The 117,771-nt window shown below is 49.0% G+C and overlaps 2 protein-coding genes across 4 annotated transcripts; both read left to right on the forward strand.

The window, feature by feature from the left end:
- The first annotated feature begins 22,544 nt into the window (after positions 1-22,544).
- Positions 22,545-36,297, forward strand: Prom2 (prominin 2). The gene is made up of 24 exons (XM_090336102.1): positions 22,545-22,901; positions 23,457-23,506; positions 23,896-24,098; positions 24,193-24,313; positions 24,546-24,609; positions 24,820-24,909; positions 25,183-25,391; positions 25,634-25,708; positions 26,542-26,605; positions 26,831-26,990; positions 27,205-27,357; positions 27,791-27,914; positions 28,817-28,908; positions 29,046-29,130; positions 31,484-31,630; positions 32,031-32,102; positions 32,828-32,920; positions 33,048-33,101; positions 33,327-33,407; positions 33,544-33,612; positions 34,370-34,459; positions 34,676-34,782; positions 35,075-35,147; positions 36,123-36,297. Exons 1-23 carry the CDS (start codon positions 22,661-22,663, stop codon positions 35,136-35,138), a joined length of 2,508 nt encoding a protein of 835 aa, XP_090192228.1. The 5' UTR covers positions 22,545-22,660; the 3' UTR covers positions 35,139-35,147; positions 36,123-36,297.
- A 5,689-nt stretch (positions 36,298-41,986) lies between these two features.
- On the forward strand, positions 41,987-113,417 carry Kcnip3 (potassium voltage-gated channel interacting protein 3). 3 transcript variants are annotated; one of them, XM_090336399.1, is made up of 9 exons: positions 41,987-42,107; positions 55,883-56,048; positions 106,107-106,227; positions 106,578-106,647; positions 106,872-106,942; positions 110,071-110,178; positions 110,733-110,837; positions 111,476-111,538; positions 112,048-113,417. In XM_090336399.1, the coding sequence occupies exons 1-9, from the start codon at positions 42,005-42,007 to the stop codon at positions 112,093-112,095; spliced, it is 855 nt and encodes a 284-aa protein (XP_090192525.1). In that variant the 5' UTR covers positions 41,987-42,004; the 3' UTR covers positions 112,096-113,417. The 3 variants fall into 3 exon arrangements, with proteins under 3 accessions (XP_090192525.1, XP_090192526.1, XP_090192527.1); XM_090336400.1 differs by having other exon boundaries at positions 42,003-42,107; positions 106,103-106,227; XM_090336401.1 differs by lacking the exons at positions 41,987-42,107; positions 55,883-56,048 and adding an exon at positions 87,227-87,344 and having other exon boundaries at positions 106,103-106,227.
- The last annotated feature ends 4,354 nt before the right edge of the window (positions 113,418-117,771 follow it).

The raw sequence follows: 117,771 nt of genomic DNA on the forward strand, positions 1-117,771 counted from the left end.
CCCCTGTACCATCCAAGAAATATGGAACATATAAAATCCTAGGCTTCTCTTCCTGACTGTCAGACACATGCCTTGGTGTGTCTTCTCATGGTCTTTCCATAGTGCATATGAAAGAAGAAAGAGATCTTATGAGGCCACGTGTTCTCTTGGGTTGGACCCTATACTTCTCAGTTGCCTCCTAAAAGCCCCATTTCCAAGTAAAGTCACATAGAGGGGTATGCCTTCTGCATACAAATTTTAGAGAGACAACTTGGTCCATATCGTATTCTGTACCTTTCCACCATAGTGATGTCCATTCGTGAAAAGAACACGTTCCATTCCAACTAAATCCAGCAAACTCAACTTTCAAGCTCAGAATTTTGCCTAAATATCACTCAAACCAGATATAGTGAGACATAAGGCACAACCCAGGAAACTAAACCAGCAGGCACCTCAGAACTCTGCCTTCTAACCATTACCCAATTCCAAGCTGCTTGTATATTTTTAATAAGTATTACACAGCATCTCACTTTTTGCTACTCACACTGCTATAACAAAATGCCATAGACTAGATGACTCCAAAAGTGATTTCTCATAATTTTGGAAGCTGGAAGTCCAACATTATGGCCCAGTAGAGTTTGGTTCCTGGTGAAGGCTGGCTTCTTTCTTTCTGTGTCTTCATGTGGCCTTATCTATATGTGGAGTGCCCCCTCTTATGAGGCAATCGGTCTTACTGAATTAGGACCTCACATTTATGAGCTCTTTTGACATAATTACCTCCCCAAAAGCATATCTTCAAATACAGTCACATTAGAGGTGAGGAGCCAAGAAAATGAAATTAGGGGAGCTGAGGGTCGCAATGCAGTCCATTGTAGTTTTATCTGTCATTCTCTTGGAAGTTTTCTGTTTTTCTAGCCTCAGGTTCACAAAGGGCTGTCTTCTTAGTCCCTGCCATTGACCCTTTTGCTAGAAAGAGTATCACTTTCTTGAGTCTTAAAAAGACTAAAATCTGGCAGAGTTACCAGATTCTCCAGATTACAAACTGGAATACAAAAGGCAAAAAGAAGCACTAAGAAAAACTGCTGTGCTGTCTCTCAGGATGCTAGGCTAGGGCCAATCTATTCTCTGCCTTAGAACCTTCTTAGGTTTTGTTTTGGAGTATACAATATCCAGGACTTTTAGTTGTGCTCAGAGGATTACTGAAAGTGCTGCTCTGTCTTTCCTGACATCCTTGTATTTGACACAGATATGGCACATTGGGTTGTGTGTCACATATGAGTCAAAAGCGTGTCACACAGCTCATTTGTAACCAGTTATAAATTGCTACCAGGAGGAATGCTCACTGAATAGATAGACACTACAGGCTGCTTCATCCAGCATGCAGTGAGCTACACTTCTTGAGTTAGGGAGGAAAACAAGTGAAGAAATAGTATTGAAAATACTATATATATTGAAATACTATATCTGTTCTAAGAGCATGTGAAAAATCACATGCTAAATATTTAATTTTGTAGTCTGAATTTCTTCAATTTTATATTATCTGTAATTATCTGTTTATTTTAATTTCATATGCAGCATATATTGTAGATAGCCAGCAAAAATGCAAATATTGAGATTTGGAGAAATTCCCTTATCCTTTCAAATCTATTTTCTCATATATATATATATCATATATATAATTATTTTCTTTCAAATTGCAATACTTACTTGAGAGGGGTTAGAATTCGATAGAAAATAGATATGAAAGTGGTTTACAAGCTACCAAGTTCTGTGTAACTACTAGGTATCATTGACAGAGGCATTTATGTAGCCATCATGTATGCTTTATGATACCATAGCTACATAAAAAATACTGAATGTGAGTATGTCTTTATCTTTTAAATACATTTTCTTGAATTGTAGAAAAACGTGCATCTTTTGTAACACTTCCTTGGTTTCCTTTCCTCCTTCCTCCCTCCTTCTCTCTCTGTCCCTCCATCTTTCCTTCCCTCCTCTCTCCTTTCTTCCTTCCTTCCTGTTTTTTTCCTTCCTTCCTTTTGTTCCTTCTGCCAGTACAGGGGCTTGAACTCAGGAGCTTATGCTCTTGCCTAGCTTTTTCCTTCAAGGCTGATGCTCTAACATTGGAAGTAGATGCTTCTACTTCTACTTCCAGTCATCTGCTGGTTAACTGTATGTAAGAGTTTCTGGATTTGTCTCCCTGGCTTTGAACTGTGATCCTCAGATCTCAGCCTCCTGCATAGCAAAGGTTATATGTGTAAGCTACCAGTGTCCCATTTGCTTTGATCTATTAAGTTGGCAAATTATGTGTGTGTGTGTGTGTGTGTGTGTGTGTGAGTGTGTGTGTGTGTGTGTGTGTGTGTGTGTGTGTGTGTGTGTGTGTGGTTTATGAGACAGGCTCTTGCTGTATACCCAGGCTGGCTTCTAACTTGACATTTTCCTGCTTCTCTTTCCTGACTGCTGGGATTAGACATGGACCACCATGTCTGTCGCTACATTGATGGATTCTGTAATATTAATGAAAGACACCTATTCATAGGTTTACCAAATGTACTGATTTTCCCCATCTCTGAAGGAGTTTGTATTCTGTGTTTTATTGCCTTTACTTGTTAAACTGGGATTACATTTATGGAGTGTGTTGGATTGTTTTGTTTTGCTTTTTGCCAGTCTTGGGGTTTGAATTCAGGGCCTGAGCACTGTCCTTGGGCTTTCTCAAGGCTAGAGCTCTACCACTTGAGCCACGGCACCATTTCCGGCTTTTTCTATGTATGTGATACTGAGGAATCAAACCCAGGTCTTCGTGCATGATAGGCACGCACTCTACCACTAGGCCAAACTCCCAGCCACTTGGTTGGTTTTAAGTAGTAGTCGGAGTAATTTGTTTGTTTGTTTTCTAGCTGGTACTGGAGCCTCACTTGCCTAGCCTGCTTGCTTGTCTGGCACTCTGAGCCACTCCTCAAGGTTTTGCTGGATATTTTGTAGAGGGGAGTCTTCAGCTTTTCTACCTAGACTGACTTCAATCTTCAGTTCTCTGATCTCAGCCTCCTGAGTAGCTAGAATTACAGACGTGAGCCTCTGGTGCCCAACTGAATCTTCATTTGTTTTTTAAACTTTCATTAGGTTTTTAAAAAATAACCTTTTTGTTATCAAGTTGTGCAGTATACTTTGTTAGCCCTTGCTTTTTTTGTACTTGTGTCCCTTTCTTCTTTCCTATCATTGCTTCTTTGCATCCTATTTTCCTCTTGACTGATTCCAGAGGTTTCTCGATATTAGTAGTGTTTTAAAATAACTTTTTTGGTCAGTCCTGGGGACTGAACTCAAGGCCTGGGCCCTGTCCTTCGGCTTTCTCATTTGAGCCACAGCACCACTTCTGGCTTTTTCTATGTATGTGGTAACAAAGAATGAAACCTAGTGTTTCAGGAATGCTAGGCAAGCACTCTTAAGGGCCACACTGCTGCCTCCCCCATTTTTTAACATTATAAAACCAATTTTATCAATAAAATTAGCACATACATACAATAAAACTACCCACTGAATGTTCAGTGAGCTTGACAAAGTTAACATCTGCATAGCCACCACTATAATTGTATGTGCTGCCACCCACCTCCTATTTTTCTCCTCTCCTTCTCTCCTCCCTTCCCCTCTCCATCTCTTTCTTCTTTCCACAGATCTATGAGTTGTAAGACCCGTGTATACTGTGTGCCCATCATGACACTAAAGATAAAGAACTATTCCATCACATCAAAAAATTCCTTTAGAATGCTGTTCCTTTTTACACTGGTTTCCCTCCCCCACCCTTATTTTACATTATTTATCCTTTTATATCATTGCATAGTTTTCCATTTTACGCAACATAATATACCTATCCATTTATATATTAAAGGAAATTTAGAATGTTTCTAAGTTTTGGTGATTATGAATAAAATTACTATAAACATTTGAATATAGGGTTTTTTTTAATGTGAACACATCTTTTCCTTTCTTTGGGGTCATATGCCAAGTGGGTGTTTGTAAGGCAAGGCCAAACAGTTTTTCCAGAATGTCTGTATAGTTTTGTGTTCCCACCAGCAAGGAGCAAGAGATATATTTATTCCACACATTGATATAATTATTGATGTAATTATGTATTATAATAAATGCATACTGGCATCTCATTTCAGTTTTGATTTGTATTTTCTTTTCAACACCTATGGTGGGCACCTTTGCATGTGCTGTCTATTTGCATTTCTTCTTTGGAGAAGTGTCTAATGAAGTCTTTTGCCATTTTTGAGAAATGCTAGTTTTCCTAGTTTGTGTTTTATTCTTTTATTCCTGTGCCTTTCATAGACTGAGCAAATTTAAGTTAAGTCTAGTCTATAAATTTCTTCCTTTTATGGGCCATACTTTTGGTGTTACATGCTAAGAATCTGCCCCTAAAGCTGAGGATGTTGTTACTCTAGTAGCTTAATAACAGTATTATTTCATATTTATTTATATATACGCCCTATTTTAGTTAATTGTTGTAAAAGCTGTAAAATAAAGATCCAAGTTCATTTTCTTACTGTGCTTATCTCATTGTTCCAGCATTTTTTTGTCCAAACACATATTCTCTCTCCATTGAATTATCATTTCACCTTTGTCAGCAATCAACCTGTTAGGTTTGTGTGGGTCTATTTCTGAACACTCTGTTTCATTCCATTGACCTATGGGTCCGTATTGTTGCCAAAACTATATATCATCCTTAGCTTTACAGTAAGACCAACAATCAGATAATAGAACTCTTTCAAAGTGATTTCTATTCTAATTTGTTTGTTTCTACCATCACTATGTTTGTCTATATATCATGTCAAACATAGTTTGTATGTTTATATGTAATGGCATGTTGTATATTCTTACAAGATTAACTCCACAACTCAATAGTCACACATTTTAAAACATACAGTTCAGTGAGTTTAGCATATCCTTCCATATTTGGTAGCTGGTATTATTGTGTAAAGAAGAGTTCACCATCCTCACCATTGTTTTAAGCATCACTGTGAGTTCATGGAACCTTTAAAAAAAAAAACACACATAAAATCTGGGGCCAGGAGTGTTGCCTAGTGGTAGGGGTGCTTGCCTAGCAAGCACAAAGCCCTGGGTTCAATTCCTTGGTACCATATACACAGAAAAAGCTGGAAGTGGTGCTGTGGCTCAAGTGGTATAAGTCTAGCCTTGAGCAAAAGTGCTCAAGGACAGTGCCCAGACCCTGAATTCAAGCCCCAGGACTGGCTAAAAAACAAAACCTCCCGTGTGATTGTTGTTTTTAATGTACTATGTTATTTCTCTCTTTTTTTGCCCTTTGGTTAATCTCATGTTGTTACTGTATTTGACTTTGTTACCTAGTATATTGTATATATGTTTATTTGAAATAGGAAAGGGAAGGGGGGAAATACAATTATTGGGAAGGGTGGGGGAAGGAAATGGGGACAAAAACATGAGAAGGGGTATCAATGTGCGAGAAGCAATGCACCTACTACCCGGTGAATGTAACTGTAACCCCTCTATACATAACCCTGACAAAAAAAAGCCATAAAAAAACCAAATCTTCCATTGAGGCTGATTGGTCCTAAGATGACTAGATTTTTGGTACACAACTTGGCCCATTTTTCCAGATGTAGAGCCCAATTAGGCTACCAATCAGATTTAAGTCAAGATACAATTTTCATTATTCTGGAAGGTTCTCCATACCCCTTCCCAGTCAATCCACACCACTCCACCTCATTCTCTTCTCCTCATCCTTTCAATTTCTCACTCTCTGCTCCCTAGTTTGCTTTGCTGTTACAGCATTTAAATAAAGTTATACATTATATACTTTTTGGGGGTCAGTCCTGGGTCTTGAACTCAAGGTTTGGGCACTGTCCCTGAGCTTCTTTTGCTCAAGGCTGGCACTCTGTCATCTGAGCCACAGTGCCATTTCTGGCTTTTTCTGTGTATGTGGTACTGAGGAATCAAACCCATGGCTTCATGCAGGCTAGACAAGCACTCTATCATTAAGCCACATTCCTGGGCCCTAACATATACCATTTGACAACTAGTTTCTTTATTCCACTATTTGTGTGCTTCACCATTTTGCATGTATATGTTATCTATAGGTTATTCTTTTTGCACCGATGGTATACTTTCCCATTGCATAAACATGCGGTAGGTTGTTTGTGCATTCTGCTGTTGATGGACAATTGAGTTTCCAGTGTTTTGGCTATTTATGTAATTGCTCTAGTCATTTTTTGTAGGCCTATGCACCTCTCTTGATCTGTAGATGCCTAAAAGGAGACTTCTTGAGGTAAAAAGAATTCATACGTTTAGCTTCAAAGATAATATCCAGCCAGGCACTGGCTGGATGCCTATAATCGTAAGTACTCAGATGAGATCTGAGGATCATGGTTTGAAGCCATACTGGGCAGGCAAGTCTGTGAGATTATCTCCAATTAACTTTGAGCAAAAATAGAGCTCAGGGACAGTATCCACGCCCTGACTTCAAACCCAGGACTAGCACACACACACACACACACACACACACACACACACACACACACACACACACACACACGCGCGCGCGCGCGCGTGCTGATGTCAAGTGGTTTTTCCAATGATGAGACCAATTTACAACACAGTAATTACAACAAGCACAAGAGTTCTAATTTCTCAACACTGTAATTTCCATCTTTAAAATCTTTAATCATATGGTTCATGTGCAATAATATCTCATTGTGACTACAATTTTCTTTTTTTTTTTTTGCCAGTCCTGGGCTTGAGCTCAGGGCTTGAGCACTGTCCTTGGACTTTCTCAAGGCTAGAGCTCTACCATTTGAGCCACAGCACCACTTCCGGCTTTTTTCTATGTATGTGGTACCAAGGAATCGAACCCGGGTCTTCGTGCATGCTAGGCAAGCACTTTAACCACTAGGCCAAACTCCTGGCCCCGTGACTACAATTTTCTTTTCTGGTATTATTGAACCCACGACCTATCCCAAACTACTTCATCTATGTACCCAGCCCTCCTTCATCTGCAACTAATTCTATTGCTCACTTTGTTTCCCTGCAGTGCTCCACATCAGCTTCATATCAGATTTTGGTGGTTAATTGGAGATAAGAGTTTCACAGACTTTCCTGCCAGGATTGAATCATGATCCTTAAATCTCAGTTTCCTGGATAGTTAAGAGTACAGGCATGAGCCACTGATACCCAATTTCTCCTTGTTTTCTGTGAAACAATAGAGATGCATAGACCCATCTCTCTCTCTCTCTCTCTCTCTCTCTCTCTCTCTCTCTCTCTCTCTCTCTCTCTCTCTCTCTCTCTCTCTCTCTCTCTCTCTCTCTCCTCTCTCTCTCTCTCTCTCTCTCTCTCTCTCTCTCTCTCTCTCTCTCTCTCTCTCTCTCTCTCTCTCTCTCTCTCCCTTCCTTTCTTTCTTCTTGTATGTGTGTCAGTCTCAGGGCTCAAGGACCTGGGCACTGTCACTGAGCTCTTTTACTCAAGGCTAGTACTCTACCACTTTGAGCCACAGCTCCACTTTCAGTTTTCTAGTGATTAATTGGAGATAAGAGTCTCCTTTCTGCCTGGGCTAGCTTGGTAAGTAGCTAGGATTACTGGCATGAACCACCAGAACCCAACTCACTTTCTTCTTTCATTGTACCAAATCTGAAATCAGGCATCCTATTTGTGAATCTGTTTATTATGTTTTCCTCCAGAATTCCTATTTTTAGTGTGGTGAGTTTTAGAGAATATCTCTACCTAACACTGGCACAATCCTCTGTGTTACAACCTATTATCCTTCCTTTGTGGCTCGTGTAAAATTGGATGCTTCCCAACTTTCAAAATGAAAGGAAGCTTTCAAACACTACTGGTGGAAAGGTAAAACTGTTACACATACTTTGGAAAGTGGTTTGGCAATCTCTTACAAAGGTAACCATTGACCCAGCAATCTGACTTCTGGATGTTTGTCCAAGAGAAATGAAAACATACATTTTCAAACATGATCTTAGTTGAGCTATTTATAGTAGCTCAAACTGGAAACGGCCCAACTGTCCATCAACAGTATAATAGGAAAATAAATTCTAGTATGTTCACAATGGAAACTACTTGACAATAACATGAATAAAATATGAATACACAGGTAAATTGCAAAAACATCAGTAGAGTGAAAGAAGTCAGAACACTACAGTCCCCTGTTGACTCCTTTCATATTATGCTCTAGACAAGGCTTGGAAATAGTGACAGAAAGTAATTATATCTTAGGAAAGACAGCTTAGGAGGGGCACAAGGATTTTCTAAGGTGATAAGAATATTATTCATCTTGCTTGGGATGTAGATTGCATAAGCATGTGTCTGTAAAACATATACAGTTCTAGCCAGGTGCTAGTGGCTCACGCCTGTAATACTAGCTACTCAGGAGGTTCTGATTTGAGGATGGCAGTTCAAAGCCAACCCAGGCATGAAAGTTCATGAGACTCTTGTCTCCAATTAACCACCAGAAAACCAGAAGTGGAGCTGTGGTTCAATGTGGTAGACGCTGAGATCTGAGGATCAATCTTCAAAGCTAGCCTGGGAAAGAAAGCCCTTTGAGACTCTTATGACCCATAAACAACCAATAAAACACCCCCCAAACAAACAAACAAAACCCTACCAGAAGTGGAGCTGTGGTTCAAGTGGTAGAATGCTAGCCTTGTGTAAAAAGGCCAGGGACAGAGGACAGGAGTTTGGCCCAGTGGTAGAGTGCTTGCCTAGCATGCACGAAGCCCTGGGTTTGATTCCTATACCACATACATAGAAAAGGCCAGAAGTGGTGCTGTGGTTTAAGCGGCAGAACAAACTAAAGTCCAAGGACAATTCCCAGACCATGAGTTCAAACCCCAGGACTGGCAAAAAAAAGTTCAGGGAAAGCACTCAGACCTTGAGATCAAGTCCCAGCACACAAACACACACACATACACACACAACACACACACAATACACATACACACACACACACACACACACACACACACACACACACACACACACACCACCTGTAATATTGGGAAGCATAAATAGGAGGATTACTGTTCAGGTTTACCAGGCATAAAATGAGACCTTATCTCAAAATAACATGTAAGGTCTGAGGGCATAGCTTAAGTGGTAGAGTGCCTACCAAACAAGCAGAAGGCCCTGAATTGAAACTTCAGTACTATACAATAATAATAAATAAGGAAATATTAACAACCTAGCAAGAGCTTAGATGACTACATAAAATTTGCTTAACTTCAAGGGATTTTTTTTTTTTTTGGTCAAATTATGAGCCTCAGGCTCAGCCTTCATTTTGGTATTATTTAATTCATTTGCCTATTATAAACTTCTCTACAGTTCTATTATTGTCACTAGGTGGCAGTGTTGATCAGCCAATCAGGCCCCAGTCTGCTCAAGTTGAACAGACCTGTAAGCAATTTGAGCAGCTGGGGAGGACTGACTTTATTCATTAACCTTTCAGCAGACCTATTTAAGTCACATGATTCATCAGAAACAACTTTGTGTGTGTGTGTGTGTGTGTGTGTGTGTGTGTGTGTGTGTGTGTGTGTGTGTGTGTGTTAGCCTATCCTGAAGCTTGAACTCAGGACACAGGCACTGTCCCTTGAGCCTTTAGTGCTCTACCATTGGAGCCATGGCTCTACTTCCAGACTTTTGGTTAGTTAATTGGAGATGAGCATCTCCAGTCAGTCCTGACTGGACTGGCTTCAAACCTCAATCCTCAAATCTCAGCTTCCTTAGCAGCAAGGATTACAGACATTAGCCATTGTTGCCCAGCTTGAAAACAGCTTTAATGTGTTTCCAAAAACCATATGTGGGATGCATCTATGGCACATTGTTGGTATCCAAAAGAACTTGCTATAGGCTGCTAGAAGACTTCTCAGATGCTTCTAAAATCTAGCCTTCTAAAATGAATGGTGTGCCACAGCATGGAATCCTGGGGAGAGGTTTGGAAAAATGGAAAAGATTTCCTCTTAGTGGTTCCTCTAGCAGGGCGCTTCCGTGGCTTTCCCATTTCCACTGTTTTGGAGAACACTGAGCTTCCCTTAACATTACCGGCACCTACGGAGTGTGCCATGTGCTAGGCTCAATTTTGTCTACACTGGGGCTTGAACTCAGGGACTGGGTACTGTCTCTTGGCTTTTTCACTCATCATGGGTGCTCTACTGCTGGAGTTGTAGCTCCACTTGCTGGTTAATTGGAAATGAGTTCATGGACTTCTCTTTCCAAACTGACTCCATATCTTCATCCTCAGATCTCATCACACACACACACACACACACACACACACACACACACACACACTATTCTTTTCCCTTTTCAATAATTTTTTCAGAAGTAGACTAACACTTACTTGCCCTGCATCCCTTAGTCTGAGACAGTACCAGTGACTGGTGAACATCCCATCTTATCCCAGGTTCAGAATGGCGGGGGGGGGGGGGGAATCAAAGCCTAAGGTGGAGAGGCACCGCTGACTCTTCCCTGCTTGTCAGGGGGAAAGGGGAACTGCTCACTGGGAAAGGGGCTGAGGATATTTCTTGGGATCCTGAAATGAGAGGCTTTGCACTGAAGCTTTCTGGCTTTGCTGGAGATAAGACTGGACACCACATGTTGAAGGCTTGCTCTTCAGTTCATGGTGCCATTGTGAAGCGGTAGGACCTGTAAGAGGTAGGACTCAGGGAAGGGAAGTTAGAACCCCTCCTCTTTCTCTGTGCTTGCTTGCTGGCCACCATGAAGTGAGCAGCGTTTTTCATCTCACACTAGTACCTGGATGTGCCACCGTGCAACCCAAATCCCTGAGACCAGATGATAGTGGACTGAAGCCTCCAAAACTGTGAGCCAGGACAAACCTTTCCTCTTTGTAAGTTGATTAATCTCAAGAATTACATACATACATATACCCTCCAGATGATCCAGTCCCAAACATAGCTTTCAGATCCGGTCCATTCTGCTCTTGTTGCTCAGAAACACATGGTCAACTAGAACAATGAACAGAAACATAATTATACTAGCCAAGGAGACATGTGGCCAAGCAGATAGGTAGTCAGGTGCCCTGGGGGCCCAAGGTTTGATTGAGTAGCTGGAGGCTTAGCTGGTGGAAAACTATGGGAGGACACTTAGGTCAGATGAGAAGAGCATGTCATCTGTGGAGGACTGTGGTACACTGGGGACAGAGATGTCCTCTATGTGCCTGTGTTGAGGTTGAGGAGGTATGAAAGGGTTCGGTGGTCACAGCTGATGCCAGAGTCTGACTAGCCTGTAAAGAAACCTCGAGTGCCTCCAACAGTGGTTGTAGTTAGTCCGGTGTGGGTAGTGCTTCAATAACAAGTTAACTCTAGACTTCAGTGCCTTACTCCCATGAAGATTCATTTTTCACTCTGGTCAATTTTTGATGCAGGTGTAGAAGAGGCAAATCTTTCTCCCCACATAGGGTCTTGAGTTATAATCCTTCCATTGGCGTAAGCATTAGTTTGATCGAGTCTAGACCAGTAGGAGTACAGCATGAGAACTGAATTTGTTTTACATGCCATGAGAGCCTTTGAAAGGAAACAAAGAACCATCCAAACATCCATGTTTTGTGTTACCTTGGACAAAAAGGGCAATCGTAGAAACCAGACTGTTATGTAGAGAGGCAAAGGAAGAGAAGAAGCATTTTTAACAAGGTCTGTTTATGCAGCATTCTCTTGGCTCTAATACCTCCTTGAAGAATGTTTCTTTTCTCTGGTATGGAGAGGACATCTTTCACTGGCAAGTTTTATCTGCTGCTCAGGAGTGAAGGGGGAGATTAGAATTCCCTTCTGGTACCTGTTATTCTTCAAGTTGCCTATAAGCTTAGATGATCTTTATATCAGAGTGGTAAATTTGTGAGTGGTGTATTCTGCTACTCTTCACTAGAATTGAGGTGTATATGTTTGATGCTCAAAGCCTTGGGTTAGATTCCTCAGCACTACATACACAGAAAAAGTCGTGGTGCTGTGGCTCAAGTGGTAGAGCACTAGCCTTCAGTCTAACACTCTCAGCCTTTCGTGACCCTTACCTAGCTATAATGGAGGTTGTGATGTTCAGTCTTCCCCAGCATCTGGGAAGGGAAGATAAATGGGCTTGGTGAGCAGGGACCATTGAGAAGAACTTTGTCTCTCTCTGGTTATCCCTGTCTCTGTCTCTCTGTAAATATATTCTATCTATCTATCTATCTATCTATCTATCTATCGTGTGTGTGTGTGTGTGTGTGTGTGTGTGTGTGTGTGTGTGTGTGTCCTGAGGTTTGAAGTCAGGGCTTGAAAACTGCCTTTGAATTTTTTTGCTCAAGATTAGTAGCACTCTGTCATTTGAAGGACAGCTTCACTTCTGGCTTTTAGCTGGCTACTTGGAGATGAGAGTCTCAAAGACTTTTCTGCCTAAGCTGGCTTGGGTCCACGATCCTCAGATCTCAGCCTCTTCAGTAGCTAGGATTACAGGCGTGAGCCTGGCCTTCAATATTTACTTTTGTTTCTTTGTTTTGTTTGCCAGTTGTGGGGCGTGAATTCAGGGCCTGGGCTCTCGCCCTGAGCCTCTCTGGGATGAAAGCTAGCACTCTACCACTTGAGCCATAGCACCATTTCTGGATTTTTCTGTTTTATGTAGTACTGAGGAATCGAACTCAGGGCTTCATGGATGCTAGGCAAGCACTCTACCACTAAGCCACATTCCCAGCCCCCTATATTTACTTTTAACTTACTTATTTTTGCAGTGCTGAAAATCAAGCCCAGAGTCTTGTACATGCAAGGCAAGCATTCTATCATTAAGATATATCCCCAGCGCTTGACATTTCCAGATAAAGTCTCAAAGTATTGCCCAGATTATCCTGGAACTCATGATCCTTCCAATTGGTGGAGTATAGGCATACATGACCATAAACAGCCAAGACAAAACTTCATTGTGAAGGCATTGAGTAACTGTACAGTATTTTAAGTAGAGGAGTTATTATGATCAAAGAGCTTCACCTATGGGCTATTGTCCATGATGGTACAGGTAAAATATGAGTCTTTGGGCTCTGGGGCAATCATGACACCGCCTTGGACTCTTTAGAAAGTACAGAAATCCAAGAGTGGTCCCCAGTGTGTCAGGCGCTGTGGAGTCTTGAGAATTTGCTGCCACAGAGTTGCTCCCAGTCGTACCATGCCCCAGCGGGAAGCCCAGGTCACTCTGAAAGGGAGAGCCCTGGGGGAGCCTGACATCTTCCCATCAGGAAGAGCCCTGGTGTGAGGGAATGAGTCTGAAGGAACCTGGCTCACTGAATTAATGCTGGAAGCCTCTGCCTCCATGGTTGATGCCAAGATCCTACTGCTCTGAGCTCCCAACATGAGCCAGAGCCCAGGCCTTCTTCCAGCTCTGATTCTACTTTACTGTTCCTGCTGCCTGCTGAGACTTGCATTCACATGGCGCGTTGGTATCTGCACTCACCTGCTTATCTAGTTCCTGTTGTGTTCACATTGCTGTCACCCCTTTTCACTGAATTCCAAACCATTGCTTCACATTGGCCAACATAGTCCCAGCCCCCTCCCAGACCCAGCCTAGACCCTTAATTCTAGCATATTCCATATCTCTTCCTCTCCAGGCTCTGCTTTGCATTTGAGGCAATTGAAAGCCTTGAGGTTAACAAGGCCTCGTTCACGAGGCCAACCTGGATCCAAGCTGATTCTTTCTGTGCCCTATATCCTTGGATACAGGACAGAGCCGGCACGCAAAGGGCTGGGCATATGGAGGCTCTTGAATTCTTGCCCTAAATAGAACCCTTATAGCATGTTATCAACAGGTTGCAAGGCTGAGCTCTAAGACAGAAGGAAGACTCAACAATTGCTATAATTTGGGTATAATCCCTAATAGCCAATGAGAGAGTGAGGGAGGTGGGGCCTTTTAAATGGTGATTAGGGTCCAGCACTGATGGTTTATACTTAGGATTCAAGCTACTCAAGAGGTTAAAATTAGAAGATCCATATTTAGATCCAGCTTGAGCAGACAAATCTGAAGGACTTATTTCTGATTACGTTGCAAAAAGTTGTAACTGAAGGAAGGCATGGCTTAAGTGGTAGAGCGCTAGCCATAAGTGAAGAGTGAGACCTCAAGATCCTAGGTTCAAGCCCAAGTATGGCACAAAACCAAAAGAAAACAAAAGAATGGGGCTGGGAATGTGGTTTACTGGTAGCATATTTGCCTAGCATGCACCAAGCCCTGGGTTTATTCCTCAGTAAAAGCCAGAAGTGGTGCTGGGACATAAGTAGTAGAGTGCTAGCCTTGAGCAAAAGAAGCTCAGGGACAGTGTCCAGGTCCTGAGTTCAAGCCTCAGGACCAGGGAAGGAAAGAAATGGGTGGGGAGGAGGGCGGAGGAGCAAGGAAAGAAGGAAGGGGAAGAAAAGAAAAGAAGTTATTAGGCCAGAAGGATTCTCTTGCTTGTGGATGGAGGTTCTTATCAAAAGAGAGTCCAAATTTCAATCAGCAAAATACTAGGACATACAATAAGAATAAATAAAGGTTTTTGATAAAGATTTTCTGTCCTCCACTTTATGGTGTAAGATCCACCTGGCCCTTGAAATCCCTGCTTCCAGAACTGGGCGAAATACATTCCTGTGTTTACAAAGATCCTACTCTCAGATGTTTTGTTATGACTGATGGACAGAGCCAGGAGAAAGCCTCCTCCACAGAAGATTGGGGTAGTTTGAGAACTGTGATGACTGATAGTTATCATGGAGTTCAATTACCTCCTCTTACCCTCAAACCACTAGTCAAAGACCCTCACACAGGGCTGGGATGCAGCTCAATTGTTAGACCACTTGCATGAGAGCCATGTTCAATCCTCAATTTTGAGAGAGAGAGAGAGAGGAAGGAATTCTCACTGCTTTGAGTGGAAGTTCATACAGGAAGCAAAAAGATCTGCTCCTATATTTCAGATTGGGACCAGAAGCCAAGTGTGGGAACAGGGGACATTGGGGAAGGGAAGCCTGCTGACTCCAGGTTGTGAGGAGGAAGTGGCCTTGCAAGGATGCACATGCAGAGGTGTGGCTGGTAGCAGCAGGCCCCAGGGCAGGAACTCAGGGCTCCTGCTTCTCCAGAGTCACGCTGAGCTCATCTACCTGAGCAGGACATGTTGTACTGCCCATGAGCAATGAAGAAGAAAGAATGAGAGGGAAAGAGAAGACATGAAAGGTGTGGGTCCCTTCCCGCTGAGACGCTCTATCTCCGACCACCTAGAACTACGTGTGGCCTTATGATCAAGTTCTGGTCAAGGTCATAAAAGGTTCAGGGTCTGGGAACATCTTCAAAGACTGTTTAAAGAAAATTACCTGAGTCACTAAAGCACATTAACCCCTTCTAACCATTCCATAGCCTGGTATAAAGATATGACAGCTGGATTTCCAAGAGCCATTTTCCCCCGTGACATAATCACAGGTACTTGGAAACTTCTCTTGTGAGCAAGAACTGCCTCCTTTACTTGGGCCCATGAATGAACCAGAAACGGCTTCCATTTTACATTTGTCCCCTTTATTCTGAGTCTTTCCCTCCTGTATCTTGGTTTACCGAAAGGAGAGCGCTAACTGATGAGAGCTTTAAGACAGGAACATAAGTACTTGTGAGGAAGTGACCAGTAAGTAGATCCTCACGGGATAGACCACACCCACAGTGCGGACAGGTGTCCATGATAAGGAGGAGCAATCATCCCCCCTCCAGTGATGATGGTGATAATTTATCTGGAACCCCTCGAAGAACCAGAACTGAGAGAATCAGCAACTGGGCCAAACCTTGCTTGAGACTATTGGATTATACATATCTCTTTCCCCTGCTCCAATTCTTCCTTTATTCAACCCTTAAGCGGATGAGCCTAGCATGGCAGCGAAGGCTGGCATTCCAGCATTTGGGAGGTGGAGGCAGGCGGGAGGATGGCGAATCGGAGGCCAGTCTAGACCACATGGTTTCTAGGACAACTTGAGCTACATAGTAAGCACAAGGCTTTGAATTCTAACCTCAGTACCACAAAGAGAGAGACAGAGAGTCAAAAAGAAAGGAAAGAAGAAAGCTCAAGGTCATGTCTAAACAGGGGCTATAGTCTGGAATGCTTGTTTTGTCTCTTCTTGTTGTGTGCCCACATCACATACATGCCATGTCTCTTTTCTCTGACCTTTACTGCTACTTGTCTTTTTAAGTATTGAGGCACATACCCAGACCCCAGGTAGAATCCCTGGAGTTGGGCTTCTGGCTGAACTCCTGCTACAAAACTACAAACGTAATAGCCAGATTCAAGCAAGGGAAGGTGTGTGCTGGTGGCCCACACCTGTAATCCTGGTTTCATAGGTTCGAAGTCATCCAGGAAAAGAAAATCCGTGAGGTTCTTATCTCTAACCACCAACAAGCTGGAAGTGGGTGTGGCTCAAACGGTAGAGAACCAGCCTTGAGTGAAAAGCCAAGCAAGAATATAAGGCCCTAATTTTTTTTTTTGACCAGTTGTGGGGCTTGAACTCAGGGCCCTGAGCACTGTCTTTGGGCTTTCCTCAAGGCTAGTGCTCTACCACTTGAACCACAGCACCACTTCAGATTTTTTCTATGTATATGGTACCAAGAAATCGAACCCAGGGCTTCGTGCATGGTAGGCAAGCACTCTACCACTAGGCCAAACTCCTGCCCAAGGCCCTGATTTTTAAGCCCTAGTACCAACATAAATAAACAAATAAATACAAAGCAGGGAGTTTGGGGTACCTATAGTCTGGCTCCCTTTGCCACCTAACTGCTTAATGCCCCACACTCTCTCTGAGAGGGCACTCCTCTTAGGATACACCCTTCTCTTGTGTGGTCCCTACACTGTGTGCTGGGAACCTACAGTCCAAGCCTGAAGCCAGCTAGGGCTAGTTAATCTTGAGGTCAAAGCTGCCTGTGTGTTGGAGGTTGGAGAAGGCAGTGGTACAGATGGCAGCTGGCAGTAATGAAGTCTGGACAGCCCCGCCTCACCCTGCACAGAAACTTGGGGCCTGTGGAAAGTGGAGATAGCTTTTCCTATGGCATAGACCCCAGTGTTCTTGGGCTGTCAGTCAGAGCTCACAACCATTCGAACCCCATTGAGGGAGGTTCTCAGTTGAGGTGTTCAGAGGACAGCACAGCATATGGGAGTCCCATGAGTAGCCAGGTCTTTCCCTCGGCTTTATGCAAGATCTTCTCTGCTCTCACCTCCTGTCTTGCTGTCTGGACAACAAGGTCTTGCGCCTGAGACATCTCCCTTCCAGCTCCCTAAAAATAGTCCTCTAAATTGAGGGTTTGGGGGGACTTGGATATTATCAAGAAGAAAAGCTAATGGGACAGGAGAGGGGTTTGCATAGTTAAGCTGCTGTCCCTGATTCTCAACAGCTAGCATTTCTTTAGGTAAGAGGATATGTCACTCGCTTGTGTTTGGGGGGGGACACAGAAGATCACATGATCCACTCATCAGCTTCCACCATGAAATGGAAGAAAGGCCTTCTCTTAAAGAGGCTCAGGAAAGCAAGTGTCTGCTTCCTTCCAGCAAAAGGCATCCTGCTTCCTGGGCCATGCCTCTGAAGTGCCCTCCTGCAGGGGGAGCAGCAATATCAGGGAGCTCTTGGGTGCCAGGCTCCCGAGGTCCTCCCCTTTGGGAGGACACATTGAACCCCCTTCTCAGCCTGAATAGGTCACTAGGTGCTTGGAAGGGGAAATGCTGGTGGGGAGGGGGTCTTCAGGGGTCCCCAAATGAGACGGCTGGGTCTGAAAGGGAGAGAATATGGGTGCAGAAGCAAGTGGAAGAACATAGGGTGGGGTCAGACTTCTTGGTCTATCTCTTTAGGGATCCCAAGTTGCAGGGTAGGGCTGAGAGGCACAGAACAATGGCTCTCCAGCCACTGCCAGATCTTTGACCTCTTGGCCATCTAATATTACAAAGGCATCTTAGGTGTCTCGCCACATTATTGATTTGTGGCCAGCTAACCAATGATGGTCTCTTTGTCTCCACACACAGAAATCTAGGAACCGTTGGATGAGCCATTACAATTCGCAGCCTCCGTGGTGGGCTGTGGGTTTTAGGTCACCATTGCAGTCGGCTGGGATTCTTTGCAGCCTTCTTGATCATCAGGAAAGGCTGTGCACCGTTCCCCCTGGTTAGATTCAGTCAGCCATTTTGAGGAGATAGTTTCTAGGTACTGAACAGAGACAGGCTCTGATAAGGAGCTGACAATGGGCAGATCAGAATCTTCCCAGCAGATTCTGGAGTGTCATTTGTCAATCTCACTGGTGGCATATAGCTCAATCTCAACATTATGCCTGGGTGAGCGCCTCTACAGGCTTGACCTTCCCCTGTCTTCTAGCCAACACAGCATCTGTGTCTCTAGGACTGTGCAGGACCCAGATCTGTTTCTCTAAGTGTGTGCAGGACACACACCAGGAGAAATTTGGGCTGAGGATGGGGTGTCAGATGGCACACCCAAATTTCTGGAAGATGCTATTGTCATGACACCCCTGTTTTTGTTTTTGTTTTTGTTTTTCAGGACAAAACAGATGAATGATGTCTCTGGAGATGCCATCAGATAACCTTGCCTTGCACTTTTTTGTTAGGGGGGAGGGGGGAAAGGTCAGTCTTGGGGCTTGAACTCAGGGCTCTGGTGCACCCCCTGAGCTTTTGTGCTCAAGGCTAGTGCTTTACCACTTTGAGCGACAGCTCCATGTCTAGTTTGGGAGTAGTTAGAGATGCAAGTCTCTCAGACTTTCCTGTGTGGGCTGGCTTTGAACCTTGCTCTTCAGATCTCAGCCTCCCAAGGAGCTAGGATTATAGGCATGAGCCACCAGTGCCCGGCTCCTTGAACTTGTGTTGATGGGAAGAGACCAGATTAAAGATATTGCTATGGTTTGGATAGGTTTGAGTGCCTTTCCCTAGCCTTCATATGCTAGAAGTTTCTACTACCACATTCGGATGGTGGAATTATTCAAAGTGAGGCCTCTGAAGGGATTCATGCTGGCTTCATGAAGTGAGTTAGTTCTTTTGAGAAAGAGAACTGTTATAGAGGGAAAAGACTGCTTGCTCACCATTTTCTGGCTTCCCATCTGTCCATATGATCTCTTATGTAGATGTTTTCAACATTGTGAGGCCATCTGCTTTGATACCCTGATTAGAGCTAAGCAGAAGTTCAAACCATGCTTTAGGACTTCCAGTGTATAAGCTAAGTATATCTTTTCTTTGCAAATTACCCAGACTCTGGTAATTTGTTATGGCAACAGAAAATAAAGTCTAGTAGTATAAGAATAGAACCCATGGCTTATCACCAAGAGCTGCCCTTTATCTTTCAAATCAGACTCTCAGGGGGGCTCCTGTGATGCTACTGGAGAGCTGTAGGCCCCTCAGCCATGTCAACTAGACTAATCTCCTTTTCTAAAAGGGGCCATGGGTGGCCGGGTGGGGAGCTGATGTAAGGGTCAAATGTAACCCAGACTCCGATCTTAAGTTAAGCCCTCACCTGACTGTGGAGAGAGAGCAGAGAGGAGGCTGCAGGTGGTGAGGTATAGTTCTTGCAGTCAATAGGCCTGAGGTCTGGCTCAGGCAGGAAGGCACTATCTTCTCCTGGGGCACAGAGAACAGCAAGTCCTAAGGAACTGATGATCCTGTGGTCCTGAGGGAACACACCTGGCCATGCAGGAGGTGGAGAGCCTGAGGCTTTAGCTGCCTCGAAGCCTTCCTACAGCAGGCTTTCTGGAGGATTCCGTTTAGTACGAAGACTGCTGCTTCTAGAAGCTCACCTACCACAGGGGATCTGTGTAGAGCCATCTGCATCTACCTGCAGCCCACCCACTCCACTCTGCCCACTTCTGACAAAACAGCTATGGTCCCCGCACAGCTGTTGCTTTCAGACCCAAGCTCAGTAGTCATACTGAAGCCATACCTGATCTGCAGTCACCATCATGAAGTATCTTGCTAAAACCCTCACGTTCTTCTGTAGCCTCTCTTTGGGCCTTACCCTAACTTCGTTACTTTGTGAGACTCATGAAATGCTCTGAGCACAGGCTGTTCAGCAAGAGAGCCTCCCTATCCCTCCTACCCCAGGACAACACCCCTTCCTCTCAGGCTGTCTCTCAGCATGCACATGTTTGTATGTTATCTCTAATTCCTGGGCTCCAAATACCATTCTGCATCCACATTCCAAGTAGCTGGGACTCTAGGGTTGTGCAATGGCACCCAACTTATCTCATCTCCTCTTGATTCCGATTCACTTTCAGGCATTCCAGCTAAATAAAGAAGATCCTAGATTGAAGACTTACCATTTTTCAGTTTTTACAGTGTTGTAATGGTGACTACAAACGATTGTTTGTCACTTTCCATCCAGTATTCAGCAAATTACTTGTGACATCTCTTTATCATAAAACAGGCTTTGTGGTAGATGCTCTTGCCCAACTGTTGCTAAGGTAAGCACTTGGTTATATAGCAATAGCTCCATTCCTTTCTCTGCCCTGGGCCGGGCCTACCCTGCTCCCCTAGGTAGGTTGGGGGTGGAAGTGGCAGAGCTGACCAGTGTGATGATAGATTGTCTCATCAGACTTCTGCTTGGGTGTTGGCTCCTGGCCTGGACACTGACTCAGAAAAAGTCTCATCTTCCATGCTTCCATCTGTCAAAAGGGGAAGGACTCCATATCTTTATCAGCCTTCTTGTGCCTCCAGGCTGAGGAAGAGGCTTGGCATAGTTTTGGTTTTTTTCTTGGAGAAATCTTCACTTCAAAGCCCAATGTTTTTATTAGACATCTATGAAAACAATAGCGGCTAGTCGATGATTGGCTTAATTATGATAATTGAGGAAAGTGAGTGGGAGGATGAAGGATCTTATTTCCAAGTCCTTAAGGATTTGACACCCTCCCCCTGGCTCTGGGGTCTAATTCCCAAACTACTACGGCATCCAAGTCAGGAAAAACAAACAAACAAAAAAAACCATTCTCAATGTCAGGTGGTTTACACTGGGCTGGGCAAGGGCTATTCCCAAGGCAGTAGTGATGAAAGTTAAAAAGTAATCACTAATGGTGTAATTGTTTCTAGCAGCTGTAACTAGAAGAGAGGAGACAGGATCAGAGCCCTTGGAAATATCAGCCTTTTATTTTTTCCTTTTTCTTTTTTTCGGGGGGAAGCTGGTACTGGGGCTTGAACTCAGGATCTGGGCACTGTCTGGTTAGAAGGCTGTAGAGCAGGGGTGAGGTGGGCACAGCCTACAGTTCACTTACAAGAGTCAGGAGCACAGTCAACAGGGGCATCCCTCCACAGGCTAGGGTTGGGCCTCCAGGGGAGGTCTAAGCCCTCCCTGGTCAACAGTCTGCTTCCACTGGAAGTTAGGGTTCCCCCAGCCCATTTCTCACTGCAGTCCTGATCCCCATCTCTGAATCATCCTTTGATGATGTCGTTTCTTCTGTGCACCTCATTATTAAGACTATGTCTTCCATGACTGTGCCATCTCTTTCCCCAGCCCTGAGAAAATTGTGGAGGCGATTTGGGAAGAGTAAAAAGTCTTCAGCTGGCCTAGCCCTGACTCAAACTTCAGTAACCTCTCTACTTATAATTCTACCAAGAGTTCTTGGGCCTGTCACTTATCCCACAAACCAGAACTGAACTGTTGGTCCTGGGCTGAGCTTCAGTGTCCCAGGATCCAGAAAATCAGCCTCTCTCAATAGGGCTTTCAGTAAGTGGAGTTGTCATGGAAACTCACAAACTTCTTTAAAAGCAAGTAAATTGTGTTCGGTGCATGGAGATGAGGATGCGCAGGTGAACAAGAAAAGTACCTATGATTCCTACCGGGACAATCACTGTTGATATCCTCAGCCCTCGCATTGTTCTGTTGTCAATTACTTGACCCTATTAACGCATCATGAGGATCTTTCAGGTCAAAAGAGACATTTTTGCCCTGTTTTGTCTGATGGCCCAGCTTGTCACAGATGTTTATTAGTGATGAGCTTCCAGGCTATTTCTGATACCTTGGATAATGCTGTAGGAATAACCTCGCTCCATCTATCCAGCTGTATTTCCTCCCCATCTGCTTAGCTAGAGGTGAGGCTCTGTGTACTGGACAGATGAGCATTTACAAATCAGAGATCTGTGGAGACACATCTCTGGGCATATCTTTGATTAGTTCATTTCACTGGTGACTGGATTGGGTACACCTCAGCTCTCCCCAAGGCCTGCACCTGTCAGAGTGAATGCTTGCTCCAGATTGGCCTGGCGGGGGCCCTGGGGACAGAACAGGCCCCAAAGGCATCAGGGAGCCCAGGCCTGAGGATCTGACGAAGGAGCTGATTAAGTAGGTGCCTGGGCTACTGGGCCTGGACGTGGAATAGAATATTTGCAATTGGGCCACATTAGCTAATTCAGCGGTCCCAAGGTGTCTCCCTTATGCGTTAGGGGAGGGGAAAGCGCGCCTGGTTTTCCTCGCACAGTCAAGGGCATTTGGGCAGGCCCTGCCCCCTACCCCGGGCCTCCGCCCCTGCCCTTCCTACGCTCCCGGCGGATGCCCAGGTAGCTCCGGAGCCCAAACCTGTCTGGCCGGTTTGGAGAGCCCCGGGAACAGAGGGAGGAAGGCTGCCGAAGGATGCACGGCCTGCCTCGCGCTCTCCCGCACCCTCCGCAGCTTGAGCCAGACTTGCCTGCCCCGCGGCCCACCCACCCGACCCCACGATGCGCGCGCCAGGCCTCGTGGCGTCTCTGCTGAGCCTGGGCCTGGGGCTGGCTCTGGGCCCACCCCAGGAGGCAGCCTTCAGCTGCGAGTATCTCGGCCCCGCCGAGCGTCTGACGTTCACTCCCGCCGCCCGAAGCCGGTGGCTGGCCCCTATGGTCCGCGCGCGCGGGCCGCTGGACCCTCTCTATGGCACCGTGCGCCGCTTTCTCTCCGTGGTGCAGCTCAACCCCTTCCCTACAGGTGAGTGGCTTCCTCCCAGCCGTTCTCCCTCCGCAGCCCGGGTCCCCAACCAGCCCTTCTCCTGTGCTCACCCAGGCACTTGGAAGGCAGCATCTCCCCCCCCCAATACCCTTCACATTCTTTTATCTCAGTAGTTCTGGTCTCCAGAGGCAGGTCCTGGAGAAGGGCTCCAGAGCCTTCTCCCGTCACTTTGAGCAAGCCTCTTTTCCCCTCGGAGCGTGAACTTCCTCTCTGACTCAGAAGATCATGCATGAGATGGTTAGACCTGTTCATTGTCCAAGCCCAGTGACACTAGGGGTCCAGAGGCCCTGGACAAGGGGATAGGTTTCCAGGACAGGCCAGGTCCTGGCCTTTGCTGGGTGGAAGAGCCTAGCTTAAGGCCCAGCTGTCCTCTTCTGTGGTAGCACTGAGGCCCTAATAACATGGCACAGGACCCCAGGACACCGCTTTCTCCAAAACCCACCCTGGCCTGGAAGTAGAGAAAGAGCAAGGCAGAGATTGTCCCCAAGTCTTTAGCCTGGCTTTTTTAAAATTTTTTTTTTTTTTTTCTGGTAGAGTTGATCAAGGCCCTGCTAAACAAGCCATCTTCAGTGAAGGTGGATGAGGTGAGAATCCAGGGGCAGGTGCTAGGGGAGGAAGTTCTGGATGAGCAAGGGGGCCCTTCCTGTCCAGTCCAGCCCACATTTTTCAGGTGTTTGTCCTGTGTGGGGTGGGGGATGGGGGTGGGGGTGAGGAAATCCCTTCCCTTCAGCAATGGGTGCTGTGGGGACAGAGTTAGGTTCAATTAGCAATGAGGTTCAATGTGAGCCCAAGCCACCCTGGACTTGGGTTTTCTTGCCTGTAAAATAGCTATTGTATAGCTCTTTCCTGGGTTCACCAGGATAAGGGATATGTACTTCCTTTGCTTCAAGCTTCCCTCTGGAGTCAGTGGGGAGCTGGGACTGGCTAGAAGTGGGGAACAGGACTACCCCTCATGCCCTACTGTCCTGCCCAGGTGGTGCGGTATGAGGCGGGCTACGTAGTGTGTGCTGTGATCGCAGGCCTCTTCTTCCTGGCAGTGCCCATCGCTGGGCTCTGCTTCTGCTGTTGTCGCTTCCACCGGCGTTGTGGGGGTCGAGTAAAGACGGAACACAAAGCCATGGCCTACGAGCGTGCCACCCTCATGGGTTTCTTGCTGCTGACCACCTTCGTGCTGCTGTGAGAGGCTGCCCAGGTCAGGAGGGAGGCTGAGCCGTAGCTAAGACCCGGGGGCATCCTGCAAGCTGCTTCCTTCTCTCATCCACTCTCACAGGGTTGGCATGGTCTGTGCTTTTGTTACCAACCAGCACACACATCAACATACAGGTACCAGTGTTCACGCTGTGTCTAAGACCCTGCTCGGCCTTCAGAGAATGATGTCTGATATCCCTGAGGTGAGCACTAAGTAACCCCTTCATCTGCATGGAAGCACAGGTCCAGGCCAGACAGAGTAGAGTGGGTCATCTTTGATTCTCTGCAAAGCAGAGTCACTTTCTCTGCATGCCTGGCTGCTGTCTCCTGCTGCAGAGTCTCTGAAATGCATAGAGCTGAGCCCATGGGGCCCTCAAGAAGAAAGGGGCTGCTAAGGGACTGGGAAAGGTGGCTCACCACTCTGTGTTTGCCTAGGAGCTGCAGACCATGGCAGATCAGTTTTCCTTGCCCCAGAATCGAGTCTTGGAAGACCTGGATGGTAATGGTTACAGTTGGCTAATCCCAGAGTTCCCTGCGCAGAAGACTCCAGCTTCATAGCTGGAGTAAAGCCCACTGGGGAGTCTGTGTGGCAGTCACTCTGTGACAGGATGAACAAGCCAGCATCACCCTGCAGAGCCCGGGACTGGTGGGGGGAGGGGGTCCTGAGCCCCAGGGGTACCCTCCGCACAGAATGCCCTGTGATCTCCAGGTGTTGGGGAGCGTCTTGGGAATTTAATTCATAACCAGCTCAAAGGCAAGGTGTACCTGATGCTGGCCTCCATACACAGTCTGGGCCAAGGTGAGCTGGATCCCTTCCCTGCACACAGGTGGGCCTGGCAGGTGTGTCTTCTAAGGCACACATGCCTTCCCCCCGCCCCAGCCCTCGGTTTTCCGCCCCACCCATGTCTTTTCTATCCCATTATCCAGGATTCTGTCTGCAGCTTCCCTGCCCTAAGCAGTTTCCACTGAGACTCTAGAGGTTGGGGGAGAGAATGAATGTTTTCCTTCCTCCAAGGCTGCTAAGGATGCTAGGAAAGGTGGAGGCTCCTCAGGCCAGGTGTGGGTCTCTTAGCCCTGCAGGCCTCCATGGACCACCTTCAAACCCTGAATGCCACCATCAAAGAGCTTCAAGATGGACAACAGCATCTGGAATCAGCTGTGCGAGACCACCAGCAACAGCTGCTTACCTTGCTCCAGGATCCCCAGTGTCAGGGGAACTGCAATGAGATCCTGAGCCAAGTTTATACTCTGGCGCTGGGCGCTAACTTCAGCCAGGTGCAGGTAAAGGACACAGGCCTCTCAGGGGCTTAGGTAAGCTGGGGTGTCTGCTGCCCCCAGAGTATTTGGAGAACCCAATGGTTTGGGGGTTTCCTGAGACTCTCCTAATTTCCTTTTTTCAAGATGTCTTTCCCTTTCCCCAGGATTAGTGACCATCATCCTGGGCCTAGAGGGGGCATCTGCTCCTCTCCTCCTGTAAGATCTTTCACAAGCCTCTCCGTAGAGCTCGCCATCTCTTATTTCAGGTGACTGAATTGGACGATGCCCTGATTGTGCTGAAGGGTGTTCCAGAGGCCAACTTCTCTAGCATGGTCCAGGAGGTGAGTGCTCGTCTGGACTCTCTGAATGCACTTGTTTGGGGGCTCACAAATGAAGGGCCCCAGTTTCCTTCCCCCATTTTGAAACAGGAATTCAGCTGAACTGAAGGCTTGAGGGCACCACTGTCACATGGTGCCTTAGAGGCCCATTATGCCAATGTGCACACAAGTCAGGTGTAGGGTGGCAGGCAGAAGGGGCGGTGCTTTGTGAGTCAGCCCCTGTGACCCAGGGCCTGCTTTGGGGAATCAATGAGTCAGCTTTGCTGGATAGCTGGAGCAGGAGATTCTGGGAATAAGGAAGTGGAAGCAGAGGTGGAATGACCGCTGCTGGTGTAGGAGGGGTGGGAGAGGTAAGAAGATGGCAGAGTAAGCCGCTGAGCTCTAGGAAAGGGTTGGGATAGAAAGAAGGGGCTGCAAGCCAGTTGCTGGTGGCTCAGGCCTATAATCCTTGAGAGCTACTTGAGAGGCTGACAACTGAAGATTGTGGTTCAAAGCCAGGAAAGTCCATGAGACTCTTCTCTCTAATTAATCAGCAAAAAGCCAAAAGTAGAACTGTGGTAGAATACCAGCCTTGAGTGAAAAAGCTAAAGGACAATGCCCAGGTCCTGAGTTCAGGCCCCAGAAATGGCATTTCCTCCTTAAAAAAAAAATTGTCTGCACGGATCAGTGTTTGGGAAGTTGAGTCAACCTGGGCCAATTGAAATCTCAAACCAAGAGATTCCCTGCAGTGGGAGCATCGAGTGCCCAAGCCCTCCTTCTGGGCCTGGTGGTTCCAGGGTCTTAGGGTGAGACACCAGGAGGAGGCCTGGAGGCTCAGCACGACTTTGCTTCCACAGGAGAACAACACCTTCAATAGCCTCCCCCTTCTGATTGGCCTACAGACGGCCAATATGGTCAAAGGTAAGTCCCTGTCCAGGGCCAGGCAGGCTGCCCCACCTGCCATTACCCTTTCCTCCTCCCTGTACCCCACACGCTTTCCTAGATGCTTGCTAAGAGGAGCAGGCAGTGGAGAGGGGGGGAGGGGGACTTACCTTCCTTAGCTGCCCTTCCTCGATGAGTCCTGGAGGTTCACCCCTGGTTCTGGGTGTCCCCACACATACCCTAAGCTTCTGTGGCTTGGGGCAGATCTGAAGAGAGCAGTGTCTGGGCAACCTGAAGGTGTGAGGATGTTAGCCACAGGATTCCCAGACCTGCAGGCAACTTCCCGCTGGAGCCAGACACTAGGGGAGCTGGAACAGTGCAGTCGCCCCTTCCTGAAGAATATGCGGAGATATGAAACATACAGGTGCGAAGAACCCAGCCGCTCGGTTACCTTAAGCCTTTTAAACCAAGACCCACTTGGCTGTGTGTCCCCGAACCCACGGGGACAGTGAAGTGCTGTACTTCTCAAAACCCCAGCACCAGGTTTAGAGGCCTACCTAGCTACCAAGTCCCATGCTGACCCCTTCGGAGCCCACCTGCCCCCCTTCTCAGTGAACCCCATATCTTCTCTGTGGCAGGTGGATCGTGGGCTGCGTGCTGTGTTCCACAGTCCTGCTTGTGGTGGTCTGTAACCTGCTAGGCCTCAGCCTAGGCACGTGGGGACTGACAGCCAGAGAAGACCCCAGCCACTCAGAAGCCAAGGGCGAGGCAGGAGCCCGCTGCCTCCTGTTGTAAGGAGGGGCTGGGAGAGGAGAGTGGGACCCCAGGCCAGCCAGATTCGTCATGCTTTCTCCGCAGCTCCTGGTGCCAGGCAATTGAACTGGCACCCTACACAGCGGTGGTGCCTGGCCCAAGAGTTTCTTACTTCTCACATATATTAGGGTTCCCTCTGCCATGGGTCTTGCCTGGCCATGCTATGCCAGAGATCTTTGGAATAGGTTACTTCCATGGGTTTTGAGTACAGGAGGGAATTGTCCTGGTTCCTTGGGTGAAACAGCGTGCCATCCATTGAGATTCCAGATCTAGCAAGGGCTAACACTAGCATAGTGGTGTGGGTAGGACAGAAGTCTGGCCCAGGGAAGCCAGGCTCTATTCTCTCTCTCTCTCTCTCCCTCCCTCCCTCCCCTGCACTCTTTCTCTCTCCCCTCTCTTGACCTCCCCCAGAGGTGTGGGCTTCAGCTTCCTCTTCTCTGCCCCACTCATCCTCCTGGTTTTTGCCGCCTTCCTGGTGGGCGGCAATGTGCAGACGCTGGTGTGCAAGAGCTGGGAGCGAGGAGAGATCTTGGAGGTGCGTAACTGTCTCCACTCTGGGCCCATAGGGAGGTAGAGGGAGAGGGGAACAAAGCAAGGAGGCTAGGAGAAAGTGGGGGACCGAGGGATGTCAAAAGGAGAGCAGGCCAAGCACCAGTAGCTCATGCCTATAATCTTAGCCTCTTGGAAGGGCAAAAAATAATGAGGATAAGTGGTTCAAGGCCAGCTTGGGCAAAAAAAATTAGGAGACTTTTTCTCCTATTTCTAGCTAGTTTCCAATAGTGATGGCATGTGTTTGTCATCCCAGCTTCATGAGAAGTGTAAATAAACAGATTGTTCTTGGGCAGGAGGCAAGACACGATTACAAAAATAAATAGATAGATAAATAAATAACAAGCACAATAGAGGGCTGAAGGAATGGCTGAATAGTAGAGTACCTGCCTAGCAAGCCCAAGACTCAGATTTCAAGTCCCAACATCACCTAAACAGAAAGAAGAGAGGGGATGAGTGGGAAGGAGAGGAACCAGAGAAATGAAGACAGGAATGATGAGGAAAGAGACAGAAAGCCATGAGTAGACTGAAAGAGAGAGAACTTATGAGCCTCTGGGGTACTGGCCAGACTTCAGGCAAGGACCCAAGTGGTTACAGCCACTCTGGCCCCGTTTCCTCTCCCAGCCCCGAGCCTGAGAATTCTGGGACTCAGTGGGAGCTGAAATGCTGGATAGTTGGATAAACAGGCCATTCTCTTAGAGACTCGAGAAGTGTCTTATAAGGAATCAGGGCCTAAGGTCATTTGAGTTAGCCATCAGGTTTGGGCAGGAGTCACGGGGGGCTTTCCCACCCTAATGTCTCCCACACTGGGTAGCACCAGGCCTTGGGGAGTCAAGGTAGCCTTGTCTCCTTCCTGCTTCATGCCCCATTTGTCCTTGTCACCCGAAGTTTATAGATACCCCAGGTAATTTGCCCCCATCCATGAACCTGTCCCACCTTCTGGGCTTCAAGAAGAACATCAGTATCCTCATGGCCTATCAGTGAGTGCACAGCCTGGGCTGGGGGCTAGGGTGCAGGGAGGGGCCTAACAGAGGGACAGAGGTGGGTGCCCAGTGTGGGTGACATCACCCCCCATCTCCCACTCCTTGTCTTCTTCCTGGATGTTCACTCTCTCCAGGCAGTGCAGGAAAGGAGCAGCACTCTGGAAGGTTCTACAGCTCAATGACTCTTACGATGTGGATAAGCACCTGGATATCAGCCAGGTAAGAGAATGTTCTGGAAGCTTGGAAGGGCCCCTTCTACTAATCTCCCTCCTCTGATCTTGTCTCTGTGGAAGCACAGTCTCTCTGAACCCAAGAAATCTAAGCTCTGACAATTCTGCCTCAGGGCCAAGATTCAGGCCACAAGCTTGGGACCCGATGAGGACAGGAGTCAAGGACAGGTCCACGTGTTGTGGGGTGGCTGTGTGAGTACCCAGAGGCCAGAGAAAGCGGAATCCAGCAGAGGTCGTAGGAGGAAAGGAAAGTGAACGCGTGTGTGCATGCTTGTCCTGACTGAGGACAGGCATTGCTTGGCATGAGCAGCACCAGAATGGCAGTGAATGCCGCGGAACAAGTTGGGCTGTTGATGGAAGAGGACATATTAGGGCTCCTGCAAAGTCACACAACCAGTAGGTGGTGGCAGCAGATCCCAGCCTAGCTGGACTCCCAGCACGGTCTAGCTCCCCTGGGAGGGCTTACTTGCCAGAGGAGGCACAGCCAGTGAGAGTGGAACTTGCAGGTGGGTGCAGAGCTTCCGGCACTTTCGGATAATGCCAGAGATAGTTCTGGAAGCAAGGAAAGGCTTCATCAGAGAGACATACTTTGATCTTGTAGTTCTAAAGGTGTTCAGAAACGGAACCTTTCTTCTTTTGATGCTTCAGTATGATAAGGGGAGAGGTCCCCAGGAAGCCATTTCTCACCCCACTTTCTGCATGCCCCCTACACATCGCTGCCCACATAAAGCTTCCTTCTAATTTTGAATGGTCCTAAGAAACCCTTCCAACCCCTTTGGATCAGTGCTCCATCTTTACACACAGTGGAGCGCAGCTTATTTTGCTTAGTGCCTTAGCCAACCCCTCTTCCAGAATCTTTGACCAGACAGAAGGTTCTTAGAGAAGGCAGTATCCTGGTGCTGGGCCAGAGATAGTGCCTTAGGACTGGTACACACACACACACACACACACACACACACACACACACACACACACACACACACTGTCCTCAGAGGAGGTGATAATGAGTTAATGAGGCAGAGATTAGCAAGTCAAGATGGGCTTTCCAGGGCACCAAGAGGCATTGTCTGTTGTGCACATCCACATTCCCACATCTGTCTGTCACCTATGCCTAAAGAGCTACCATAAAACCCTGCCTGGGCTGGGAGTATGGCCCAGTAGAAGAGTGCTTATTAAGTATTCATGAAGTCCTGAGTTTGATTCCTTGGTACCATATAAACCGAAAAAGCCAGAAGTGGTGCTGTGGCTCAAGTGGTAGAGCACTATGCTTGAGAAAGCTCAGGCCCTGTGTTCAAGCCCCAGGACTCGCAAAAACTAAACAAAACCCTGCCTCACCTGGGCACCAGTGGCTCATGCCCATAATCCTAACTATTCAGGAGGCTGAGATCTGAGGATCATGGTTCAAAGCTAAGCCCAGGCAGTTAAGTTCCCATGACTCTTATCTCCAATTAACTACTCAAAACCAGAAATGGCACTGGCTTTAAGTGGTAGAGCAATAGCTGTGAGCCCAACAAGTTTAAGGACAGTGCCCAGGCCCTGAGTTCAGGCCCCATAACTAACCAAAATAAAATCCTGCCTCTAAGCTAGGCACAGACAAGTCCAAGAGATGCTCATCTCCGATTAACAAGTTTAAAAAGCTCGTTAATTTACCTCCAAAGAACTGGAGGTATAACTCCAGTTGTATGGCACCAATCTTGAGAAAAACAAAACAAAAACCCAAGAGTATAAGGCCCCGAGTGCAAGCTCCAGTACTAGCACACATGTAAAAAAGAGGCCCCACCTCTGACAGGGATTAGGATTCCTCTTCCCAAGGCGAGGCATCCTAGAAATAGTGAGCAGAGTTGGGCTGCATTCTCTGACTTGGGTCTTTCCTGAAAAGGTGATTGTTTCCTGGCCAATCATTCATTCACAGCCCACACACTTGTACTTTGCCACCACACTGGAGCCTCTGCTCTAGATCCAGAGCTTGGGTAGTCAGTCAGGCAAAGCTCCCAGGATTACGGAGCTGACAGCAGTTAGCAAGTACAATAAGCTAAGAGACTCAAAGTGCTAGGAAGGCCCTAGCACAGAGAATATGAAAAGCTATTTCATATCAGGTGCCCAGGGCATCAGGGAAGATCTGTGCTATAGTCCAGTAGCCAGATTGGGGCCAGAAAGGGGCTGGATGTTAGGGAAGGTGACCAGCAGAGGTGTCCTGGGAGCCTGTCTGGGGATAGGAGTTGGGAGCTATCTAAGACAAGGGGACCTTGAATAATCAAGAAGAGTCCTGAGGGGCCTGATGACACTGGCCTGGGAGAAACATCTCCAGGATTCTGGCTCAGCAACTTGTCTCCCCTCCCTAGTATGCCTCAAAAATGCAGCACGAGTTGAAGGGCTTCAACGTGGAGATAAAAGATCTGGACCTGCTGAATCCCGAAGCCCGCCAGGACCTGGAGTCGCTGCAGAGCAGCGGGATAGAGAAAATCAACTACAGTGACTTCCTTGCTCAGGTCAGCAATGGGCCCCGTAAGGTAACCTCTGTATTCCTGGGATCGCCTCCTGGTTGGTTAGGAATGTGCTAGATCATGATCACCTCTCCCGTCCCCCTCCCCCCACCGCCCCGCTCACCCCCCACCATCACACATGGTCCCCACCCCAACAGCTCATGTCGCTGTTCATGGTACTGAACCTACGACTGCCAAGAACACTGGTGGGAAACTGCCTCTTCCCCACGTCACACCAGATGTGCTTCAGGGATTTTTGTTTCCTTTTCTATCCCACTGGAACTGTCTGAAATGTTTTTACAGTGCCAGGTCAAATCCATTAGAACCAAAATGTCTTCATAGACAGGTCGAGCAGGGTGGGAATGCAGAGGCTGGGAAGGTCAGAGTTTATCCCATCTGCCCTCAGATCCAGAAGCCTGTGATGCAGACTGACATGCAGCAGTTGATCCAGGACTTGGAAAAACTGGCCCAATCCCAAGTGAGAAGGGAACAGAGACCCTACTTGACAAACATCGGTCAGGAGTCCCTGGACAGGAAGGTGGGGATGCGTGGTTGGGGACGGGGTGAGAGAAGAGATGAGATGGAGGATTCCCACCACCTTCTTGGGTTCTTCACCCTCTTACTAAGCTTGGAGACGTAACGGTGTCTCTATGGACTCAAGCTCCACCACTAATGGGGTTGCATGGCCTCTTGAAGTCATTTAGCATCTCTTGGCCTTCATTTTTTCACCTCTAAAGAGGACCGTCTCCCATCTCAAAAAAAGATATAGTAGTTGATTTAATGTCACACAGCTGGGTAAGCACTTCTCTTTTTCACACCATTTGCAGGCTCTCCTAGGACAGGTGCCTTAAGGACCTTGCAATGAATCAGTATGTCAGCTGCCCTTCAGGGGAGGAAATGGCATTTTATATTTGTAAATATTTAGAGATTCAAAAGCTGTCATTGAGATATGAGATCCCACATCAGCCCGTATCCTGGGTAGGCCAAGGAGCATTCACCAGTTTCAATAGGCACCAAAGGAGTGGGGGGGGGGGAGGTGATACCCAGTGCTGTGTGGTTGGCTTAGGGGCACCCAGCAAGCCAGGGAAATATGTAGAACTTGGACTAAGGTTCCCAGAGCCCAAGGCAGACCCTGGAGCTTAAGGAAGCTTTGATTTTCTGCCTTTAAGACTAGCACTTTTTACCTCCCCTGTCTGCTCTCAGGACAGTTCTGAGCTGGAGCAGCAGCTGCAGGAGGCCACCCAAGAGCTCAGAAACATCTATCAGGAAAAGGTTGTCTCCCAGCAGAACCTAATGGTAAGTTTGGAGGCCTAAGAAGCGTAGGGGAGAGGGTAGTAGAAGAGAGAGGCCCCTGGGCTACTGATGCCATTTTTTTCCCCTGCACCATCACTGCTCCTAATTAGCCCTGATTATACCTCCACAGGCTAAGCTTAACCTGAGTGCCAGGGCACTGGAGTCTGCTGCTCCAAATCTCCAGGTAGCTACTGAGTTGGAGAGGATTGAGGGTGGAGATGGGACTAAGAGGGTAAGGTGGGTGGCAAATCCTTGGAGACCTGGATCATTGACCTACCCCTCCCCTCCTCTATGAATGTGATATGCTGGGCATTATGTTGGATGGATGGATGGATGGATGGATGGATGGGCAATGAGTAACTGCTTCCTGGCAGTACCCTGTATGGGAACCCTTTCTCCTCTCCTCTAGCTGGACACCACAGCTGTCCTTGGTAATATCACCTTCCTGAGAGGAGAGTTGCCTGTCTTTATCAGCCACGTCATGAAGAATGTGAGTGGGGCTGGAGAGTTGCCTCCAACACAGAGGAACTTGAGGCTCGCACTCCAGACTCTTCTACCCTCCCCTCACTGAGGCTCCCAGAAGAGTGTGGATGGCTGCCAGCCCAGGCCTCTTCTCTTTCCCACAGGCAAGTAAATGTTTTATGAACCGGGAGCTGGACTACTTCTCCCAGTATGTGGCCTGGGTGAGAGAAGAGGTGAGTAGAGGTACAGACCCAACCTGGCCTCAGGGCAACCATGCCTAGTGGATCAGCTAGCTGTTCTTCCTGTCTTATGGCCCCCTGGAGCCTTTTGGTGATACCCTAGACCTTTAGAATTAAACCCAAGCTTGGTTCTTTCAACCCCTGCTCACTGGCTGGACTCTGCATAACTTGCCTCTGCTCCTGCCCCTCCAGGGGGCCTTTGTGAGCCGGGGTGATAATGGCTGTCTACAAGGTACTGTCCATACCTTCCTCCCGTGTCCTTCCCTGAGCTGGCTCCCTTTGACCAGCTCTTGTGAGGCCAGCTTTCTAAGCCTACCTTCTGCTGTGGCCCTGTGCTTCTGCTGCCTTGGCATCCACACTAGTCCTGTAGGGGGCTTGAGGTTACTCTCAGTGTCAGTGTACTCATGAGGTGTGTGTGTTGTGCGCATGTGCAGGCACATACACAGCAGTGTAAGGTCAGGTGTTTGCACACACATGTTGCCTCTCCAGGGAGAGTGATTTAACGCCTTGCCAGGCATACAACAGGGCCATAACACAGGTGAATAGACACAAAAAGCTGAGCAAGAAGCCTGTGAGTGAGTTCCTGTCTCCTGTGTCCCCACATTCATGTCTGTGTGTGGCCTTGTAACTGTATAAAGTATGGGAAGGCCCACTGCCGTGTCCCTGGGCCTCTTGGTGTCCTGTCAACCTCTCCTTGGAATATGGGATGCACAGCTGCATGCTGGGTATGTCCATATGTACCTGACCTCAGGTGACTCAGCGAATTGCGACCTGCCAGCCCCTGTCTGGAGTCCTGGACAATGGTCATGTGATCCTGTGTGACATGATGGCTGACCCATGGGTGAGTGTCTTCAACCCGTTAGGCTTGGGGATAATGAATCTCATTCAAGGAGCAGACAAAGCTGGGCTAAAGGCCACACATGGTCTCTACTTGGTTCTGCCTCATCCCCTTGCCAAGTCAGTGCAGTTGCTGTGGGTACGGAGTGGGCAGGAAGGCAGTGTCTTCCTGCCCGCTGCTGCCTGGCCAGGTGAGCTGATCTCCTATCCTGCTGTCCAGAATGCCTTCTGGTTTAGCCTGGGGTGGTGTACCTTCTTCCTGATTCCAAGCATCATCTTTGCTGTCAAGACCTCCAAATACTTCCGTCCCATCCGGAAACGCCTCAGGTGAGGGACTGCCAGGACCAGGGGGGGCACTGGAGAAGCAGAACATTTTCCCCACATTCAGGCCCTACCCCTCTTAAGACTCAGACAGAATAAGGTTTGTGGTCTAGCTTTGAAGTGGCCTGTGCTTGAAGGAGCTCCAGGGCCTGTCCCACATCCTACTACATCTCTACCCTGGCACAGCCTCCTGGGACTCTTCCTGTTCCCTGGAGGGTTTGCTGAAGTAGGAACCTCGGGGCTCTGAGTTTGCCCTTGTGTTAGGACTGGGAACACATCTCCTTCTGTGATACCACAGCTCCACAAGCTCTGAGGAGACTCAGCTCTTCCATATCCCTCGGGTCACCTCCCTGAAGCTGTAGAGCCCACTGGTGAGTTTCCTCAATTCCTTACCGTTGGGGTGGGGGGGCTAGCAGGGTGGAGTGGGAAGGAGCTAGGAGCTGGGGCTGGGGGGGGGCGGTCTCTGAATCTCAGGAAGGCAGGAAGGTTTAAGAATTTGGTGAGGTCTAAGTGTTATCAGTGGTACTTGACAGGCCTGAGCTTTGCTCCTCTACCATTTGTTTGCTTCTTAATCCATGACATAACAAAGCATTGCCCCTCCTGGACTCAGCCTAGACCAGAGGACATCCGTAGTTCCTGCCCAAGAGTCCAGGCTGGCCTCCAGGCCTGACTGGTCCCTGGACTCCAGCTTTCCTGTCCCCATCTTGCTTGTTGTTCCCTTTCCATCTCTTGCTACTCAAAATCTCTTCATTCATCCCCACAATGGCACAACTTCTGCTGAGCTAAAGAGCTAGCAGGTTCTTCCATGTGTCTAGCCTTTTCCTCCTTGCTACAATACATGAGTACCAGAAGGGATCTGCTTCCCATCTACTGGAAACCCTTCTCCAGGTCCTTGGCTAAGGCAAGGTTGTGCCCTGCACAGCCCTATCTCCTTCCACCCTCCTATTCCCAGGCCTCACCCTGCTTCTGTTCTAGCTCCTTGTCTCTTGTCCCATCTGGCTTCCTTGTCTGCCCAGCTTGCCTCCTCCTCTCCCCGTTGCTTCTTTTCTTTCCTCCACAGCAGTAATGTTCTCCCATGTTCCCTTCTTTATTTTACTGGACTCAAGGATCCCTCCTATCCAACCAAACTCATCATGGAAAACCTCCACGTGGGAAGTCTGCTACGTCCCAGCTCTGGGCTGGCTTATGGAGCTCTGCCTCATGTCTCCCCAGTAGAGTGAGAGGTTTCCTTGACAGGTGTACCTTTATCCCAGGCTAGAAATAGTAGTGCTAGTTCTAGCTTCTCCCTGAATACTGGTTTCCAAAGTAGAAGAATTATACTAGGGGCACCCTTGTCTCCCCTGAAGGTAGCATTTCCATCGATGGTCCCAACGAGCTTTCCCAGGAGGGGTCCGGTGGCCAGAGCTGCTTTGTCCATTCTGTACGTATACCCTGGGGTCACTCCCCCATGCCAGACGCCGAGGTCCAGAAAGGTTGAAGAGGAAGAAGAGGAATGGATGCATCTCAGTTCCATTAAACTGTTCTCACTTCTCTGAGCCTTGGTTTTGGTCCTTGAAGCCAGTTCTTCCGAGTTGGAATTCTGAATTCTGTTGGGATTTAATGAGAGTTTCTGGAGAGAAGAACTCAAGAGATTATGGAGCAGTTGGAGTGGGGCCTGTCTAGGAGCATGCTAGTAGGAGCCACGGACCAGGATTCACTGCCAAACCCTAGAGGCCTAGCACTGGACAAATAGTCCAGTTGGATGGGAGATACTGTTTATGCTATGACTCAGGGCCAAGGGGCTGGGTGGGGGTGGGGGGGTACAAGGGAAAACAGATCCTTTCCAAAGGCCAAAAGCCCTTTAATATGGCAGTCTGCTGAGTTTCAGAATGTCTATATTCAATGCATCTTATAAACAAGCAATGCATATTCCACAGGAAATCAGGATGTGTGCACATGAGGTATTGATACTATGTAAGCACATTCTCAGACAAGTATCCTTCAGTGTGGTATGCCATTACTTATTCTTATCTTTTCCCAGAAGGCAGTTTATTGTTTCTTTTTGCATTTGGATTTGGTTTTGCTTGACGTGTTATTCCTTTGTGTTTTATTTTGTTTTGGCATTTGGTCCTCCCCTCTGGACTGGTGCAGAGGAAGCGGCACCCTGCATTTTTAACTGTGATTCATGGGATTTAACCAATGGAAGGAGAAACATTGGAAAAGAAGCACTTTCACTTCTCTCCTAGAATTGCTTATCTCTTGTCTATGTGATCATAAGAAGCATAATTGTTTTTAAACCTCACCTCCTTATGTGTTTGGAATCGCAGTGATCCGTTCCTAATGGCTATTTGTGTTCCTTAGAGTTAGTCTTCTTACATACTGGGTGGCTTTTGGTTGAGCTTTGGTACTCACTGATTAGGAATAATCTAAAACCTGAAATGAACTTTTCATCCTATGTGGAGATTATCTTTACATCTAGTCAGTAGGTCTGGATTTTTTTAAAAATACATTTAACCAAAGAAATGATTTATAGTGCTTGAAGGCTTAGTCCACTGCAGTTTATTCAAACTCCTAGGGTGAAGTCTAACGCATGAAAGATTTTCCAAGTATGCCCTTCTCATGATGGGCTGCCTGTCTTTTAACCCCAGAAGTTGTTTAAAGGTCTCTGCTCAGCATCTTTGCTGTATCTTCTCAAATCAGCAGACCCACAACAGTGGGAGAGAGCCTCAGAGCCAGGCACTTCTTCCTGGTTCCCTTCTTTTTTCCATCTTTGCTCTAGGATTTGCGACTGCATATTGTTCCCCATGATACTCTTCAATCAGACTCTAAAGTACACATGCATCACTTTAAAAGGCACATACATACCTCGGAGCAGATCTTAAGGTTGTACTCAGCTAGGAATTTGATCTATATTGGCTTGTCCATACTTATCAGAAGTAGTAATCCTAAGAAGACAGCACAAGTTAACTGAGATGGTCAGAATGCTGTGTGATGTCTATGCTACTAATGTACTCTCTTTCTCTGCCATATTTCTTTTCTAACTTTCCTATTATCTTTACTTAAAAAAAGTAGTGGTCCTAAAAATTGATCATTTGGAATTAGAAATCAACTGCACTACAGGTTAGCATCCTTCTTTGAATCCTTGCTTAACTCCCCAGGCACTGGCTTCGCAAAGGAGTTTGTGCAGAGGGCATTGCTACGAGCATTCGTCACCTGGGGTGGGTGTGGGACTCAGCAGTTGACAAAGAGCTAGAGATAGCCACAAAGAAAAAGAGATGACCCCGATTGGAAAATGTTGGGATATAATATACAGTATGAATGCTACTTCATACTTGCCACCGAGCCTTTATGGTCAAGTCCTACCTGTTATCGATAGTCTCTGAAGGGGCAGTGATTGACCTATGAAGCTTTGGGACTGGTTCAAGGTCATATAGTTGGACAGGGTTCCCTCGTCCTGACTCTAACCCTGGAGGTTTCCTCCCGGATGTGTGGCCTGTCTCCATTTCCCTTGGGCATGTGGGAGGGAGGCTGCCCCCAGAGAGGGTTGACTCAGATGTCCTTTGCCGTCCTGCAGAAGGAATGATGACAGATTGGGAACCCTGGGAGTTCTGCCAGATGCTCCACCTGGCTACTCTGCACAAGGCCCTTTGGCTGATTTTACTAAAGAAACACACATGGGCCAGGGCATCTGAGGTCCTAGGTGACCCGAACGGCTCTAGCTGACTCCATGAATGCAAAAGGAGTGCCAAATGCCTGGGCCTAGAATCATCCTGAGCAGGACACGGGTGCACAGAACTATCAGTCTAAACAAGGAAGTATGCCGAGCAGAGTACTTCATGTGAATTAACAAAGAGGTAGGCATTGGCCAGGCACAGTGGCTCGTGTCTATAATTCCAACTATTTAGGAGTCAAGAGAATCAATGTTTGAAACCAGGCTGGGCAAAATGTTAGCAAGACTCCCATCTCAACCATTCAGTCAAGGTGTGCTGGGTCACTCTTGGAATACAAGCTACTTGAGGGGTGCTGAGCCCAAGGTCGGGGAGGCGAGAGGCCTACCCTTCACTTGAAGCCAGAAGGACAGAGGCCTTCAAAGAGCTTCTGTTCCCTGCCTTCTGGATGTACAACAGCTTAATACCTTCTGCAAAATCTACAAGGTGGGAGTGTTGGCTGCCTTGGCAGGGGGAGCAGAGATAAGGAGAGGGCTGCTGGCTCAGATTAGGGTGCCTGCGAGTGCCGAGTGCCGGGATGGGGTTGCTTAGTTCCAGTTCCGGGAGACCTCATCTGAGAGAAGGTGGACCTTTCACTGAGCCGTGGAGGTTTCTTGGTCTCCCTGGGAGAATTCAGCTACAGCACAGCTGGAGTCCAGTCACTTGTGCCCTGCCCAGCGGCCTCCAGAGCAGGAGCAGGCTCAGGGGAGGACTGAGACCCTGCTATGTGATGGGAAGTGGTGGGGACCAGGACTGTTCCCCAGCTCAGAAGCCTCCTGGACCCGCCGGGCTCCATGGCTGTGGGAGAGGACCAGAGCCTGTGAAAGGCGCAGCAGAGGCAGCCTCAGGGCCTCCCAGTCCACAGCTGTGCCAGCTCTGCGTGTGTGGCACCTCTGAGCTCTGCGGCCCCCAGCGGATGGCTTTCCATGAGGCCACAAATGTCTTTTGAGCTCTGGAAAAGAGAACGCTTTCTAGGCTTGGTGCGACTGTCATGCAGAGGGGATTTGTTCATGGACCAGGGGGGTGGGGAGGGGGTGAAGGTCTTAAGAGCATTTCCCCCCTATCATCTCCAACAAAAGAAGAGGCCTAAGGGAAAGACATGGGGCCGGTGGCCCCACAGAGCCCAGGTAGGGGCGGGTGTGAACTTGGGCCTAAAGTGGAGAGGGTCATGAGCAGAAGTCAAAGATGATCCAGAAGACCTCGAGATTGGTGGGGAGGAGCAGTGCGAACCTCCTACCCAGATAAAAACAATAAAGGCCCCCATGTTGCCCTAAACAGCTAAATGCTGCCTCTTCAAATTCTGTACCTTAGGAAACTCTTCCTCTGTCCAGACTTGACACCCCCTCCCCCTCCTTCCTCTTCCAAGCTGCCTGCCAGCTGCAGCTGAAACCCATCAAGCCAAAGAGCTGGCCTGAACCCCACACAGGATTCCTGCAGCCCGCCTGCACACGTGGGACACGCCTCCAAGGCCTTTCCAATACTCCACAGACCTCCTGGAAGAAGTTTGTCACTCTCAGAATCACAGCAGGGCCTCTGCTCCCACCTTTTCTGTTCCTGGCTCCCCAGAGATTCTAGGGGACCCCTGGAAATACCGGAGGCCCTGGAAAGCAAAGCACCTGAGGGACCAAAGTAAGAAAGAAATGAGGGTGAGGTGAAGTGGAGGTCCTGGCAGGGGTACATACAGCCATGTTTCTGTTTCGTGGGTGATACTCTCCCAAGGGAGGGTGGCATTAAAGGCTTCCCGAAACCCCAGGACCTGCTGGGCCCAGAAGGACAAAGCATAGCATGTAGCCTGCTCGTGATTCTGAGGAAGGCACCTCTGAAGAGTGGAAAAACAGTCTATGTGCCAAGCTCGGACTTGGTGGCTCTCCAGAAGAGGCAACTACATGGGGTTTGAGGCCGCTCTGCCCCAACTCCAGGCCGGGCCATGAGTAACCAACCTGGACAACTTCCATCGTGAGGCTTGGACTGCGCGTGGACTTAGAGCTGGCCAGTGGGGGACACCCAGGGGACACCCACAGAGCTCCCTTTAGAATGGAAGGAACTGTCTTTGTATACTGGCTTTTATGACTTGGGCAGGTTCTTTCACTTTTCCCGGTTTCACCATGGGAGAATGAGATAATGACACTCCAAGGCCACCTGGAAAGCTCAAAATGCTTAGCACATCCGTCCTGTAAAAGCTTGCCTAGAGTAGAGGAAGGTGGCTGAGCCCAGCCTAAAAGGTGGATAGCTTCCCCTTGTCCAGTCAGTGGGAGGCCTACCCTTGAAGTCCTATTGGCCAGACACGTGGGCTGTTACCATCTCTGAGCACAGTCCACACCTCAGTGAGCCTACAGCCCTGCTCCTTTTCCTCCCCTGAGAACTAGAGTTAATTGGCAGGCTCAAAAATGGGGGTGGGGGGAGTGCACAAGTGCTTGTATGCCTGCTATAAAGGAGGGGGTGGTTCAGGGCTTTGTTTCCATGGGAACCACTGGCACAGGCTGGTTCCTCAGGGCACCAAAAAGGGAAACTTGGCTCCTAGGTGATTTCCCTAAGGACTAAGAAAATTCCCATGAGCTTGTTCTCCCTGGGGGCAGGGAGAGACCCTTCCCAGAGATGCTCAGGGCCCTTCCGCCCCTCTTCTGCCATTCCCCCGCTTCCAGAGACCTAGTAAGGGTCATCAGCTACCTGAATGTAATCCCAACTCAGAGCCAGGAAGAGGGGACATTTAGGAAGAAGTGTAAAGAGCGCATGCTTTGGGGAAGCGCCCACTGCAAAGCCTGTGAGAAGTGACAGGGTGAAGAGCTCGAGATGAGAGAGCTGGGGGCCCCTCGTGATGTAGCCCCAGGGGTTTCCATCCTCTCTGGACAGCAAGCCACAGCAGAATAGTGTCTCCAGTGAGGACACTCAGAGGCCAAGCATGAGTGTCCCAAGCTCAGTCCTGAGGTATCCGAGGGTACCCAGAAGATTGGGGGGTGGGGGCTGGAATTTGGCCCCCAACACAGCTTTCACAATAGGGTGTGTGTGTGTGTGTGTGTGTGTGTGTGTGTGTGTGTGTGTTAGAGCAGAGGAAACATACAGTCAAGGGCAGGGAAGAGACCAGAGCATCTAATAGAGGGAACTGGACTGATTAAGAGGCAAGGATTAAGAACCCCGTAGTTAAAGCCTGGGAGTGAGGGACTGAAAAGAAGCAAGGTAGATTTGCACATGCCTAGGTGTGTGTGTGTGTGTGTGTGTGTGTATGTGTCCACGAGAGAGAGAGAGAGAGAGAGAGAGAGAGAGAGAGAGAGAGAGAGAGAGAGAGAGAGAGAGGGAGGGAGGGAGGGAGGGAGGGAGGGAGGGAGGGAGGGAGGGAGAGAGAGAGAGAGAGAGAGAGAGAGAGAGAGAGAGAGAGAGAGAGAGAGAGAGAGAGAGAGCGCGCTCCAGTGCGAGGGGAGAGGGAGGTGGAGGAGGAGAGGAGCAGGAGGGGCGGAGCTAGAAACCCATAGGGAGGAAGGGAGGGTGGAAGGGGTGGGCAGGGGGCGGAGAAGTGCGGTGACAATCGCTTCTGGGTCCCAGCAAACATGAGGCAGCTGGCAGTCAGGCCCGGCAGTCCAGCTCACTTGCGCTGCGAAGCAGGGAGGTCGCTGACAGTTCCATATAGTGACCAGGATGCATCGGGCAAAGGTATGGCTGGTGTGGCTGGGACTGCCCGGGCTGGGGGCCAGGCGGGCTCTGGGGATTGATCTTGACTCCTCCTCATTTCTCTTTGACCCTATCCCCTGCTGTCCCTTATAAAGGGTAGCTTTTGGAAATATGAATGTTGGGGTGCCCTCCCTGGGGAAGGTGGACTCCTTCCTGGGCTCACCCCCACCCCCCACTTTAGATGAATGGAAGAGGCTTTGGGTGTTTATTAAACAAAAACCAAGCTGAGCCAAGAAGAGATTTGAAGTCAACTCTGTGCTGGTCCTGCAGTTTAGTTCCTGGGGCAAAAGCCAGAGCTGTCAGCCCTAAACCTGGAACCCATGGCTAGAAGGGTGACAGGAATGTGGGAACACCGAGAGGAAGTGTCTTGTGTCTGGATACTGGCCAAAGTCTGCATCTTTCAAGTATAATCAACTAATTAAATAATGTCCTCTTGAGATCTTAACAAGGACACACGATAGTTCCCCTCTCTGTACAGTTCTTGAGAGGTTAGAAAGGGAAGAAGCACGTATCTGGCACAGAGTTGGAGAAACAGTGATGAGATGAGGGGGAAGATAAAGAACGGAATGAGGAAGAATGAGAGCAAGATAAGCTGTCTCCTAATCCAGAAGTCTGGCCTCATATTCTGTGAGCAACTCCCATTCCTGAGAAAATGCTTTGGAAAAATGAAGAAGCACCAGGATTAGATTTGGCTGCTCATAACTAAACACCCCAAATATAGTTGTTGGAACAGGTCGGTTGCATTTTTATCTCATGCAGAAGTTCGGAGGAAAGCAATAGAGGGCTGGTATGGAGGCCCCACTCCCCCATCAGCAGGGACTCGGGATCCGTCTGTTTCACTGGCTTTCATCCATGAGGTTACCTTAAGGTCCAACATGGCTGCTGGAGCTCCAGCCAGCACATGAGGACAGCAGGAGGAGAAAGAAAGAAGAGCAAAAGGAGCTAAATGAAATCAGAATCTCGTGAATTAGAAATCATAGATATTAAGCTGACATCTTGCAGTCTCTCCTCCCAAGAGGTGAGACTCTCTCTCTCTCTCTCTCTTTCTCTCTCTCTCTCTTTCTCTCTCTCTCTCTTCTCTTCTCTTTCTCCTCTCTTTCTCCTCTCTCCTCTCTTTTTCTTTCTCTCATGCTAGAACTGGGACTTGAACTCAGGACCTTGACACTATCAGCTATTTCTTTCAAAGCTGCCATTCTACCACTTGAACCACACCTCCACTTCCAGCTTTTATTTGTTGGTTAATTAGAGATCAGAGTGTCACGGATTGTCCTGCCAGGCTGGCTTTGAACTATGATCCTCATTTCTCAGCCTCCCAAGTAGTTAGGATTGCAGGTGTGAGCCTCCAGCACCTGGCTTTCTGCCTCTCCTCCATCCATGAGAACAGAGAGTCCAGAGAGGGCTTCAGGCCATGCTGCCCTGCTCTGTCCAGTCCACTCCCCAGAAGTGTCAGGAGGATGGGCAGAGGTGATGACACAAAGCTCTCTGAGCATAAGTGGCAGGGCTCAGCATAAACTCCCGTTCCCTTTATAATGGTAGATATACTGTCCAGTGCCCCAGCAATTTCCAGGCAGACAGGGCATATGCAGGGAAATTTATCACTCTGGGCTATGCTTGTGCAGTACTCACATTGCACACGCCATGTCACAGGCTTCAGGGCTCTTGTTGTGACCCTGAATGGCCAGGCTGCACATGTGTGCACACGGCCTGCTCTGTCCACAGCAAAGGATGGCTCCCCTTACTTTGTTTCTCCTTTTCTGGCCCTAAGTTCTAGAGGTCATTCTGGGAGCTTGGCCACCGCTACCCCTGCCAGATAGGCACAGTTAGTGACCCAACACCTGCAGGTGCATGTGATCGAGTCCTTTGACCATTATGACTTTCCCCTGACCTCTACCCTCCCTTCACCTGCCTCCGGGGCTCTAGTGAATCTCACATCCTTATGTCTGCTAGTGGCTTTCCTGTGTCTGACCCAGCCAGGGATGAGAGTGGATCCCACACCTGTGAGTGCTAAGCCTGGTGGGGACACTTGTCCCAGGAGAGGTGCCTCTGCCCCCTCCCCACCCTGGTTTCTCCCCCACACTCCACAATCACCCATTCACCAGTCTCACTTAGCCCTGGGAGCCAGCACTGAGACTTGGGGGTAGGTAGCTGACCACAGCACCAGGCCTTCCACAAGGTCTTAGAAGGCTGGGACAGACCAGAACCTGGGCTACTCTGTAGTGGGTATGAGGCTTCCAGGTGTGATGGCTTTAGGGCAGTTAGGAATTTCTCTGGCTTGGTTTCCAACCTTCCTTCAGGACACTAGTGAGAAGTGAGCCCCAATTCGCTTCCTGTTTGCAAAGATAGTAACTGAGAGCCCAGTTTGGCCTGAAGAGGGAAGTGGCTCTCTTCAAGATAGTCTGGAGCCCTTGAGTTTTACCTGGGCCCTCATGCAGGTACCAGGGAGCTTCTAGTACTGTCCCCTCCCTAGCGGTGAGAAGACAGAGGCCCATTTGTATCCAGTGTTGAGGCTGGGACTGGAAGCCTGCTCTGTCTCACTCCACAGCCCAGAGGGGTTTTCAGAGAAGACTACAGGGCCGGGTACATACCTTTCCCCAGGTAGAAAGGAGATGCTTCAGTCCAGCCCTGAGACCTAGCTCTGGATCTGTGTATGGCCCACTGCGCCTTACAAACTGGCTAGTGAGTGACACATATGGGCCTCTAGCCAGACACATCTCTTGCATTAGTCACACAACTGAGCTACTGTCTCTGCTTCCTGGGCTACAGATCCAGGAGTTTGCAGGAAAGGACCCCCAGCACAATCTTCCACAAGAGTGCAGTGATGGTTTGCTAACTTGGGCTAGGGTCGGGAGCACCTGACTTTGCTAGACCTCCAGATTTCTCTGGTGGGAGAGTCCCCAGGACATAGCCTCTGCAGGGGAGAGGTTTTCCAAAGCAAAGAAAGAGTGGGGAGAGGAGCTGCCACATTTGCTTTGACTGGAGGCCCAGACCCAAGCAGGAAGAGGGCGCAGCGTGAGTGACTCACTGCACTGCCCCCGCCAGCAAACGGCCCCAGCTGACTGATGTTTCCCTGAACAGGTGGATCTGTCAGCTGTGATCAGCCCACATCTCAGAATGCCACAGAGCTGTCATGTGACAGGGAGACAAACAAGGGAGAGCTTAGCAGACACTGGAGGACAGTGAGAGGGGCCCGTCCCGCAGCTCAGCCAGCCCAGCCTCCCCTCCCATCTGTCAGCTTCCTGACCCACCCTCAGTGAAGCAGAGCAGCTGCTGGACTATGCTGGCCTGTCTCCAGCTCTCCTGTCACCCTTATCCCCTTCTTCCTCTAGCACATGGACAATGGGTGATCTCAGGAGCAGATCTGAGTCCCCCAATCTCCCGCCCCCTAATACTGGTGCCATGTCTGTGCCTACATCTGTCATATGATCCTCTCCCAGGATGGGTGCTCACAGAAACAGCACCAGCAGAACAATGCCAGCCCATACTGTGCCCCACTCTGGCCTTAGCCTCTCCATCTGAGCAGAAAATAGGCTCATGGCTTCTTCACAGGTTTTAGCTGGGCTCAGAGCCTGTTTGGTGGCTAGCAGTATCATAACTGGGTACCTTGTACCTCACATCCACACACAAAAGCCAACTGGCCCCTTACACTACCCCTATTCTCACCATTTGGCTCTGAAGAACCCTGGCAGCAGGAGGTTTCTGGGGCGGGCTCATGGCTACCTTAGTTGTTAGTCCTGGCTCACAATCGAGTGGCTCTGGGCTCGGCCCCAGCCCCTTCCTCCATTTGGTTGTGTCTGTTCAGACAGCTAACCTAGCTCCTCTGCGCTGTACTTGCCTCCTCTTGCTAAGGGAAATATCACTGACGTAGAGGACTGAGATCTTTCATCAGTCCCTGCTCATCCATTCACATGATAGACATGTGAATGTTCGTAGCTTTTGGTTACTGACTGGAGCCTGGGAAAGACAGGTAACACAGGATGGGACCAGTGGGCAACTCAAGTCAGTCCCTGGGTTAGTGGGACCTTCTCCTTATCAGAGGTAGTAGAACTGTGTCCTGGGTAATTCTGCAGCCATCTGACACAGGGCTAGAACAGTGCAGTTCTCTTTCTTCTGCTCCAGAGCTCTGAGGGATGAGACCTAGGCATGTGTACGTGCGTGCATGCATGCATGCATGAGTATGCATGTGTGAGTGCGTGCGCATGCACACAAGAGCATGCGCTCTCACAAGATGAGCTACCTGGCCCTACCCAAAAGTGGATGAAAACCTGACTCGCCAACCCACAGGGGCCCTTCACAACACAGCTTCCCCCACCCCCGCCTCGCTTCTGGCCATCTGTCCCCAGTGATAGAAATAGAAGGAACAACAACAAAAATGAGTGCTGTGTGAGGCAGAGTCCCTGTGGACAGGAAGGGGTGATCACAGGTCAGCTCCACATCTGATCTGTCTGGGACAGTCCCAGCTGACCCAGGCTCTGATCTCAGGGCAGCTGTCCTCTGATGGGCAGGCAGCTGAGATCCGCCAGCTCGACCGTCTAGGTAAGGCTTTGGAGTTGTCCTTACCCTGACTCATGTTTCTGCTCAGTTTTCTCTGCTGTGCTTTTTGGGGTTATCTTCAGCCGTGATGCACTAAAGTATCTGCTCAAGGGCACCCTTGGTGGACCAGAATGTCATGATTCCTTCTTCTCACTAGATGGGCCATGATCTTAGGTCAGAGACAGCTGCCCTGTGCTGGCTTAGCCTCTTAGGAGCTAAAAGCGGGGAGCCATGAAGTGAGATGAGATGCCCAGGTCATAACCAGACCTCTGCCTGAGTGTGCCGAGAACTCTGCCAGGGAAGCCAGCCATGAGGGGTGGCTGGCTCTCTACATCTCTGTGAGGACAGATTTCTCAGTAACTGGGGTGGCAGTTATCCATACTGCCCACATCAAAGGGATCTGAAATACCCAGCACACTACAGCTCCACCCCATTTCCACAGCCTCTCCCTTCCACCCTACCTCTCCTAGACGTGGGACACTCCTCAGCTGGCCTCCTGCCTCATTGTCCCCTCTACACCATCGGGTCACCTTTCTGAAACAACTCTTTTTCATTGGGACTTGGGTAAGAAAGAGCAGCAAGGATGGAGAGAAAACTGTGCCCTTGGGAAGAAAGCTGCCCAAACTATCCGGCAGGTGTGAGAACCTTCTAGAACAGGGCTATCAGGGGAAACATAAGACAAAATGCACAGACATCATTTAAAATGTTCCCCAGAGGTACATTAAGGAAAATAAAAGACAAGAAGTTATTTCTGATTTTTGGGTTAATAGATTGTCTTTAACCCAATGTATTAGTAACGAGCTAGTTAACGTTCTTGAAAGTAAATATGGAATGCTCTAGAGATTCGTAATGCTGCAAGTTTATTTGCACAAATGTTGCAGTCATTTGGGCAGTCATATGCTCAATGGCCACATGTGGCAAGTGACCACTGTGTGACACCACTCAGCTCTGGAGCTGCTAAGTGACACCCAGCTGGGAACAAGGGACACAAGTTTTGTCAGTGCTACATTCCAAGAGGGTTATTTAGTTTTAAGGGAAAATAGTGGTTCAGACCCTGGCAGGGAACCCTTTTGGCATCACACCATGGTGATGGGTAAAGAGATCTGTGTGTGTGTGTGTGTGTGTGTGTGTGTGTGTGTGTGTGTGTGTGTGTGTGATGCACCAGTATTGAGGCTTGAACACACAGCTACAAACGCTCTTTTAGAATTTTCACTCTAGGCTTGTGCTCTACCAGTTGAGCCACACCACCACTTCCAGCTTTTTGCTGGTTAGTTGGACATAAGTGTTTCACAGCTTTTTCTGTCCTGGCTAGCTTCGAACCTTGATCATTAAATCTCAACCTACCAAGTAGCTAGGATTACAGGCGAAAGCCACCAGGGCTCAGCTCTCTCCTCCTTATAAAGTTTGTTGGACTCAATCACAGTGAGTCTGCTCTACTGACTTATTCTAACCACTCCTACAGGTTCTGTAAACAGCATAGTCCAATTAAGTTTCCATCCTCTTAATGCCATGAACATAAAATTTCGGGGATTAAACTGCAGCCTGAATTTGGGGGGAACAAATCACATTCAGATGATAACAGCTACCTGCGTCCTTGTTGCCTTGTCTGCCTCCGACTATGTGATTGTTTTTTTCTTTAAATTAACCTGCACGTATTTAATTAACTCATTGTGGTGCAGGGCCTCACACAGGCCAGGCAAGCACTCTACCACTGAGCCCCATCCCCAGCCTTCACATTTTGAATATTAACTCCTTCTATGGAATTTTATTTATAAATGTAAATTCCTTCAAGATGGAATCTTTACGTCAGTTGTGTCAACACAAGGCGCAGAACAGCTCTGAGGTGAATGGCAACACAACAATGTCATAGAGGTATAGCAGCAGTAGGTTCTCACCTGCCACATGGCACTTGCTATGGCTTTGGGCTGAGGCCACACCTCTGCACAGGGGAGGGTTCCGGAGCACTTGAACAGCCCTGCCTTGGAGCCAGCAATTTCGGTCCCTCCCTCCTTCTCTCCCCCCTCCCCCAACACCTGATGCTGAACAAATTAGGGTTGTTCCTATTGGGCTGCAAGGGACAAACACACATCTTAGGGGACCTAGGGTTGTTTCACCAGAAGGTTGAGGAAGAGCCTTTTACAGGATTGGGTTCAGGTAGACGATGAAGGTGATTCTGAAGACACCCCAAATTTTGCAATTGATGAGGTACTCAATAAAATGACTTTTTTTTTTGGTCAGCCATGTGGCTTGAACTCTGGGCCTGGGCTCTGTCCCTGAGCTATTCAACTAAAGGCTAGCACTCTACCCCTTGAGCCATAGCGTCACTCCTGGTTTTCCAGTGATTAACTGGAGCCTCACTGACTTTCAGGCCCACCCGGGCTTTGAATTGCGATCCTCAGATCTCAGCCTCCTGAGAAGCTAGGATTACAGATTGAGCCATGGGTGCCTAAGATGACCTTTTTAAACTGAAAAAAAAATTTAAAAGAACCCTAAACTGGCCAGGAGTTTGACCTAGTGGTAAGAGTGCTTGCCTAGCATGCATGAAGACCCAGGTTCAATCCTCACTACCATATACATAGAAAAAGCTGGAAATGGTGCTGTGGCTTAAGTGGTAGAGCTCTAGCCTTGAGAAAGTCCAAGGACAGTGCTCAGGCCTGAGTTCAAGTCCCAGGACTGGCAAAAAAAAAAAAGTTAAAAAGGCCTAAACTTAGGTCAGCACGCAGTAGGGGCACCCTTCCCACCTCTTTCACACACAGAGGCCCTGGAAAACTTGGAAGGAAGCTGAGATTTGTCTCTGGCCTCAGGTTACAAGCAAGGTGCACACAGAGTGGTCCTATAAGCCACCTGCAGCCTCTACCCTTGAGGGAATGCCGTGAACCTCTTTGTTGATCCCCAGGGCCATATCTGGGACATGGCTCAGAACACCCACACTGTCAGATATGCAGCAGGCATTCCCTGGGACCCCACAGCCTTCCTCCTCTGCTTTCATTAGTCATTGCCCCCCTCCCATAGTCATGTCCTGAGGCTATGTACCATGGTGACTCCAGTCAAGTTTCTCAACAACGCGGGCATCAGGCAGGAAGAGAAGTCAGGAAAAGAGAACACTGGACGCTTTCACCCAGCCATTCATGAGGGCCTCGTTTGTGCAGTTGCTTTTCTTGGTTTTTTTTCTTTCTCATTAAAAAAAAAAATGGGGGCCGGGAGTTTGTCCTAATGGTAGAATGCTTGCCTAGTATGCACAAAGACCCTGGTTAGAGTCCTCTGTTCAACATAAATAGAAAAGGCCAGAAGTGGTGCTGTGGCAAGTAGTAGAGCGCTGGCCTTGAGAAAGCCGGGCCCCAGGGGCTCAGTTCAAGCCCCAGGACTGGCAAAAGAAACCCCAAAAACCAAAAAACCAAACAAAAAACTGTGGTTTTTAGCAGCCACCTGTAATCCTAGCTACTCAGGAGGCTGAGATATGAAAATGGAGGTTCAAAGGCAACCTCATGCATGAGACGCTTATCTCCAATTAACCACCACCAGAAAATGGAAGTGGTGCTGTGGCTCAAGTGGTAGAGCATTAGCCTTGAGCTGAGGAGCTCAGGAACAGTGCCCAGGCCCAGAGTTCAAGCCCACAACGGACAAAAAAAAATTTATGTGAGTATGCACACACACACACACACACACACTGGGATTTGGACTCAGGGCCTGAGCACTGTCCCTGAGCTTTTTTGCTCAAGTCTAGCACACTTCCACTTCTGACTTTTTTCTGGTTAACTAAAGATAAGAGTCTCAAAGACTTTCTTCACCAGGCTGGCTTCTATCCACGATCCTCAGAGCTCAGCCTCCTGAGTAGCCAGGATTATAGGCATGAGCCTGTAGCCTGGCTTGCTATGTGATTCTGTTGCCTGTGTAGCCATCACCACAATCAAGATACACAGCACTTCAACCCACAAAGGTCCTCTTCACAGCTATGCCTCTCTCCCTGTCTCTGCCTCTCTCCTGTCCTTAACCTTGGCCTTCTAATCTCTTTTCCATTTTCAAAATGTTATCATTTCAAAATGTTATATAAATAGAACCATTCAGCATGTAACCTTTGGGGATTGGCTTTTTTTTTTCAGTCAGCAGGATTCTCTGGGGGTGCATTCAGGGTAATGTATAGAGAGGGGTTGCAGTTACTGGAAAGTTCTGTTGTATGGATGGACCACTCTTTGGCTAACGATTCAGTAAGGCACTGAAAGGACACCTGTGTGTGTCCAAATTAGGACTCTTACAAATATAGTGGCCGTGAACATTCACGCACGAGCTTTCTCATCTGTCTGGGACAAATGCCCAGTTCTGCTGCTGCTGTGTTGCATGGAAGCAACCCATGTATGTTTAGTTTGCTAAGAACCTGCAAGCAGCCAAGCATTCCACACTCCACAGCGGAGTAGGCAGCGAGGGGCAGCAGCCTCATTTCTGCACGCCCTTGCTGGCATTGAGTGTTGTCAGGTGTTGTTCTCAGAGTGGATTTCACTTGCATTCCCCTGGTGGCTAATAGTGGTAAGTGTCATTTCAAGAACTTATTTGACATCTCTACATCCCCTTTGCTGAGATGTCTGTGTACGTGCATTCTTCCTGAGCAGCTTTCTTTGCTTTTCTTTCTTTTTTCTCCAGTTATGGGGCTTGAACTCTGGGCCTGGGCACTGTCCCTGAGCTTTTGTGCTCAAGGCTAGTGCTCTACCACTTGAGCGACAGCGCCACTTCCAGTTTTCTGGTGTGTAATTAGAGATTCACAGAGTTTGGGGCTCAGATAGCTTTGAACTGTGATCCTCAGATCTCAGCCTCCTGAGTAGCTAGGATTAAAGGTGTGAGCCACCAGAGCCCAGCTTGGCTCTTCTTTTCTGTAGTCTGGGGTATGAGAAGTCTCTCGGGTGTCAGGCTGTGGTGAGAAGTAGATACATGTGATCTCACATGAGTGACCTTCTTGGGAGCAGAAGGGACAAAATGCACTGGAGAGCAGAATAAGGGGCTAAGTTGTTTGTTTCAATGACATGTGCTATGAAGAGGCACAGCTGATACTGAGAAGAGGTACATGGGGTGACCTCCCCATGCCTGACCCCGGAGAGAGGCCTTGACCCTTAAGGGACAAGTGTCCAATGTGAGGAGCAGCAGTTTCCCAGGCAATGAATGATGTGGAAACAAGCTGAGAAGAGCGAGACGTGGACAGGCAGATGGATCTGACTGAAATTGTGACAGGAAGCCAGTAAGGGTTTGAATTTATGGTTGAGTCTCTATGTTGTCCCAGCATGCCTTAATTCTGTCACCTCTCAGCAGAGAGGTTCTGCAGAGTAAGGGGATGATAGGGGTCACCACTCAGACTTCCTCCCCTCGGTGTCTGAAAGCCTTGGAGTCAGGAGGAGGGTGGCTGGACTGGCTATTTAGCATTCCTTAGCAGTTCCATCAGACAGACAAGTGTCAAATATTCATGAAGGTGACACGCAGTCAACCCTCTCTCCTCCTGTCCTCCCCCACTGTCTGATGGGCCCATGCACGGGCCTCCCTTTTCATGTGGCTGTGTAGACAAGCTGAGTCCCTCCCTCGCCCTTCTCCCCCTTCTCCTTGGCGCCCACCACTACCTTAAGAGGGAGAAGGTCACAGACATTGCCTGCGAGACTCACAGATGGCCCCTCAATTAAGTCAAGGAACCCAGCCCATAGACCCGGACACCCCATCCCACCACTCTCACTTTCCACCAGGAAGAAAGCCACTGGGACACCCTAACCCAGACCAGCATCAGGACATTCATAAACAGTTGCTTTGGGCAGATAAGGTCAGGGATCTTGGGTGTTCTGTCCCCCATTTTGGGAGACATCTCCAGACCTCAGGAATAGCCACTTTGGAAACCTGGGGCCAAGCTCTCTCCAGTGTTGCAATCACAAGACGACAGGGAGCGTGTTGCTGGTATGTTCTAAAACATCTCAGGGGCTGTTTCCTTATTTGCAAATAGGGTGTAATTGCCCACCTTATGAAGTTGCCAAGACAACAAGATAACCAGGGCATCTCTCTCTGCCTGTCCTGTGAGCTGTTCCCCAGCCTCTTCAGGCAGATAGACCCACTGTGGGATGGAAGTGATCGCTCTCTTTCCCCCACCCCACCCTGATCAGATCCTGGACATAGGGCTGTGTGAGAGAGTCCTTAGGTCTAAGCCGGGGCCTGTACAGAAGCCCCACTACCTAGCCCAGGTTCTAGGGTTCAAACCCACTCCATTTCTCCTTCTCTTTCAAGATGAGCCTTCAGCTGGGAATTCATAAAATAATGAAGCACCAGCTGCCCCCTCCTTGACCCAAATACAGATTTATTCATTGAGGCCATTTCTCTTCTGAATAAGATCTTTAATAATGGAGAAGGTGCTTCTTTGACCAGGCAGGGCAGGGTGTATGTGAGTGTGTGTGCACATGTGCAGACACGTGTTTGTGTATAAAATGTGTCACACCTCTCTTGATGCTCTGATTCCTGACCCTCAGCTCTCCCCATTTCTAACCATTATGGTGGTCTGTCCTGCCTTTGCTGTGGCTCTGGGTCCAGTGACATCTCTCCTTGCTGGGCCAGCCTTAGAGAAAGTGAAGGATGCGGGAGTGTTGCTGAAGATATGTGCTGGGGAAGTGGGTAACTGAGTAAGAGATTTGAAAGAGGCCTAGCTGAGGAACCTGAAAGCAAGCTAAGGGGTCGTAGCAGGCTACCTCACCAAGAGCTGACAGGAAGACTGGTGAATACTCAGAACATGATGAGGAAGCATCTGGAGGTTTCTATCAGTGACCAGAGCCCGTAGGATGCAGAGAACACCCCCACAGTTTGGGGAAGTGATCTTCGGGTCTCTTCTCCACACACAGCCTCCCTTTTTTCCTTTTTTTTTTTTTAAAGAATTTTTCTTATAATGGTGATTACAGAGGGGTTACAGATGCAGGTAAAGGATACCTAGTGTTGGCCTAGTGGTAGAGGGCTTGCCTAGGATGCACGAAGCCCTGGGTTCAGTTCTTTCTTATCACATACACAAAAAAGCTGGGACTGGTGCTGTGGTTCAAGTGGTAGAGTGTTAGCCTTGAAGAAGCTCAAGAATAGTGCCCAGGCCCTGAGTACAAGTCCCAGGACTGACAAAACAAACAAACAGAAAGAATCTATGTCTTTTTTGGACAGTGGCATCCCTGTCCTTCCTCTCTCCCGATTTTCCCCTCCATCCTCACCTACAGTTGTGTAGTTCATTTTCAACATAGTGTCCAGGGAAGTATCATTGCTGCATGTGTTTACCCTCCATTTTCTGTGTTTCCCCTTATACTCCCGAAGACATATGAATAAACAAACAGAACTAAAAGAAGACAAAAACAGCAAAAAGGAAAAAAGAAATTCTTGTTTCCATTTCCTGGCATCCATTTGAACAAATACTACTTTGTATGATCAGATGCTCTTTGGCATGGTGCCTTTCTGTTCCTCTCCTACAAGTAGCTTCGTTTGGTCTCACTACACAGCCCCTTCTTGCCGAGGGCAGGAAGAGAGAGTCAGCTAGTTGCTTTCCCATTCCCCCTTGCAGCCAGGGAGCAGGTGCAACCAGAGCTTTGACTTTGAGCCTAAGCCCACAACTCCATAAGATGGCCCTGCAGTAGCCTCCCAGCCTGGGCCAGGAGTCCCATGAGGCCAGTGGAGCTCCCAGGCCCGCATCTCAGGATAGGACTAAGGCTACTCAGAACAGCAGCCACCCTCACCATCCCCTTCTGCTTGTCCTGCCTGCTCCTGACCCCGCCCCCCATCTTTTTGTTCCTTCTAATGGGCTGGAACTGGCCTAGACTCCTTGGAGCCCATTCCATTTCTGTTTAAACCACCTAGAACACCCAGGTGGGTTAGGGATGTCGACTCTTCAGAAACCCCCATGGCATATCTGCTTTTTACTCTGAACAACTGAACACTTTCAACACTATCTAAATGTAATGCCTAGGAAATCCCATGATCCTGGAAGGATACCCCAAACACAGTACTCAGCTGGCCTTCTCTGCTGGCTAAGATGCCTAACCTCTCAAAATGGTCCCTGTGCGGTGACACTTCACCCCCACAGTTGCATAGAAAGAGCCTGGGAGCTACCCAGGGGTCATGTGTAATTGCCCAGCCATATCTGTCTCATAGCTGCCAGTGCAAGTGGCGTATAAAGGCAGCAAATCAGATGTGATAGATGCCAAGGAAGTCCACTTCAGCTGGCAAGGGTACACCTGCCACCAACTGGGTACTGAAGATAGTGGGCCATTCTGAGCCAGAATTTTTATAAGAAAACAAATCTTCCTACTCTGACCCCTCCTTTGCCATGACTCTAAGCTGTCCTTTCCTGATTCATACTGGCTCAAACTCCAGTCCTATCATCTCTTCATAATCAGCCAAGTTCCCTCCTCCTCCAGAATTCCTCCTGTTAGTCATTTGTGTTGTTCCTTCAGGTCACGGTATAGTTTTTAGGTGGTGGGCTCCATCAATGCAAGCCTCCTAGATGCCCACAGAGCATCTCATCTATCCCCAGCGTACCTCTAGGTAAAAGCTCAGGAAGAGTAAGGGCCCTGGAGCCAGGCACTGGGGGCTCACGCCTGTAACCCTAGCTACTCAGGAGGCTGAGATCTGAGGACAGAGGTTTGAGGACAGACCAGGAAGGAAAGTCTGCGAGACTCTTATCTCCAATGATCTACCAAAAAGCTGGAAATGGAGCTGTGGCTCAGTACCCAGGCCTTGAATTCAAACCCTAGGCAAAAAAAAAGGAAGAAAGAAGGGAGGGAAGGAGAGAGGGAGGGAGGGAAGGAGCAAAAAATGAAAAGGGGGAGTCCCTCGGAGACAAAGGGTGGTGGAAAACCCATCTCTATTGCATGGCGTGAGAAGTCTGGGCTGTGATCTCTAATGGGCCAGCCACCTCAGAAAGCCTGGCAGGTGCCAGGGTGGGGCATCTATAGAAAAGTCTGGGTTTACTACTGGCTTTGCTACTTGGAACCCCCATGACCCTCTTTTCCTTCCAGGCCCCAATCCCACACCAGGACTAGAGTGCAGAGCCAAGGAGACCCATGGAGGCCTGGCAGGTGGCGGTGGGGTGGGGGGCAGGAGGTCACAGGAGTTGCAGATCTTGTTCTCCAGACAAGACTGGCCCAGCAGGGAAGAGACAACTTGGCCTAGGATGTCAGGATGCCTGAGACAAGCTGGAGGTCCTCTCCAGGGACTCAGGGGTACTCTACCTGTTCCTTCTGCAGGAGGCAATGAAGGCATCCGATGGCAGCCTCCTGGGGGACCGTGGACGTACACCACTGAGCAAGAAGGAAGGTGTCAAGTGGCAGAGGCCACGGCTCACGCGCCAGGCTCTGATGCAGTGCTGCTTAGTCAAGTGGATCCTGTCCAGTACTGCCCCACAGGGCTCAGGTAGGACGTCCACCTTTCTACGGCCACCCTAGGGCCCAGTCTGAGCCAAGCTGCTGCTGTCTCTGGTGGAGATCGGCCTCTGTTTAGCCACATCCATTCCCCACTGAGTAACTGCTCTGTGTACTAGGTGCTGAGCTCCAGTGGGAGGTGGGTAACCTGGGAAGCTCATATACTCTTTCTACATCCTTTATTGAAAGGGACTCTGAGCAAGCCTCTCTGCCCCTCCAGGCACAGTTAAAGATGGGCAGTGCTAGGTGCCAGGCCTCCAGTTCTTCCTGGGTTCTGCCCAGTGCACTCATAACTTGGTCTTGGCTTTCTGGAGGGTTTGGGAGGAATCTGGCAGCAATAACTGTCCTGTGCTTGTTGGTGACAGAGCAATAGATGAAGAGACAGACTCACACGGTCCCCAGGACCATTACATGCACACACACACACACACACACACACACACACACACACCTCACATCACATTCACACTCCTCCATGCCTACCATGTACTTGGGCCTAGCCTCCCATCCCTGCATGCCATGAATCTACCCAATCACATGCCCCACGCCACATGCACTCATGTTCACTCATGAGGTGTGCCAAACAGACTATTCCTTTTACATAATGGCTCCTTGACCCCTTGACCTTGAGAGCTGCTTGCTTGCTTGCTTGCTTGCTTTCTCTTTCTTTCTTTCTTTCCAGTCCTGGAGCTTGAACTCTGGGCTTGAGTGCTGTCCTTGGGTTTTCTCAAGGCTAGAACTCTACCACTTGAGCTACAGCACCATTTCTGGCTTTTTGTATGTGGTACCGAGGAATCAAATCCAGGTCTTCGTGCATGCTGGGCAAGCACTCTACCACTAGGCCCGACTCCCGTCCCGTGAGAGCCGCATCATTTTGTTGTCTTAGACATTATCAGTAATTTCCAGGGTCCTCTGTCTCCTTGTCTGGAGAATGAACACACGCTGTACCCCAGGCTTTACTAGGGTCATGCATGCACAGAGACTGCTGGGCTGGGCAGAATCACAGTGACTGGAAGCTATGTCCATGGCCCACGTGTGACATGTCCCATGAGGTGACAAGGCTGCCATGTGGTAACACCCCATCTTTCTCTGTAAACCCTACTCCAGGATGGAGTGGCCTACCTGCTTCTCTGTCAGTCTTGGTTGATACCTGTCCCCAAAGCTTTCCCATGCCCCTGAAACCTAGCACATGAGTGTCTATGGTGGCCCCGGTAAGGCCCTAATTTCTCCAGAGGAGAAGGGGATAGGAATGTTGGTGGACAACACACGATGCCACATCTCCAATGAGCTCTGTAGCAGGATGGGAAGATCTTGCATTTTCTATCAGGGTTGAGAACCCAGAGCCAAGAGCAGCCACTGGTTGTGGTTTCTGACTGTATCTGAGGGACTCAGATTCACAGCTTGGTGTTCCTTGAAACTGGCCTCAGTCTTCCTGAGTTGTCTGGATGGCAGCAAGGGGACATTGGAGCAAAGCTCTGCTTTTCCTCTTATAGATTCTGCAGACACCCAGCCTTACCTCTGAGTCTGTCTGTTTGGCAGGCAGTAAGCTCAGGAGGGCTAGAGCTGGTGTGTCTCCTGGCTGAGCCTTTCTTTGCACTGGTGACAGTAGCAGCTGTGCCGAGTGTGATAGACAGGGAGAAAAGCCAGCCAGGCAGACATGGTCACAATAGAAGAAGCAGCACTCCAGCCTGCTCTGCCCAGCTCAGAGGATGTCGCTTTCCCACAAGGGTGGGGCTCTTGTCAAAGGCAGTAGAGGGTAGGGCCAGAACTGGGTACAGGCCAGTCCAATCCAGCCTATGTAATTGTTGGGATGGATCGCTTTCAGTATCCTCACTTTGTACTGGCAACAGAGACAAAGGACAGAAGTAAGCATTGTAAATCTCATCACCCTGGTTATAGTCTAGATAAAGAGCTCATGGACTCTAGAAGAGATCACTTACATCAGCAGGACACTTGGATTGGGGATTGGATGGGGAAGGCACTGACCTTTTCCTGCTCAGTGTAGGCCTCTGTGACATGTCTCCCAGAGACCCCATAGACTGAGACACCAAGAGCCCTATACGCCCTTGTCTTCTTTGGGTGTAGCTTCTGGCCTCTTCTCATTTCTAACACATCCTGTGCCTATCATTCAGGAAGAGCTACCCAGTGCCGTCCTGTGGGGCTTTGTGTCTGTGTGAAATGCTACCCTGTGCGCAAATGAGGCACCGTGCTGCTCTTTGGGAGCCAAGGCTCTGGGTGGAGAGAACAATGAGTACCATTCAGTGAATCTCCATCCTCTCCCAGCCAGGCTGGCAGCAGTGTCCTGCACACTCAGCCTGCAATGGTTGGGCAGCCCAGACACTGTGTCCTTGTTGTTAGGGTTTTTCCATTCAGCTGAAGCAAGGCCAAATGTCTGGGATGGCTGAGAGTGGAAGCCAGGCCTCAAACGAGTGTCCCCAGGGACCTAGAGAATGGGGAGTTGGTCTAGTTCAGCTGAGCCTAGGGTGAAAGTGGGGGGTAACTTGGGCTATGAAGGAGAAGAGGAGCAGAGGGCAAGTCACCCCACCCAGAAGCACCCATCCTCAGCTCAGAAGCTCAAGGAATCTCCCCTCCTTCTCAGTGATCCACACTTGGGGTTCTGGCTTGCCCCAGCTGTCTCCCCAGCATCTAAGGGCCTACCTGGCAGGAAGCCTCTCTGTGGGTGTGGCTGAAGCCACCAGACCTGCTTCTCAAGTCCAGCTCTGTATGAAGATTGAGGACCGAGATATCAGAAAGTTGAAGGAGACACTGTAAGGGACCCTAGGCCTGGGCTCCAAAATGATCCCAGTGTCACTTCTGTTGCTTGTTGGGGGTTGGCATAAGTTTTAGGCCAGAAGACACTCAAGAGGAAGGCAAAGGAACTCTCTGTCCATGATGCTATGGCGTGAATCTGGCCATCATTAGTTTATTCCAGAATCCCTGGGGAGTAGCCCAAACCTCTTCTCTGAGCTAACACTCCCTAAACCTGTCATCAAAGTGATGGGGGGAGCCAAAATAGAAAGGGGGGTGGGTCATGAGGCTCAGCTAATAGATTCATTGGCACCTATTATTTCCTTCGGGGAAGACTTCTCCTTTAGGGAAGTTCTCCAAAGTATTGGAACCAAGAGGCAAGATACACTGCTAAGACGTAGTGCCTAACTCGAAAATGAGGTACTGTGTTCAAACCCCAGTACTACCAACAAACAAAAACAACACAAAAAGCAAAAATGCTGAGACTTTTTGTCCTTTCCTTGATCTCTGGGTCATCCTTTGACTGGAGGGGAAGTGGCATATTTTATTGCATGTCCAGGGTCTGACAAAACAGTACCTGAATTTCACAGCCTGATTTGTGGCTCCTCGATGGTCCTGTGAGACTAGCCGTGTGGGGTGGTAATAGCGTCAGGCTGGAACGTGTGAAAACACAGGTCTTTGGGACAGCAGTGTGGGACACCCTGTGTGGTGGTATTGGCAGTATCAGGACAGACAGGCAAGAGTCCAAAGAGCAGTCAGCTCAGCAAGGATGGCTGGTGGCTCCTTCTCTGTTAGGCTGCAGAGAGCCGACCTGCCACCTGGTGGCTGGCTGGTTACTAGAAGCTGCAGCTAGGTCAGCAGCTTAGGGGACATTCTTCTCTCAGTCAGCTAAGATCAATGGCACTTTGTTTAAAAGCAGGTGTTGGAAAGGCCACCTGCCAGGCATCTCTCTCTTCCTTGTCACCACTCCTTCAGTCTTCTCCCTTCCACCTTCTGATCACCCAACCAATGCTTAATAACCACCCAGGATCCATGACAGCTGGTTTCTTTGTCCTCTCCCCTTCCAGGCTACGTGGCCATGCCCACCAGATGGGTAGTGTTCTACCCAGTAGGCCCCCTAGGACCCCTGGGGGACCTCAGTATCTGATTGGCATTAGTGTAAACATGTCTTGACACTCTGATTCTAAATCTTAGATCATTTTTATTGCCTTCTCAAAAGGTTTCTGGGGTTTCCCGTCATTGAGGAAGGGGCAGTGTGGTTGGTGGGTGTTTGGGAATCTGAACCAACAGCTGATTCAACCTGCTAGTGCCTTCTGGACCTCTGGTTCCAGCTCTGCCATCACACATCTGGATAAGGATAAAGACCTGCATTCAGGCCCTGGGGCCAAGATGAGACATGGATGCTCAAGTCTTCATTGGTTGCGAAGGGCTCACCACATTGAATCCACACTCATTATTCCTCTGTGATACCTAGGAGTGAGCTGTTACGGATGGCTCAGAATATTGGCCTGTTGTGTAGAAATAAGGATACCAGTTCAAAAGGAACTTGACAAAGCAGAGTTCACTTCTGCAAAAGGGTGCTCCATCAGCTAAAAATCTGCCAGTCTGTGTACGGCAGGTAGAGTAGGCTGCTCTCCTTTTACCCCTGATACAGTAGGCTCTACCCCTCTGCTTGGACTGGCCACGCTCAGGTTCACAATCTGATCCACCAGTTTGAAGAGAGTAAAGTGACCACCAGCAGACTTAGATAAGATTAACTGTACATAAACAATCTTAAAACATACTCACACCCCAGGCTACTTTCTGGAACAATCTGAGGTACATCTTACTTCTATTTTGAAACAACCAGTTAGGACAAAAACAAAATTTTTCAAAACTTCTTCCTTATCCCAAAGCATTTCCTCTGTTTCTTTCTTTACTTGTAGATGACATCTTTGCAGAATAGGATAAGCAACAAGAGCCAAGCCACCTGGCTGAAGCAGAAACTGCTCAGAAAAACAATTCTCACAAGGAAACAACCTACTTTGATAGAAAAGACAGCTTTTCTCCCAGAGTCACTGAACATTTGTTAAAAGAATAGATCTTCCTATGACTCTATAGACATAGTGTTTTATTTCATAAATTAATATGTTTCTATGACATACAAACCCTTAGCCTAATTGTGATTAAGTTCTAAATACTAAGTCCCAGTGATTGTAAATAGAGATTCCCTCCTTGAACACTTGTATGTTAAACTTGTCATTTAAAATATGATGTAAAAATCAACGTTAATACATTCTTTAAAAAAAAAAAAAGAATAGATCTTGGAGCCAGGAATTTAGCCTAGTGGTAGAGTGCTTGCCTAGCATGCATGAAGACCAGGGTTCAATTCCTTGGTACATAGAAAAAGCTGGTAGTGGTGCTGAGGCTCAAGTGGTAGAGCTCTAGCCTTGAGAAAGCCCAAGGATAGTGCTCAGGCCCTGAGTTCAACCCCAGGACTGGCAAAATAAAATAAAGAGATCTTACTGGTGCCAGTGGCTCATGCCTGTAAGCCACTAAGGAGGCTTCGATTGGAGGATCGTGGTTCAAAGCCAGCCCAGGCACTAAAGTCCAAGAGACACTTACCTCCAATTAAGCACCAGAAAATCAGAAATGGCACTGTGCCTCCAGTGGTAGAGTGCTAGCCTTGAGCTGAAGAGCTCAGGGACAGTGACCAGGCCTAGAGTTCAAACCCCATGACAGCGAGAGAGAGAGAGAGAGAGAGAGAGAGAGACAGAGACAGAGACAGAGACAGAGAGAGAGACAGAGAGACAGAGAGAGAGACAGAGAGACAGAGAGAGAGAGAGACCTTTGCTGAAGAAATATGGCTTGACTCAAAGCCAGAGAGACCATGGGCTTCTCCTATCCGGGCCTACATGCTCTCACTCCAGAGCAGTCCAACTTACCCGAGAAGCGTCGTGCATCCCTGAATGTAGCGGGTTATTCAGTCCCAAGGCAGAGCAGCTTGCCCCTAGCATTAACCTGGTGATTGCATTCAGTAAAGAGCGACACACAGGCAAGCCCACCCAACACTGGACTTCTATGACGGGCATGGACGTATGGCAGGATGTACTTTGGAAGGGACACTTCCACTTGCCTGCACTTGCATGTCACAGAAACCTCTCAAGTATCATGACTTCATCTGGACTAGAAATGGCTGGCAACAGTTTGGCAGTTTGGCTCCTTTGCCCTTTTCTTCATAGTCACAAGGTGATGGCTTTGTTTCCAGTCATTATGGTTTAATTCTAGGCAAAAGGAAGGGCAATGTGGTGGAAGGGAAAAGTGGTAGTGCTTATGTCAGAAGGTTCTAGAAGATTTATAGTGACTAGGAAAGAAGGAGAGGAAATAATAGTTCTTTAACTCGGGTACATTTCCATTTGCAACAGAATGTGAGTTCTATAGGGGAAAAGCCAGGAGAGGAATAAAGGATGAGCATTCTTGTAGTTTGAGGCTGCTTTGATTACTAGAAGCCTATGTAGTGGCCAAGGGACCTCAGCAGGCTGTCAAGCATACAGTAGCCCAGTAAATGCCCAGGGGGTATCAGTGCCTGCCCTGGTTACGCATGTGGTCAGATCCATCTTCCCAGAAGGACCTCCTCCTACCTCCCCCGTCCACTCTCCAGAGTCACTGGGTGGGCTGGGGTGCCAGGTCAGCAGTCAGAGGTCCGAGGTCACGAGGAAGCTCAAAGCCATGGCTCTGCCCCTCCTCTCCCAGGAGATGAGGCAGGGGCAGGCTGCTTCCAGCCCCTGCTGCAGAATGGCCCCTCTGCAGTGAGATCACACCCACAGCTGAAAGTCACAAGAGTGCCACCTCCTCCTTCCCCTAGATGCTGGGAGCGCCAAAGCAACACCCTCCCCTCCCAGCCTCCAGCCATCCACCACCTTCACCGACAGTGGACTTCTGGATCCTGGAGGCTGAGGAGCCAGGTGCTGAAAGGAGCTGTCCTGGGCCAGCCCTGGACTGGGCTGAAGGGGAATAGAGAGCCTGGGATAGAAGGGCCTAAAACAGACAAGAAAGCAAAGGGAGACTCTGACCCAGAGACAGGGAGAGGCCAAACTGTAGTGGGTGTGGGGAGGGAAAGTTCTAGAACAACAAAAGGCGCTGAGCGCCTGGTGGGAGAGGTCAGCTGAGGAAGCCAGTGAGTGGGGCGGGAGATGGCTGGACGCCGCGAAGCTGCTGCTGCTGGTCTGCGGCTCCACGAGTGCCCACGAGGCTGCAGAAAGCACCTGGGCAACATCATCACCTTCTTCTTCCGCTTCATCTCTGGGAACCTGGCTCGAGGTGAGGAATGCTTTGGGGAGTTGGGCCAGGGCCCGGGACTGTGCCCTCCTCTGGGGCAGAATGGCAGCTTGTGGGGAAGGAGGACTTGGAACCCCCTCCCCAGCTTTGGAGTCCTGCCCTGCCCCACAGTGACATACAGGCCAAAGCTAGGGCTCCCCAAGTTGTGAGCAGGGAGTGGGAGATCAGCTTCTTCTCTGAGTGCACAGACCCAGATCCCCTGGCGGAGAGAGAGGAGTGGGAGGCTCTCGGAGTCCCGGGTCTGCCAGGCCTGGTGCACATTAGCCCCACTGTCCTGGCCCTGTTTCCTGCCTCCTCCCTTACTGGGAACCCCGCGGCATGTCCCCCACCTCCCCGCCGCTGCCACCTCTCTCTCCTCTTCCATGAAAACAGTGTGGCCTCTGTGATGAAAACTGAGAACCAGTGAGTGTGTACTGAGACCTTACAAAGATCTTCCTGATTCAGAACCGCCTTTAAAGCCCCCTGGAAACCTACCCAGCTGGAGGGCTGGCAGAGAAACAGGGCAGTCTTCCCCCACCCCCTCCCTCCCTGGTCTCCACTCTTCATGCCCGGGAAGGATCTGGGGGCAGGTGACTCCATAGCAGGCCACTTCCGCTTGGCTTCCTCTGCCCCTCTTTCAGAGCTGAGCAGGACCATGGCCAGGGCCTAGCCTGAGGAACTAGGAGGCAGGACCTGCCTTAGAGACCTGGAGTGCCCTTGGCAGGCAGCTTGGGAAAGGGTGGTGTTAGTGGCTTCAGATCCTGAGAAAGGGCAACCAGAAGCCACTTGGGGCCTTGAACAAGGACACTGGGGCTCTTTGGTCCTGTCCTGATACTGGAGGGATTCAAAAGGACACAGGCTAAAGCAGTCATGATCTCCATTAAAACGCGTAAAAACTAGAGAAGATTCCATGTAGCCATGTGACACAGAAAGCCACTTAGGCTGTGGGAAGAAGTCCACCATGACAGTGACCTACTTATAGATAATGGGTAAAGCCAGAATCACCCAACCTCACTCCTTCTCTGGGGTGAAAGCCTTGTCCCCAGGCACCCACAACAGAGCCTAGTCCATTAATATTCAGATTAACAAATAGCACTTGAAAAAGAATAAAGACATAAAATTGAGCATGGGTCCAAACATTCCATGAGATAACAATGGCTTCAAATATTGAGAAGCAATACTGAGAGGCAAGCCTCTGCTTCAATAGAGGTTTGCAGAAAGAAGTTAAATAGAGCTTGGCATCGGTTGGTTGGCTCAAGTGACCTCAGGCCTTCCAGTTTGTCAGAAGAAAGGGAATCCTGTGACCAGTCATATTTCTTAGCTGTGTCTCCCCTCCCTGTGAGGTCTTTTTGAGGGAGCATGGAATTTGAAGATGGGGGCCTGGGTCTACTTCTTGGTGAGGACTGAGGACAGAGCAGAGGGAGATAACTGAGGTCACCAAGCCAGGGTCACCTATCCTAGGCAGCTGGGACTCCTAGAGCACCTCCCCTGACCCTGGTAAAGTTCTGTCTGTCTATCATTAGGCCTGATCCACAGGCAACAGGGTAAACAATAAACAAGAGGCCACATCACCTAGTGACTTCATAAATGTCACCGCCTTTTACCTTCGGAACACACTTGCAGGCTCTTGGGTGCTTGAAGGCTTGGGCTAGCTAGTATATTTTCTCCACTCTTTCCCAATGGCAGGTGGTGGGGGTGGGGAGGAACAAGAGACAGAGGAAGCCCAGAGAAGGCTGAATGTGAGCCAACTGTGACCCAAGAAGGGTGTGTAACACTGATGTCGGGAGCCAGCTCAGGGGAGCAGATTCACAAGTGGCCCTTCTGTGACTCTTGGACAACATTTTGTGCAGATCTTGTGGCCATTTGCCATGTGTGGCAAGTATTTCTGTGGCTTGGCCAGTGCCACCTCCCATTAGAGACACATGCTGACCTTCGACCTGATTTCCAGGTCCAAAGCCCTCCCCCACACTGGTAGATTTTCAGTGGAAGGATATAGCACTTCGATGATGGATGCAGCTCTTTTCCTGGAGGCCTTCAGGAGATCCGCAGCCCCCACTCTGTGGTATTCAGGCCACTCCCTTACTCTGGCTGCCCCCACCCTGACCTCTTCCAGCTGTGTGTCAGAGATTCCAGTGCTGCAATACCCTAAACGCGGTGACACATTGACCTCTATGGGCTATACAAGTCAATGGTGGAGACTGAAGCATCCATGGATGAGGAAAGGAAAGAAAAACTAGTCTTCCACAATTGCCCTTCAGGAGAGTGAGAGGGCTCAGTCACAGACAAGGGTCCGTTCCCTTTGTGTGACATGCAGAGCTGTGTGGACATCTTTGTGTTGAGTCACAAACAAGGGTCCGTTCCCTTCGTGTGACTTGCACAACTGTTGAGGACATCTTTGTGTTGTTCTTGGCTGCTGAGACTCCTGCCTAATTCCAACACACACACACACAAAAAAAACACATCTAATACTTGGATGTTTCCACAAGGAGATGGAGTCCTGAGCTTTGACCCCCACCCCCTGGTGCTCCCCAAGGTGGGGGGGCAGGGCAGGATATGCTGGGGGAGAGGCTGGAGCTGTAGGCTAGAGCTGTGGGCTGAAGGCAACCAAGATCTGGCTGTTACTTACAAAGCCAGGCACATCTGGCTTGAATTGTCAAAGCGTCGTTCTGATAGGTTAAAAATATCTTGCTCCTGCAAATAGACACAGGTTCTATTGAACTCCTAACGAGGAAGCCAGAAAAATGACGAAGCTGATACAGAAGAGGAGGAAGCTCCAAGAGGGTGGGAGGGGGTGGGCAGCAGGGAACCCCGAGACACATGTGATGAGACACTGAGAAAAATCCAGAGTACTGGGGGACCCTCCTCCACCTACTGCCCCCTGAGGGGTCGTCTTTGCCAGAGCAAGAAGCAATCACTGTATTTCATTGGCTTTTCAGGTTTACAGCTGTCTGTATCAGAATTGATTGATTGATTGAACCACTCACTCTTCCTCCCAGGAGCATCAGGTACTCGTTGGGCATTTTGGACCATGGTCTGACAGGACCTCACAGGTCACTAGATGCTCTGACTTTATTGCCAGTTCTTAACAGGAACTTATCTCTGCCATTCTCTGTGGAGTAAATTGCTTCTAACCTCTCTGATCTATAGTTTCCTCAGCTGTGAAATAGCCTGAAGCATCATTACTCCTTAAGACATTTGTGTCAGGGGTACGTGAAAAGACCTGCCTGCTTCTGTACAGGGCCAGTACAATGGCTGGATTGGTGATAATGGAGATAAACCTCCTGGCTCTGAGCTGGGGCTTCCCCTTTTCTGGGAGGAAAATGCCCCCAGGCTTTGCAGGCCTTGACTCCCATCCAGCTAAAGCTCTCTTGCCAAGCATTCCCCCAGTTTTCCACCAGGGGGCAGCGGGAGTCAACATTGGTCCCCTTGGATCATGTTAGCCTCTTTGGAGTAGCAATGTTCTTGTCCCCATAAAATCGCCGGCATGGTGGGGGGGTGGGGGTCATTAGGTCCTAGGAAGACCTTCTTTTGCTGTCCTTTACATCCGTCCAATGTAGACGTCAGGGCTCCGTGGTGGGTAGTCCACACTCTGCGCCCTATGTGTGAGGAGGCTGAGAGTGGCTTCAGTTGTCTAGTTGAGGAAAGCTTCCCAGGCCACAGGACCCAGGGCTCCTGGCCTCCAGGCTCAGGGAAAGGAGGGTCTCAGGTGAGGGAAGATGAAGATAGGCAGAATCAGTGAATAAAACCTGTTCCCTTTTCTTGGACTCAACTTTTCCATCTGGAAAATTCTGAGGACAATGGATAGTTGGGGCTTTTCAAAAAAAAAAATTTAATGCCCCCAATGTTGTAAATTAGATGCAAAGAGGGTTTGTTTGTTTGCTGTTGACGGGGCTTAATTCTGGGCCCTGGGTGCTGTCCCTGAGCTCTTCAGCTCAAGGCTAGTGCTCTACCTCTTGATCCATAGTGCCGATTCTGGTTTTCTGGTGGTTAATTTGAGATAAGAGTCTCACAGGCTGGCTTTTTGAACCAAGTTCCTCAGATCTCAGCCTCTGATGCCTGGCTGCAAAGGGTTTTTAAAAAGTCACAATGTGAAGAGTTTTTAAAAGCCACGAGATCACAGCCAAGTACATCTGCCTGGACAAAGCTGAGCTGAAAGACTGGAGGGGGTTCCAGTGATGGGCTGAGTGACAGGGGGTAGCTGGGAGGAGATGGGAAGTAGTATTCTGGCTGGACCCCACAGAGGACAAGCCTCTCTGTCTCTGTTCAGGACAAGGGGCAGCTCTGCTAGTGAGGTTTATAGACCTGGGTTGCCACATTCAGGGGGCTGGGAGATGGTGTTGACAAAGAAAAGTAGGCTGAGCACTTGGGTCAGAGTGCTGGAGCAAGGAGGGGCAGCTGCTCAGCCAGGGTGGATGAGTGGGCAAGTGAGTGAGTGACTGAATGAATGAATGAATGAAAGGAAAAAGGAGTAACCAAAGGAGAAATGGCTGATGAGTGCTGGCCACACGGCATAATCCAGCAGGGATGAAAGCCCAAGAACTCAATGCATCCCCATAAGTTTTATGAAAAGAAGCCAATGAGAGGATACATTTGCAGACATGTAGCAGGGAGTATAGAGAGCAGAGAGATTGAACAACGGATGTCCCTGGGCCAGGTGAGAGGTTTAGGGAGCCAAGGAAATTATCCTCTCCTGTCCCCAGCACAGAGGACTTGCCCCAGAGTGGAGCAACATGTCCAGCTTCTGTGTACATCTGTGGGCAGCGGAAGCAAGGGGGTATTCAAGGTGAGAAGGAACTGGAGTAAGAAGAGTGTGTGCTCTGGGCAGAGAAGGTGCTAGTGCCTGCATCTGTGCTTTCAGCCCACCCTGCAGGATAGGGACTATCACCATCTTTAAGGAAGAGGCTTAGAGTGATAATTGTCCATCCATCCATCTGTCCACTCATCCATCCACTCATCCACACCACATCCATTCATGAACATGCATGTATCTCAGTCAGTACCCAGCCAAAGCACCTACACAGAACCTGTCGCAGAGCAGTCTTTGAGGTCCGTTGACAAGGATGAAGGCTTCAGAAAAGCTTTTCCTCTTCCCTGCCCACCCTTCAGGACCCCTTCTGAGCTTCTCACCCCAAGCAATCACCCCAAAAATGCTTGGAAATGTATTATGGTTGGGCTCACGGGGCCAGGCCTAAGCTGGGGGGTATTTAGGGACCTGTTGACACTCTATACTGGTCAGAGGCCTCATGGCTCCTAAACCCCCTGGGGAGAAGCAAGGACCTGGTCTAATTTATCCCTATGATTCCCCCACACACACACACGCAGCCCCCCACCCCAAGCTTCCCTGGGACATGAAAATGGCCTCCAATGACAACCAATATCATCTTTTCCCCCATTCTCTGAGCCCTCACCTCAGGTCTGCAGAGTTCTCAGAGATAGGGAAACTGAGGCTAAAAGGAGAACAGAGTTATAAGTCTGAGAATCCCAACAGTGCCCTTTCCTTTACTCCACATAGCTTCAGTGTTCTAGTCTGTAAAATCCAAGGGCACAAGCCAAGAGCTGGGACTGCATCTAGCACACGTGTGTGTGTGTGTGTGTGTGTGTGTGTGTGTGTGTGTGTGTGTGTGTGTGTGTGTGTATTCAACATCTTCGCAATCTATATCTTTGTGCCTGTACACACAGGCTGGCTATGTTCTTGCATTCTCAACCCACAGAGGGTCCTTGGAAATCTGCCGGCTCATGGGGTCACCCTGGCCTGTGGGGCCCCTCAATCCCAGAGTCTCATATGCAGCAATTGGATCTCCATCGGTCCAGCCCACGGGAAGTACCCTCAGTCATGGAGGCTGGAGAGGGCTACCTCTTGGTGACACTGGAAAGGAAGAGGGGAGCTGCAAGGGGGAGAGGGGAAGCAAAGAATAGGTGGGTCTCCATGTAGCCCAGAGGCTCCTGGAGAAGGTGGAGAGTCCTGGACCAGAGTCCTGGCTCTCCCACTTACCAACATTGCCACTTGGAACAAATTACTCCAGCTCTCTGAACCTCAGTTTCCTTGTCTTTGAAGTGGAAGCATGATGATAGAAGAACTTAACTCCCTGGGCTGCGGTGAGGATTAAATACGACACTGTAATTAGCTTAGGAGCTCTTGGCACATACTAAGTGCCCAGTTAATGTTCCTGGCTCAGTGCTGAACCATCTCATACTAAAGAGTACCACAAAGACATGAGTGGATCCTGTTTTATCTATGCCAAGCCTCCAGCATCAGACCAGAATGTCAGGTGTCTGTTACCACCTCTGGCAGGCCACCTGAGGCCCTGGCTGGCCCAGGCTAGAAGGGCTTGCATTTACCATGCGTTGACAAGCCCTGAGCCTGCTCATACGCACCAGGGTAGAGGCCACTAGCACATGTTACAGATGAGGCCTGGAGGAAGCTGACAGTCTGCCTGTCTGGTGTTGTCACACTAGTCAGGCCCAGCTATGTCTGACTCCAGAGCTGACGCCCAAGGGGGTCTCATCACTCTGGGTGTCACACACCCCACTGGCCTGGCTCTCGGGGAGCAGAGGGGTCATGGAGAGAGGAAGCTGTGCACCTCCAGGCAGTCTGATCGGGGGGTGCTTGGCATGGACCCCCTGTGTCAGCTACCCCTATGTGGCTGGCGCATACATTGACATCTGAGTAAATACTGTAGCCTTTATTTGCATTGATCGCCTTCGATCCTGTGCGCTGCCGTGAGCTAGCCCTGCTTACTCATGCTTTCTTAAAAACAGCCTCTAATGTCTTTAATAATTCAGCTCCTAATTGTCTAAAACACAAACTTGAAAATGCCAACTCAGGGCCTTCATCCGTCCCCATCCCCGTCACATCTTCCCTGCAGCCCCCTCTGCTGCAGTAGACCTGGCCTCTTAACCCTGCCTGTAGACACACCGGGGAGTGGCTGGAGACTCTGGCGGTTCTGGTGTCACTCGCCTCTACTACAAAGCCTCAAGGAACTGGGCTGTAGGGCTGAGGAGGGAAAATGCAGAGCCGGGTTGTCTAGCTATGGCTCCTCAGAGTACACGAGGCAGTGAGTGGAGAGGTGAGGATGTGGGGAATCTTAAAATGACCAGAAAGCCAGTGCTGAATGTGCACAAGAAGAGGCCTTAATCCTCACCCAGAGATAGCTAGGTGTGTTACGGGGTGGGGGGCGGAGAGCCGAGTGAATGTCAATGACATCTGCACAATGTCTTCTGTGGCCCTCTTCCTATCTGACAGTGCTCCCCAGCCTCCGAGGAGACCATGTCCATATGATGTGATATTTGGGGAAGGGTCAGGGAGTGGGCTGCTGTCTCAACCCTGCCTCCCTGTTAGGCTCTTGGAATTACCAATCAGACTGAGCTCTTCTTCCTTCTGTCCTTCAAGGACCAATAGGATGACACCAAGGAGAGAGCCAGCACGGTGACTGGAACTGCTAGTCCAACTCCCATGGCTCCAGTCCCAGTGAGGTCTCTGGTCTGGTCCCAGTATCTCCTTTGCCCATATGCAAGGCCAGGCTGAGTGTATCCAACTGGACACTTACTCAACACATTGTGGAATTCCTTGTCCAGCAGGTAATGTTCTCATCCTGGGCATATGGCAGGAACTCACAGATTAGAATCCTGTAGTTTAGAGGCCTTAAAAAGAGATTGCTAGAGGCAGGCACCAGTAGCTCACATCTGTGATCCTGGCTAATCAAGAAGCTGAGATAAGAGGATCACAGTTCGAAGCCAGCCCGGAAGGGAAGTCAGAGAGATTCTTATCTCCACTTAAGCACCAAAGAAGCCGGCTGTGGCTCAAGAACAGTGCCTAGGTTCTAACTTCAAGCCGCAGAATGAACACTAGCGAGAGAGATAAATGTGTAATATTATGGCTCAACTGAGGAAGGCTTTTTAGAAATTACACAGTTCAAGGGAGAAAGGAAGGGAAACCAGACAATTGAATAAAATCTGAACAGTGAGAGGACAGCAGAAGGACCACTGTCTAGGAAGAGAGACAGCAAGGACCAAATCTTAGAGGTGGCTCGAGCAGCTTTCTTGGGCCCCTTGTCTGTACCCATTACTGGAATTTGGTCTTTCATGACCACAGAACTATGTAGCCTAGGCTGGCCTTGAACTTGCAATCTCCTGTCTCAGCCTGCCAAATACTGGAATTATAAGCTTGCCGCACCCAGAAGTTTTCTTTTTCTTTTTCTTTTTTTCAGATCCAAGACTGGGACTCAAACTTGCTATGTGATGCTTTGGCTCATTGGCTAGCACTCTACCAACTGAGCCATACCTTCAGTGTCCAGAAGTTTTCTATTGTTTCTTCTATCTCGAAAGTAGATCCTGGTTCCAAAAAAGGAACTCTCACCCTGCTCTAACCATCAGCAGGTTTGAGAGCTCTCAGCCTCTTGTTTGACCCATCTGGGCCAATCATGCCAGGAATTTTTACTGCCCAGGGCAGACACTCAGGCCAGGCTTCCCAGACTTTTTGATAGACGTGACATGCAGGGAGCAGCATGTGAGAAGCAAACTGTTGGGGCTCCCTTTTCTGATCACCCCTGGTCTCCTTTCCTTCCTGTGTGCTGATTTCAGTGCTTGTAAGTCTCTTTGCCTGAGCAAGGTCAACCAGGTCAGAGGAGGCACAGACGGAACTCAAGGGACTCTGGAGCACAAGGAAAAGACAGATCCTCTTAGGCTGTAGACTAGATTGTGGGAGCCAGGCCTGGGATGGGTGTGTGACGTACCAGAAGCCCCAGAGACCAGAGCTAGATATAGTACTAATTGGGAGTAAATGGTTATGATCTGATTCCACTCCAACCCACTCATTAGAATATTTATATTAGGCCTAGTCTAATTCCTTTGGGTTCTCAAAGGAGCTTCTATTAGTATTTGTGTTCTTGTTTGCTGACTTTCCCCACCTAGAATCTCAGATTGGGTCTGTGTTGTAGGGAGACATGAACTCTATGGGTTGTTTATATGATAGCTAATGGGTATGATTTGTGGATTTATGGGGGTCTATTTGCTCCCATTTGGTCCTGAGTATGGACAGCCACATGGCCCTCAGCTGGTACATCATCTCTGATAATGAACACACTGGACTGCCGACGACTCGCCGCATGGCCAAATAGGCATCTTTGCTCAGCACAGGTCAGCAACTTGAGTATTGATTGCACATCTACAGAGAGGCAGGGCAAGATGGAGGCTGAACTCCTGGTTCTGGAGATGCGTTAAGTAAAGGAAGTGGGCCAGTGGGTCGAGGTAGCGTAGAGTAGATCTGCTTCCCGCTGTCTTGGGAGAAATGGAAATGGTAACTAGAGAGGGATGAGAAAGAGGTTCCACCCTCCATAGACCAGGATCGGGAGGGCTAGTCAAAAGGCAAAATGCTGCGGGGGTCACACCAAACAAGGAGACCTGAGAGGAGAGGGCCACAGCCTTTCGATCTTGGGTTGGGTGACAATGGAGGGAAATATAGAGATAACGAAAGAGGAGAACTTGTGAATGAGACACCTCCCACCAACGCTAACCCCCAAAGGCCATTCACCCATGCTACCTCATGCCTGCAAGGACAGATCTACCTACATGGGGGTACATGCCCCACAAGCCACCAACACCTCAGAAGGCAAGTGGCTCAATGAAATGAAGACATGGCATGCAAATCAGCATAAAGTATAGAGTAAAGTAAGTATAATTAGCATTCTCAGAGATGTGACAGGATGTTGCATGCATACAAAAGTGTCACCAATCTCAAAATGAAATTTATTAATCGCTGGAACTGGGGGTTTGGCCTGGTGGTAGAGTGCTTGCCTAGCATGCACCAAGACCCGGTTCAATTCCTCAGCACCACATACACAGAAAAGGCCAGAAGTGGTGCTCTGGCTCAAATGGCAGACCACTAGCCTTGAGAAAGCCCAAGGACAATGCTCAGGCCCTGAGTTCAAGCCCCAAGACTGGCAAAACAAAAATTCATTAATGGCTAAAATATACAAAATGCCATTGATGGATTAAATCACAGAATGGTCTCTTGAAAGGCAAATTAATAAACTTGGCTATGTCAGCCTGGAAATTCCATCTAGCATCCAGGTCTATACTAAAAGGTGGAGGTAAAGGCTGAGTGCTGGTGGCTCATGCATGTTATCATAACTGCTCAGGAGGCTGAGATCTAAGAATCACAGTTGGAAGCCAGCCCAGACAGGAAAAGTCATGAGACTCATCTCCAATTAACCACTTTTTTAAAAGCCAGAAGTAAATTTGTGGTTCCACTGGTAGAACACTATCTTTATCTAAAAACTTCAGGGATGGCATCCAGGCCCTGAGTTCAAGCCCCAATACTGGCTTGTGCACGTGCAGGTGCATGTGTGCATGCACTCACACACAGAGGAGAAAGATGAGTGAGAGAAGGAACTTTCAGAAAAAGAGTAGAGGAATATTTCATTACTCTCCCACAAGGGCACAAGTGAGAAAACCAAGTGCAGATATGAGCAGGATCTACAAGGCCCACAGCTGAAGAAGAATCTGCTGAGGGCTGCATAACTCTAGAGCCAGGGTTTTTCTGTGAGGTCTTGCGGAATATCCACTAAAGACTTGTCCTTTCTGTCTAGGTCTAGCTAACAGTCCCCTCTGAACCTGAACCCTTTTCCATGACGGTCTCATGGGCCCTGCCCACAGCCAACTGCTGCAGGAGGAAGGTGGATGCTAGGTATTCACAGAGCACTCAGAGTCATGCCAATGCTTCTGCCCCTGTAGGGGAAAGACCTCAAGCCTCCATTAAACATGGTTGTGAATGGGATTGAAGTCTTCCCTTGAGGGGTGTCATGGGGATGACATGGTATTTTGTATGTGAGGCCCAAGCACAGTGTCATGGACATAGTCACACAGGGACAAATGAAGCTGTTGTGACCATCTTTACCATCATCACAATATCATCATCATCATCATCATCACCACCACCACTCAATTTCTTCAGTGAGTCTAGAGGGAATGGGAGGGTGGCTTAGGCCTCTCTGCTTATTGGAGGGTGAGACTCAGACCCCAAATTTGTTAACTCTGAGCCCAAATCAGGCCTCTCCCCTGCCTCCTGGGTCCTCAAGCCACTCCCCCCTTGTTCAGCTGACACAGAGCAACTGTACTAAACCCACCTCCTAAGCTGTCAGAGGAGAGCTGAGCTGCTTGGCACCAAGTGTCCCAGATGGAAATTCCCCAAGACACCCTTGGGCCCTGGGCTCAAGTTCCAACAAAGCAAAATGCTTATGCCCACACATCCATCTCCCCAGATCAGCAACAAGAATGTGACTTGAGAGCACTTTGCGTCAGTGTCATAAAACAGAAGGATTGATGACCCCATGTGACTGGGGTGCATGCCAGGAGGAAGGCGCAGACGCAGAGTCGGCCAGCGATGCTTCCTGGGTCCCTCCAGGATTCTACTGCACCAGTCAGCATGGACCCGCAGTCCCTCAGTCTACTGGGCACGGACGGACACAGACAAAGCTTTCAAAACCCACCCTGGCAAGATAAGGGATGCTTCTCCAATTTTGAGGCCCAAGGACATGAGCAATGTCACAGGTTATATTATCTCCCAATTGATCATTACTCTGTCCTTTTGCCCACAGAAGAGAAGAAAAGCCAGATACACCCACGACATAGAAACTCATAAACCAACAGGGTTACATAGTACAAACTCTAAGAGTCGAAGTGAAATTGGTGAGAATTGCTGACCTTATCCAGTCCTAGAGAGTTGGTACTGGGTAGTTCCCCTGGGCTAGACCTGGGTAGACAAGAAAAGACACAAAAAGAGAAGTGGTTCCTCTAAATAAAAGCGTCATGGAGTTTCCATCCCAGAGACCTGGGAAGCAGAGAAGGGGCTAGAGGACGACTGCCTTCAGTTGTCCCTCCCCCATCTTCTGTTCATTATTACTGGACTTCTGTAACCCCTTGGGAGAAGAGATGTGGGCAGGGGGTTGGATGTGCAGGAGAGATCTCCTGCTGACCAGAGACAAACAGGCCAATGGGCAATTCAGTAAAAAGTAGATTTCCCTTAAGTCTACAGAGAAGGACCCTGATCATAGTGACATTTGAGGATATGCCTACATGGCCAAGTAGCTCAGTCTCTCTCCTGCCATCCAAATCTTACCTGATCATGAGAATCATGGGAAACAGAGTCACTAAAGAGCAAGATAGTCCAGTCCTTTCAGACACTACCGGCCCTGACTGTGGCTCAAGAGTCTCACATACTGCCGTGATGGGCAAAGACATGACATTCGCAGCACACAATCCCCACGTGGAAATTTTCATCTCTTTAACTCTTAGAAAATATTGTCTACTGATGATATGTTCCCTCAGACTGACTTAGTTTACCCTTCTTTTATGTTTGTTTGCTTGAGTCAGAGACTTGCCCAGTGTGGGATCAGCCTCAAATTCATGATCTTCCTGCCTCAGCCTCCTGAGTGCTGAGATTACAGGTGTGTACCACAGGACCACCTGGCTTGCTTTCCGCTTTTTTCTTTTTTTTTTTTTTTTTTTTTTTTTTTTGCCAGTCCTGGGTTTGAGCTCAGGGCCTGAGCACTGTCCTTGGACTTTCTCAAGGCTAGAGCTCTACCACTTGAGCCTCAGCACCACTTCCAGCTTTTTTCTATGTATGTGGTACCGAGGAATCAAACCCGGGTCTTCGTGCATGCGAGGCAAGCACTCTACCACTAGGCCAAACTCCCAGCCCGCTTTCTGCTTTTTAAAAAAATTTTTTTGGCCAGTCCTGGGTTTGAACTCAAGGCCTGAGCACGTCCTTGGGCTTTCTCAAGGCTAGAGCTCTACCACGAGCCACAGCACCACTTCTGTTTTTTTTTTTTCTGTGTATGTGGTACTGAGGAATTGAACCTGGGTCTTTGTGCATGCTAGGCAAGCACTATACCACTAGGCCAAACTCCCAGCCCCTTTCATTTTATTTGTTTGAAAAACATTTCACTGGATATAAAATTCTGGTTTGGCCACTTCTTCTTTGAACACTTTGAAAAAATATGAGTCCATTATAATCTGGAATCTGAGGGTTTTGTGACAAAGTCTAACCTCATTTGTGCTATTATTCCCTGAATGTGTCATTTTTCCCCCCCTCTAGGCCATGTGAAAGTTACCTCTTAGCCCTGATTTCTGGCAATCTGATAATGATATACATGTTTTCTCTGTATAGTTTTTGCCTGGAATTTATTGAGCTTATTGAATCTGTTTTGGAAAACGATTTTAAATTCTATTGTTATTTTTTTCTAAGTAATTTTAAGTAAGATCAAATTTCTTCAAATTCTAGTTCTGTCCTTTTCTTGTGGTTCTTTTCTTCAGGGACTCCAATTTGTTAGTCTGTTTTATATTCTTTTCTGATTAATTTCTTCCTGTGCTTTTAGTCCATTGACATTTAATATAATTACTGATAGTATATGTCTGCAATGCTGCTATTTGTATTCTCTTTGTCTTGTGTTTTTAGCCAATGAGCAAAAGTATCAGGTACAGAGTTCAAGTCCCTGTCTCAGACCTTAAAAAATGTTAATTAACTTCCCATTACTGTAACAAAATACCTAAGATAAATGAACAAGGGATATGTTTGATTGATGTTACAGTTTTGGAGATTTCAATCCATGGTCCCTTGGCTCTGATACTTTGGGCCTCTGATGGCACCATCCTTCAAGGCCAGAACACCAGGCAGAGGAGGCACCATGGCAGACAGGAAGCAAAGAGATGGAGAGGAAAGGCCAAGACCCAATCATCTCCTTTGAAGGAATACTTACAAGACCTAACACAAATCCACCAGGCCTCCACCTTCTAAAGTCTCCACCTCCTGATAGCACCATGGACATCTGAGTCTTTGAGAGATATTTAGAATCCAAACTATGCCAGAGACAGATACATAGATTTCAGTTTCCCTTTATGAGCTCCAATTAACTCTCACTGTCTCTCATTTCATGGCCAGGCTTCTTCCCATCGTTCTTTTCGGATGCCCTCCAGTATCTTCAAGCACGTATAGAGGCAATAGTCTCTTCAGTTGAATTCTTCTCCCATTTTCTCTATTGTGTGACAATCTCATGATCATAATAAAACCTACATGCCATATTAGAGTGGTTCCATTTCTCACCCTCCAAATCTTAATTAATAAATGATCCCAGTTCTCTGTTAAAATGTAAAGGTTTTGTTTTCTACTTCTATTTCTATTTGTAAAATATATTACTCATAATTATTGTGAAGTCTTTATTTGCTAGCTCTAGCATCTGGATCATCTCTTGCTTCTGTTTCTGTTGACATCACTAAGCTAGCAATTTTCTCTTGCAAGAAGGAAATTATATGGGCCGGGAGTTTGGCCTAGTGGTTAAAGTGCTTGTCTAGCATGCATGAAGACCCGGGTTCGATTCCCTGGTACCACATACATAGAAGAAAGCCGGAAGTGGTGCTGAGGCTCAAGTGGTAGAGCTCTAGCCTTGAGAAAGTCCAAGGACAGTGCTCAGACCCTGAGCTCAAGCCCAGGACTGGCAAAAAAAAAAAAAAAAAAGAAGGAAATTATATGTCATAGAAGCTCAACTTGGATTTTTTGAACTTATTGTAGAGCTTATTTATCAGCTCTAAAAGGAATTTGACAACTGTCAAATCACACCAACCTTGGAGGAGTTTTCTTTTAGCTTCTGATAGAAAAGATCTATTCCCACTTTTTCCTCACTCATAGAAGTAAAGCACAGTGTTAAACCTTAAGTGTATCTTTCCATGGGGTCTCAGCCCAGGGTGTCCACAATTTGGCTCCATTTGCTCTCTAGGTTGAACCTGAACCTCGATTTTTTTTCTTTGACCAGTATAACCTTTTAAGTATTTATAACTGGAAGCAGACTCCTTCCTGTCCTCATCATGGGCTTTTCTACCTCCAGACTCATTGTCTAAGCAACAGCCAGAGAATGGGTAGGCAGCTCGGCTGGGCAGCATGAAGAGAACTGGGGCCAAGGAAGCAGGCCACCAGATATGGGGTGATAGTCTGGAAGTGGCCAGAGGGAAGCTGATGGAGGCACTCTGAGTGGATGGAAAGAAACTCCCAGCTCTGACACTGACACCTGCAAGGAATAGGCAGTGATCAGGCGAGGACAGGAGATCACTGGGAGACAGGGATCCCGGGACACACTTTATCTCTCTAGGGTACAGTCTACAGAATGTATTCAGACCCCCTGCCCTGTTGTGCTCCGAAATTCACTTAAGCTTTATGAAAGCGAATCTCTAAGTTGTTGGATTTAGCATGGCAGAGCCAGGGAACCTGTGTCCTTCACCAAGGGTCCACTTCAACCATCAGAAGCCCATCCAGGAAAGGAGGAGGGAGAAAGGGCAAGAAGGAGCATGCACCCTTGCTCTTTTGCATGTTTCTATCTCATTGTCCATCTCCACCCACAAAGGGTGATGGGAAATGTAGTTTCATAGCAGAGCACATTTTATACTCTCGTCTCTTACCCATTCTGTTAGAGAGAAAGGAAGAAGAGGGAAAGAAAGGTAGGAAGGACTATGAGATGGGGATCTCTATCACAGGTGTAACAGGTTTTGCTTTCTGCATTCCAGCTCATAGCTGCAGGTAGTTGTGAATTTAACCACTCACCTTTCACTGTTCACTGTTTGCTGGGTAAGGGCTCCAGCAATACTTGCTTCACTGACTTGTCTGAGTCTCACCCAGGGAGAGACCCATGAGAGGAGGCTCAGAGGACATAGCTGTACCTGAGGAAGTTGAGTTTTAACACCTTTACACAGTGGATGGAGGAAATGGGACTTTGGGCCTTGTGCCCAGATACTATAAAGAGCAGGTGTTAGTGTAGACACGAATGCTTGTCTGCCTACCTCTTTCCTTCTTTCTCTTTAGAGAGCTTTGCTTTTAGCCTGTTTCAGGGGATTCATTCCTCCTTGAGCCACAAGAGGAGCCAAGCCTGGTTGATTTGCCCTTTGGGCTAGTGGTAATTGTGCTAGGCTAAGTGCAAGAGCCATGAGACCTTAGCAACCCAGTGCCCTAGGGACAAGATTTCATCCTCCTTTGTCCACCTTGAGGTTCTGATACAGGCTGGGCAACTCTGCTCCACACATGCATTCAGGGCCCAGATGCTTTCTACCCATGGCTCTGCCAATTCTTAGATCTATATTACCATTACTAAGGTAAGTCACTAGCGACATGCAAGGGCTCTAGATGTGAGAATGGGGAGAAGCTATGACCAATCCATGTAGAAGTGGCACATGCTTCCCCTACCACATTCTCTTGGAGAGAACTTAGCCACCTTCTCAGCCCAGAGCTAGCAATGTGGCCCTAAGCTATGTATATATCCAGGAATGATGCTGTCATCCAAGGAGAAGGTGTTTTCCAAGGAATTTTCGTCATGACGGATATCCCTTCCGTATCTCCTCCCCTGGGTTTTATTCAGATTGCTTGATGTGTGTGCTGCCCCAGCTTTTTATTGGATAAGCAGGAACCCAGGGCATTATGGGAAGCAGCAGCAGCAGCATTTGAGTGGGAACACAGAACATTATGGGAAGAAGCAGCTCCATGAGAGACCACATGTTAACTATCATACTTTATGCCTGCCATTTTTTTAAATCCTTATCTAACCCAGGTTCACTAATTCTTTTTCACTTCCTCCTTCCTGAGGCAGACAAGGTTACAAATATTAGTCAGGCCCTCGTCTTCAGTACTGATTAACTGGGCAGAAATTTCAAAGACCAAATGCTTTTGCTATCAGAATTCTCCTTATCCAGTCTAATGAAATACCTGACCTTTGTGAACTCTCACAGTGAGCTAACCCAATTGCAGGAATTCAATAGCTTTGGGTCATCTATTGCCCCACTCCTGGTTATACTGTACTACTCACTCAGCTAACTCTTGTCATCTGCAATCAGGAGACATGTGGCTTGAAATACTGAGGCTCTTGATATAATTGGCCGCAAATCCAGAAAACACATCTGGCTGCCTCTGTTTTACACTTAGGAAAACCCCATCTTTTATTCTCCCAACCTAGCCTTGCTTCTGAAACTCATCCTCGATACCTGTTCCACCATATTGAAGTAGGTGTTAGGAACTGTATCCTAGTTTTCTGCTAGTATAAGTTGGAAGGTCTAAAAATTACTTTAAGCCTTGATTGGTCACATACTGTTTTATTCCAGGCTTCTGGTTTCTCCAAGAATAAAACTCTCTCAAACACTTTGGTCAGTTACTGGTCTGTTCCTTCCAGCTTCCCTGTTCTCTACTCAGTACTTCTCCTGGATATGAAAATTCCACACTATTTTTGTCTTCCTTGTCTTATCTATCACTCTTTCACTCTCAGCTGCCTTGGTTTGACTCAATGCTTGGCTGAAAAATCTTAAAACCTAGCCTCAAATTCACTGTGTAGCTCAAGTTGGTCTCAAATTTGTAATCCTCCTGCCTCTGCCTCGCAAGTGCTGAGATTACAGGTGTGAATCATCAAGCCTGGTGAAAATGCTTTTTTTTTGTAGTAGTAGCCTTATTTCTTTTAACTCAAAACCAATTTGCTTTTCCAACAGCAAGAATCTTTCCAGGTCTAGCATATCCAAATGTGTGTATACATGTGTTCATGCGTACACACACACACACACACACACACACACACACACACACCCTACATCAATTTTTAAAGTTAGTTGCTTTCACTTGGCCTCATCTCTTAAGGCATTAAAAAGACTGTCTTTCTCCATTAATAGCTTGAATGAATGCCCCAGGTGAGTGGGAGGCTCTACTCAGGATAGCCATTTGGGACACAAGCCCCATCCTTCTGTGGCTTCATCCCACCTCACCCCAGGCGGGGTCAGGATCTTCCTTCAGAGTCCAGACAACAAAGAAGATCAGCCCACACTCAGAACAAGGAAGTTCCCATCAGACAGCCACAGTCCTAGCTGAGATGTTTTTCACTGTAGAAGAATGTAAGTTTGAGGGAAAGCCGCAGTGACAGCCTCAGTCTCCTCTTGCTAGTTATAGGTGTAGATGTAACACTTGACACTGTTCTAGCCAGTCAAGCATGAGAGATCTTTCATGAGAAGCTTAATGGGAAAGGTCTCACAGAAGAGACACAGGAAGAATTCAGGAAGGTATCATCAGGATATGATATCTGGAACTGGATATCATATGGTGACCATGCAGGAAGCATGCTATAGATAGGTGAATTATCTGAAGCTACCACGTAGGTAACAGCCAGCACTCAGGTCCTTGCTGATACTACTGTCTCTGAGCTGAATAACTCCAGAGCCACCTTCCTGGGGACCTGCAGTGTGTGGGTTCCTTCATGGTGTGTGTGTGTGTGTGTGTGTGTGTGTGTGTGTGTGTGTGTGTGCGCGCGTGCACGCCAATATTAGAGCTTGAACTTAGGACCTGGACACTGTTCCTTAGCTATTTCACTCAAAACTCTACCACTGGAGCTACACCTCCCCTTCTGACTTTTTGCTAGTTTATTAGAGATAAGGCTCTCCCACTTTCTTGCCTGGGCTAGTTTTGAATGATGCTCAGACCTCAGCTTCCTGAGTGGCTTAGATGACTGGTGTGAGTCACCAGTGCCCAGCTCTAGTTCCTCATGCTTTCAGTCAAAGGAATGGGTGTTTCCTGTTGCTGGTGGCCACAAAACACTGCATTTCATTTGAAGTTGGTTGTGTGGACCACAAGGGTCTATTTGACCCTTGAAAGTAAGAAATGAAGAAACTGACTCCCTGCTATCATTTCTGAGTTGGTCCTAGCTCAGGAGACTGTCCAGGAACCAGGTCCCTTGAGACATCATCACAGCCAAAGCCCACCGGGCAACAAGTAGATGTCATCCATTTCATAAGATGGGAAAGGAAGGCTGGGCAAGGGGTGTGTGTGTGGGGGGAGGCTGAGTCCCCAGGCAGGTTAAAGATGGGTGTTCAGCCCTGGACTCCCAGTCCCGTACTCTTGCTATTTCAGGAAAAATAACAGGGGAAGACATACTTTGGCATCCCATTCATTTGAATATTTACAGAAGACAGGTGATACTCCTCATTCTGGAAGATTCCAGAAGCTTCCACAAGAAAGTATCAGTGTCTGTGTTACAGTAACTGTACAGTGGGCAAGGACAGGACCATGGTGGAGATGAATAAGGAATGCAGAAGCAGTGAGGGAAGGAACCTAACAGAGTGGCAAGGAAGCAGGTGGGCAGGTGCAAAAGAAGGAAGAGGAAGGAAGGGGAAGGAAGCAAGGAGAGGGAAGAAGGAAGATAATGACCCAGCTCAGGGCTGGGAATGTGGCCTGTCTGTAGAGTGCTCGCCTAGCATGCATGAAGCTCTGGGTTCGATTCCTCAGTACCACATACACAGAAAAAGCCACAAATGGCTCTGTGGCTCAAGTGGTAGAGCAAAAGTAGCTCAAAAGTGCCCAGGCCCTGAGTTCAAACCCCAGAACTGTCAATCAATCAATCGATCGATCGATCAATAAAGGACCCAGATCAGGGAAGGCCCATGTGATAAGGAAAGTGCTGGGCTCACTCAGGTTACTGCAAAGGTGGCTGGTGCGCATGAGCAGGGCAGAGGAGGAGAGGGTGGAGCTCACAGGTCTAAAGGCACAGAGCCAGGATACTATGAAATCTCAGGCTCTGGAACTGGCTTGACATGCAATCAGTCATGTACACTTAAGCAAAGTGTACATCACTGTGTGCTTCAACTTCTTCCTCCTATAGTCACTGCCTCAGCAGAAGCTATGAGGAAGGGAGAAATGAGCTGGGTTAAGACGCCTGGCATACAATAAAGTGCTTGTATTTGGAGCCTTTGTTTTGTTTTTAGTTTTGGCTTTCTTTTATGTGTAATGGGAAAGGTATTATTAAGACCTTGGTCACAAGGGACAGCAACCTCACTCCCACTGGCTATATAACAGAAAGATGGAGGTTTAGATCTACCATCAGGTATAGCTGGATCCGGGCACATAGCTTTGCCAACTGCTAGTCCAGTTGGCAAATTATAGTCTCACTTAGGGAAAGGATGAGAAGTCACTCTCTTGAGTCTCTTACCGGAGCCCTCCTGCAAGGCTCTCATTGGCCTGTCCTAACAGGTGTCTGCCAATTTGATCATCTTTGGGGACGGCAATGGAGGGAGGGAAGGGATCTGATGCTTATCTGGCTGAATGTAGAAGAGAGAAAATGGCAGCGGTGGCAGGCATCCAGGAGAGAGGGAAGACGGAACAGAGGTGGACCGGGGGCACAGTGCCCAAGCATGACAGCAGAAGGGACAGTAGTGCAACAGGTGAATTCAAGAAGAAGAGCCAGAGACTGGGTGTGAGCAGCCAAGCCGGGGACAGTGGAGGTGGTACAGGCTGGGGGTAACGCAATGAGCCTGGCTTTGGAAAGTCTAGGTTGGGGGCATCTGGTGACACAAATCGGGGAGTCCTGTAGGTAACTGGGTGAGGTATGGGATTCCACTTCTGAGAATTCTTGTCTGTTTTCTTGTTTGCCCACTGGGAAAACACTGGAACTAAGGGAAGGTTTTCCCTCTGCCCACTTCCAGGAAAGCTGCCACATCCCACATTGGACTGGGCCAGCTGCCCTCAAGAAAGGATCCCTTGTACAGTCTGCGTCTAGGCCTGTCTTCAGGCATCTCAAATAGCACGAGACATCCAATCAGTGTCCATCACAGCCACAGAGCTCAGACCATTGGTTATTAAGAAAGAGAAGAGATGGACAGGCTGTCAAACTGTTGGAGGCTGCGCAGGGCCTCAGTTGCTCATGCCATGGGATACTGGAGGCTAGAAAGTAGGGCTGGTGTCATCTGGATTAACTTCCTAGAAGCAGCACTGAGAGGCAGCTTCAATATTCCAAGCAGAAAGACACAACCCTCAAGTGTGGGCTGAAGACCTAGGTCTGGGGTGACCCCTTGCTCCGAAGCAGCTCACTTCCTCAACTACATTAAGATGCAGGATACCCCTGAGCCGTGAGATATTCTGAGGGCTCAAGTGATGAAAATCAGTTCTCCCCACCAAAAACAAGAAAAGCAAGGTCCCCCTCACGTTGTCCCCTCACGTTGCCCTAACACCATGCTCTGAAGAGATTTCTCTGTGCCCCTGGCCTGTCCCTTGCCCCAAGACAATGAGTGCCAACCAACTACAAGTACACATGTGTATTTGGTGGGCACTGGGGAGGGGTGATTGATGCCAGGACAGACAGCCCTCATGGGACCAAGGCTACAGAGGAGGGCTTTTCCAGGTACCCCCAGGGTGATGAGAGGAAGCTTAGGACTAAGGGGCCTTTCTGCCCTTCCTTCTCCCAGACCTGGGAGAGGAGGTGAGACAAGACCAGCCACCGGCCCAGCCAGTCAGCTTGGGCTGGCCCAGCAGCTGACAGGCCCCACACTAGGAGTGAGCTGGGGAGTCAGCTTCCATCCATTAGGCCCACAGCCCAGGCTGCTAATACCAAGCGGACACTCTGCTCCTAAGCCTGCTACCCACTTAGGCATCGTTAATATTTTACACCGCACAGCTAGGGGATCGATGGCTCGTTTATAGCTCAGTGTTTATGGACAGTCATTGAAGCTTTCACTGGGAACTGGAAAGATGCTCAGGGGCATAGGTGAAACTGAGCCAGTCTCCAGAAGACCCCTGAGACAGCTTCCTTCCCATGCTCAGTGACACCTAGCCCTGCGGCTACACACCTACAGCCATTAGAGTCCCTGCCACGTGCCAGCACTTGTCCATCTGTTGACAGGTTCACTATCACCCCTATTTTTTAGCTGAGGAAACTGAGGGTTAGAGCACTTGTGGACTCATGGGTTCTTGAGATCATTGATTTAGCATTAGTGGTAACTAGCTGGACCATAAGGTTAGATTTTGCTCAGCACTTAGTGCGTGTAAAATGGATAAGACATCTTGACTCTTCCAACACTTTTAAAATTAGAGTTAGGAGTAAGTACTCCAATGGCTGTCTTTGGTGAGTTCCTACCTTTCCTATTTAGAATATTTGTCTTGGCCAATGAAAACTCATTGCATCTCAATTAACTGGAAATAAAAGCTATGCATTCACCGTTCTTTAAAAATCTCACCCAAACTAGGTCTTGGAAATAGTAAGATTGCACTCGCTCTGGGACAGTGTCCATGGAAACAGCTTGGTGTCTGGAAGGCAACGGTTCGGGAATACAGCAGGCCTAGGTTGTACCTGCGTGCCCCTGGGTGACTCACTCAAGTCTGAGCTTCCCCGTCTGCAAAACGGGGAGGAAGAGGTGGGATTACAAGAAAATCCCGACCCTGGACCCAGATAGGCCAGTTCTAGGAGGGAGCTCGGCACCTCCACAGTGCGGTTTTCAAGCTCAACTGGGCAGGGAGCTCTGGGCCCGGGACCGAGTTCAGGGATTGCTGGGCGGACGGGGTGAGTGGGGAGCAGATTCAGCGATCGGAAGCTCAGCCCTTAGATCCGAACACGGCTCACACTCGGGCGTGGAAGCGCGCTCAGTTTCTCCCTCCGCTAAAACAAGTGGAAGGATCTGGTGTTGGCAGCAGCCGGGCCTCCTGCCCTGCGAATGCTGCCACCCAGCGCCGCCGGAGGGCGGCCGAGAGTCACCGCCCCCGCCCCGCCCTTCCCCGCCCCCGACCATCCCCCGCCCCGCCCCTGGAGCAGGACACCTCCAGCACCGCCGGCTCCGCCCTGCCACGCCCCCCCCCCCCCCGCCCGCCCTCCCTGCCCCCGACCATCCCCCGCCCCGCCCCTGGAGCAGGACACCTCCAGCACCGCCGGCTCCGCCCTGCCACGCCCCTCCCCCTCCCCCCGCTCCTCCCCTGCCCCCGCCCCTCCCCCGCCCCTGGAGCAGGACACCTCCAGCACCGCCGGCTCCGCCCTGCCACGCCCCTCCCCCTCCCCCCGCCCCCCCTCCCTGCCCCGACCATCCCCCGCCCCGCCCCTGGAGCAGGACACCTCCAGCACCGCCGGCTCCGCCCTGCCACGCCCCTCCCCCTCCCCCTCCTCCCACCCCCGCCCCTCCCCGCCCCTGGAGCAGGACACCTCCAGCACCACCGGCTCCGCCCTGCCACGCCCCTCCCCCTCCCGGGTCCTCTTCGGCGACTTCTTGGCGCTGTGCCCCCCGCAGTGGGAAAGCCACCCACGAGCGAGGTCGCCCGCCCGGCACCGCCCGTGGCCGCGCCCCGCTTCGGCTCGCACTTCCCGACAGCCGGAAAGGCAGGCCGGCCCCTCAGGAAGGCAGGCGGGCGGCGAGTCGGTGCCGGGACCCGGCGCGCCAGCCTCGGCTCGGCCCCCAGGCCCGAACCCCAGCCCGCGCCTCCGAGAACTGGGGAACTCCACTAATTAACCAACTTAAGTGACTAACGTCGGCGCTTCCCCGGGGCCAAGCCGGGGCCAAGCTTAGTCTCCGGCTAAGGGACCACGCGCTTCCCGGACCTTCCGCAGGCCAGCTCCCGGCGGGGCGGGGAGGGCAGGCCCGGCCCGCCCGCTCACTCCCCGCGGGGGCCGCCGCCCCGGCCCCGCCGCCCCAGCCCCGCCGCCCCGGCCCTCCGCCCGCCGGCCGGGGAAGCCACACACCGCGTGGCCTCCCCGGGGCCTGGCCAGACAGCGCGAGCGACGCGCGGGTCCGTCCCGCGCTGGACGGGGCGGGGCGGGGCGGGCCGAGTTCTCCGCCCGCCCCTCTCCCGCCCCCTCCCTCCCTCCCCGCCCCCCGCCCGCCCCTCTCCGCCCCGGGCAGGCGGGCCGCGGAGGGAGGGGGGGCCGCCCGGGCCTCCTCCCCCAGAGGTCGCCGCGCCTAGGCCAATGAGCGCGCGGGGCGCCGCGATGGAGCCTGGGGCGGCGGGGAGCGCCGGGGACCCCCGCCGCGGAGGTGGCCCCGCGCCCTCGGGGCAGGACTGGGGCCGGCAGAGGCGCGGCGCCCGCGCAGGGCATGGAGGCGCCGCTGGCCCTCGAGGGTCTCCGGAGCTGCGCTCTGCGTCGCCGCACTTCGAAGTTTGCGGGTTGATTTGGAAAGTTGCGCCCGGACTCGGCCTCCCGGCGGGAGCGGATCACCGCCGCGGCCGCCCTCCGCGGGGTCCCCGCTCCGCCGACACCCGTAGCCCCGCCTGCTGGGGGCATGTGAGCCGCCGCCGCCCCGAGAGGCCGGGCGGGCTGCGCCGGCCCGGGCGCCTCCCCAGGCAGCGCGGGCGAGGGGCGCACCCGGCCCCCGGCGGCACCGGTCGCCATGGGCATCCAGGGCATGGAGCTGTGCGCCGTGGCCGTGGTGGTGCTGCTGTTCATCGCCGTCCTCAAACAGTTCGGCATCCTGGAACCCATGTCCATGGAAGGTAAAGCGCGTCCGCCCACCCCTCCACCCGGAGCCCCGGGTCCTTGGGGAGGGAGCTGCACCCACTCCCGGGTACCGGGGGCTGGCGAGCGGGCAGCCGGGCGGCCGGACCACCGCCCCCTCCGGCACCGTCGGACTAGGCGGAGGATTCAGGGGACCGAGAGGGCCTAGGCTCCCGGGAGCCCCAAAGGGACCAGGACTGCAGCACCTGAGTGGGTGTGAACCAGGTTCCCAGTGACACCTTGAGGGCGCGTCCCTGGCCACCCCAGGCCTGCCCCTGGCTTGGGCCGCGGACGCAGGACCTGGTGAAGATGCCCAGAAGGACCCTCGGCCAGCCGAGGTGCCTGTCATTGCGGAACTGGAGACCGGGCTAGCGATGAGGTTTACCCCCGCCCCAGCCCGTGTCCAGTTCCCCCTCAGGCAAAGCACCGGCCCTTGGGATGGCAAAGAGATCTTCAGGCGCCACGTTTCTATCCCAATAAAATATTAACGGAGGAGACTGACCTTAAATTAGCGGCAGACCGCCTCCTTGGGACCCCCTCCCTCCCCACACAGCTGCCCTTGACACTGCTTTCCCGTCCAGAGGCAAACTTCTACCACTTCCGGGCTGCTTGGGAGGAGGGGCTCTCCTGGACACACGTGGTTCTCAGAAGGGAGCTAAGGATGGACCCTCCCTTCCCAGAGGTGCAGGTATAGCCCTCCACCCGGACGGTGGGGAAGGGGGAGCCTTGTGCCTTTCCTGGCACCCCTGCCCCGCTGCTTCCATCCATGGAGGATGGGCATCCTGCCTGCCTCAGCACTCTACTGACCTTGCTGGGTTCCAGTCCCAAGGGCTGGAACCCAAAGGCCCCAGGGCGGAGCCGCAGGGAACCTATGTTGCCTCTGAGCTTCCCAGCAGCCCCTTCGTGGCAAGGATGTACCCCCAGCCCCTTGGGAAGTTTTGTTGAGAGCAGGAAAGGGCGAAGGGCCAGGAAGCAGGGCCCTCCCTTCCATTCTGCTCTGGAGATGGGGCAGCTGGCGGTTTGCCTCAAGTCCACTGTCATAAGGAAATCCATGAAGCCTTTGAGCTCCCTCCCACCTCTTGTCCAGGTGAGTTCATGGAGCCCAAGGTGGCTCCGAGTGCCTCCACTGGGAGCTTCAGGTTTTAGCTGGCTGCCCAAGCCAGACCTTCACTGGCTGGAGCCAGCAGCGGGGAATCTGACCGCCAATTGAGTGGGAGTGTGGGGTAGAGTGTGTGTGTGGCGGGAGTGGGGAGAGATGAGCATTCCCTCATGCTGTGCCTGAGGCCCCAGACCTCCTGCAGGGCATCTCTTCCCTGTTTCCTCCAGAGATGTCTCTATCAGAATCCTGGGATGGGGGGGCGGGGTCAGAGCCCTGGGAAGCCTGGCTTTGCTCTCTACTTCAGAACCTTCCTCACTGAGCTGACTGTGAAACAGGGGCTGTCTGGAACAGTATTAAGTTTGCCCTGGTGATTTTTTTAGGAAGTGGACTGGATGACAAAGAAAGCAGATGGCTTATTCAAGCTGCCTCAAAGCCCACTTTCAGCTCAGAAGGGTTTCCCTGTTTTCAATATGTGTACCCATTTGTGCCCCCCCCCCAGGAGTTCTGAGGTCTTGACATGGAGCAGAGCCTGAGTTCAGTGAGCCTGAGCTGACAGCTTATTGGCTGGCTGTAAAACCCCTGGATGATGCTGAGCCTCAGTTGTGTGTGCACCTGTAAAATGGAGCTAAGGATAACTACTGCCCACCGGAGCTAGTGTGGGCTTTAAGCAGTCCTTGGGGTTCCCCCCAACACCCCGCACCACCCTTGGTGGATAACAAATATGAAGTATGTGAACCACTGCTATTACTAAGAAGCTAGCCAGAAATGAGTGCTGGGATCCAGGGTTGTAAACATTCTCTTACACAGCAGCCCCTGCTTTGGTCAGTGGAGCTGTGAAGTCTGGATCATCTGTGATGAAGGGGAATGGAGCCAGCCGAGGGCCTGAAGTGCCCAAGTGGCTAGCTAGTGTCTGAAGGAGCCCAGGATAAGCCCATTCAGCTGAACTGAGAAGTAGAAGCTGGGCTCAGTGCAGATGAGGATGCCTTCCCAGCACACACATGTGCAGTTGGCTGTGTCTCTTGTCCTCCCTGAGCCTCTGTGGGTTTTTTTTTTTTTTAATCTGTAAGGAGTTCTGAGGCTCTGGGGATTGTTAGGAATGGAGGATCGTGAAGCTGACAGGACCATCCAGAGAGCATTGAGGAGGATCCCATCTGGGCTTTGAGACCTAGACTCTTTGGGGACTGGGCTAAGGGCAAAGGCATCTCAACATGTATTGTCCTATGCATTGTCACATGGGCCCAGGAGGACTTTAAAGCCTCCAAGATGAAGACACGGTTCCAAGTCTGGTGCCCCTTCTCCAGAGCTGTGATGCAATTCCCCAGGGGTTCAGTTTCCCCATGAGTTCCAAGCCTGCCTCTGAGGCTCTTCTCTGAGGGTTGCAGCCCTGTGTTTGCTACTCCAAGGTGCTGATGGGAGAGTCTGCCTCGCCCACACTCTCCCTGCAGGAGCCTTGACTCCTTTCATAAAGCCCAGCGCCTCCCTAGGGTAGTGGCTGCTTTGAGGTCTATCTCCACCACAGACAAGTCACAAGGGGCAGAGATTTGTTCTCTCCACTCTAGTATCTGGAGCCTGGAACAGTGCCTAGCTAGCATCAGGCAGTAGCTCGATGAGGATTTGTTAAAATTGTGAGGGAATTGTGCCCACTAGAACTAGAACATCCTCCCATCCCTCTACCCAGCCCCTGACAATGAGTCCAGGACTGAATCTAGGAGAGCTGCTTGTGGGTCAGATGGGCACAGAGGGGCCTCTGAGTACAGAGAATGTGAGAGGGTGTGGGGGGTCTGCTGTCATAATTACACTATCTGGGAGAAGTGTGGCTAGAAAGGACTGAGCGAGGGACTGCAGCAGTGGTGGTGGAGCCGGCTGGCCAGGCTATGGCTTGTCTAGGATTAGAGGTGTGAGCCACCAGTGCCTAGTGGGGGTGAGAGGCCCCTTGCAGGAGACCCTATGTCCCTGTCTGAAGATGTCTGAAGAGCCGTGTGCTCGTCACATCTCACTCTTGGATTCCTGGGCCTTTGTCCCCCAGACCTTACACTCTGTCCCAATGTCAGCATCTCCTCCGGTGACCTGGAGCCTGGATGTTTGGAGCCCAGAGCCACCTGCTCAGCAGGGTCTGGCTGCAGTTAGAGGAAAGGCTTTTCCTCCCCTGTCCGCATTTCCTCCCCTGGTTTCAGAATGTGTCTCTTCTATTTGACTTCTGGAGCTGCTGTTTCTCCCTGACCTGTTAGTGCCACCGTGAATCCTTCAGCCCGTTGTGTGTTGGGGGTGGGTAAGAACTTTCCAGCAGGCAGGATTGGTTTCTCTGCTAGGGCAGCAGGTCCCATGCATACAGTAAGTGCGCTCTGGTCATGATCATGTGAACCAAAGCTTTATGCCTTGGCGAGGGGAAGGGAGGGGAGGGGTTATCCCACGTGCTGGGGTAGGGATGGAGGGCTCTGCCAAAGACATAACAGGGCCTTTTAGTGGGTGAAGCCATGGGACCTGGCTTGCCTCCCCACTGACAGTTCCTTTGGGTCAGACATGAATTCAGAAGCCCAGAGAAGGAAAAGTGAGAATGCTGGAGTTGAAGTACCCTGAGCTCAGTCCTGCTGAGCATCATACCAGGACCCCTGCACTTCTAGTCTAGTTTAGTTACATTTATTGTGAGACTGGTTTATTTAACTGCCTCAAGCTTCACGTTCCTCATCTGTAAAGTGAGAGTCACACACTCGTTTCTCCTATCTAGTCCCCAGGTAGCTGACAATGTCTTGTTGTTTTTGGTTGGTTGTGAAGCTTGAACTTGGGGTCCCTGTGCTCTCTTGCTCAAGGCCAGGCCCTACCACTTTGAGCCACAGCGTCACTTCTGATTTTCTGGTGGTTAATTGGTGATAAGAGTCTCATGGACATTCCTGCCCAGGCTGGCATTGAACCGTTTTCCTCAGATTTCAGCCTCCTAAATAGCTAGAATTACAAGCATGAGCCACCAGCACCTGGCTGACAATGGTTTGAAAAAGCAAAAGGAAGGGTTGAGATCGAGGGCACTGTGGTAGGCAGAGTTGAGTGAGCCCTCTGGTAAGTGTGGGCACTCATGTGTGATGCTGACACACAGGCTGAGACTATGGATCATGTGTGACCCCAGGGTTGGCTCTGGTCATTCATTTTTTTATGTAGCCCTCCTAAGTTCTGAACTAGTGGCTCTCAACTGACCTGAGGGACCTGTGTCAGTATGCTTTGGTTGTGACACTGGGGAAGTTGTCCCTGGCATCCAGTGGACAGAAGGCAGGGATGCAGACAAATACCTTGCTGTGCTAGGAAGTTCCTTCTAAAGGAGTGCTGGCTGAGCCCAGGGAGCTGATGGCAGGTCATTGTTCCCCCTTCCATCTTTGGCTGTGAGGTTAGAGAGGTATATTTCTGGAAACTTCCCTAACCCTTCATGGGACTTGATGGTCATTACTGGTATAGAGTATTGCTAATGATTCTTATAAGCAAATCTGTTGAAAGGGTGAATCAATGCAGCAGTGGTACTCATTAGACACTATGCTGAGAACTACACAACTTGTGGGTAGAGATGGGAGGGAAAACTGGGAGAAAACAAAGGAAGGGGTGACATTGTTCAAAAAGAAATGTGTCATTACCTGCTTATAAAACTGTAACCTCTGTGTGCATCATCTTACTAATAACAATTTTAAAAACTTGCATAAGTCAGTTTTACTGAACTCCAAATATGTAGATTGTTATGGCCCCTGAGGGCATATAATCTCAAATAATAGTTTTATTTTTCACCTATTTCCCACTATTTCTTTCTTTCTCTTTCATTGATTAGTGATGATTGTAACCAATCCTGTCCCAAATCTCAAAGAGAATGTCTCTCAGCTTTTGCCACTAAATGTGAAATTTTCCATAAATATTTGTTGTTGTTTGTTTCAAGGTTTTTGTTTTGTTTTATTTTGTGCTGGTATTGAGACTTGAACTAAGAGCCTTGAGCTCTGGGTTGGCTTTTTTCCACTGAAGGCTGGCACTACACTACTTGAGCCTCCTCTCCATTTTTTGCTAGTTAATAGGAGATAAAGAATCTCACTGTCTTTTCTGCCCAAACTGACTTTGAACTTCTATCCTCAGATTTCAGTCTCCTGAGTAGGTAGGATTACAGGCATGAAACACTATCACCCAGCCACAAATGTTTTTGTAAGGTTGTGATTTATAAATATAAATTTAATCAAGTTGTAGAAACTTTGACCTCTAGTTTTCTGAGAATTCCTGTATATTTATTTTAATTATAAGCAAATGTGGTCACTTATCCATTCCTTTTCTACATTAAAATTTTACCTTCTGACACACTTCCAGGTGTTACCTCCTTGATCATCATATACATAAAAAGTATGGTTGAGGGCCGGGAGTTTGGCCTAGTGGTAGAGTGCTTGCCTAGCATGCACGAAGACCTGGGTTCAATTCCTTGATACCATGTACATAGAAAAGCCAGAAGTGGTGCTGAGGCTCAAGTGGTAGAGCTCTAACCTTGAGGAAAGCCCAAGGACAGTGCTCAGTCCCTGAGATCAAGCCTAGGACTGGCCAAAAAACATAACGAAAGAAAAATATGGTTGGGTCGGGTGCAGTGGCTCATGCCTGTAATCCTAGATATTCAGGAGGCTGAGATCTGAGGATCCCAGTTCAAAACCAGCCTGGGCACTAAAGTCCATGAGACTCTTATCTCCAATTAATCTCTAAAAAAATGGAAAGTGAGGCTTGGCTCAAGGGTAGGACTGTAGCTCTGAGCTGAAGAGCTCAGGGACAGCGCCCAGGCCGAGTTCAAGCCCCAAGACTTACCAATATATATATATACACATATATGTATATATATATGGTTAGGCTAAGAGTGTGGCTCATCAGTAGAGCACCTGCCTAGCAAATGCAAAGACCGAGTTCAAATCCCTAGAACCACCCCCACCCCTAGAACCCATACAGCTAGGATTCAGTTAACTAATATTTGATTTAGGGTTCTCCATCCCTCTTCAAAAGTTAGATGACTTTTTTTTTTTCTAGTCCTGGGCTTGAGCTCAGGGCCTGAGCACTGTCCTTGGACTTTCTCAAGGCTAGAGCTCTACCATTTGAGCCTCAGCACCATTTCTGGCTTTTAACTATGTATGTGGTACCGAGGAATCGAACCCAGGTCTTCATGCATGCTAGGCAAGCACTTTAACCACTAGGCCAAACTCCCGGCCCCAAGTTAGATGACTTTTGTTCATGCACAGCCCTGATATGATCTTGAAATCAAGATTATGGTTCTGATCACCAGTTAACAATAGAGAGATCATTGAATGACCTGTTTGCTGGGAATGGAGCAAGTTCAAGGGAGGACAGCAAGAAAAAAAAAGTCTTTGGGGGAAAACAGGGTCAATGGAGCTCGCTCTCTGTCTCTCTGTCTCTCTCTCTCCTCCACCACCCTCCCCCCCTCCCCCGCGTTCATGCACTAGTACTATGCTGGTACTGGGCCTTGAACTCAGAACCTGGGCACTGTCCCTTAGCTTTTTCACTCAAAGCCCACACCCTTACCTTTGAGCCACACCTCACTTTTGCTGTTTGCTGGTTAATAAGAGTAACCTTCCCTGTTTGGTCTAGTTTCAAACTACAATTCTCAGATTATCAGCCTCCTAAATAGCTAGGATTTCAGATAAGAGACACTGACACCTGGCATAGCAGCTTTCTTTCTTTTTTTTTTTTTTTTTTTTCACCAGTCCTGGGCTTGAGCTCAGGGCCTGAGCACTGTCCTTGGACTTTCTCAAGGCTAGAGCTCTACCACTTGAGCCTCAGCACCACTTCCGACTTTTTTCTATGTATGTGGTACCGAGGAATTGAACCCAGGTCTTCATACATGCTAGGCAAGCACTTTAACCACTAGGCCAAACTCCCGGCCCCTCATTTTTTTTTTATCAGTAGAAGAAATAGCAACAGGTTGAACGTTTTGTCTTTGCTTTTGGAGACAGGATTTAAACATTATTCATAGGGCATTGACCAACTCAAAACATATTTCTTCTTTTACTTTTCCCCTTTGGTTTCCCAGTTTTCTTCTCTATATGGATATTTATTTTAATTTTTATTTCATATTATTTCCTTTGAGTGCAAAATTCATCTTGTGTGGTGTTTAGTTTTTTGATTTGATAAATTTGGTCATGTAACTGTCATTGCAGGATTTAGGACAAGTCTGTCTCCATGAGGGACCCCTCAGGCTGTGCCTTTTATACTCTATGGCCCCACCTCCTGGGGCCATGAGCCAGTCTTCAGATAAGAAATAAAAGAATAAGAGAATCTGACAGAGGGGATGAGATTGATGGGGATACAACATATGTGGAAATGTGAGATCCTCTTTGTACAACTCATGTGTGCTGATTAAAATCTGCACAAAATGTTGAATACAATTACAAAAACATGATGAACTTGCAGATCAAAACTTGGCTAGAGCCAGGAGCATAGCATAGTGGGAGCATGCTTGCCTTGTATGCACAAAGCTCTGGGTTTGAGTCCTCAGTACCACATACACAGAAAAAGCTGTAAGTGGCACTGTAGCTCAAGTAGCAGAGCATTGGCCTTAAGCAAATGGCTGTTTGGAGAAACAATTTTTTTTTTCTTTTGTAGGTCATGGGGCTTGAATTCAGCCTGGTTATCTCAAGGCAACCGCCCTTCCCCTGGGCCTGCGCTTTGTACCAGAGCTCTTCAGCTCAAGGCCACCGCCCTACCCTGGAGTCAAGCCCTACTTCCTGTTTTCTAGAGGTTAATTGGAGATAAGAATCTCAGGTCCTTTTGTGCTTGAGCTGGCTTTGAACCTTGATCCTCAGATCTCAGCCTCCGGAGTAGCTAGGATTACAGACGTGAGCCCCCAGGCGACTGAAAAACAATTTTTTAAATCACCACTTTATGCCTCTATATATGCCTCTATATAACCTTCAAGTTACATGATCAGCCATCTTGTGGGGTACAGTAGAACTAAGACAGGATTAAATAGAAAAAATAGAACTGTAACCACAGCATCAAAGAGTTAGCCCTGTTGGCATCTTTGTCTTTCCTTACAAAATTTGTTTCTTTTAGCCTAGCCATGGCTCAAACCTGTAATCCTAGCTACTCTGGAGGCTGAGACTTGAGGGTTGTGGCACTTTAGGCAGGAAAATCCATGAGACTCTTATCTCAAATTAATCAACAAAAACCTCATGTAGTAGAGAGCCAGCTAACGGACATCACTAAGGACTTGACTTCAGTCCCCAGTATTGGTTTCTTTTTCCTCCATCCAAGCTATCCACACATGTCATCTGCCATGGTTTCATCCAGCTGTTGCATGGGCACATTCTTCACCTGCCAGGGAAAAACCCACGCACAGAGACACAGAGTCTTCTTTGCCTGTCAAGTCTGGCTGTCCATCAGCCTTCTAGGCTTTGTCCTTCTCCTTCTTCAGCTATAACAACAGGAATGAGGAATTTCCTCTTTTTTTTTTTTTCTTTGTCAGTTCTGGGGCTTTTGAACTCAGAGCCTGAGCACTGTGTCCTTGGGCTTTCTCAAGGCTAGCGCTCTACCACTTGAGCCACCGCACCACTTCTGGCTTTTTCTATGTATGTGGTGCTGAGGAATCAAACCTGGATCTTTGTGCATGCTAAGCAAGCACTAGGCCAAACTCCTGGCCCAGAGTTTCCATTTTTTATAACCACTACATTTTAGAAGGTCCTGCGGTCATCTGTCTATCTCACTGAAGTCATGTTGAAATTTAATGTCTCTTGTGAGATGTTAAGAAGAGACACCACCTAGGACATGAAAGGGCAGTCAGTCACCGATCTGCCCTCATAAATGGACTTGTCTTTTCGTGGATCAATGGACTGTCGCAAGAAATGCTTCGTCATGAAAGCAACTTTTTGGCAGGCTTCCTCTCTCTCACTGTGGGGCATTCCACATCCCTTTGGGACTCTTCAGAGCCTCACCTTACCTTCAGGTCCTCAGCAGCAGAGAGGTTGTCACTTGATATGTTCCCCCTAGCCTTGCTTGGACCTCCAAACCTCCACAACTATGAGCTACCACAGAGCTATCTGCTCTGTGGTATTCCATCCACTACAGCAATAGAAAATGGACTAACACAATCCCTTTGCTGTAGTCACCATACAAAAAAATCACTCATAAGACTGATCCTTGTGACCCTGCTAGAGTCACCTATTGGGGGTTTTAGGGTGTTTTGTGTATGTTTTTTTAAATAGATTCCTTGGGCATAGACAGTCCTGTTAGACGTTACTTGTAAGTAGTAATGATTTGCTTTTTGCTTTTTAATTTAACCTACACACTGTCCCTCCCTCCCTTTCTTACTTTCTTTTTCCTTCCTGACTTCTAACCTACCTTCCTTTCTTCTCTTCCTCTTTCCCTCCTTTTCTTCTTCCCTCTGCCAGTTTCGTCCAACAGGCATCATGACACAGATGAAGGATTATCCATGAAATTATATTCAATATTTAGATTTTTTTAATATCCCTGTAGGAAGCAAGGAATGCATCTAATTGGCAGGCATGATTCAACTGCAGAACCTCCTTTGTCCTCCACTTTTTAAAATTTTCATTTTATTTCTTTAATTGTTACTGTAAAGTGATGTACACAGGGGTTCTAGTTACGTAAGTCAGGCAGTGAATACACCCCTTCCCTTCCCTTGCTCTCTCCCAGTTTTTCCCTCCCTCCCTAACCACAAGTTCATTTTCAACATACTGTCTAGTGAGTATCCCTGCTGCATTTGTTCACCTTTTGTCCCCCCTTGTGTTACAAACAAGGTAAAAAACAAAAACAAAACAAAACAGCGACAAAGATCAAACCTCCTGTTTCCATTTGATCCGAGGCACAAAGGTATTGTGCCTTTGTGTTCCTCTCCTAAGAGCATCCTCCTTAGCTCTCACTAGAGTCCTGTTTAATTTGTTATGTCCGGTACATCCTCCACTTTTTTTTTTTTTTTGCCAGTCCTGGGCTTGAGCTCAGGGCCTGAGCACTGTCCTTGGACTTTCTCAAGGCTAGAGCTCTACCACTTGAGCCTCAGCACCACTTCTGGCTTTTTTCTATGTATGTGGTTCCAAGGAATCGAACCCGGGTCTTCATGCATGCAAGGCAAGCACTCTACCACTAGGCCAAATTCCTGGCCCCTACATCCTCCTTTTTTTTTTTTTTTTTTTTTTTTTTTTGTGCCAGTCCTGGGCTTGAGCTCAGGGCCTGAGCACTGTCCTTGGACTTTCTCAAGGCTAGAGCTCTACCACTTGAGCCTCAGCACCACTTCTGGCTTTTTTCTATGTATGTGGTTCCAAGGAATCGAACCCGGGTCTTCATGCATGCTAGGCAAGCACTTTAACCACTCTCCACTTTTAAGGAGTCAGAGTACAGGTTTTCTGGGGTGGTTTTGGTTACAGACCAAAGGGCACAGTTAACAGGATATCAGGAAGTATAGGTTTACTGCAGAAAGCCAAATATTCGAAATCTTGTGTCTTTACTCAGATACAAGATAAACGATCATACAACCAGCAGTTTTATTTTTATTTTTTTATTGTAATTAGTAAAAGGGTTACATGATATTTGCCAGATAGAAGGTGCATTAATTCACATACATTGATACCCTTTCACATGTCTTGGTACCTATTACCCTCCCCCCCACACCCCCAACCAGCAGTTTTATGCTGGCGTCAGGCATTCTGCATGCACACTGTCCACTAATACTTCCTGCACCCAGTCGTAGCTTGAGCCACAGCACCACTTCTGGTTTTCTGGTGGTTAACTGGAGATAAGAGTCTCATGGACTTTATTGCCCAGGCTGGCTTTGAACCACGATCCTCAGATCTCAACTCTCTGAGTAGCTAGGATTATAGGCGTGAGCCACCATTGCCCAGCTTAAAGTTGAATTTTTTTTGTCAGTTGTAGGACTTGAACTCTGGACCTGGGCACTGTCCCTGAGCTCTTCAGCTCAAGGCTACTGCCCTGCCCCTTGAGCCACAGTGCCACTTCTCCTATATTTCTTTTTTCCTCCCTTTGTTGCTTTTTCCCTTCTTCCTTCTCTTTCTCCCTCTCTTTCTCTCAGCCTCTTTTCTTCCCTTCTGTCTCCTGCTTTCATTTCTTCCTCCTTTTCCTTTCTCTTTCATCTTTTTTGGAAGACAGAGGTCATTCTGCTTACTTCATTTGGGCCACTCAGCAAATATTAACTTGGGAACTTAAACATCATTTATATTAAGGACCTCTTTAGTCCATCAGTTATTTCATGATTTCTAGTCTCAGATACATCCCTTTATTCTACAAAGAAATGAAAGAAATGAACACTTACACCAATACCAGAATAATGTGCTTTGCGGGCCAAAAGTACCCATCCACTTTTACTTAGCAGACTGAGGAATGCCTGGTGCAAAGAAATAGTGATCTCAATTGTAACTGGCTCCAGAGGTAAAAATGAGATCCTATTTTGTAGTGCCCCTGCTTGCAGAGCTTACACACATACAGAGCTCAGACCCTGATGCCCCAGAAAAGAACTGCATTGCTCCCTGTGCTGGTTTGGGTTTTGCACATCTTTTTGCATTGAGTTTCTTTACAACTTTTTTTTTTCCTCCCAAAGTGATTTTTTCTTTCTACTCATTGCACTATCTGGAACTCTCCATGTCGTGGAATAGGAGAGAGGGAAGTGAACAGATATCCTTACCTCTTTTCTAATCTGGGAAGGAAAACATTCAGTCACTCACCATGAAGTTTGAGAATGACTAGATTTTTTTGCAGTTTGAAATTTGTTTTTTTCAAGATAGATATTGAATTTTGCCAAGTGGGCACTTATTGGGCCAAAAGGTTTCACTGTAGTATTTCAGACATGTATTATATTTTGCTCAGAATAACACCCTGTTGAGTTCTCCCTTAATCCCTGTATTGATTGACAGTTTTAGTTGAGGTTTCTGGTTGTGTTTTCACACAATTGTACTGCACTTTGAAATTAGTCACCCTCTATTCTTTCCTTTTTCCCTCTCTCCATTCTCTCATCCCCCTACAGTCTCTGTTGTACGTATGTATAACTTTCTTGATGTATAAGTATGTATGAATATCCATGTATAGATATATGTATAAATATGTATAAATATCCATGACTATGCATTTTAGTTCTAACTTCCACATCCATGATGTCTGGCCTTTTGAGATTTCTTTTATCTTAATAGAAGGAGGAATTGGGCATCAGTGGCTCACGACTGTAATCGGGAGGCTTAAATCTGTGGATCTCTGTTTGAGTCAGCCCAGCAAGAAACTCTTAACCAACAACAACCAAAAACGGAGGTGTGTCTTAACTGATAGATCACCAGCCTTGAGCACAAAGCTCAGACATAGTCCCCAGGCCCTGAGTTTAAGCCCCAGGACTGAAAAACTCAAGAAGGGGAGGGGAAGGCGAGGAAGAAAGGTATAAGGAGGGCAAATGAGAAGGAGAAAGGAGAATTAGTTCTATTTGGTGCTTCTTTTTTTAAATGGATTTCTTTTTCGCCTGAGATTCTCACCTGTTGCTCCTTTCTTTCAACATGTTGTTCATATTTTAGAACTCTTTAATAATTCTAGTAGTAATTTGAATAATAAGAACTAATAATTCTGATCACTCCTTTATTTCCTTACTGTGGTCATATTTTCCTGCTTCTCGTGTCTTTTAATTTTTCATTCTACATTGGACAGGTTAAGTGATTTTGGGAATCTGGATTATATTGTCTTGATATAAATGATGTTGAATTATAGTTTGTCAGACAGTTAATCACTGGCACATCCACACGCTCTTCATAGCCTATTTCAGACTTGGTTAGAGTAGATCTGTGTTTACTTAGGCCTAAAGCAAACCCTCATTCAAGGCAAGCTCCTTATTCTACAATATGAGCATTTGGAAATATCAGGCAGTATCCATTCTGCCTGAGCTTGTGGCCAAATTTTTCCACCCCTCTAGGAGTTCTGATGTACCCTTTCAGGTCTTTGTTCCCGTACCTCATACCATCTCCCTACCTTCCCACAACTGTTTTCAGGCCCTCTGACATTCTCTCTGTTTCTTCTCTCCTCCTCTCTCCTCTCTTCTTTCTCCTCTCTTTCTCTGCCCTCTCTCCTCTCCCCTCTCAATTCTTTCTCTTCTTTTCTCTTCCTGTCATGCCGTTCTGGAGCTTGAACTCAGGGCCTGGGAGTTGTCCCTGAACCTTTGTGCTCAAGGTTAGTGCTCTAGCACTCGAGCCACAGTGCCATTAATGGTCTTTCTGGTGGTTAATGGGAGATAAGAGTCTCAAAGACTTTGCTGCCCCAGCAGGCTTTGATCCATGACCTCTGAGTAGGATTACAGGTGTAAGACTGCACCAACACCTGGCCTTAGACATTCTCATTTTAAACTTATATAGCTCAGACACTGGGCAAGGCCCCCCAAGAGATACCCCACACAGAATCCTGGGGCCACCCCTCTGTTTCTCTTCAGAAGCCTACTCTGAAACTCCACCTGTCTCCATAACCCCAACCTCACATCATCCTTGTCACTGAGAAAGACTGCTGCTGCCCGGATCGGGTGTCACCTCCCAGGCAGCGGAGTGGAAAAGATGGAGGGTGACAGTGGCACACGCCTCAGTTTCCTGGCTCTCCAGATTCTCGTTCTGTGCTGCCTACTTCAAAACCAAAGACTCTTGCCTCACATACTCTTTATCATTTGAAAGTTGTTCACAGTGTTTTCTGCTCACTGCCTCATCGTGATGGAAAGCAGAAGTGCCATCAACACATTTCTTTCTATTGACAGAGGCCTAATTTACATACCACAAAATCCACAAGTGTTCAGGGTTCAGTGAGTTTTGACATTTGAATGCACCCTGGTAACTATCACTTGTTATGCTGTTTTCTGTCAGGATGCCATTAGTAGCAGCGCCTGTTCCAAAACATTGTATAAATGAAATCGTACAGTGTAAACTCTCTCACATCTGGCCTTTTTGCTTAACATAACTTTAGAGATGTACACCTGTTGTTGCATACGTCAGCAGTTCTTTTTAAAATGCAGAATATCCATTATAATAAATGTGTCACATTTCCATTCTTCTGTTGATATTTTTTTTCCCAGTTCTGGGGCTTGAACCCAGGCCCTGAGCACTGTCCTTAGGCTTTCTCAAGGCTAGAGCTCTACCACCTGAGCCACAGCACCACTTGTGGCCAAAGAATCAAACCCAAGTCATGAATGCTAGGCAAGCACGCTATCACTAGGCCAAACTCCCAGCCTCTTGTGTTGATATTTTGATAATGGTTTAGAAGGTGTGTGTGTGTGTGTGTGTGTGTGTGTGTGTGTGTTTGCACAAGCACACGTGTGCAAGCTGTAGTAGGGCTTGAACTCAGAGGCCTAGGCATTGCCCCTTAGCTTTTTTGCTCACGGCTGGTTCTCTACAACTTGAGCCATACCTCCATTTCCAGACTTTTGGTAGTTATTTGGAGATTAAAAAGTCTCACAGACTTGACTTTCTTGCTGAGGTTGGCTTCGAACCTCATCATTGGATCTCAGCCTCTGGAGTAGCTAGGATTACCACTGGTGCCTGGTTTTCAGTTTGGGGTTAAGAATAAAGCTATAACTGGAGTTGGATACCAGTAGTTCTCATCCAGAACCCTAACTACTCAGGAGACAAAGATCTAGAGGATCAAAGCAAGCCTGAGCAGAAAAGTGTGTGGTACTGTATTGCCAATTAGCTAGCAAAAAGCTGGGCTAGAGACATGGATCATGTAGTACAGCAAGTAAGCAAGCAGCTAAGCAAGTAAGCTAAGCAGAACCATGAGGCTCTGAATTCATGGGCTAGTAACAGAAGAAAACAAAATAGACCTACTGTGAAAATTCTTAGAGTTGGGGGTTAGTCTTAAGATCTTCTGCTTGCTAAGCAAGTGCTTTACCACTTGAGCCATACTCCCAGTCTTTTTTATATTTTAGTTTGTTTCTCTCTTTTTTTTTTTTTGCCAATTCTGGGACTTGAACTCAGGGCCTGAACACTGTCCAGGGACACTTTTTCTCAAGGCTAGCTCTCTGCCACTTGAGCCACAGCACCACTTCCAGCTTTTTCTGTGTATGTGATACCGAGAAATTGAACTCAGGGCTTCAGGCATGCTAGGCGAGTACTCTACCACTAGGCTACACTCCTGGCCCTAATTTGTTTTTCAAGCAGCATCTTCTGCTAGCTTGCATAGATGGATTCTAAACCATGATCTTCCTATCTCTGCCTCCTGAGTAGTCAGGTTTATAGATGTATGCCACTGTACCTAATGTAAGCTACTAGGAATAGATTGTATAAGTCTTTTGTGAACATATATCTGCTATCCTTAGTTATTGGTCTTCCTCTTGATTTGTAGAAGTTCTTTACATATTCTGAGATGAGTGTTTTGTCAGACACTTGTACTGGACTGCTTTCTGAGTCTATAGTTTATCTACTTAATTCCTTAATAACATCATTGTTTTTTCTATCTGTTTCTTTCTCATTAAACCATACTCTTATTTTGACTACTTCTATTACTTACCGTTTTGTTTTTGGTAGTCATGGCCTCATGTTTTCCAGCCCGGGGCTCTACTATAACTGTGCCTCTAGCCTTTTTACGCACTCGTTATTTTTTAGGGTAGGGTCTCACTTCGTGCACTGGCAGGGACACAATCCAGGCTCTGTGTCATCACTGTGATGACAGAAATGAGCCACAATGGAAACACACTGTCATGAAACACACACATCTTTGTGCCCAAGATGGTCTAGAACCTCGATACTCCCAACCTCAGATTCCCACATAGCTGAGCTGACAGGCACTAATCACTCACCGTACTCAGCTGTTGATTGGGAATGGCTGGCCTCAAACCTCCCTCCTCACAAATGACCAGATTATAGGCATGGACTATCACACCTAGCTTTCTTCTACTTACATTGAACTGAAGATGCTTTGCTCTTTTCTAGATTCTAAAAAGCTTAGATCTAAAGTTTGTATCATTGGTTTTACATCTATTTTCTTTTTTTTAACTTTCATTTCTTTATTTTATTTTTTTATGTAATACCAGGAAATCAAACCTATACAGGCACATGACATTCCTAGACTGTCTACTTTCTTTTCTTTTCTTTTTTGCTGGTCCACTTCTGGCTTTTTCTGTGTATGTGGTTCTGAGGAATTGAACCCAGGGCTTCATGCATGCTAGGCCACATTCCCAGCCCTCTATTTTCTTTTTTAATAAAGGAATTTAAAGCTATATAGTTCCATCATCCAGGAAATTCAGATAAGCTGCACTTTCACTGTCACTCAATTAAAATTCACTTTATCAATTTTTCTTGCCTGACATATAGATTATTAGGAGTATATTATTTAAGTTTCCAGATATTTGGGGGTTTTCTAACTATTCAAATTCTTGTTTTAAATTTTAACTTCTTATCCTTGTGATCAGTCTGTTTTGTGTCCCAGCGTCTGACATCTTTGTAACCACAGAATGTGCTTTAGAAAAAAGAAGTGTATTCTACAGTTGTTATATAATGTTCTATAAATATTAATTAGATCAAATTGGTTTGTAGTGGTTTCTAAATCTTTTATATCTTTACTTGTGCCATTTATTGAAAAAGAACATTAAACTCTCCAATTATGGTTGTGATTTCTCAGATTCTCCTTTTAGTTCTTTTTTTTTTTTTTTGCTTCAGGCATTATACATGGTATACAAGCCAGTACTGAGGCTTGAACTCAGGACCTTATGTTCTCATTTGGCTTTTTAACTCAAGGCTAGCTCTATGGCACCTAAGCCACAGTGCCACTTCTGACTTTTTGCTTGCTAATTGGGGATAAGAGTCTCACAGACTTTCCTGTCTGGGCTGGCTTTGACCATGATCCTCAGATCTCAGCCTCCTGAGTAGCTAGGATGTGTGACCCACTGGCACTGGATAAGGAGATATACTGCGTAAATAGCATATAACTCAATTTTGTTTATTCATGCGTCTGGAAGGTCTGCCCCTGGTGTTTGACACTGATCTGTGTCTCACATCTAATTCCACTATATGGTTCTCTGTGGTGAACTTCATTTGTATTTTTCCTGCCTATTTTACTGTGAGTTGCCTCCAGCTCCCTATACCTAACGTACTGTATGCTGTGAGCATACAGAGTCCCTTAGCTGGAGAAGACTGTGTGCAGAAATTACCCAGAGTAGAACTGCTGGCTTATGGGGCTTACCCATCCTTCATTTGACTAAGGGACTGCGGGATTTAACAGTACATCTGTGTGATGAAGGGACTGGGCCACAGAAGTGGCCCACATCTCAGTGGGACACATCTCAGGAGCCATGTGCCTCCCCTCCTTCTCTCTCCCCCTCCCTCAATTTTGGTTTTGCCAATATTGGGGCAAATCAGTGCCTCCAGCTACCATTTGACTTTCTTGCTCACAACTGGAGCTCTACCACTTCAGTCATGTCCCCAGGTAGGCTTTTTGCTGGTCACTTAGAGATGGAATCTTGTAAACTTTGCCGCCTGGTATTCACACATAGGGAGACCAAAGGAGGATATTCTTAGGAGAGGAACACAAAGGCACAATGCCGTTAAGATCCTCTCCCTGCAGAGGGAGAGGCAAAACTGGGCATGCGTGTGCAGGTAATCGTCACTGGCTGGTGGCACTGTACTGAGGCTTGTGCATCCCACACCAGAAGGAGCAGCAGTCTCCAACAGAAGCACGCTGCCAGGTGCCAGTGGCTCACACCCACATAGGAGGCTGAGATCTGATCGTTGAAGTTTGAAGCCAGCTCAGACAGACAAATCAATTAACACAAAGCTGGGAGTGGATCTGTGGCTCAAGTAGTAGAGCACCATCTTTGAGTCATGAAAGCTAAAGGACACTCACTGCCCAGTCCGAGTTCAATCCCTAGTATTGGCACAATGGAGAGAAAGAGAGAGAGAATGCTGCTCCCACCAAAGGGTAGGCACTCATGCTCCCCTCTCCACCACTTTATTTTGCCCTCCCAAAGGAAACCAAAAACATTAAAGAAAGGGACTGGGAGTTTGGCTAGTGGTAGAGTGCTTGCCCAGCATGCATGAATACCCTGGTTCGATTCTTCAATACCACATACATAGAAAAAGCCAGAGTGGTGCTGTGGCTCAAGTGGTAGAGGTCTAATCTTGAGAAAAATAAAATTTAAATCCTAAGCAGGAAAAAACACCTGAAATCCTACCTTGCTCCAAAGATAGCTATAGCTCATTTGTGTGTGTTGTTCTTAGAAAGGTCTGGGCCCTGCCTAGGGCTCTGGAAGTCTAACCTACCTGAATGCAATATACTCCTGCACCAGATGGGGCTGTGCAGATGTGGCTCGCTGTGTGCGAAACAAGCCACTCTGGAAGGGCCGCAGGGAGGAGGCCGAGTAACAATGGAGCCTGGAAGCTTTAGGGTCGCTCTACCTGTTCTGTTGTCTTTCTCCTCCTACCTTTTCTTATTCAGTGTCTCTCTAGAACAAGATCAGCTCCTTCTCGCATCCCCTTTGGTGACTGATGGGATGGCCCACTCAGAGAGAGGGGAGGAGACAAGTAGAGCAACCGTGAGCAGCGGCTCCTGAGCATGCCAGCCAGTCATCTGTGCCCCGCACATCCTGGTGGCTATCCATGGAGGCTATGCAAGAAGAGTTCCCCCACCCCAACTTCATCCCGTGTCCTGGCACTCAGCCACACATCCCTCTGTGTCTCCCTCCAGACAGCAGTGACAGTGAGCTGGAACTGTCCACCGTGCGCCACCAGCCAGAGGGCCTAGACCAGCTGCAGGCACAGACCAAGTTCACCAAGAAGGAGCTCCAGTCTCTCTACCGAGGCTTCAAGAATGTGAGTGTTTTCCCCATCTCCAGGAGAGGCCCTGGAGAGCCAGCCCCGCCCGACTCCCAACAGGAAGGATCATGCGGCAGGCAGGGAGTCTTCTAGAAACTTCTCCAGAGCATAGTGAGGACCCTAGAGGCCTCACAGTTTCTGCAAAAGCCATTCTGGGTGGGGGTGGAGAGGCCCACGCGAAGGTCACCACCTTCCTGTCCACCCTCATCAGGGGATTCCAGAGGCCCCCTCGGCCTGGGGGGTTCCTCCAGAGAGCACAGGGAGCCGCCAGGTTGTAGAGTCGGGCAGAGCTGGGGGGAAGGAGCGTGGTGACCTGGGTCACTGAGGAAGGTGGCTTCCCACTGCAGGAGTGTCCCACAGGCCTGGTGGATGAAGACACCTTCAAACTCATTTACTCACAGTTCTTCCCTCAGGGAGGTGAGTCCAAGGCCCAGCCTCCCTGCTGTACCCCTTGCATCTGAGAGGCCCCCCCCTGCCACTCTGTCCCCCTCCTGACCCTTGCTTCTGGAAGCCTGCTACTGGAAGGTTTCTTTCCCAGCGTGAAGCTGGAACCCCCCCCAGTGAGGGGGGCTGCCCAAGGTAGGGAGGTGGCTTCTCAGGAGGCAGCCCCCTCACCCCAGCCTCGCCTTTGCTGCCCTCAGATGCCACCACCTACGCACACTTCCTCTTCAATGCCTTTGATGCTGATGGGAACGGGGCCATCCACTTCGAGGTGAGTCCCTGGGGTCTGCAGCATGGTCTGTCTTTCCCTGGTGCCACCCCTCAGTGCTGCTGAGATGGGGAATGATCTAACCTTTCAGTGGGAATGGGTGGGCTGCTTAGCTGCTGGCTGGCTGGGACAGGGTTTTGTTCACTGTATGTGCTCAGCCTTCTTTTCTATTCCAGAAGTTTCATTCCAGCTCTATCAGCCAAGGGAACTATGAATGCATACTAATGTGATCAACGTGAGTCTGTATTTTATTAGACAGGCAGGCAGGCAGAGGGAGTGCTAACACTAGTTTGAACTCAGAGCTACTTTGTTCTCTTGCTCAGCTTGCTGGCTCAAGGCTGGTACTCTGTCACTTGAGCCAAACCTCCACTTTCAGCTTGTTTTAGGGTTTTTTGTTGTCTTAGTTGTTGCTGTTGCTGTTGCTGTTGCTGTTGAGGGGAGGGTTGTTTTTTGTTTTTTCCTGGTTACTTGGAGATAAGAGTCCCAGACTTGATTGCCTAAACTGGCTTTGAGTCAAGACCCTTAGATTTTAGCCTCCTGAGTAGCTAGGATTACAGGCCTGAACCATCTGTGACTGGCTGTAAATTTGCCCCCTTTTCCCTCCTCTTCAAATGTGTACTTTTAAAGGGGTCAGAGTTTATTCCAGAGATCTGGATTGCGCATAGTAGGATTTCAAGTCATAATTAGAACTAGAGCAGTTGAGACCATCATCCTATCTGGGTTCTGAATGAAGCCCCCTCCTTCCCAAAGTTGGGAAGGAGATCAGAGCACTCCCCACCAGACTACTTCTCCTAGGCCTGCGCTCCTTCCAGGCCTGGCCACATGGGATCAGTTCAGAGAGGCTCCATCCGTGGAGCCCATGACCCTAAAAATAGATGCAGGCAAGAAGCTGAAACCTCTTCAGAGAGGAAAACCTCACTGGGAGCCAGGTCTGATCGATCAGTGCCCAGATCAGCTTCCAGGGCCAAGGGCGGCGGACAGGAAAGCAGCCGAGCGGGCAATCAGCTCAGAAAGGCCCTGGCTGCACTAGCCGGGTGTAATAATAACCCGTCGATAACACAGCCAGGTTTATTTTTACGCTGTGCTTGCCACACGCTGACATACATACTGGATGGGCGCCGGCAGCCGGAGGTCCCGGCCTTGTTCTGTGACCACAGCCACCTCCCTCTAGACTCTAAGGACCATTGCTTGTGCTCTTATTTTCAGTAACACCTGAAATACCAATGTCCTTGCAGCTGGAAAACACCAGCGAGGAGGGTATGAGCACCCCCCTCCTTGCCCACTCTCCATCCTTCCCTCCTGAGGCCACAGAGACTTCTGAGCGCCCAGTATGATGATCGGCCTCGGGGCTCTGTGGGAACAATGTCACTGATTGGGAGTCAGACGATCAGGTAGATTTGGCAGGACCCCTTTGTACAGCCAGCACTCTGCAATGTCATCCTCTCCTCTCCATGGTCATTCAAAGTGTATGTAGGTCTTTGTAAGACGCTGAGATAGGAGTGCCAGTGCTGAAGCCTTCTGGCTAAAGGGATACCTTCCTGAGCTCTCCATGCTTTCCAAACGGTCCTTTAACTGTTGGAGCCTTCTCAGTACCCATTGTGCCCAGATTAGAGGTGGCATTGGTGAGCTGCTCATTTGAAAACTGCCTGGAGAGTGTGGCCACTTCTCTACCACGTCCACCCCACCCACAGGGAGCTGCTTCCCAGGTCACTGGCCCAGTGGGGTATCCCTGGCTACCAATGAGCTCCGTCCTCCAGGGGCAGGCCTCCTCCTCTTTCAGGGCAGCCACTCTCCACCCCTGCCTGTGTGCTGAGCTCCTTCTCAGGTCTCTGCTGAGCACGCCATGTGCATAGTGCAGTAGGAGGGGCTCTTGCCATTTTGTTGAGAAATCATGATTTCTCTGACACATTTTCCTGCCTTTTCTGTGGTTCTCCTGGGACTCCTGTTCTCACCGTGGCCCTTCTAGAGTCTCCACTTTTGTGGGAGGCCCACCTGCTCTTTTTTTACTGCTATGTGATGGAGTTTGAACTCAGGGCCTTGTGCTTGTTAGGTAGGAAGCTCTACCACTCGAGCCATAACTCCAGTACCTGTTCCTCTTTTTTAATAGCATCCTTTTTTTGTTTCAAGGGATGCAGTATTTCTAATCTCTGAATTTAATCATTTCTGTTATTTTTTTTCTCTCCTAGAATAACTTTTTATTCTTCCAAATTTCCTTTCTGTCTCCCTTGGCCATTTTCTCTCATGACACAGGCTGCTTTCTCATATCCAGAACAATCTAATAGTTCAATGGTAACTGAGTCCTCCGTGGCTTGGCCCTGTCTCTCTGCGGGTGGCCATTCCATGGTTATCCCTTGCTTTCAAAGTAGCCCACATACCCTGTGGGGGCAGGGAAAGCCTAACTCTCAAACCTCCCAGAAGGTGGGAGAAAGACTTGCTTCCCATCAACTACTATAACAAAAATTTTGACATGGAGACCACTTGAGCAGTCATATCTTATCCCATGGGCAATATATAATCTGCCACATCCCACAGGTGAGGTCAGCCCACAGATAACACTCAGGAGTTGAACACCATTCGTGTACCTTTATTACGCTGGAAGGTTTTAAATACCTTCAACATGCAGGTGATTGGTGAACTAAAAGTAAACCACAGTATTTTAAAAGCTCTCCAAATGTGGAGCGTGTTTGTGCATACAAGCTGGAGGTAGAGTTAGAAGGAATTGCCAGCCCTCACCAAAGCACAAGACCTTATCTGGAAAACTAAAGCCAAAAGGGCTGGGCCATGGATCGAGTGGTACAGTGGTGCCTGCCTAGGAAACACGGGGCCCTGAGTTCAAGAGCACCCCAGTTCTTCTCTGAACATAGCAATGAGTCCAAGACATGGACTCATTGTCTTTACTCGAGCTCAGTCTCAGCTCCCTCGCAGTTCTGTGTACTCAGATGTGCAGGTGCACGTGTGCACACTCAATGTGGAGTGATGCCATGTCATCCTCATGCTGCCTGCCACCCTGCCACCCTGCTATGGAGAGACAGCACCCGTGGAGGTGTGCGCTGCAGCAGAAATCATACAGCGACCTGGAGATGGAACCCGGGCATTGGCTCGTGCCTCTTCACCATCCCTTTCCACTGTAGGACTTCGTGGTTGGGCTCTCCATCTTGCTTCGAGGAACAGTCCATGAGAAGCTCAAGTGGGCCTTCAACCTCTACGACATTAACAAGGATGGCTACATTACCAAAGAGGTACCAGGATGGCGGGTCAGTGGCTTGCCTGTCACACCATACCCCCCACACCTCTCTGTCTCCCCTGTCTCCTGTATCACTTCCCTGGCAGTTATTTGCTTAAGCTTGGGGCACAGAAACCAGGATTCTGGGGCCTAAACACCTTGGCACAGGATGGGGGCCTTGGGCGCTGACACACACATGTTAGTCCAGTTCCAAAGTTCTCTGTCCTTCTCCTGGGAAGAGACAGCAGAAAAGCTGGGGGTCCAGGTTTGGCTACTCCCGTAAGACACAACAGGGTAGTCCCCTAAGGAAGGAAATGCAACCAACCCTCACCACAGACACTCAGAGATTTATTTTAATCTGAAATCACTGCCGTGGTTATAAATGTAGGAGATTGGTCAGTAACAATCTGAGTCAGGGGATGCTGCTGGGCCAGCTTGTCTCTCCCCAGATGCCATGGTCCTCCTGGGCCCTGGAGGGGCCCTGGACCTGGGAGGCGGCCCCCTGCACTGGGCCCTCCAAGCCGCAGTGTTGTGCAGCTGGCTCAGGCCGCCCTCTGTGTGTCCACCCAGGAGATGCTGGCCATCGTGAAGTCCATCTACGACATGATGGGTCGCCACACATACCCCATCCTACGAGAAGATGCCCCTCTGGAGCACGTGGAGAGGTTTTTCCAGGTCAGTGCTGGAGGAGGGGATGCCGGCCGAGGAAGGAGCGCTTGCTTTGGGGGTCACCTGGGGGTGACTTGAAGCCTTACCCTGGTTAGGGGTGAGAATCTGAGGAGTGAGGTAAAACCCAGACCCTGCCCCAGTGAGCTCCCTCTCAGGACCACAGGTGGAGCCTTCCAGGCTTGTGGTTCCCGGGCAGGGGCTGCCCTCTTCCAGACCACTCTGTTTCCTACTTCCCTCTGGAAACAGGCCTCGGGGATGAGTGGTGAAGGGATTGTCTTTGCTCTGTGTCTTTGTGGGCCTTCACTTCCCAGGGGCTCGAGAGCAGCAGCTCTTGTGTCTTGGTGGTCGTTCCATGTGCCCTGGCTGCCTCTACATGATGGGAGGGGGGTCAGGAGAGTGTAGCAATGAATCCTAGCAGTATAAGTCCCCACAGACCATCAGGAAAGCACTGAATGGGGCAGACTGGGAGGTCGGCAGTGGGGCAGCAACGGGGAGGGGAGCTTTGCTCATCCAAGGCTAGTTGAACTGGACCACGTTCATCACCCACCCACCACAGCATCCTCAGACTGAGATCAGGGCCGCCCCTGGAGGGTACCCCCAGAGGCTGCACAGCACACTCAGCTTGGGTGTGGTTTGGGTTACAGAAAATGGACCGGAACCAGGATGGGGTTGTGACCATTGATGAGTTTCTGGAGACCTGTCAGAAGGTAGGTGGCGTCAGAAGGCTGGATGGGGAGCCCACAAACACCCGCCTGGTCCTGCCCCTAGGGGAAAACCAGTAGTGGTCCTAGGCTTCTTTCTATCTTCTGGGCAGGTGGGTCAGAAGACTTTCTTAGCTGTGTTTCCATTTTCCTGTAAGTCCATCTCCTCATCAGAGAAGGAACAGCCCTGTGACCTTCTGAGGGCAGACTCCCCTGGCATGGCGTGCAGGCCCTTGTTTCAGGTCTGCGCCTCCCTGCCCGTCCTCCCTTCCCCCTGCCCCACTCTCAGTGGCCTGACTGGTCATAAGAAGATGTGGGCTTTTGGTCAGGCCTCAGGGTTGAAGACAGGCTGTGCCTTGTCAGCTCAGGCCCGGGGACCAGTTCTTCCACCCTCACATCGATCCTCCAGCAAGACCCAGTCCCAGACAAATCCGCTCAAGGAGAGTGAGACTTGAGGGCCGCCCTTCCCTGGCCACCAGGTGCCTGACTGGGCCTCTCCTCCCTCTCTCACCCAGGATGAAAATATCATGAGCTCCATGCAGCTGTTTGAGAATGTCATCTAGGATGCATGGGAGAGGGACCCAGGCAGTGGCTGATGGCCACTCCAGTCTCAAGCAACCTCAGTCCTGTCAGGAACAGCCTCCATAGAAACGGTTTTCTAATAGATTTTGCAAAAAGTGAGCAGTTTGCTCCCAACACACACACACACACACACACACACACACACACACACACACACACACACACACACACAGAGTTCCTCCGGGTTGGCCAAAGGGGTGGTAGAGGAAAGGAGAGCAGAGCTGCCCCAGGCCAGTGAAACGAGGCTGCCTCTGGGGTGGACAACCCATTGGTCAGTTGCTGGATGTGGTCTAAAATGATGGGGCTCAAGAGCCCACAAGGCCTGGCTGCACTGCACAGACCCCACTTGTGTGGGGGTTTCCCGCCCCACCCCCGACATGGGGAACCAGGCCACTCCCTGCCCTCCAACCTATCCTCTCAGAAAAGCTCATTAGGGGCTCTAATTTGGAAGACACCATGAAGCAGCTCCTCTTGCCCCCTAGAAGTGCTGGCCTGGGACCCAAGACCCCTGTTGTTCCATAGGCCTACTGGTGAACTGGGGCCTGCACCAGGCTGTCCTCCCCAGGTCTTGGAAGGTGGTCTGTGGCTCAGGGGCTAGCAGCTAGGAGGTCATACTGGGAGGGGTTTGGGAAGGGGCACAGTGGCTTGGCCAGGCTCCAGTCCTGAGGTTCTATAAGCATCCTCACTCCAACCCATACAAAAGCACAAGCACCCAGCAGCCAGGCCATGCCCATGAGGGGAACCAAGAACTCGACTTCTCCAAGGCAAGATGCTTCCAGCTGAGGCGTGGGTCCTAGTACGGTGGCCTTGAGGAAGAAGCTTCTGGGGCCTCTACCTCGGGGCAGTGGGGTCTTGAAGGCCATTCCAGCCCAGCTCACCAACATTCAAAAGCACAAACCCAGGGATTCTGCTGGACTGGAGTCTGCCCTGGGAATGGGGGCCTGCAGCTGGATGGAAGGTCAACGGAACCCACAGGAGGAGAGAGCGCCTGCTCCCAGCTACCCTGGCCTTTCTGAGAAGGAGGCCGGACCCAGGCCTCCCCAGGAACATTCCCACATGATACATTCCATCACACAGCCCGTCTCCACCAAGGCCTGGCTCCGGGAGTCCCTGGGCATCTGTACAAGGCCAGCCCAGGGAGAGCAGGATCTTCAGAGCAAAGGCAGAATGGCCAGGGCTGCGGGAGCCTCACTCAGACCTGCACTGATACCCCATCTTCAGTCTGACTAGGGGACCCTCCCCAGCTCTGGGGTGCCCCAGTTTTCCATGGGTCAGGATGTGGGGGAAACTCTCAGAGCCCCTCTCCCTCTCACCATCCTTTTTGCCGGGACTGCCGTGCTTGCAGAGGGCCAAGGCCATGCGAGACCACCACCACTTTCCCTTGCACCTCCTTGGCCGTGTGGCTGCATATCCAACAGGAGGGGTCTGTCCCCCATGCTGGGACACGGGCCGGCCGCATGTCTGCATGGCAGAAGTGTCTCCCTTGGGCTTGGCCTGGGGGGTGGTTCCCGTCTCAGTGCCCACCAATATTCAGTCCTATGTATTTTAATAAAATAAACTTGACAAAGGAGAGGGGCTGTGGTTGACTTCATTTCATCTCTGAACTGCTGCTGCTAATGGCCATGGCTCGTGCCTGGCCAGGGCTGTGCTGGTCAACAGGAATGCCAGCTCTGGGGGAGAAAACGCCCTGAAACCCTGAAGTGCCCATGTGATATCACCAAGCCTGAGGAGTCAGGAAGAAACAGATGTACTCACTGAGCCCTGGGGATCCTTCACAAGAAGCTCCGGCACTGGAGTCTAAATGCAGAGCTGGTGGGCAGAGTAAATCCTTGAGGTGTCATTTGTATTTCATTCTCAGATCATTTTTCTTTCTCACTTCCAGAAAGTCAGTTCTGAGCATCCCTTGGCGGGAGGGTGCAGATCCTGGGCAGAAAGAAGCAGAGCATATCCGAAAGCATCATGTTTCTTGGTGTTGAATGTCAAGAGTATAAATCTAACGCAGTACGGAGGGCTCATGCCAGTAATCCTAGCTGTTTCAGAGGCTAGGGCTCAAAGCTAGGATTGGTTCAAACCTACCCTGGACAGAATTGTGTCTGTGAGACTCATCTCCAATTAATCAGCAGAAAGCTGGAAATTGAGGGGCTGGGAGTGTAGCCTAACAGTAGAGTGTTTGCCTAGCATGCATGAAGACCTGGGCTCAATTTCTTGGTACCACATATACAGAAAAAGGCGGAAGTGGAGGGGTGGCTCAAGAGGTAGAGCTCTAGCCTTGAGAAAGCTCAAGGACAGTGCCCAGTCCCTGGGTTCAAGCTCCAGGAATAGCAAAAAAAAAAAAAGGCTGGAAATTGAGCTGTGGCTCAAGTGGTAGAGCACTAGCCTTGAGTGGAGAAAGCTAAGGGACAGCCCTCAGGACTTGAGACTTCAAGCCCCGATATTAGAACAGGGGAGGAGAGAGAATATCATAAATCTGAAGGTTACCCTGGGAGGGGAAGGAAATGGAGCTGGGAGAGAGGAGGTTGGGCGATGCCGCACCTGCAGAGTGCTAGCAGATCAGGGCACTGCTGCATTGCTGTGGCTTGAAAGCTGCAGTTTGAGGTCTATTTTTTAAATTTTTAATGGCATATATTAATTGCATAAAGGAGTTTCATTGTGATTGTTCCATAATGCATAAAACCTGCTTTAGTCATAGTCACCCCTCTATTACACTGTCTTACCTGTTTTTCATTGTTGTGCTGGTACTGTGGCTTGATCTTTGGACCTTGTGCTCTTACAGCTGTTGTAGTCTACCACTTGAGTCTTACCTTTGGTTCTGGCTTGTTGTTGGTTAATGGAGTCTCAGATTTGTCTGCCTGGGTTGGCTTCAAGCCACAATCCTCAGACCTCAGCCTTCTGCGTAGCTGGGATGATCGAGGTGAGCCACCAGTGCCCAGCCTGGTGTGGTGTGGTTAGATGGTGGTAGTAGGGTGGGGGTAATGAAGTAGCCAAGGAAAGTCAAAAGAAAAACAACAAGGAATGCCACCTTTAAACATTGTCTATAGAGCCCAGAGGAGAAAGAACTTACTTTTTTCTGCCTGAGGAATGGACAGTTGAGGTTGGTACGTAGGTGGTTGGTTATGGCTGAGAACTCTACTTGAGCAGAGACCTGGGGCTGGAAAGGTGACAGGTGTGTATAACATCTTGCAAGTGAGAGGAGAACAGAAGAGAAATGAGGACAATGCCAGAACAGGGCAAGCACTGGAGGACAGCCCTAGGCTGGCCTCAAGTACACAGGCACATTACGCCTGCAGCAATCATTGAGGGGAAGAGTTCTGCAGGAGCTCAAGCCTCAGCTCACCACACACCAACTGTATGACCCTAGTCATGTGGCACCGGCTCTATGTATGTTTCCTCACCTGCACTCCATAGCCTGCAGGGTAAGGCCAGGTTTAAGTAAACACAGGATGTTTCCAGGGGACCAGGCGGCCTTGTGCCCTGGTGTAGAGTGGCAGCCCTTCTTCAAATGCTCTTTCCATGAAACTTGGCTGCTTAGTGTGTCTGACTCTCTGTAGTGTGCAGGGTCTTCCTGCCACATGGGTCCCTTTTCTATCTCTTGAAGACACACTGCCAAGAGATCAGATTGGTCTGAAAACTGCCCTTCCTGTTGGGTGTGGCTTTCTCCCTTGCCTTGCCTTATCTTAGTACCCAAAGCTGTCCAGGGGACTGCCTACATGCACCTGAGTTCCAACACTGACTAGCTCTGCCTTGCAAATCTGAATTCCTTATGTGCAGGTAAGGTCTGCATGGAAGCCGTTACGGGAACTCTTTCTATATTAGCTACTCTTTTTTTCATTGATTCAGAGGGCCATTGGTGTGGCTTGACTTAGTCTCTGGTCTAGCGTGCTCAAGCAGATATCTTCATAAAAGCCTTGTCTGTATCCCTCTGGGTCTTATACCTGTGGTTTCCTGATCCAAGAACTAGGTTCCAGGAAAAAAATGGCCTCCTAAGGAGGTGCCCTGTTACCTGGGTAGCACAGAATGATTAAAGTGAGCTTCCATTCCCTCCCGGGTGGTAAAGCTTCCCTGAGAAATGGCTAGTTTGCCTTTGAGAGGATCCTCGGCTGGATTTAACTGGAGTTGCATTTGCCTACAGTTTCTAGTCCTTGCCTACAGTGTCCTTACCATCAGAGGGCGCCTGCGACACGCTCCAGCCTCCTCTCCTTTTCTGCCTTGGGGTCCCAGGGGACTCTCCATGGAAAGGAAGCCATTTATCACTTCCTTCATAATCCCAGAGATATTTTCATAGTTCTGTCTCATTCAAAACCTGTTTTTTAAATAAGCACTTGAGCAACAATTGTGCTAGTGTACCCAGAGTACAAGCTGTGTGCCCAGAAAGGGGACACAATGTCTGTCTCCTCATTTTAGGACACACATAAGTTCTGATACCCGATCCCTTTAATCCTAATGAAAACTCCACTTACATCCTGCTTAGGACACTCCTATGGGGACAGACACCAGGAAGGAGAGAGACAGTGATCACTTGGGGCCTGGAGGAAGGCGGCATCCTGGAGTGGCTTTCTGAGAGCTGAGGGTGTGGTTCTCGAGGGACTCGGCTTCGGCACATTTACACCTATCTTGGTGCAGATCTTTATGCACTCTCAATGCTGTCCTGTCTGACCTTTGCTTAGTGACCTGAAACTCGATGGAACATCTGCCCTCCACAGCTGTGGGGCTTTGGAAGGTCTTAAAGTCACAGAGCTGTCTGCTCTTCCAGAGTTCTGAACCCTTTCATGTCTGCTTCGAATGTGGTTTTGCTTCCTTCACTGCCATCCCTTTCTTGCTCTTTCAAATTTTAGTTCCCATCCTGGAGTATAGCCGAGAGGTAGAGCGTTTGCCTAGCATGCAAGAAGCCCTGGCTGGGTTTAAATTTTTTTTGGGGGGGGGGGCAGTCCTGGGCTTGAGCTCAGGGCCTGAGCACTGTCCTTGGACTTTCTCAGGGCTAGAGCTCTACCACTTGAGCATCAGCACCACTTCTGGCTTGTGGTACCAAGGAATCAAACCCTGGTCTTCGTGCGTGCTAGGCAAGCACTCTGCCACTAGGCTAAGCTCCCAGCCCCGGCTGTATTCAATTCTTTGGTACCACATACACAGAAAAAGCTGGAATTGGTGCTGTGGTTCAAGTGGTAGAACGCTAGCCTTGAGAAAGCTCAAAGACAGCACCCAGACCCTGAGTTCAAACCCCGGGACTGGCAAAACCAATTTTCAGTTCCCAGGAATAAACTAAGGTCTGTATTATCTTATGTTTATCAGACTCCTTCTGTATACCAAGCCTACCCTGCATCCTGAGACCACTGTCCATAAGCCACAGCCTCTGTAAAAAAGACACTCAAGTCTTCTTGGGGTCATAAGAAGAAAGTGAGAAAAGTCCTAGACAGTAACTCAGACCATGAGAAAACCTAACTAGGACACCGTTTGGGACATGTGGTGCAGAGATCAGAAAGGACGGTGGGATTAGGAGATGGGGTAGGATCTAGCAACCCAGGAAAGGCTGGCGGTGGGCTCAAGTAGACCCAGTGTGGCCAGGAGTAACTCTGTGTCTGAGTAAGACCAAAGAAAAAGGCACCTCCCCTACCTTACCCCACCCCGCCCAGAACCTGTACCAGGTATCTAAAAGAGAAGGG

This window comes from Megascapheus bottae, chromosome 7 (genome assembly GCF_031878675.1).
Source record: "Megascapheus bottae isolate mThoBot1 chromosome 7, mThoBot2.hap1, whole genome shotgun sequence".
Classification (NCBI taxonomy): domain Eukaryota; kingdom Metazoa; phylum Chordata; class Mammalia; order Rodentia; family Geomyidae; genus Megascapheus; species Megascapheus bottae.

Excerpts from the sequence above, each read along its gene's own strand:
- Prom2 (XM_090336102.1), top strand. The coding sequence starts at position 22,661 with ATGCGCGCGCCAGGCCTCGTGGCGTCTCTGCTGAGCCTGGGCCTGGGG. Across the intron at positions 26,606-26,830 it reads GACGGCCAATATGGTCAAAG|ATCTGAAGAGAGCAGTGTCT; the intron begins GTAAGTCCCTGT and ends GGCTTGGGGCAG. Across the intron at positions 27,915-28,816 it reads AGCGAGGAGAGATCTTGGAG|TTTATAGATACCCCAGGTAA; the intron begins GTGCGTAACTGT and ends TGTCACCCGAAG.
- Kcnip3 (XM_090336399.1), top strand. The coding sequence starts at position 42,005 with ATGAGGCAGCTGGCAGTCAGGCCCGGCAGTCCAGCTCACTTGCGCTGC. Across the intron at positions 56,049-106,106 it reads TACTGCCCCACAGGGCTCAG|CAGTGACAGTGAGCTGGAAC; the intron begins GTAGGACGTCCA and ends CCCTCCAGACAG. Across the intron at positions 106,943-110,070 it reads ACGGGGCCATCCACTTCGAG|GACTTCGTGGTTGGGCTCTC; the intron begins GTGAGTCCCTGG and ends TTTCCACTGTAG.